At 33.2% G+C, this 137422-nt stretch overlaps 18 protein-coding genes and 1 non-coding gene across 42 annotated transcripts in view; 9 read left to right on the top strand and 10 right to left on the bottom strand.

Moving 5' to 3' along the window:
* AFH14 (Formin Homology 14) overlaps positions 1 to 6821 on the bottom strand; it is an 11558-nt gene extending 4737 nt beyond the window's left edge. Inside the window, exons 1-14 of one of the 2 annotated variants that reach the window (XM_088125828.1) lie at positions 6664 to 6821; positions 6210 to 6349; positions 5380 to 6083; positions 5058 to 5279; positions 3232 to 4907; positions 2725 to 2851; positions 2471 to 2542; positions 2229 to 2327; positions 1596 to 1637; positions 1432 to 1512; positions 1303 to 1353; positions 1136 to 1217; positions 423 to 517; positions 1 to 62 (exon numbers count right to left, since the gene is read on the bottom strand). The exon at positions 1 to 62 is cut by the window's left edge and continues 10 nt beyond it. In XM_088125828.1, coding sequence (XP_087981954.1) covers positions 1 to 62; positions 423 to 517; positions 1136 to 1217; positions 1303 to 1353; positions 1432 to 1512; positions 1596 to 1637; positions 2229 to 2327; positions 2471 to 2542; positions 2725 to 2851; positions 3232 to 4907; positions 5058 to 5279; positions 5380 to 6083; positions 6210 to 6282 — 3386 coding nt within the window. In that variant the 5' untranslated portion in view covers positions 6283 to 6349; positions 6664 to 6821. Of the gene's footprint in view, positions 63 to 422; positions 518 to 1135; positions 1231 to 1302; positions 1354 to 1431; positions 1513 to 1595; positions 1638 to 2228; positions 2328 to 2470; positions 2543 to 2724; positions 2852 to 3231; positions 4908 to 5057; positions 5280 to 5379; positions 6084 to 6209; positions 6350 to 6663 lie in introns of those variants that run through there. The other variant, XM_088125829.1, reaches the window with a different exon arrangement.
* A 1922-nt stretch (positions 6822 to 8743) lies between these two features.
* Positions 8744 to 8815, bottom strand: TRNAC-GCA (transfer RNA cysteine (anticodon GCA)). The gene has a single exon. It is a non-coding gene; the product is annotated as a tRNA-Cys (tRNA).
* Positions 8816 to 22264: 13449 nt separating this feature from the next.
* ERD3 (S-adenosyl-L-methionine-dependent methyltransferases superfamily protein) lies at positions 22265 to 26645 on the top strand. 3 transcript variants are annotated; one of them, XM_022303218.2, is made up of 8 exons: positions 22265 to 22501; positions 23637 to 23921; positions 24010 to 24158; positions 24277 to 24472; positions 24737 to 24947; positions 25151 to 25823; positions 25935 to 26012; positions 26116 to 26645. In XM_022303218.2, the coding sequence occupies exons 2-8, from the start codon at positions 23643 to 23645 to the stop codon at positions 26336 to 26338; spliced, it is 1809 nt and encodes a 602-aa protein (XP_022158910.1). In that variant the 5' UTR covers positions 22265 to 22501; positions 23637 to 23642; the 3' UTR covers positions 26339 to 26645. The 3 variants fall into 3 exon arrangements, with proteins under 3 accessions (XP_022158910.1, XP_022158914.1, XP_022158923.1); XM_022303222.2 differs by lacking the exon at positions 22265 to 22501 and adding an exon at positions 22609 to 23007; XM_022303231.2 differs by lacking the exon at positions 22265 to 22501 and adding an exon at positions 23079 to 23465.
* Positions 26445 to 30889, bottom strand: LOC111026007 (uncharacterized). Of its 2 annotated transcripts, none has more exons than XM_022303970.2 (5): positions 30421 to 30889; positions 29595 to 29690; positions 29457 to 29505; positions 28845 to 28956; positions 26445 to 27974 (listed from the first exon to the last, which is right to left on the bottom strand). In XM_022303970.2, exons 1-4 carry the CDS (start codon positions 30787 to 30789, stop codon positions 28868 to 28870), a joined length of 603 nt encoding a protein of 200 aa, XP_022159662.1. In that variant the 5' UTR covers positions 30790 to 30889; the 3' UTR covers positions 26445 to 27974; positions 28845 to 28867. The 2 variants fall into 2 exon arrangements, with proteins under 2 accessions (XP_022159662.1, XP_087981604.1); XM_088125478.1 differs by lacking the exon at positions 26445 to 27974 and adding an exon at positions 28528 to 28738.
* A 2062-nt stretch (positions 30890 to 32951) lies between these two features.
* On the top strand, positions 32952 to 36836 carry LOC111022767 (Putative membrane lipoprotein). Of its 3 annotated transcripts, none has more exons than XM_088124742.1 (4): positions 32952 to 33149; positions 34930 to 35176; positions 35357 to 35602; positions 36573 to 36836. In XM_088124742.1, the coding sequence occupies exons 1-4, from the start codon at positions 33108 to 33110 to the stop codon at positions 36584 to 36586; spliced, it is 549 nt and encodes a 182-aa protein (XP_087980868.1). In that variant the 5' UTR covers positions 32952 to 33107; the 3' UTR covers positions 36587 to 36836. The 3 variants fall into 3 exon arrangements, with proteins under 3 accessions (XP_087980868.1, XP_022155707.1, XP_087980867.1); XM_022300015.2 differs by having other exon boundaries at positions 32954 to 33112; positions 35357 to 35629; XM_088124741.1 differs by having other exon boundaries at positions 32954 to 33149; positions 35357 to 35629.
* Positions 36837 to 39099: 2263 nt separating this feature from the next.
* MOB1-LIKE (Mob1/phocein family protein) lies at positions 39100 to 45091 on the top strand. Of its 4 annotated transcripts, none has more exons than XM_022303519.2 (7): positions 39100 to 39288; positions 40699 to 40750; positions 42073 to 42181; positions 42495 to 42588; positions 43162 to 43295; positions 43371 to 43534; positions 44500 to 45091. In XM_022303519.2, the coding sequence occupies exons 1-7, from the start codon at positions 39266 to 39268 to the stop codon at positions 44572 to 44574; spliced, it is 651 nt and encodes a 216-aa protein (XP_022159211.1). In that variant the 5' UTR covers positions 39100 to 39265; the 3' UTR covers positions 44575 to 45091. The 4 variants fall into 4 exon arrangements, 3 of the variants coding, with proteins under 3 accessions (XP_022159211.1, XP_022159217.1, XP_087981833.1); XR_015791704.1 differs by having other exon boundaries at positions 39125 to 39288; positions 43162 to 43534; positions 44500 to 44859; positions 44946 to 45091; XM_022303525.2 differs by having other exon boundaries at positions 39125 to 39288; positions 40702 to 40750.
* A 559-nt stretch (positions 45092 to 45650) lies between these two features.
* Positions 45651 to 49209, bottom strand: LOC111022994 (bifunctional pinoresinol-lariciresinol reductase 2). The gene is made up of 4 exons (XM_022300334.2): positions 48851 to 49209; positions 46969 to 47209; positions 46151 to 46354; positions 45651 to 45969 (listed from the first exon to the last, which is right to left on the bottom strand). The coding sequence occupies exons 1-4, from the start codon at positions 49178 to 49180 to the stop codon at positions 45803 to 45805; spliced, it is 942 nt and encodes a 313-aa protein (XP_022156026.1). The 5' UTR covers positions 49181 to 49209; the 3' UTR covers positions 45651 to 45802.
* Positions 49210 to 56513: 7304 nt separating this feature from the next.
* Positions 56514 to 60117, top strand: LOC111025718 (isoflavone reductase homolog). The gene is made up of 4 exons (XM_022303617.2): positions 56514 to 56978; positions 57133 to 57373; positions 58036 to 58239; positions 59600 to 60117. The coding sequence occupies exons 1-4, from the start codon at positions 56646 to 56648 to the stop codon at positions 59761 to 59763; spliced, it is 942 nt and encodes a 313-aa protein (XP_022159309.1). The 5' UTR covers positions 56514 to 56645; the 3' UTR covers positions 59764 to 60117.
* On the bottom strand, positions 59383 to 63486 carry LOC111025726 (Homeodomain-like superfamily protein). Of its 4 annotated transcripts, XM_088125558.1 has the most exons (8): positions 62778 to 63486; positions 61964 to 62040; positions 61804 to 61867; positions 61390 to 61432; positions 60981 to 61050; positions 60493 to 60893; positions 59850 to 60011; positions 59383 to 59745 (listed from the first exon to the last, which is right to left on the bottom strand). In XM_088125558.1, the coding sequence occupies exons 1-8, from the start codon at positions 62902 to 62904 to the stop codon at positions 59742 to 59744; spliced, it is 948 nt and encodes a 315-aa protein (XP_087981684.1). In that variant the 5' UTR covers positions 62905 to 63486; the 3' UTR covers positions 59383 to 59741. The 4 variants fall into 4 exon arrangements, with proteins under 4 accessions (XP_087981684.1, XP_022159317.1, XP_087981685.1 ...); XM_022303625.2 differs by lacking the exon at positions 59850 to 60011 and having other exon boundaries at positions 62778 to 63476; XM_088125559.1 differs by having other exon boundaries at positions 59383 to 60011; positions 61804 to 61881; positions 62778 to 62816.
* Positions 63487 to 65867: 2381 nt separating this feature from the next.
* Positions 65868 to 69130, top strand: LOC111023059 (Ribosomal protein L35). The gene is made up of 4 exons (XM_022300398.2): positions 65868 to 66173; positions 66403 to 66506; positions 66613 to 66697; positions 68733 to 69130. The coding sequence occupies exons 1-4, from the start codon at positions 65946 to 65948 to the stop codon at positions 68820 to 68822; spliced, it is 507 nt and encodes a 168-aa protein (XP_022156090.1). The 5' UTR covers positions 65868 to 65945; the 3' UTR covers positions 68823 to 69130.
* A 5380-nt stretch (positions 69131 to 74510) lies between these two features.
* Positions 74511 to 81626, top strand: LOC111024459 (AMP-dependent synthetase and ligase family protein). 6 transcript variants are annotated; one of them, XM_088124864.1, is made up of 8 exons: positions 74511 to 74848; positions 77569 to 77688; positions 77855 to 78900; positions 79104 to 79293; positions 79825 to 79970; positions 80454 to 80521; positions 80870 to 80972; positions 81288 to 81626. In XM_088124864.1, the coding sequence occupies exons 3-8, from the start codon at positions 77872 to 77874 to the stop codon at positions 81423 to 81425; spliced, it is 1674 nt and encodes a 557-aa protein (XP_087980990.1). In that variant the 5' UTR covers positions 74511 to 74848; positions 77569 to 77688; positions 77855 to 77871; the 3' UTR covers positions 81426 to 81626. The 6 variants fall into 6 exon arrangements, 5 of the variants coding, with proteins under 5 accessions (XP_087980990.1, XP_087980987.1, XP_087980986.1 ...); XM_088124861.1 differs by having other exon boundaries at positions 77800 to 78900; XM_088124863.1 differs by having other exon boundaries at positions 74512 to 74848; positions 77800 to 78900; positions 81312 to 81626.
* A 919-nt stretch (positions 81627 to 82545) lies between these two features.
* LOC111024450 (plastidal glycolate/glycerate translocator 1, chloroplastic) lies at positions 82546 to 86274 on the top strand. 2 transcript variants are annotated; one of them, XR_002603335.2, is made up of 9 exons: positions 82546 to 82961; positions 83071 to 83386; positions 83608 to 83869; positions 84002 to 84117; positions 84309 to 84418; positions 84799 to 84976; positions 85198 to 85327; positions 85717 to 85919; positions 86042 to 86274. XR_002603335.2 is itself a non-coding variant. In XM_022302147.2 (8 exons), exons 1-8 carry the CDS (start codon positions 82593 to 82595, stop codon positions 85865 to 85867), a joined length of 1632 nt encoding a protein of 543 aa, XP_022157839.2. In that variant the 5' UTR covers positions 82546 to 82592; the 3' UTR covers positions 85868 to 86114. The 2 variants fall into 2 exon arrangements, 1 of the variants encoding a protein (XP_022157839.2); XM_022302147.2 differs by having other exon boundaries at positions 85717 to 86114.
* Positions 86275 to 87047: 773 nt separating this feature from the next.
* On the bottom strand, positions 87048 to 90330 carry LOC111024444 (phosphoribulokinase, chloroplastic). Its single transcript, XM_088124865.1, has 5 exons — positions 89640 to 90330; positions 88955 to 89039; positions 88565 to 88649; positions 88242 to 88486; positions 87048 to 87669 (listed from the first exon to the last, which is right to left on the bottom strand). Exons 1-5 carry the CDS (start codon positions 90233 to 90235, stop codon positions 87418 to 87420), a joined length of 1263 nt encoding a protein of 420 aa, XP_087980991.1. The 5' UTR covers positions 90236 to 90330; the 3' UTR covers positions 87048 to 87417.
* A 4035-nt stretch (positions 90331 to 94365) lies between these two features.
* STRS1 (DEA(D/H)-box RNA helicase family protein) lies at positions 94366 to 100904 on the top strand. The gene is made up of 13 exons (XM_022302130.2): positions 94366 to 94957; positions 95028 to 95152; positions 95880 to 95987; positions 97137 to 97217; positions 98065 to 98143; positions 98300 to 98385; positions 98473 to 98529; positions 98615 to 98682; positions 98843 to 98911; positions 99045 to 99138; positions 99561 to 99725; positions 99923 to 100015; positions 100633 to 100904. The coding sequence occupies exons 1-13, from the start codon at positions 94477 to 94479 to the stop codon at positions 100726 to 100728; spliced, it is 1602 nt and encodes a 533-aa protein (XP_022157822.1). The 5' UTR covers positions 94366 to 94476; the 3' UTR covers positions 100729 to 100904.
* Positions 100905 to 101330: 426 nt separating this feature from the next.
* SUV2 (protein dimerization) lies at positions 101331 to 109561 on the bottom strand. Its single transcript, XM_022300211.2, has 12 exons — positions 109111 to 109561; positions 108394 to 108432; positions 107772 to 107890; positions 107190 to 107269; positions 106742 to 107097; positions 106338 to 106406; positions 105298 to 105380; positions 104324 to 104665; positions 104141 to 104247; positions 103418 to 103575; positions 102530 to 102723; positions 101331 to 101941 (listed from the first exon to the last, which is right to left on the bottom strand). Exons 1-12 carry the CDS (start codon positions 109459 to 109461, stop codon positions 101677 to 101679), a joined length of 2163 nt encoding a protein of 720 aa, XP_022155903.1. The 5' UTR covers positions 109462 to 109561; the 3' UTR covers positions 101331 to 101676.
* Positions 109562 to 113903: 4342 nt separating this feature from the next.
* Positions 113904 to 116102, top strand: LOC111024131 (Tetratricopeptide repeat (TPR)-like superfamily protein). Its single transcript, XM_022301744.2, has one exon. It carries the CDS (start codon positions 114228 to 114230, stop codon positions 116043 to 116045), a length of 1818 nt encoding a protein of 605 aa, XP_022157436.1. The 5' UTR covers positions 113904 to 114227; the 3' UTR covers positions 116046 to 116102.
* Positions 116103 to 116396: 294 nt separating this feature from the next.
* Positions 116397 to 122497, bottom strand: LOC111024139 (GHMP kinase family protein). Of its 3 annotated transcripts, none has more exons than XM_022301762.2 (11): positions 122156 to 122497; positions 122032 to 122076; positions 121630 to 121780; positions 121042 to 121139; positions 120613 to 120725; positions 120469 to 120521; positions 119861 to 120241; positions 118876 to 118980; positions 118051 to 118278; positions 117030 to 117152; positions 116397 to 116879 (listed from the first exon to the last, which is right to left on the bottom strand). In XM_022301762.2, the coding sequence occupies exons 2-11, from the start codon at positions 122037 to 122039 to the stop codon at positions 116616 to 116618; spliced, it is 1524 nt and encodes a 507-aa protein (XP_022157454.1). In that variant the 5' UTR covers positions 122040 to 122076; positions 122156 to 122497; the 3' UTR covers positions 116397 to 116615. The 3 variants fall into 3 exon arrangements, with proteins under 3 accessions (XP_022157454.1, XP_022157450.1, XP_022157445.1); XM_022301758.2 differs by having other exon boundaries at positions 122032 to 122098; positions 122203 to 122497; XM_022301753.2 differs by having other exon boundaries at positions 122203 to 122496.
* Positions 122498 to 124057: 1560 nt separating this feature from the next.
* AE7 (MIP18 family protein (DUF59)) lies at positions 124058 to 127217 on the bottom strand. Of its 2 annotated transcripts, none has more exons than XM_088124989.1 (6): positions 126970 to 127217; positions 126286 to 126417; positions 125687 to 125792; positions 125466 to 125565; positions 124815 to 124860; positions 124058 to 124548 (listed from the first exon to the last, which is right to left on the bottom strand). In XM_088124989.1, exons 2-6 carry the CDS (start codon positions 126407 to 126409, stop codon positions 124448 to 124450), a joined length of 477 nt encoding a protein of 158 aa, XP_087981115.1. In that variant the 5' UTR covers positions 126410 to 126417; positions 126970 to 127217; the 3' UTR covers positions 124058 to 124447. The 2 variants fall into 2 exon arrangements, with proteins under 2 accessions (XP_087981115.1, XP_022155684.1); XM_022299992.2 differs by lacking the exon at positions 126970 to 127217 and adding an exon at positions 126782 to 126928.
* Positions 127218 to 128747: 1530 nt separating this feature from the next.
* On the bottom strand, positions 128748 to 134908 carry IWS1 (Transcription elongation factor (TFIIS) family protein). Of its 3 annotated transcripts, none has more exons than XM_022303374.2 (12): positions 134729 to 134908; positions 134393 to 134519; positions 133817 to 134309; positions 132285 to 132404; positions 131679 to 131899; positions 131477 to 131606; positions 131322 to 131384; positions 131153 to 131230; positions 130520 to 130611; positions 129883 to 129948; positions 129639 to 129792; positions 128748 to 129218 (listed from the first exon to the last, which is right to left on the bottom strand). In XM_022303374.2, the coding sequence occupies exons 2-12, from the start codon at positions 134410 to 134412 to the stop codon at positions 129120 to 129122; spliced, it is 1536 nt and encodes a 511-aa protein (XP_022159066.1). In that variant the 5' UTR covers positions 134413 to 134519; positions 134729 to 134908; the 3' UTR covers positions 128748 to 129119. The 3 variants fall into 3 exon arrangements, with proteins under 3 accessions (XP_022159066.1, XP_022159056.1, XP_022159062.1); XM_022303364.2 differs by having other exon boundaries at positions 134738 to 134908; XM_022303370.2 differs by having other exon boundaries at positions 134743 to 134908.
* Positions 134909 to 137422: the final 2514 nt, after the last annotated feature.

Below are 137422 nucleotides of genomic sequence, written 5' to 3'. Positions count from 1 at the left end.
GCTTCTAAATGAAGAAGGTCCTTGTCAAAATCTAGTAACTCTGGCATTTTCTCTGAAAGGAGCTTTTTTTTTTTGGGAGGTGGGGGTGGGGGGGAATTTAGGCAAACTGACAAAGATCGAAATAAAATAATAACAGGGGAGTTCAGCCAAAAAGATTACAACACTAATGAAACCAGTAGAAGGAACAAGACAGATTTAAATGCTAATCTTTGGAAAAATATAAATGAACTCCCAATAAATAGAAGAACTGTGACAATGATTTTAAAGAGACGTGGACAAACTATTTATAGTTGCATACTTGACACAAATGTCGACCAAATAAATAGAAACATATTCATCTGAAATCATCTGTTATAGATCAGAATTTTGGTAAAAGAAACAACCTAATTGTACAAGCACGGACAAAAAGTATCTAGATTTACCTTACATAAATAATGCATCAAAGTCATTTTGTTGTTTCTTGCACGAGTATCAGACAATTTAAGGAGGCTGTCCAACTTAAAACCAATAGCAGAGCCTGCAATGCAAACGCAAAGATAAATTTGTCAAAGTACACATTAGACTGGCAAGCAAAGCCTTGCCTGCTTCCTCTTCTCTTCACAAACTGGACACATGCTCTCAAGCGTGGACTGAACAGTTTGCATGATTGATTAATTGGCGAAATATATAAGTGATTACCCTTAGACCGGAGAGAATGTATGCTTGAGAGACACACACAGAGAAAGGATCAAGTGAACAACCAAGAAGCATGGAAGAGTTCAGAATTGGAAGATTGTTGTTCATGGGAAAAAGATTGGAGGGAGAGGTCCTTATGAAGCTAATGATATCAAGATTGATATGAAAGCCATTATTGCAGACTAAATATAATGCCGTGGTCTTAGTCATCAGAAAAGAAGCAATTTTCACATCATTTCATTGAGAGTTTCATAGCTCTTTGGTGTTGAAAGAAAAAGCAAAAATCCTTTAAAAGTGTGCCACTGAAGCTTTCTTCCGGGTGGTCTTTGGTTGGAAAGAAATCAAAGAGTCATTGAAGACAGAATTCTTTTGTTAGTATTTCCAATTGGTCTATCACAACTTAAGAATGTCTTTAACAAGACTATATAGAATAAAATGGAAATAAGGATGAGATATCTACCTCGAGTGGTACCCTGGTTCAATGCATTTCCCAGAGTAAGAATTGTTTGCATAATCTGACGCAATTTTGCAGATTCTTTTACCTGTTACTTCAAACTAAAAAATAAATATGGTCTAAAACATATTTGATATGATTCGCTTTAAAAACATTAATAAGTGGAAGGGTACCTCTCTTGTAGCATCATTTATTGTGTTCAAATTATACCTCAAATCATTCACCTGTCCAAAATTAGAGCTAAAATGGTTTACTGCAGGTAAATAGCATAAAAGCTTTTGTGAAACAATTTGACAACGGACCTGACTGGAGAAGGTGATTTTGAAAGCAAATACTCTTAACTTGGACTCTATTCGTGGAACCTTCATTAGCTCGAGAAAAAACTGGAAAGGCACGAAGTAGCATGTGTTACAGAAATTACATCGGGGCTTATGCATGGTAAACAAATTGGATGCAATTTAAGTACCTGCTCACACTTTCCAAGCATTTCTCTGTCACCAGTATAACTCTGGAAATATGCACATGTTGAATCATTGTCAGGAAAAGGAAACAATTAAAAATTTCATATGGCTTTTAAGGATCTTTAGACAAAAAGAGACATCTAACTCAGACATAATGCTTGCACAATGATCAATGAGCAATTGGTACACCCGATGTTTGAATGTCGTGAGTTTTAAGTTATGGTGGTCATCTACATTCTAGATAAGATGTCAAAAATCCAACAAGCTTGTTGATGCCAAGTGTTGTAAGGTCAAACGCTTCTCTTGTAAGATGAGTGAAATTTCATGTAACAAAAATAATGCTAAAATTTAATATATATGAATAAATCCATAACTAGTTGGAATTGCAAAACCTAACAGGAGGAAAATGTGGAACTAATTTGAAAAAAGTAACCCTCATATGTTGTTCAATGGACTACTGCTAGATAACTAACCAGACTTTTAATTTTTACATACAAATTTCACAACTGCTAAGATTCGCCAGATTCATGGCGACTTCAACCCAACCGCAGTATAACATTTGATAGAGTCACCAAAATTTTTGGAATGACAAAATGTAGTAATATGTACAGTGAGAGAGTAAGGTGGGAGGGAAGTACCCTTAATGTTTCCATCTCTTCCCTCGTAGGACAAAACTTAATGAGATTCTCGACCTGGTCAATATCAAGAGCAGAAGAATCCAATGCAAGAACTGAATTCTGCAAAAAATAAAACTAAATTTGTTACCAAACTTAACTTGATGATGCAGAGAAATCATAATCTTGGAGAAAGCTAATTTATGTTCAAACCCATCAACCCAAATAGCAAACTATGAAACATAATGGAAAGAAAATTCACTTACTATCATATCCGGAAGAGGAATCTTTATTTTTGAGAGCATTATTTCACAGTTGTATGCTCTCCGCAAGTCAACCTGACAAAATGATACAGAACCACGTCACAAATTTGACCAGAAAAACCAAGTAAATAGGGGGAAATGACCAAATGCTCCAGCCAACTTCCCTCATTGAGCTTCATGAATCAAAATCATAAGAAGGAAATGAAATTAAAAAAATTATGCCGAGGAAGAATAAGAAAGAATGAAAAACAACTAACCAGTTGCACTTTTTCAGGTTTGTGGATGTTGGAACCACGTCGTCCTCCACCTTTACTGCCACTTCCATCTGAAGCAGAGGCAGCTGAGAATAGACTTTCAAGTTCAGAGATGTCTATTTCTGGGGCCCTATAAGATCATCATTTGGATTCTTGGAATGAGAATGATAGGAACCCCTATGCAACTCAATAATAATAACACAGCCAAAGAAGCTACGAAAATTGAAGAGAGAAAATAAGGGACAAAAACTAATACAAAAGACAACCAGCAAATATAAAACAAAGAAACCTAGAATAGGTTCCAAAAAATAAAGTGCATATGAAGACTTTCTTAATTTAGGAAATGGATAGATCGAAGCAAATAAAAAAACCTTTTTTAATTTTCCAAAGATAAGATTACGATAGTTTCATCAATAATTTGAATTCGCCATTGAATAAAGTATATGCTCTACAATCTTAAACACCAATGTGGATCATCCAATCAGTAGAAAACTCAAAAAGTTCATGCACCTTGATTGATTTTCTTGCTTTTGGGAGTCGGCCCATAAACTCCCCTGCATTGCTCGAGTAACTTTTACCCAGTGCAATGGTTTTAAAGTGGTTCTCTTTGGAGCACTTACAGCTCCTGTAGCAACTCGACCTCTACCTTGAGTTGTTGATCCAAGAGAACTTTTCCCCCTTCCAACAGAAGGAGGGGGCGGTGGTGGCACATTTGGACCTCTTGATCCAGGGGGAGGGGGTGGCATTGGTGTAGCACCATGACTTGTCAATGGAGGATGAGCATTGAAGGGCTTTGCTGGTGGAGGAGGTGGGGGAGGTTTGGTTGGTTTAGTACCATGACTTGGTAGCTCAACACCGGGAGGTTTTGGTGGTGGAGGAGGTGGAATTGGTGTCACACTACGATTTGATTGCGTAGGCGGAGGTGGAGGCGGAGGTGGAGGAGCACTAGATGATTTTGAAATGGGAGGTGGAGGTGGAGGTGGAGGAGCACTTGAAGATTTCGGAATAGGAGGCGGAGGTGGAGGTGGAGGAGCACTTGAAGATTTCGGAATAGGAGGCGGAGGTGGAGGTGGAGGAGCACTTGAAGATTTTGGAATAGGAGGCGGAGGTGGAGGTGGAGGGGCACTTGAAGAATTCGGAATAGGAGGCGGAGGTGGAGGTGGAGGACCAAAAGATCTCTGAATAGAAGGTGGAGGAGAAGGAGGAGGAGCACTAGAAGGTTTTGGAATTGGAGGCAGAGGAGGAGATGGGGTAGCACCAGAAGGTTTTGGCACTAGAGGTGGAGGAGCACCAGAAGATTTTGGAACAAGAGGAGGTGGTGGAGGTGGAGGAGCACCAGAAGATTTTGGAACAAGAGGAGGTGGCGGAGGTGGAGGTGGAGGAGCATCAGAAGATTTAGGAACAGGTGAAAGTGATGGTGTCAAAGAGGTGGTAATAGAATCATTACTAGGAGAATACTGAGGTGGAGGTGGAGGTGGAGGTGGAGGGGGTCTCCCATACATTGCTTGGAAGGTAGAATTAGAGCTCGTGGAAGTTTCCACATGAGATTCATTGTGAGATAGAGAAGGAGGCGGTGGTGGAGGTGGAGGAATCACTTTAATAGTGGGTGTCGGTTTATCTGAGACAAGTTCCTCACTAGCATTAGTAAATGGTAGATTTGGTAGAGGCATTAGAGAAGAACTCATAGGAGGGGGCGGGGCCAAGGAACCAAAAGAAACGGGTGGAGGTGATGAAGAGGGTAGAGATTCTTTAACCAAGAAAACCTTATCTGAATCTTCATCAAGAGTTTGAGGAGATTCTGATGAAATATTCACTTCATTAGCACTAATTTTACCAGACAATAATTCAGAAGAATCTACAATAGCAGGCTTTGTAATAATATCAAATATTTCATCCGAACTATCGGCAGTGCTAGACGTATAATTTTCCTCTTCAGAATCCACAGGGGAGGAATATGAACTTGTTCTATTTTGCAATCTTGACAGTTCTTTCACATCACTCAAGACAGAAAGATTCTTGAGTAGCCACAAGGCAGCATCATCATTGCTATCAATCCAGTCGGCACCACTAAAAAGTTCTTGGACTCTAGAAAAAGCTTCAATTGGCAATCCACCTTTCTCTTCACCATTCAAAATTGTGATCGGAGCCCTTGCAGGAGAGATGCTTTCTATCTCCCCAAACAAAACCTAATTTAGAAGGCAGTTAATTAGATGGGCAGCTTAAGAGAAAAAATAACTCATCAAATTGGAGTTCTTGGGATGTTAATCTCTTAAAGGAACAAATAGTAAAAGCAAGAAATTCATTAGTGAGATTCCCATGACTGTTAAAATACGAACCTCAGCTCGAAAGCCTTTTGGATACCGCTCCTTTGAATCCCAAAGAATGTCCAAATTTTCAGAGTTCAGCATCAGTATGTTTGATCTGATAAATGCTGTATTGAACATAATACGAAACATCATGACTTCCCTTTCTTGTTCCAATTCCAAATGTGAACACTCCAACACTACATCTCCTTGAACCAAACACTGCACATCTATTTTAATCACATCGCAATCTGCCTGCAGTCAAAACATCCATCTTTCATGGTTGACACATCTAAAGGATATGAGGTTTACAAGATCAAAGTAGAAATTCGGTTTCAGTATGTAAAACTTTAACCTGATGGTAGTGACGGAGGGTCTTGTTCTTCTTGGGCATGGAGAAAATCATCTGTGTGGAAAGCCCACCCTTGCTGAAAAGATTCCTCCCAAAAATACGAATTACAGGTCTGCATCCATTCTGAGAATCAAAACCCGGAATGCCACGAAGAATTACACAATCTAAAGAAAGTGCTCGCTCGGGCGGTGGCCACTCTGAGACTATATTTCTCCTTGCAACATATTGCAAGTAGCGAAGCTGAGATGGGAACGGATTTAATGGTGACAAGAGCTGCAAAAACCCTTTGGGGGCTTCTCGATGTACAATTTCAAGAGTTTTCCTCTCACCACTGTGCAATTTTCTATAAATCAAAAAGCTAGACAAAAGGAAAGCTAAGAGTGGCCAACCTCCCCTCTCGCAGTGGAGAAGAATGATATTTTGTTGATTACCAAGCAGAAGCCAGCTCTCACAAACACGGAGGAAGTGCTGTATCAAGGACAGTGGAAGAAGAGGGCAACCTTCATATTGTCGAGGATAATCCATCACAGTGACATCATATTCACACAACATTTCTGAAAACTGGCTCCTTTTCTCCCCTTCACGAAAATTAAATGCAAGGAAGGAAGAGTCTGGGAATTCTTCATGTAATTCGTTGACAATCCCATGCAGATATATTTGGTACATACCATCGGGTAACACTTCAGTGGAGAAGCACGAATCAAAAACTGCACAAATTCACGAAATTGACAAGCGAATAAGGAACTATTTAGCCAAGCTCACGATTACCCATATTGCAAAATCAAAACACAAGAAGCGGTAATTCAATAATTGCAATAAAGATTTTCACTTACTATACACTCGTTCAACAAATTCCAGCAACCCATCTGGGGGTCTTCTGTAAAAAAACCTACTGAGGAGGGACATTTCGATGAATATGAATATAATTACATGCGAGCATACACCACGGAGCTAAGGGCTGCAACAGGAGAATCTGAAAGCGGAATTAAATTTTCCCAATTCCACAAGAAAGCGTCAATCATTAGTCCATTTAAAGAAGTTTTAGCAACCAAAACCATTCCTAACTCGAATTAGTGGGTTAGTAGAGCTACAAAACATGGTATTGTAATTTGTAGTCTCAATTCTCAAACATTGGAGAAATCAAACGGCATTACAATGAGACCTATGAATGGGAAGGGAAATTCCGGATAAAGGCAGCAGAGAATATTCCTAATGACGAATGAAACGCGGAATCATAGAAGAAAAGTAGACAAAAATAAAGAAAATTAGAGAAGACAAGAGTGAAACCTGGGCGCATCGAGGGAGCGGTGGAGGAGAAGGAAGCAGAGGGAGAGGGAGAATTGGGAAATTTTTTAGAATTTGAAAAATTGAAAGAAAGAGGACCCCACGCCGCCACAACCTCCAACTCCGGCTGATTATTATCAACATCCGCTTCTTTTACTCCACTTCAATTTCTCTATTGTTTTTCTCTCTCTTTTTTTTAATATTAATTATTTATACCTCTTTTTTATCCAATCGATTTGGATGCTGTTTGAAAATTGTTTCAATATAACAACACGAGTATAATAGAGTATAATATAAAGGTTAAAACTCGGTCGGTAAAGTAACAATTTAGTACCTGAAATGTAATGATTTACTTTAAATACTTCCAAATTATTAACCATTTATTTATTGAACCTTAATATATAACAATTTAGTTATTATAATTTAAAGTTGGTAACAATTTAGTCCTTATCGTTAATTTTTTTTTTGTTAAGTTTTTTATATATGTAGATTGATAAACTAAATAGGACCAAATATATTTATAAATTAGAAAGATTAAATTGTTATATGATAAATTTTAACACTTAAATTTTAATAAACTTTTTTACGGCAGGGATTAAATTGTTACAAATTTTAAATTATATGGACTAAATTATTACAAGCTAAAGCTTATGGACTAAATTTTACTTCAGTAAAAGTACAATGACTAAATCATTATAAACTAAAGTTCATGGATTAAATTGTTACTTTAGTAAAAGTGTATGGACTAAATATGTTTTTTAAACTATCTTAAATTAATAATGATGTCTAATATTTTTGTGTCAACTTGAATATAGTTCAACTATCTCTGACCAAAAGATCATCATTTCGAAATTCTATTCACTTGTATTAAAAAAAAACTATTTTGTATCATGAGATTTTTTTAATCCTCTATTTTCAAAGCAAACCATTTTAGTATATAAACTTTGCAATTATCTATCATGGGGATTATATTTTAAAAAGTGACTATTTTGATTATTTCATTTTATTTGTTTGTTTCATTTTTTCGATTACAGTTTTAGCACGACATTACACTCAATAAATTATATTTTGTATTAAAGAGTTTGCATTGTGAATACAATTTGCATAAAATTTCCAAACATAAACACAATAAAATGATATTTTTAAAAAATACAAGGCTCGTAATCTATATTGTCAGAATATAAACATTAAAATAGATAAAAGTTAGAAGTGCATAAACCAAATTGACATTTGAAATTACATGAATCAAAACGAACCAAAGTTGAAAATACCTGACTATTATTATATAAACCCATTATTGATATTTAAAAATGTCTATTTCTTTTTCTAATTGATAGCAGCGAAAGCTTTACCCAGTATATTTTTTAACGTGGGATTTTCTTCCTGTTTAGGATTATTTTTGAAGTCCCTTCCTATTTTGTTTGAGATATTCAATTTTATTGCCTATGTTTTATGTTTACTTTTCGACAAATATTTTATCGTTCTTTTTCTTTTTTTGAAAAAAAAAATCAATAAGGCCAAATTAAACACCCATTGCGACAAAAACCAATTCATTCATCGGGAAGCTAACATTACATAACAATCACATACATGGTAAGAATTGCGTGTTAAGAATGAATAAATCACTGCTCAACCCAAAAACTTAAGCTGATAGATTGGATAAATTTAAATCAATTACAGACATCTAACATTGTGCTCGAAAGAGAATTTTATGAAATTTGGTTAGAAGATTGGCATAACAAATATCGAGTACTTTCTCACATGAGTCCGTAGTTTTCTTGTTTTATATGTTATTTTTTTATTTATACGAGGAGAAAAACAAAGAAAGTATATATATTATCTGCAATTAGAATAATTGAACAAAGTAAATAAAATATCTTAGCCTAACTCAAGAATAAGGGGTGAGTTTACTTTTTAATATTGGATTTTAAAAAGTGTTTTAACTCTTTTCTAAACACTATTTGGATTGCTTTGCTACAAACATGGGCCCAATACAATAAATATGGCCCAATATTAGACGTGGCCCGCGCCTTTTTTTCCTTTCTTTTTCCGGAGTATACAATATATAATAAAATTGCAAAAAAGGGCCCAACCGGGTTCGAACCGGTGACCTCTTGATCTGCAGTCAAATGCTCTACCACTGAGCTATAGACCCACATGTTAACACGAGTCAGATTTTATATTGTTTATTAAAATTTGATATTATGTTTTCATCCTGCAAGCTATTTAGTACCATACATAGTTTTTTTTTTTAATTTAATAATTAACGACTAATTTTAATAACTAAAATGAAATATATTTTGAGACATGATTGTCGTTTCTATTTGCAATGAATTATTCAATATTTTATCAAAAATATATTTTTTTTTCTTTTTATGAAAATAGATAGGGACATAATAAATTTTGAAAAAATAGTTAGAGGAAGTATATAAACCTACAAAATTGAAATAGAAACAAAAAAAGAAAACAAAATTTTATATAGAATCAGTAGAAAGTCGGAGACCAATTATTTAATATTTTATGTACAAAATTGAAATAGAAACAAAAAAAAAAAGAAAACAAAACTTTATATAGAATCAGTAGAAAGTCGGAGACCAATTATTTAATATTGGAAATTTATAAACTTGTTAAATTTATTTTCTTTTCTTTTCTGGACGTAGCAGAAACTTTTTTAAATCCCACAAATCGGAAGAATATACAAAGCTTAAAAGAAAGGAACTCAATCACCCAACTATAACTAAAAAAGCAGAAGAAAGAAGAAGAAGAAAACTAGACGTGTTGCCCATGCCCAGAAGGCGTTCGACGAAATGTCAACAAGAAGTTCAACGAGATTTATGGATTGGGCTTGGACTGAAATCGAGCCTACTTGACTGCACGACCAACGCCAACTGCGGAAATAAAGAAAGAAAGTGGGAGGCAATAGAATTGAAATGGTCAAAATCCAACTCCAAATTCCATAGTTATTATTATTCATGAATCATCGATTAATTTGGAATCGGAAGAACGAGAGAGATTGGCGTGGCGTGGCGTGGCGTTTGTCGCTGTGTGTTTGTTAGGCACATGGGGGATTGGATTGGCGTTGGGTGGCGCTGTGGCATTTTCACAAGCACATGGCATGCGCCATTCTCTGCCCCATGTCTCTCTAATAATACAATTTGACCTCTACTCAGATTAGAGGGAGAGGTTTACAAACTCTATGCTTATTTATTTTCGAGGAAATATATTTTGGTTAAATTTAAGTATTAGTTTCGATTTCATCCTTTATGACTAAAATTCGGGCTAAGTGTCACAAATTATCTCCTGATTCTTTAAATGACACTATTTTTTTTTATCTAAAAAGATAAATTAAACAGAAAATACATGTTTATACGGATCAAATTGACTTATAATAAATTAAAAATCAACATAAGTTATAAGTACCAATTTTGTAATTTAACATTCATTTTTTTTTGTCCTTGTACTTGGATGGTGAGTTGACTTTGACCATTTTGTTCTACAATCTTTGGTGAATAACTTGCTAGCTCATAGCGTGCCCACGAATCAAAGAATTAGTAGATCTGTTCCGGTAGTTATGAAAAGCATAGTTGAGTATTAGCTGCAAAGATAAAGATATGTATAATACTAACGCGTGGTGTGTGCCAAATACACTTTCATGTTCAAATTAGTTAGAGTCTAAAAGTCAGGTAATTTAACGTATGATAATTTTAAATATATAGCATACAAACTGGATTTGAATAATATAAAATTGAGAAATTAAATACTGATCTATGTTTGATGTAGAAATTTATTCGTTCAAAATTGCAAATTCACTCATCTTCATGAATTATATGAACTCGTATTTCTAAAACCCGACTTTCAAAATAGACATTATTTTTTATCATCCATGCTATAAACTCAAAGTTTTCAAATCCATCATTCATGGCTCCAAAGTGTCTCGTCTTCACAGTCTTTTTCAGTCTATCACTTACCATTATTATTTCTTGTTTTAAAGTTCAAAATTATTATTCCACTTCATTAAAAATAATTTATTAATCCACGTGATAGTACTTAAAAGTAGCAACACCAAGATGTGGATGTGACTGAGGTCATAATCTTAATTAGTCCATCTTCAAATTTAAATATTTTTGGGTTGCAAATTTGGAATTTCAAATACTTAAGAAAAAAAAACTAAGGAATTTACACCCATTTTCACAAATTTTTTAGAGTTATTTTTTCTTTTGGGAAGAATTTATCATATATTATTTATTTGTATGGGCGTTTCGAATGTTTTTTTAGTTCAACAACATGTGGAAGTAGGAGTTCGAATTTCGACCTTTTAGTTAATAATATATGCATTCACTAGTTGAGTCATGCTTTGTTCGATCTATAAAAAAAATTATTGATATTTAATTGTTGAGTTATATCGAATTATATATATAGTTTTAGAGTGTTATAGTAATAAATAAGAAGAGTAAATTTGAATTTATACTTGAAAATGGAAACACTGCTATCTAACCTAAAATTAAAAATAGGAAAAATTTGCGGTGAGCTTAATTAACTCAGCAGTAATTGATACATATTTTTCACCAAGAAGTCATGAGTTTGAATCACGGACCCGCATTTGTTGGTTTTTTTAAGTGAAAACTCTGCTAAGTTAACTGTTTTTATATTTTTACAATTTTAATTCTCCATTTTATTAGGATACAATTTTCTCCCATATAAATAATAATTGTCTTTTTTTTTGGTCTACTTTCAAAAAATGATGTTTGCTGGTGATTTTTTTTTTTAAATTTTTCTAAAACATTTTTTTTAATCGTAGATATAAAAAAATCACAATAAACTTAGAAAGCAGTATAAATATATTTCCTTTTTATTTTCAAAACGTCGCCAAGATTTAAAATAATCTGTTAGTAATCAAGCATAGTTTTTATAAACAACAAATTTTTATCAAACAATACTATGGGATTGGGAAAAAAAAAAATCCCATCCAATTGAATTGTTAAAATAAAAATATAGATATATTCAATTTCAGGATATGCAAAGCAAATGGGATAGATACCTGCCAACCAAAAAATCAAATTAATATTTTATTTTTCCAATTTTAACTTTTACTATATAATATAATCAAATTTTAAAGATAAAATAATTATGATGTAATTTTAGGGGGAGAGGGAGAGACAATTTTGGAAAATCTACATAAAATAAGCTGAAGAAAATGGATAGACAAAACTAGAAAAAAAATAGTGATAAATATTACTTTTAGTACAAGGCTAAAATTTCTTCAATAACAATCATGAAATTTATGACTCCGATAAACTCCACAACTAACCAAATAAATAGGTCTAAATAATGATTTTCAAAAAATAATAATAAATTAAATAATATTTTGGTCCAAATACTTTTTATTTCACTCCATGTACTCCCAAAATATTCGTTTTGATATCTATAATTGTAAAAAGTGACATATATGATCCATGTTTAGAAAATTGTAACACAAATTTTATACCTAATGGAAACCTTTACTACAAATTAATGGCTAAGTTTTAAGTGAATGAAGTAAAATTGTGATAGAAATAAATGTGATTAAAATAAAAATTAAAGGACTAAAGTAGTAACTTTTTAAAAATACAAAAATTAAAGTAGATGTTTTGAGAGTAAGATTACTAGACTGAACAAAAATTTAATTTATATAGATCCAAAATAAATATTTTAAAAGTACCTAGAGTAAAACGACCAAAAGTCAAAATTATAAGGACCAAAATAATATCATTATGAGTTGTTAAAATCAATCAAGACAAAATTGTTCTTCAACTAAAAAAAAATTGATCAGTCCAAACAATTTTTAATTAAATCTCATGTGTGAATACTTTTGATCCAATAATAAAATCTCCAAGAGGAAAAAATATATTTAATGAATAATTGATGAACCTTTCTTGTTAAGCAAGTGTATTGCAATCTGTGGTGTCAATAAAGCTTTTATTTTGCTTTAAAAAATTGATTGTTGTGTTTGCTCATCTTTCCCAAAAGAAATCACTAAATTGCATTATTGTCAAAGCCAAGTTTTGTGGTCCTCTCTCAATATTTGAACTTTTTGAAAAGCTTCGCTTGCAAAATAATTCAAAACAAAGGTTTGGTAGATTTAATTTGAGATTGGTATATTGTATTAAATGATAACAATCTAGTAGCTGATATATTATCAATCGGGTAATCGTTTTAGGGTTTGAAATTCGCGTCATTTTAATATACTAGGTCATTATCGAATTAATACTAACTTGCTTCTACTTGTAAGAATCCGACAAATTATGGATGGTGGTCGTTCTCAATAAGTTCAGGAAAATTAAAAAAAAAAAAATTTCTTTCCAGTTGATGTGGTAAAAGATAAAAGACAATATTTCTATTTTATTGTTTCTTGTTTCCTCTATTTCAATATATGTTTTTTTTATTTTTTATTGATAAAATAAACAGAAACATGTTTGAAAATCATATATCGTCGTTCTCTAAATTTTTTTATGTTATATTTTTAATATTTATTATGCATTTTGTAAGTTGATAATGATAAATAGTGCTTTGAAAAAATTTGAAAATATGAATAAGAAGCAATAAATTTGATTTTGTTGTTCTCAAAATTTATATAGTTTCTCTTAAAAACGAGAAATAAGAAACAAAAATAGTTATAAAATGCTCATGTTCTTAAAAATCGAAAACGACAAACTAGAAAAAAAAAGATTTCAAATATCTGGTCAACAAAATAATTCAAAATACAACGAAGCATACTTAGGGCGTGTTTGGTTGGAAACTCGAATTGTGTTTTTTGTTTTCAGATTCACTTAATCAAATGGATCTAGCGAATACGCGTTTGGCAGGATATTTGTTTTTTAAAACTGTTTTCAAATTCTGATTCAACCAGTAGAAATTCTGAAAACGATTTTTTGTATGTTTTCAGTGTTTTCAAATTCAGAATTTGAAATTTTTAAGATGCAGAATTACATTAAAAATGATAAAAACTTTGATAAATATATTACTTCATATTATAAACTCATTTTATGTTTGTTAAAATTAAAACATGTAAAATATAATGTATTCTAAATTATATAACTTTGTAAAATAACAATTATACAAAATTCATAAAAAATTCAAATATTAATAAATTAATTAATATAAGTTTAGATTAAACTAAAATTTAGTTTCCAACTACTTCCAGTTTACAAATATATTACTAAACACACATTGAACAATTTTTTAAATTGATATTCAATTATCAAATCTGCTACCAAACACATATCTGAAAATACTGAAAACACTGAAAACAAAAAATACAACTCTAGTTTTCATTGAATCCCTTGTTTTCAAATTACCAACCAAGCGCACCCTTAATCTAACACCATGTAAAGTGGAGTCAAAACTTCGAAATTTTTGTTTGATGATATATGTATTAATCAGTTGAAGTATATATTTAATGTTGCAATAAAATTTGTAGTTCAACCAGAACCGAAGAAAATTGTAGCATGTTGAGGAAATATCTCACCATATATCAAAGTGTGATTTATTACGCGTGGGTGCGACTAAATACTTGATTAATTTTTATTTGTTAAACATGTTTCTTATAATGTTGCGTTTATTGAATGTTAAAAAATTTTATTTTGGTATCTGTAATTTTAGTTGTTATTATTTTACTCCTCTTTTTTTTTTCTTTTTTTTATTATGTTGGTTCATGATTTAACATGATATTTGTACTCTAAAAAAAGTTATTTTGATAAATTCGAACACAAATTTTACATTTAAATTCATTTAGCATAAAGCTACCGTAATTTAATAATTAGAGTTTGTGCTGAAAACTTTAATTAACAAATAAGGTAAAAAAAAGTAAACAAAATATACTAAAATACAATCAATTTTTGTAAAATAACAAAAGTACAATAACCGAAATAAAAAAATTTGAAAGAAAAATATATAAACCAAAATGGAAAAGTATACGTTTTAAAATTATAATATTATATAAACACAACTAATTATTTTTAGACTTTAAATTCACAACAAGATATTTTTTAAGGGATCATACCATTAGATCTTCTGCCCTTTTATTGAATTAAACAAAAAATATATATATTATTCAATTGGTCGAGATATTTTTTTTATCTCTTATTTCTTTAGAGATTAACTACTCTTGAATTAGAAGAAAAAAGATTAAAATAAAAATAATCAAACGCATCTATTGTTGAGAGATTAGCTACTCTCCTATTGAATTAGAAGAAAAAAGATTAGGTATAGGAGAGTAGCTAATCTCTACAAAATAAGAGATAAAAAATATCTTGACCAGTTGAATAATATATATATATATTTAATTCAATAAAGAAGTAGAATATCTCATGATCTCTTAAAAAATATCTTGATCAGTTGAAGTTGAATAATATCTATGGAACTCACTGGAACTATACCATACACTGCATATTTATTTCTTATGTTAATTTATTTTGGGTATAATTATGTATTTTTTTCAAGACATATTGCTGAGCTGAATTATTATTATTATTATTATTATTATTATTTTTGACAATATTGCTGAGCTGATTGCTCAACGAGATTCGTACGTTCGAGGCGGTACGGCATCGTTTAGTGAACATGTGCGTGAGAGACACGCGCCTTACAGAAGAGAATAAAAGAATTAAAAAAAAAAGGGCAAAAAAGCAGCAGAGGTGTGTCGGTGATGTACGTTTCCAGATTCCGAAATATTAAAGTTTGCTGAAGTGAAGGGATAGGAATATTGGTATCCTTCATTATCAGTCTACCCCACGCGCCCTCTTGGAGAGTGACAATCATATTTTTAATACGTCAATTTTATTTATTAAGGTAAAAGTTAATTATTCTTTTATCCTTTTAGTCTATATATTATGGAGTTTTTTTTTCTTTTTCACTTTAGTGTATGTTTTCAAAATATTTATTGTGATATTTGTAATCATTCTACCTTGTCTATTTTTATTTTTATATTTAAAAAAAAGTAATCATTCATGTAATTTCATTTTCAATTGTGTATTATTTCTTTTTGGTCACAATATTAATGCAATATTTTGCCTATTTTATCCACATGAACATAACTTAGCCGTTAAAGCATATCTTATAACTTCTTCATGAGATTCAATCTTCCATCTATACATTTATTGTACTAAAAACATTTTTTCACTAACTAAATCTTTTATAACGTAGATGTGTTAAAATTTTATAAATATGGATTAAATTGGTCATTTTTTTCAAAATTCATAGACGACCTTTGAAAAATATAAAAATAATAAAAATTAAAGGGATGAAAATAGTAAAATTTTGCCAATTTAGTCCCTGATTTTCTTGCTATTTTTCTGAGGAGACAAACAGAAAATAAGGGCTGTTTGTGGATTTGTCTTTTTAGTGAATTATAAGACGGCGGTTTCATCGTGTGAACAAAGACGTGTGAGGGTCGCAGTCCCCAGCATTTATCCACGCCGGTGTTGACTGTTGAAATTTTCGATTTTTTTATTTTATTTTTTTAGAGTAAAGAGAATATTACAGATAAAATAGGTGAAAAAAAAATAGAAGTTGACCAAGAACTCTTTAGATCTTGAATATATTGAATTACTATTATTTTATTTCTTGTAATTTTATATTATTTATAAGAATTATAGGATGAAATTTGTACTATGTGCAGAGTTATGTACAATATTATATGATGATAAGGTATATAAATTTAATTTATACAATTTAGTTTAAATATTATAAGTTCATCATGTATCTTTAAAACATAGGTTAGTCTTTATAATTTCAACTTTCGTTTATTTTAATTCATGTAGTATTAAAATATTTATTTTGGTATATATACTTAAAAAATGATAATTCTTATCTTATTTATCTTAATTATAGTTTTAGCACGATACTTCACTTTTACTTATTAAATTTCTTAAATTTTAATTTTAGATTTGTATTAAAAGATTCTAATTGGGTATAAAATTTTACAAATAAAGACGAGAATGGTCATTTTTTTAAAATATATGGATTAAATTCAATATAAAAAGATCAAAATAGTATTTATTAAAAAGCGCCCAACCAAAAAAGGATTACAGGTCAATATTTTGCAATTGTGTAAATAACCACAAAATATTCAAATTATTTATTTGCATTTTTCCCAGTGTCGGCGAGAGAAAAAAGAAATAAAAAGAGTAAAATAATGGCACACTGGTATCATATCATAACTCATAAGGAAGGGAAAAGAAAAATAATTAAAAAGATAATTATTAATGGGAAGGAAAAAAAGAAAAAGAAAAAGAAAAAGAAAATGATGGTTAAGTAAACATTAATTAAAAAAATAGAAGTTGTAGTCAATGTCACCGACAAAGCTTTGATTAAATCCACAAAATTGGCACTCCCTCCACATGGAACCCATCTCTCCCATTTTCCTTTTTTGTGTGACCTTTTTTTTTTCTCTCTTTTTTCTCCAATTATTTTTACTTTGGGATTTTGCATGTGTCCTTGCCACGTTAAGAACACCCACCCTAAAGTTTTAGGGTACCTTTGCAAAAAAAAAAAAAAAAAAAAGTTAAGGTTGTAACAACCCTAAAATATTAGGGCAAGAAGGAAGTGAAAATTCAATTATGTAAAAGCCGTTGAGACATTGAGACATTGCTTTTAAATTTATTGGTGGTTTAATCATGTTTAAAATTGTATTAGAGCAAGAATTTTTGTGTTTGAACTTCTGTGTAGTGAGAAGAAGTGTTGAAATATCTATAAATAAATTAAATTTACCCTGATTCATTAGCTTAAACGATTGGATTGATTGGTAGGTTTAATCATGTTTAAGAAAAAGAAAAAAAATTCAAGTCTTTTAAGAATAATAAAATAAACTTCAACAAATCCAACCATAGAAAGGATGGGAGAGAAAGTAGAACGTAGAAAGTGAGAAAGTAAAAGTGAGGAGTAATGTTGGATTTTATTTATTTTCTTTCTTAGTACAACATGTGGGGTGGTCGCGATTTTCTGGTCGGATATAAGTGTCTTAATCCGTTGAGTTATGCTTAAGTTAACGAGGAGTAACATTGGAGAGAATAAAAATAAATTGAAATTTTTACTCACGAAAGTTTTGAAGATTTAATTTTTACCGTTGAAAGTTTACCAGTAGAATTTTTCTACCGGTAAAAGTTTAATTTTTACATTATATTTACAATTAAAATTTTAGAGATGGAATTGTAACCATCATCCTATTGAAATCATTGTTTCATTAAGAATGCTAAATAAATTACATGGTAAAAACTCTAAAACGTCCATAAAAAATGTGTATATTATAATTCCTTTAGAAACAATTTATATCAAATCAATAATTACACCTTGTACACCATAATACAAAATTATGGCCGATTATTTTATTCCGTATTGAAATCATTATATGAAAACTAGGTTATAAGTATTCTATGAATGCCGCTTTAGATTTCATTTGATATTTTGATTCAAAATATTATTTTATTTTATATATTTCTTACTTTGATTCATTTTGGTCTACGTACTAATTTTCTTTCGACTTTTGTAATTCTAAAATGTTCGTCTTAGTCTCTATAATTTTAAAAGACAATCAATTTGATCTCTATTTATAAAATTTTAACACAAAATTTATACAAAATGAAAATCACTTATACATATTTATTATTATATTTCAAGAAATTTAGTGAAGTTAAGTGTCATGTTAAAATTATAATTAAAAAAATAGAAATGAAGGACCAAAATAGTCAAATTTTTGAAATATAGAAATTAAAATGAACATTTCAGCTCACAACTTCTTGGTTGGAGGTATATGCCAATTATCGTTGAACTATGTTTGCTTTGACCATTTCTTAAACCTAATTTTTTTATATTTAATATGCTGTTTGGATATATTTTCCTATAAACCTTTTGAAAAATTATCTATAATTTCTGGTAACAATATAAATAATTAATTAAAACATAAAATAGGTATTGTACGAGGCTAGTTAGCGCAAAAACTTGAAAGTTTGATACCTATGGCTACAACAATACCATTGGAAGCATGTACTTTACACATTATAATTTAATAAATTAGATGAAAATTTTTAATGTTGGAGAAAATAGATAGAAAATTTTGTTCCTACAAAAGATAAAAGGATAAAAGAGACTACAAAATTTGAGACACTATTGAACCAGATATTTTTGGGGAATTATTTTATGAAATTACTTTAGAAAATGAATGATTTTTAGAAAAGTATTATATGGTTTCCATTTATGTACTTGAGTGAAAGAACCGCTCTAGTTGTTTTTACTAAGGATAAGGGATGCTCCAAATTTCTACGATAATGTTTACTTTTGACATAATTCTCACAATTTTGTTTTTTATTTTACGTGGGACTTTGGTCACAATCCCAACAATTTTAATAAAATGTCATAGCGAACATAGTTCAGCGGTAATTGACACGGATCTCAAACCAAGAGGTTGCAAGTTTGATCCCCACCCCACATGTTGTATTAAAAACAACATTTTAATAAAACATTTAGTCAAAATTTTTACTGTTTTTTTATTTTTAATTCTAAAAAATAAAGAACAAAATTGAAACTCAATGGGTGGCCAATCTCTGTCACAAAAGGCATTCCATTTTTTTTGGTATAATTTTAAAAGTTGTACATTTTCTCATTAAATTATGTGTTTGTAAATAAAATATGAAATATACTCCTACAATTTTATTCATTTTAAAATTAGTTTTTCAATGCTATTATTTAAAAGCATTTAGCTTAATGTAAACATTTATGGGCATTTTAGTCATTTAATTAAGTTGAGCACTATTTTTTAAATTTTAAAGCACGCGGGGACTCATGTGCTCTGTCCATGTGAGCACATGAGGGTGTTAATTATCGAGCTAGATCAGTATGGAAGTTCCATAACTAACCCTACTCCAAAAAGATTTACCATTTCTATTTTAATTTTCTATTTTTCCAAAGAATTAAGATTGGGAAATAGATTTCTTGAGTGGGGAGATAAAAGGTTTGGACAAGCTTCATTACCTGCTAGTAATGTTGTCTCCAATTTTATAGATAAAAATAAAATCTATCCTAAAAATTCAAATAAACACGTCACAATTAAGGAAAAAAATGTTTATAACAAGGTGAAGTATTATGTTCTTTAATTATTTAAAATGGTGCACTTTCTTAATAATACGATCCTATTTCAAAACTAATACGTTTTACTTTCATATTATTTACACTTTTTTCTTATTTAAAATGAAAATTTGTCGGCAAAAAATCATTAAAATTTCTACATTATAAATATCTCTCTATGGAGTGAAGTATCTCATTTTCTCCGATCTGTAAAAAAAAGTATATACTTGTATTTAAGTCAAAGCACAAGATGATGAAAAATCTTAAAGAGATTGGTACAAATTTTTTCAAGAACATTCCACAAATGGTCAAGTGAATAAGAACGTTATATATATATATATATATATATATATATATATATATATATATATATATATAATAGAAAGTTGAATAACCTTGAAGAGAAAAGTGATAAGAAAAAAACTAAAAATTGATAATTAAAAAACTAAGAGGAATATTAATGAATATTATGTCGAAAATAATTTCCAAAAGTTATATTTAAACAATCAGATATAATTCGAAAAATTTTAGAGATTACGAGAAAGAATATTAAATTGATGCAATAGATACTAAGTTTGTCTTGAATAAGAAAATCTAATGAGAACTCACACTTCGCAAAATTCATGAAATATTTCTTTGAATTTTGAAATATCCATTTCGGTATTTTGTACTTTTAAAAGATAACAATTTTAGTATTTTATTTTTATCATTTCTTTCGATCATTATTTTAGCAGAACACTTCACTTATTAAATTTATTAAAGAGTTTTTCTATTGTGTATAAAATTTATGTTAAAATTTTGAAAAGAAAATAACTAAAATAATAACTTTCTTAAAAATACAGAGAACAAAATGGAAGTTTCAATCAAATTACATGGATTAAAATAAATGACAAAATAAAAAATATAAAGACTAAATTACACATTTTAAAAATAGAAAGATTAATTTAAACGAAATAATAATAATAATAGGCTAACTAACCACTGAATTTAGTAGTATATTTAAAAACAGTAAAAGGGAAGAAATAACTTTTAGTAGACCGATAAGCATATTTGGACAACAGTGTCGTGTCATATTCTGATTGGCCTCAAGTTGATAAAAGTCATGGCGAGTTGTGAATTGCAAAAAGTCCCATTGTCTTTTTTTCCTTTTTCTTTCTTTTATAAAAAAAATAAACCGATAATTGTCGCATCTTCCTTATTATTATTATTAATTTTTTTCATACCGCGTATGAATCAATCTTCCCTACCACTTCCAGCCAATCATGGAAATCAGAGATATGAACGTAAAGAAGGAAAAAGGAAAAAATCAAAATTCAATCAATAAAAGGGCTTAAATTTTGATTCCTCATCTTGTCATTCTGATTTAATTTTAAAATTTTTAAAAAGTCATACTTCAGTTATTAAATGTTTAATGTTATATTTTATTTTTTTGAGTTTTGCATGAAACTGTTAAATGTGATTTCAAATATTAATCTACCTAAACAAATATAGGTAGAGCTCAATTCGTTAGAAAACAAAAAACGACATTTTACGTAGAAGAAGAACAGAGGTTATTTAAAACTACAGTATAACTCCTCATCTCTGAAGAACCGACGCAAGTAACACTTCAGAATCGATGAAAGTAGCACTTCAGAACATTGACATCAACACTTTAATATAGACCAAATTGAGGTATACTAAAACTGCTCGTAATTACCCAATATCCACCACCCACACCAACAATCCTACAGTCGTGGGAGAGCAGTCGAGGAGTGGAACCCACTTATATACGTCTACAAATAAAACTCTAAACATAGGTATGCAATTTTAATTGGTCTCCACACTAAATACTTCAAATTATTAGCAACTTGAGCGTCGAGCGCTCTCTTTCTATATACAAGTTCATCTTTACATTTCTCTTACTTAGTTTTTATCTTCAATAATCAAAATTTGGTAACACAACTCCTCAAGATAACTTCCTTTAAGAGGCTCAAATCCTCATATGGAACTAAAAATAATAATAATAATAGAGTCATAAATTCAAATCCTTCCTCCTATACGCTAATTTAGTTTTTTTCTTTGATTTTAACAAATCACTAATATATTGAATGATATTAGAAACCACACTCATAAATCAATTAGAAACCACACTCATCAGTAACTAGTTAAAAACTAAATTCAAATTTTAGGCACCAAACATGTCACTTTTGGAACTTAAAGACCAAGTAGAAACTAAATTTAAATCTCAAGGACTACAAGGTATAGTCTTTTAAATTTATGGGCTAAATAGAAACGAAATCCAAAATTTAGGGACCAAAAATATATCCTACCCTTCATACAAATTGACCAGATAAAAAGAGACTCCAATATAGAGATTTGATAACTTAAACCAAATAAAAAATGAATTGAAAAGAAAAAAAAGTAGTGAGATAAAATAAAAGATTAAAAACCACACACCCATAGGGGGGGGTGGGTGGTGGCAGTTGAGAGGGAAGGAAGGGAAGGGACGGGGAAGTGGGGACACCGAGGGTGAGGGCCGGCAAGAAGCTGACTTATTTAAAGCTTCTCAGCTGCTGCATGAAGCTGAGGGAAGAAATACACATTACTCTCTTTCTCTTTCTCTTTCTCTTTCTCTGGGGACACTGAAACCAGAGAGAGATTTGGGACACACCCATCTCTGCCTCTACCATTCTTCATTCCCTTCCCTTCCCTTCCCAGTTTACAAAATCAGTGGTGGGGACTGCACATACACAAACAATTCAACAAGGTAACTCTCTCTATCTCTCTCTCTCTCTCTCTCTCTCAGATCTCTCTCATGTCATTTCTTTCAACATTCAGTCTCTTCTTTCTAAAGCCCCTCATTTATTCTCTCTCTAAGTTTGTCACATTTCTTTCTTGAAGCTCACAATTGTTCTATAAAAATGGCGGTCTATCGTTTGTTTCCCATCTATTTTCTTTTGGTCTAATTGTTTTCCACCACAGATCTGCCTCTGGACGCTTCACCATTCTTTTCTCTTCTTACTATTATTAGATTCCCAAGTGCCTTAATCTTCACGCTTTTCTTTTTCTTTTTAACCCTCAAATTACTTCTGGGTATTTTCCCCCTTTCCAATATTCTTCATGTTGGGGCAAAAACAGATGCTTTCCCTCGTCCATTTCATCAAAACTTGGCCGATTTGCTTCATGGTCTAAGAACCTCTGTTTTTTTTTTTTTTTAAACCATCATCTTGACATTGGCAAATCAAAGGAGGGAAGCATTTGATTATCCAAACGGTGATGATTTAATTTTATTTGGTCTTCGATTTCTCTCATTCATACTTAGAATTCAAGGGGTGGGTTTTGGCTTTTTGACTCTGTGTGTGATTGGGGGGCCCAACATCATGTGTGCAAATTCTAATGAAGGAGGCAAAGGAAAGTGGAAATTGTCGGATGTCAATTTTACAGCTGCACTTTGATATTGTTTCATGGCCTTCATTTCACAATTTCATCTCTCCATATCTTTTTGTTTCACGCTCCTTTATCTGAATCATCTTTTTTCCTTTCCTTTCCTTTTCCAGCCACCCACTGTCCCCCCAATTATAGGGATTTGATTTCAAGATCCAATTAACTGGATCTGTTGTTTTCTCCATCCTTTCGGATTGTAAATTGTAGGGGTAGCTGCTTATGCTCACTGTTGAGTGTTCTCTCTGTTTGTAGATTCAATGGATTTGTTTCAGGCTTCAGTTTTTTAGGTGCATGAAAGTAGAAGATGTGTTTAATTTCAGCACTTTAGAAAACTGTTAAGCATTTCAAACCTAATCAATGGATGCAAACATTGATATAACTCAGATAAGAAATAAGCAATGGATGATATTGACTATGTGACTGATGCTTTTTCCTCTTGTATTTGGGATTGTTGATAGGGAATCATGAAGTACAAAGATGGGAAACCCGGATATAATGCAGATAAGAATGCACGTGTTCTTCCCATGACAATCCTATTGTTTGTTCTATGCGGGTTCTCGTTCTATCTAGGTGGAATATTTTGTTCTGAGAAAGAGGGAGTTGATGTCAAAACCTCCATGGACATCGGAAACTCGGTTGCATCACCGAGGGATACGGCGGTTTCCCCTCTCCAACTTAAATCTGTTAAATTCCAGGAATGCAGCAGTGAATACCAAGATTACACTCCTTGCACAGATCCAAGGGTATTTCCCAGGCGCTTCCATGATTTTCATATCTAACGATATCACATCGTGTAAATCTACATAATCTAATTTGTACTTGTAAGTGCAGAAATGGAAGAAGTATGGTTTGCATCGGCTTACTTTCATGGAACGACATTGCCCGCCTGTGTTCGAAAGGAAGGAATGCCTAATTCCACCACCAGATGGGTATAAACCACCAATCAGATGGCCAAAAAGCAAGGATGAATGTTGGTACAGGTAATATGGTTTTTCCATGATGTTCTTTTCTTTTCTAAAGAACCTCCTCTTCCAACATTATAGGTTTCAAATTCCATCTCTTCGAAGTTTCACTGATTTCATGTTGACTGGACTTTAGGAACGTACCATATGATTGGATCAATAAACAGAAATCTAATCAGAATTGGCTGAGGAAAGAAGGTGAAAAGTTCCTCTTTCCTGGTGGGGGAACTATGTTTCCTCATGGTGTTAGCGCGTACGTTGATCTGATGCAAGATCTGATTCCAGAAATGAAAGATGGAACTGTTCGAACTGCCATTGATACTGGTTGTGGGGTGAGTCCTACTTTCAATTCCATCTCGTGTTCTCTGCAACAAACTATGTTATCCATTCATTTGAGCCCCATAATGCCATCTTTGCATTTAGAGGAAATTTTAATTGTTTATATCCAACAAATTTTCTAGCTTCAACTGCTTATTTTGAATAGTCAAGTCACCTGAGGCAAATCAGCTGTCCCAAAATGTTTTTCATATCATATTCTAAATGATTTCAATGAGAGGAACAAAAAGTTCTGATCAGTATGATGAATAAAATTCTAGGTTGCAAGCTGGGGAGGAGATCTTTTAGACCGTGGAATTTTAACAGTTTCTCTTGCACCAAGAGATAACCATGAAGCTCAAGTCCAATTTGCATTGGAACGTGGAATTCCAGCAATTCTTGGCATCATTTCCACACAACGGCTTCCTTTCCCATCGAGCTCCTTTGATATGGCTCATTGCTCAAGATGCCTTATCCCATGGACTGAATTTGGTATTATTTTTTTTTCCAAATTTTGAATCATGTTTAATTTCTTTTAAGATTGCCTAAGTGGGTTTTACCCATCAGTAGAAACTCAATGAATATAGATTATATGTATATTCTACCTCCATACTCAATTTTTTAAGTTTAGTTTGTTATTGGTTTCTATCCTTTTGTTTTGCTTAAATTTTTGTTCCATCATTCTCTATTTTCAGGTGGAATATACTTGCTAGAAATCAACCGAATTCTCCGTCCTGGAGGCTTCTGGGTCCTATCTGGCCCCCCTGTCAACTACGAAAACCGTTGGAGAGGATGGAATACTACTGTGGAAGAGCAAAGATCAGACTACGAAAAGTTGCAGGAACTCCTAACATCAATGTGCTTCACCCTTTACAACAAAAAAGATGATATTGCTGTCTGGCAGAAATCTTCTGATCCTAATTGCTTCAGCAAGATTGCTGCTGACGCTTTCCCTCCTAAATGTGACGATAGCCTTGAACCAGATGCAGCATGGTACAGTCCATTGCGCACTTGTGTTGTTACTCCCAACCCAAAATGGAAGAAAACAAGTTTGATGGCTGTCCCCAAATGGCCAGATCGTTTGCACACTGCACCTGAACGCGTTTCAGATGTTTATGGTGGTAGTTCTGGCACTTTCAAGCACGATGATAGTAAATGGAAGGTCCGAGCAAAACACTACAAGAAGTTGCTTCCTGCAATTGGAACTGATAAGATCAGAAATGTCATGGACATGAACACAGTTTATGGAGGTTTTGCAGCAGCTATTATTGATGATCCCTTGTGGGTTATGAATGTGGTTTCTTCCTATGCTGCTAATACTCTCCCAGTGGTCTATGATCGTGGCCTGATTGGATCTTACCATGACTGGTAAAACAAAAGCATTGCTTCTTGTTTTCCTGCAATACTTTTTGGTCGGCATTTATACACTTGCACAAATGACACAACTTTTTGGTAACTTCCAATGGCTAATTTTGGCAGGTGTGAAGCATTTTCAACATATCCCCGAACTTATGATCTGCTCCATCTTGACGGCCTTTTCACTGCAGAAGGCCATAGGTAATGGAAGATATTGTGCTTTGAAAGTTCTTTCCGTGAATGGGATGATTGGAAAAAAAAAGTACCATTCAAGGTGTTTCTGACCATTTTGAATTCCTTGCAGATGTGAGATGAAGTTTGTGCTTTTGGAGATGGATCGAATCCTGCGACCCAACGGGTATGCAATAATTCGAGAGTCAAGCTACTATGTAGATGCAGTAGCCTCAATGGCTAAAGGAATGAGATGGGGATGCCGTAAGGAAGACACCGAATACAGCACCGAAAAAGAGAAGATGTTGATTTGCCAGAAAAAACTTTGGTATTCTTCTAACCAGAAATCAAGATGACAGACAGGAGATACAGAAGCTGGCCGAGTCGAGGTAATTATACTTTCAGAATCAAAGAGAAGCAAGTTCGATAGAAGCACAAAGAGATTAGTTTATTTTTACAAAATACTGGGGAAACTACGATATTTCTCCACTTGGTCGATTGAAGAATCAGGTACCAAATAATGTGGTTATATTTATTTTACAGGGCCTCTTTCATATAGATATATTCTTTTGTAAGGGAGCAAATTGTATTTGTCATTTTCAACTTTTCTTGTGTATCTTATTTCTGCTTCAATACTACTTTTTGTCGTCTACATTGAAGTAATTAATGGGTTGTTGAATATCAAAATATGGGCAACAGGGTTTCAAGCCACAAGCCCAATTCTCTTCCCCTTCAAAGAGCAGAAGATAAGCAAAAGGATTTGCTACAAACCATCTAATTTCTAAAAAGCAGGACATTTCAATTAGGGTGTAGGCTAAAAAAGATCAAATTGACCGAACTAACTTGTTTTAAGGAACAAATGTTGTTGGTTTAGTTTTTGATCGTCTTGATTGGTCTTTGTTAGTTAGGTTTAGGTGTTAGGTGGCTAAGTACATGTTAGCCGAGCTGAGCCAATTTTCTTATACCCGTTTAAGTGTTAGGAAGGTCATGAAAAGGGAAAGAGGAAGCTAGAAGAAAAGAAATGTAATTGAAATCACATGGATGAATGCTCCATTAAAACTAGGGTCAGTAAAACTCTGCCCCTGCAAGTGGGTCATTGCGGCTAAAGATTCAGGGTCAAATGTCAAGGCCGTAAATCTAGGAAGAGCAGTTTGCAATTGATGAACTGGCAACTACTTGGCAAGATAACCAAAATCACGTGACCAATGTCCCACAACAATTCAATCATCTTCAACTTCTTCGAAACTAGACTAAAAAAATAAAAATCCCTACAGCTTGAGCTAGCTACTGAAGATGAAAAGGACTTCTTGGATGAAATAAAACTCAGAAAGAGTAAATAATCTGCCCAATTATTATTAATGAATAAGGACAGTATATATACTATGTACAGAAAGAGAAAGCTAACTAACTCAAAGTAACAGACTGAACCAAATTTGTTAACTAACTCTAATAAAGATAATAAGGCAAGCAAATCAGATGAATATAACAAAGAAAGCATTGAACTACCCAATTTCAACCGATAAGAGGGATAACAGCGAACGGATTTATATTCAAGTATCTGAAATCAAGGATATATCTTCAAAATGTTCTAATATTTTAAAGTTTGAGGTTAATATGCTTTCATTAGTTGTATCAATACTTTATTCGCTCAAGCCTTCAAGATTCTAAATAAGCCATTTAAGAATTTTGTTTTGATCGCGAGGCATAGTGGAATTGGTACATGATGACGTTGACCGAAATTTATATCTGCCATTTCAAAGAAAATTGTATAACATGACCAGTAGAGCATTCATATGCATGATAGTTTTTATAGCGTAAATGTTTAAGTTGTGAGGAAAACAAACATATTGACACACTACTTGTGAGTCTAACGTGTAAAAATGAATATTGCAAGAAATTTGGATTGAACACCACATCTGGCTAGATAGTAGTGAACTTACTTAAGTAGAGGGTGTGGTCGAGAAACAGATGATGCCAAGCACAGTAATTGTTCTGAAAATTTAAAACGTAAGAATAAAATAAGATGCCAGTAGCATTAACACGAGAAGACATTAGTCAATTTAGTAGTTTTTATTTGACAGAAATCTGTATCAATTAAAGAGACATTGCTGAATCACTTGGCTAATTCATCGAGGATCCTAGTTACAACAGACGAGCAAGTCACCTAAATAGATTGGAAACCGGTTTTGCTTTAGTTTCTTGTGAGGGCCCTCTCATCCCCTGCCCTAGGTGATTTTATTTTTATTTTTTTGCTTTATACATAATTAATTGTTAAAAAAAATATTTCAATAACTTCTGAACTTCTAACCATCGTAGGAGGGCCTAGTGGTCAATAAGGACCAATGTAAATAGCAGGTGTCAAAGTGAACAAGTTCAAATCATGGTGGTCACCTACCTAGCATAATGAGTTTCTTAGTCAGCCAAATGTAGTAGGATTAGACGGTTGGCCTATGATTAGTGGAGGTGCACGCAAGCTATCCGAACACACGGATGTCGAAAAAAGAAAAGAGAACTTCTAGATTTCTACACTAAACTAAGAATTGCGTCGACAAGAAAATGTTAACATTTTTACAAGGAGATAATCCAGTTTAGCCCATACGAACCTGGGACACATGTACCAAAAAGAAAGACTACAGAAATTTCATCAATATATGTAGTGTAATTACTTCCGGAAACAAACACTTCTAAGTTATTAGGACCATAGAATTCTATCAGTTGACTTTTATAAGAACCGCGAGTTCTGATCGGTGAAGCAGCTAGGAAACGAGAAAAAAAACCATCATTTGTCATCTAGAGCATGTTCTTATTTTGTGATGTTGCAGTTATAATCATGTTGTACTCAAACTAAGTTAATAGACTCACCATCAAGTCACTTGATAGTGAGGTTAGGTGGACGGGATCCCGAAACGGCTGCGAAGAGCATCCATTGATCTCTCAAAGGATTGCGAAAGTTCAGTCACGGATGTTTTACAAGCTGCCAATGTGAAAGTGAAAAGACAAAGTTACAACCAAAGTTTCATATTTCAAATAACAGTTTCAAAAGTGAAAAATGAAAATACTAATTACAGAAACTTCATGTTGCATCATGATGTCTTAAAGCATTCCAATAATAAACTGGTCAGACTCAGCGCTAATAAGAATTTTAGAAAAAGGAATTCAGTACCTTGTTATTATCCGACTAACTTTATGTAAGGATTTGAAATTTGTTTATTAAGAAATTGAATACTCACTCGTATTCTAACTTCTAAGTAGTACTTCACAAGTGCTTTAACTTTTTAAGTATAAAAAGATATATATCGTTCCATTTAAATATTCTACTATAGACTCTGAAATTGTACTAATGAAAGGATTTCTGGGGGAGAGTGCAACGCAGCATCACGCTAATCATGATAAACCACCCAGAAAGTATATACTGATTGACATTGTTCTGGAGCAATCAGAAGTTAATAAGCGTCATTGCAAGATTTGACATACCGCGAGATGCACTCTCCTGTTCATGTGCCAAAAACTCTTCGTATGAAGCCTAAAAAGTAGACAATGAAGCAGAGTGAAATTTTTGGGACAGAAAATAATTATAATGAAAACGTTAGTGCAGGTTGGATTTTGAGGCACCTTCATTGCTTCCTGACTTTCACAAATTCTTCGGGACATCTTCTTATACTCCTTCTCTGCTTCATCCATCATTTGCTGGCATGTTTGACTTTGAATCTGTTAAGTTAATCAACATGACAACCCAAAATCATTGTCCTATTCATCCTTTCAGCTACATAAGCAGATCCATAGAGAAATTAATGAAATGATTCTACCTAAGATAAACTTTTCAATATTAGTGAAAAGTATTTAAGGATTGTCGGTACGTAGCCAATCAGTACATACAGAAACCTACTATATGTTTATTAAAGATTAATTGAACTATCCATGTCAAGCTACTTTATCTCGAGAAATTAAGCCTCCCAGATATATATGCTTTGGAATTATCAGTTTATTGATCTTCGAATCCGAAATTCACTAATGAGACGAATTCAGTTATTTGAGTTCCACTCAACTCCGACTGAAGTCGTGTAAATATAGCTTACAAGTCTGGCTATAAAGGTAAGGTACCAAAGTCATTGTAGTTTAAACGGCTGTAGCATTACGCATTTAAGCAAGACAGGGAAACAGAAGGATATAGTGCTCCATCCTGCCAAAATTTTTCACAACTGGCCGATGAAATCTTCGCTATCAGAACGACGAAAGCAGAATCACAATGATTAAACTAATTTAAAAAATATCGAACTAAAAGAACCTCCTCTGACCTAACTCGTATTCTCTGAACACATCGAAAGCTCGAGTTAAGGATTCTATCCGGCGGAAATTGCAGAGAAATATAAACAATAGCAAAACATAGCTGCTGCAGCTTTTAGTCATCTTCTAAATCATAAATCGGAGAGATAGATACCTTAAATCGCTTTTGGAGGCGTGAGTTCGAGGAGTCGAGATCTTTGACAATCTGTGAGTGAGAGTGATCAATGTGGCGCTTGAGATCGACGAGAAGCGAAGACGCAAAGTCCTTGAGATCAGATATAGTGCTCAAAGTATTTCGAGCAGGCGACTTGAAGAGACCGGCAGTGGAAGAACCTAGACCAGCAGCGACTCTGTTCTTCGCAACGTTGGTGTTCTCCGGTGAAGATAACTTCCTTTCATTGCTGTTTTTTGTGTTGAAGATCGTTGACTTTGGAGTGTCGGCGGACGGAGGAGGCGTTAAAGGCGGCGTTTCCAGAAGCTCCGCGGCTGAGGACCGGCGAGTTCGACCCCTCTTCTTCACCATCTTCGCTTTCGCTCAATCTCGCTCGCTCGGCGTGCGCTTGAAAATTGTAATAGCGATGGAATCGGGAGTGTCTTGTTAGCTAATTTGGCGGGACCAAGTCGTTGCATTATTCTTCCGTCGCTTTTAAACATATCTAATATATTTCATTTCTTAGAATTAATATTTCTCCAAAAACAAATATATATGGGTTAAATTACAATTTTTCTCTTCTAATTTCAATTTTTTTCATTTTACTTAAATCAAGATGATTTTAGTATAAACGTTTTTTCTATTTCAGTATTATTTTTCATCTCTTCGTTTTTTTTAGTTTTTCTCATTTCTTTAGATTACAATTTCAATGTTACACTATGTTCAGTATATTTTGTAGCCATAATTTTATATTAAATGCTTTCAATATGTAAAGAATTTGAGTTAAACTTTTATTGATATAGACACAAATAAATTTTGTTTTTTAAATATATGGATAAAAATAAACGTTTTGAAAGTATATTGAATAGAATGAACCAAAAATTGACATTTTAAAATAATGGAGACCACAATAATTTAAAGTCGAACGTACATTGACTATATTAAATTTTTTTAGTATTACTAAAATAGTATTTTAACCGTATATATGTGTGTGTATATATTGCATTTTAATTTTTTTTAGTATTACTAAAATAGTATTTTAACCATGTATATATGTGTGTATATATTGGATATACTTCTATTTGATTGAGTAAAAATCAATTTGAGAATATTAATTGTAACTACATAAATTATAGACTTGGATAAGTGATCAAATTGATACATTCGATCATTGAGTTTTTACTCTATAATTTTCATGGTCATGTACAAATTTCGAACAAATATAGATAAAAAACCAATTTTGTGCAAGTGAAAATGAAATATGAGTAAAATTAAGATAGGAAAATGTATCACTAGCACGAGCCCAACTCAATTAGTTAATTCAAGTATATGTCGTCAACTAAAAGGTTGTGTATTTGAATCCCATTTTCATATGTTGTTGCAAAAAAAAAATATAATCGATTGAATATTTATTGACTCGTTTATATCTAAAAGTGGGATGACGATTCGAACCTTTATTATCGAAATTTTTAATATTAATAAGTTTGATTTATGTCGAGGTTTGTAGTTTATTTATAAATGATACATTCTTAATTTTATTCTATGTTGTGTGATATATATTTTGAAACAAATATATAAATTATAAAGACTAAATTAAAGATTTTAAAACTACACTGACTAAATTGAATCCAATCAAACTATAAAACTATATTTAATTTATTTTAAGACTATAGAGACTAAATTCCTAATATAATTTTTTCCCAAATAAATTAATATAAATTTTTATCATATGTTGACACGTTGTCATGTTAGAATATCTCAGTCACTTCACTTTTAGTTCTGTGACTAAATTGAAGATTTTAAAGGAAAATTAACTATAAATATATTTGTAAAAAAATTGTAAAACCAAAATAGATATTTATTGAAATTTCATATGCAGAAGATTCTCAAAGCCAAGGATACAAACTCCCTTTTAAAAGAAAGAAATTAATATACCTACTACTACGCTTAGATTTATTAAATTTGTTGCTAAACTAAAATTTTAGAGGAGTTAAGATAGTTATTCATCATAAATTAAAAAAAAAAGTTCGACCTGAATACTCATGTATTAAAAAAAAACCTCGAACTTTATAAAGGTATTTTATAACCAAATTTACACGTTTTTTGTTTGAAGTAAAAAAAACATGATTTATTATGAACATTATCCAAATTAGATACCCAATTTTAGGTGTTAAAATACGAAAATTTGAGTGGATTTTGGTGAGAATTTATGTTAAACTTTAAAATTGTGTTATTCAAAATTTCAAATTTCAAATTTACATTTTGTTCAAATATCGTATTTTCTCATTGTTTGTGAGTCGTGGGGCATGAAGATTGATTATCTTTGTTACTTTTTATTTTTTCTTCTTTTTCGATTACACTGTTATTTTTCTGGTTTGATTTTTATTATTATTATTTTTTATAAGATGTTTGTTTGTTATTTAATATTTATGTTATTTATTATATGAATTACTAAAATTTATGGGGGAAAAAAGGAAACCAGAAAACAGAATTTAACGCCTCAAACAAGTAAAAAGATAATCCTATTTAGTTAGAACAGAAGAAGAATAGCCGCGAGCTGGTCGCTTTCAGACGCTCGTTTTATCTATTCCCGAATAACCAGCTCCCGCCATTCATGAGGCGAATTTTGCAGCGGTAAAGAAACACTGCAATTGAGTGAAGAACGATTGCACTACTTGAAGCAGATTTTTATGGTGTGCGAATACTTAATCTCATGCCTTCGCTTGTTTTTGGTATAATCTGCTGGAATTTTGTTTGTAGGTTTCAGTTGTTAGTTAGAGAAGCTTTTATTGCTCGAATTTTCTGTCTCGTATATTGCTTATTTTTTGTTTTTACATGCTTGATTGAAGATTTGGTGCTTGTTTGATTAGAAATGGAGGAAGGGAGCGAGAAATAGAGTTTTAGAAGGAGTTGGAAAGTTTTATTTCAGGAGGATAGATACCTTATACTTGTATCTAGTTTTACAAGGTAATCTGATCGGTTCGAACATTTTGCTGTCGCCGAAGTTTTAATGTTTGAACGAGATGCACGGCTGTTTACCTGTTATTGAAAATTTCAACTCGGAGCTAATTGTTTACTGTGAACACCGAACTGAAATCATAATATTGAGAGGGTGTGTAACAATCTTCTGGTGTTCTTTGAATTCCTGATAGCAAACCTCATAGGCATGGTCTATAAAGTAACCAGGAAGCATTACAGACATTAGTGCATTCTAGTTCAGAAACGAGATATGCATCGTCTTTCACCCCAATGTTGGTGGATTTATCCCTTTTGGCGTCATTGAGTTGAGCCTAGATTGTGCAAAAGCTTATTGGAAGTTTAATCAGGCTGAATAGATTGCTCCAGCCAGCTCCAATTATGGGCTGTTGCAACTTTTGTGTTTGGAGCAATCATCCGTTAATTTACACATGCATCTTCGTAGTTCTTCACAGTTGGGAACCATACTATTTTATCCAAGCTCGAGCTTTATCCATTCACAAATTGCATTTTCCCTTTTGGCTCTCCTATTCAACACATAGTCTCTTGAACGCAATGCATAGTAGTAAATTTAGGCTATTCAGCAAAGAAGCTGTAAGGTAAAAAGGGCGTAAGCATACAAAAGCTGCCCAACCTTTTTGAGTGGGTTGGCGTCTCTCCCCTAGTTCAAATTCCTGACACAGAAACAGACATATCCCCAGCCATACGCTTCCACACCTTACGCATATATACACCCCCGAACCCTCTAGCCAGCTGCTGGGGTGAATTCCCCTCTTTACCCTTCCTAGTGTAAGTATTTATTTACTATATAGGTTCTCACTGAAGCAAGTCTAGACTCCTACGTTCTTCATGTGAATATGTTGAATACCAGTGATATTTTGTCAAAATGTCAAAGTTGAAGCTGATTTTGATCGTATAACGGTTTGGTCGTGTTTGGTAATTTTAGTTTTTGATAGTTTATATTGCAGTCAGAGTTCTTTTTACGAGCGTGTGTGTATCCCTTTCCTAATCTAGTTTTGTTTAAAAAAAACTTTTGAAATCTATAATAAATTTACTGGTTAAGTGGTATATCTTATGTAGTTATATTAGACATCTTTGTAGGGATATTCAGGCACTGATCTCTTAAAAGGTAGCTGATATGACATGAAAGCATGAACAACCTCCTTTTTTCTTTCTGCTCCTACCATTTAAATCCAGCATGCTTGGAAGTATAGTAAATCAACTAATATTAAACTATTGCTTCTAAGATAGTCTTCCGTTCTTGTACTAATTTTAGGGGTTCAAATTGTAGGTATCTTTTGTCTAAAGGTTTTCCATATTTTCATCTTTACGTTAGGTAGTGTTGAATATGGTATGGGTGAAGTTTGCGAAACCTGTAGATGAATTCTCTTTATTTTCTGTAGTCTATACTTTCGAGGAAGCATAGAGGTTTCGATTAGAACTATTTATGTTTAATTGATGCCATATCAAATATTCTGATTGGAGCTTTTGAAAAACATTTGATGAGACCATGATTTCTTTAATATCTTCAACTAGGTTGTCATGATTATAAAAGGCTTATTCAGGAGGTATGAAAGATGGAATCCTGTACATCCGACTCTTGGGGCCTTTTGGGGGATGGGAATAGGCATTGGTTGTGGTGTTGGATGGGGTCCTGGTTTTGGTCCTGAAGTAGTTGGTTATGTTGGTGCTGGCTGTGGCATTGGATTTTGTGTGGGAGTAACAGTTGCTGGTCTTGGCATTGGTCTTCCAGCAAATGCGCTCTATCATGTTCCTTACAGTGGTACACCATCCTTGGCATCTTTGTTCTCATGCCCCATTATTCTCTAAACATCACCAATACTAAAAAGCGTATTTTACAAAATACTCATGTTGGTACTGCTTAAGAGAATGTTTTGACTATTTAGGTAATCTTTCGATTGTAGTCTCTAATTAAACAATTGATGGGCATACTAATTTCCAGCAATCCTGGCCACAAGAAGTGGAGCAGTGGAATTAATCCAATCTAGCAGTCTTCGATCTGCAAAATTTTCTGTTAGATATGGATGGAGCGACATTACACAGCATATACTTGGGCTACAAAGAGAAGCAAGTCGACGATTAACAAGCATCAAGCAGGAGTGCTTGGACAAAAAGATTAATTTACCTGATATGAAGAGCTTACCAGCCATACCAACTAGGTCTATTTGTGAAACTTTAGGATCATTAGGTAATCGCCTCTCTCACATTCACAAAGGTAATCTATTATATGCTCTTTTTGCATCTTCAACAAGTACCAGAAAATTACTAGCCTGTTAGGAATTTGAATTTCTTGTGATCAATTGGATTGGAATGATGTGTTTCCTGAATTCTTCATTGTTTTTCTTTTGTCTCGGTTATTTTTTCTCTCTTGCTGGGGGAAGGGTCTCATGGTGGAATTTGATATTTTAGTTCTCTTCATAATCCAAAAATTTTCATTTAAGACGTGATATGGTTTGGTCAAATGTCTCACCAAGCTTTATCAAGCTGAGCACCATGCATTATTCTAGCTATGGTTTCTCAATTGTGCTTGAAGCTTGAAGTCTCCAGTAGAACTGATTGCAACAGTTACCGTGATAGGACTTCAATAGGAAAGTTGCACTGAGCTGTAAGGTATTCACAGAAAAATATTAGGAATTTGGAAGATGCTCCCAACCCTACCTTGAGGCTCAGCTTTCCCTGCCCACTTCATGCTTCTCTCCGTATTTAATATCCCTTTACACATATCTCCAAATCTGCATATCTCCAAATCTGGTGAAGATAACTCACCTCATGATCGTTCAACCGAGATTGGTTACTGTCAGTAACGCATAGCGATTAGGGAGTCGCTTCAGCAACGGAGAAGTCTTTTAAGTGTTTTGCCTCTTATTTTGAAGTTATTCATTAAAAAAAACTCAACAAGTTACCAGCCTTAGACTTGAGTCTCGACCGACCTTCTCGGATAATTACTTTCATGGTTGTGTTGGTGCATTTGGCTTTGGCTTTCAATATTTCATGCCATATACTAAATGGACACCAAGTATTTTTCTGTCTTTATTCTTTGTATAATTGTGAAATATTAGATGATCACTTACCGTCAACAATATTTCTTTAGGATATATAAATTGCAGTTTCTTCATGTAATAAATAGTTGTAACTTGTGAAAGCTGTCTCTCTTGCAGGTTCAAAAGATTAAAATATTGAATGCTGAGCTATACTGATTAGTTGTTCATATCTCCAGCTACAGTAGAGTGAGTAAAAACCCAGTTGTTCCTCTTCCTTGGCTTTGGCTGCTACTCGCTTAGCAATATTTATTTGTAGAATATTCAATATTGTATGATCTGGTTTTGGTCACACTTTGGAGTGTAATCAGATCATTTCGAGTTATCATCTTTTCTTTTTGGAGCCGAAATTTATGTCGAATTACGTCTAGCAGTTTTGGAGTAGGGGAACCGATGTCGATTTACTCTGACCAAACTAACTTTCCAACTAAAACTAACCACCAAATTTATCATATTGAATCCATCTAAACTAACCAAATTTATCCAAATCGATTTGACCAACAAATTTTTCTTTATGAAATTGAATCGTGTTCAATTTCATAAACTAACTCAATTTGATCAGTTTTATGGTCTTTTTCTTCTCAGTTTCGGCTTGCAAAAAAATTTGGATTTACCTATATCATGGTCTAGGAAACTATGGTGTAATTTAAGAATTGTTTTGATTTGTTTTAGAATTTTTAGAAACTCTTATTTCCATGAGCTCATTGTGCGAGTCACTCTGTCAACCAGTTTATTCGAGAGATTCTCTAAAAAAAAAATAATAATAATAACAATAAAAATTTAAATTCAAATACTATTGGGGTCCTGTATGACTATTTTATTCTGTTCTCCTTTTAAAATATCTATTTGGTCTTTTTACTTTTAAAATAATCATTTTAACATCTGTATTTTTAACTTTTGTTAATTTTAATAACTATACTTTTAAAATGGGTTATTTTGGTCTTTATATTTTTTAAAAAATATCACTTTAACTCTTTCATTTTTATTTTTTATCTCATTATCATTTTAACGTGGCATTTTAATCATTAAATTTCTTGAAATTTAGTCATAAATTTATATTAAATAATTTGTATTAAAATTTTGTAAAGAATGATAAATTATTCCCTATTTAAAAGGATGAGGAATAAAATATAAAATTTGAACCTACATGATCAAACTGAACAAAAATTAGCACTAATCAATTTGAATATTTTGAGAGTAAATAGTATAAAATAAACTATATATATATATATATATATATATATATCTTGAGACAAAATTAGTATTTTACCCAAAATTTAAAATAAACGTAATCTTGATGTTCTTGAATTTCGTCATTTTATTCTGCTTCAAACGAACGCTGCCTAAGAATAAAACTGACCTTCGGAATTAGCTCAGGGCCATTATAATAATTAAACAAACCTTTTGACCTGTCCGTTATATATACCTAAAATGTGGGGCCTTTCGTAAATTGAGCAATTACATGTCTGTTTAACTTTCATATAAGTTTGATTAATTTTTTATAGACCATTATAAAAATTAAAATTAAAAAATATCAAAAAATAAAAACCGAAAAAAATCATGTAAATAAGGCTGAGGGTATATATTTTTCCCTTAATTTAAGAGTTTTTTTTCCATGTCCCCTCATTTATTAAAACTCTAGGTTTCTTCAGTCATCTCGCTCTTCGAGATCTTTCATTCCAAGTCTTACAGTACATTCATGTAGCAAGATTCATATCGGCTCCAATGAAAAGGAAAAAAAGGCGTTAAGAAACCCTCATGGCCCACCCTACTTGTAAGTTTGGATAGAAAAGGTGGGAGATCCCTATTAGATTTGACTAATATCCCATCCTACCAGTTTGATGAGCCTGCATAGTGTTAGGTAGTTGGTCAGGTAAAAGTTGACCTAATAGAAGTCAAGTCCTTTGTCTAAAAAAAAGGTGTGGAACCTCATCGACTTTGCAAGTAGACGAGAACGGCGCCAGGCGAGGGCGTCGCTATGCCCCACAATGTTCAACCATAATCCTCGCAACGCCTACGCCACTACATGTTGAACTCAAATCATTTCGCAATGCTTGTATTCATACCATCATTCGTGCATCACAAAAAGTTAAACTTAAAGAGTAAATGATGATTTAATGCAAGAATAATTAAGTTTGAAGTATTAGATGTGATAAATTAACATACCACTTATCGACAAAATACAAATTTTATTCACTTCACATCACCAAACCAGTAATAACTTACTTAACGAAAAATGATTAGTTATAGTAGGAAAAACATTGGTATACTAATATTGAAAACATTGTAAAGATTATCATTTATAAATTCATATTATCATTTTTTTTGACGTTTAGATAATTGGAAAGACTTAACAAAAAAAAAAAAGACCATGAGAGAAAATAAAAACTTCAAAAATATTATGCATGAAATTGGATAAAGAAATGGAAATAAATATATATTTAGCCCGCAATTTAATATTTTTTCTTTTTTGTTTTTTTGCAAATATCTAAAATTTGGACCATTTCTCGTATAATTCTTGTGAGGGACCAGGCTAATCTCCTCGTTATCGTCCCAATTTTATCAATCATTCAAAGAGTAGTAAAATAAAACACAAAAAAAAGAAAAGAAAGGGAAAAAAAAAACTCTACAATAGCTGGAAACAATTACAGGGGCATGTTTTAGATTCTCCGAAATTAGAGGGGAAATCATGCAAAAAGATAGAAGTTAGCGCCTTTTTTTTTTCCTTCTCCAACCCAACGAAACGAAACAACGCGAAGACCAAAAACAAATCCAGCTTTCGCTTGCTCGCGCGCTCCCCGTTCCCTGAAGCGATGAGTCTCTTCGGTCTAGGCAGGTAAAGTAGAACATTAAGGATCTTTTTTATGGAAATTCCCTCGTGGAAGCAATCAATTTCTTTATCGTTTTCTTGTTCCTCTTTCTGGTGATTCCGAATTTAGCTGCTTCCTTGATTTTGATGGTTTGACTGGAATCGTGGATTTGCTCTGTCCAGCTTCATCAGATCTGCTGCCTTGTTTGCCCCATTTTGAGTGTGAAATTGATTCTTCTGATGTGATTTGGGCATCTTGATTTCTAGTTAACGTATTGATTTCCCATGCATGCGCAGATGCGTTATGCGTGTGGGTTGATTTCAATTTTAATATGTTTGAATTGTATCAAATTGCCGTATCGTACATGCTTGTCTTTCTCCTGTGAAATTAGATTCTCGTATCTTTCTGCGAGAAGCAACTTTTTGCATTTCTTTTTCTTTCGATGGATTCTTCTATCAATTCCGCGATGGGCGATTCAGTTGGTAATTTATTGTTTTTTCTTATGCAAATGAGTTATCGTGTGTTCATTTGTGAGTGTGTGGAAAGCAGGTAGTGATTGACAATTTGCCCTTGAATGTTGAGTTATCGTTGTTTGTTATTTTTCCCCGGGCCGACTGTGATTAAGCCAGACAAGTATAAATGCGGCAGGGACTTGAATTTCAGATATTATGTCAGACAAGTAAGATTATGATGGGTGGAGGACTTCCAATTTAGGAAGGTAATCTATGTGGGTCGGAAATTGGAATGAGTTGAATTTCTTTTACATAATTTATAGGCTTTAGATGTTTTAGATTACTTGTGGATAGATTTCGAGTACAAAGGCAGGGATCGGGAAGAAATTGAGACTGATTTCGGCCTTCCTTGGTACAATCTCTCTAATCTGTTTTGTAATTACAACTTTGTTTGGTTGGTGCGAATTGCAGTAGCTTTTCTTATAAAGAACTTTTCCGGCCTTGGGTGAGTTGATTTCTTATCTGCACCTGTTTCCTTATCTAAAAAAAAAGATATCTTATCTGCACATCCCAAATTTAGTTTTTTTCATCGTTAATTATAAGTTTCTTTCTTGGGTTATAAAATAACTTATATATAAAAGTATTTATCTGAAGGTTAGAAGGTTAGAAAAAACCTGGTCAGGACTATTTTGATTGATTTGATTTCTTAAGGAGGATCCCAGATAACAAGAATAGTATGGAGTATAATGCTGGCCGAGCATTACTTGCAACGTAGAAAGTACCTGGATGGCAACGTGGCACCATCAAACTTATGCTATAATTGTCTCTTATCTCTTATCTTGCTCTCATCATTCTACTGATGTCATCGCACCCTTATTACTCTGACCCGGCGAAATGTTCTTGTTGATATTGGTGTTTGATTGTGTTATTTATGCCTTACTCATATATTCTGTCTGTAATACATCCTACAAAATCGTTTTGCAGCAGAAATCAAAGGACTTTCCGCCCAAAGAAGACTGGACCGACAGGGAGTAAGGTTTGCCCTCCCCATTACTTCTAAAAACATTGAGTTTATTGTACTCCATCGTTGGTTGTTCGAATGTAAGTCATCTTAAAGTTACACTCTTTATCTGTTAACTACTTCTTCTATGTTGAGTTGAGGCTTATTAAATGTGGCACATGCCGAGTTTTCTTAACTTTTGGGCGCTTCTTGTAATAAGTGCATCTGCTTTGTTTCAAACAGCCTTCCAACTATATGACATGTTTTTCACGGACCTATTTGCTTTGATTATATTCCTTGAGCAAAACCACCTATGGGGTTTTTCTCATTAGAAATTATATGTCAATAGTAGACAAAATAGAGCAACAGAGTTGGAGAGAATGTCCTAGATATAATAGCCAATTGTAAGATGGATGATCCCGACCTTTTCAATACTTTTTGGCATCAGGGACATTGCCTGAGCCTTTTCTTTCAGTGAGGATAATCGATATTTATCTTTTCTTTGAGCTACTGATGGAAGTTGACGATTTAGTAAACTTTTACTTCAGACGTTGCATTGATGGGGGTAAGAGAATCGGGGCATAGAAACAAACTTTATGCTGAAACAATTGGAAATTAATGGTCTCCCCAAATCACCTGCTGATTCTTTCAATTATTTGGGGATTTGTCAATGTTCCTTTAGCCTTGCTGGAAGGATCTTATCTTAAGTCAAGATATTGGTTCTCAGGAAGAATAAAGGAAGAAAGTTAAGAAAAGAAAAGGAATGATGTTCCCCACGATATTTTCTTCTGGACTTCTATAGAGCCGTCTGAAAATTATGGACTAGGACTCAGTTTTTATGTCTCTATGGGTTTTCATAACTTTTGAAATATGGTTTTTTATCTGCGAACTTGGAAGGCCTTTTTGCACTCGATTTGTTCTTTTGTTTAGGATTTTTTTTTTATCAAGGTTTGGAGTTTGGAGTTTGGGCTCACGTCCAACTAAACTACCTTACTCATTCTTTGGAAACTAAACTGAGTTAGAAAATCCATGATTACCATGGTCATTTGCTTTCTAGTTGTCCAGTTTAAAGACCATACCATTTATCTCATTGTTCAAATCCGTTCTTAAGACTTCCTTGGTGGAAAAAAATCAACCATAGATTGCATTTCTTTATGATATAGATTTAGTTTCACCTAATTTTATTTATGTGGCCATCTGTTAAAGTTCTAAGTCGAGCTGTGATATATCTTCTTGTTCTAAGTGATGCAAATCTTCAAATGTGAGTCACTGGAAATTTGTTTTTCTCTCTGTGAAAGTCATATCTTACCATCGCTTCTCTTGATGAGTTGTCTCTTAAAAATTTTATCTTATTGCAGGGGGCTCAACTCAGAAAGCATATTGATGCCACACTTGGTAGTGGAAACTTGAGGGAAGCAGTTAGACTTCCAACTGGGGAGGATTTGAATGAATGGCTGGCTGTTAACAGTAAGCTGTAGATTCTGCCTTCTTTGCGCTCTCCTTCCTTCTGCCATCTTTTCCGTTTTGTGATAAATTATTTTCTATGGATTGTTTAATGGTTTCATTTCTGTAATGTTTTCTACAGTCCTCATGTAGTATCATAGCTTCTGGTTTCTATATCACTCCTAAACGCTTTCAGCATTTTTCTACGTGCTTAATGAATACACATTCTTTCTCAAGTTGTCACATTATCTGTGAAAAGTTTTATTCACAATTTCTATTTAGTGAGGATTTCTTATGTAAAATAAATATCTGAAATGTGGTTGAATTTTTATTTCAGCTGTGGATTTCTTCAACCAGGTGAATTTGCTATATGGTACCCTCACAGAGTTCTGTACTCCTGAGAATTGTCCTACAATGACTGCAGGACCCAAGTACGGGATATTGGATAAATTGGCAACCTTTTTTTTTTGCTGATGTTTTAGACAAATTAGTTTGCAGGATGTTTATTTGAATTTCAAATTATTCGAGCTTCTAATTTCGAATTTCCCCCGTGCATGATTACATTTGTTATGTTTTCTAATTATAGGAATTTCTCAATTTGGTAGTGTATCCTTTGCTGTATTATATGAATCATACAGAAAAAAATTAATATTTTAGTTGATTTATTTCATCGCGTTCTGATTCTATTGCTATTATAGATATTTGCAACAAGTGTTGACGTAAAACTTTTGATACATCTCTCTTTGTTTTGAAATGTTTCTTTTAAATTCTAAATACGGCTTCACTTTTTAACCCATATCATTTAAAACCTTGTCCGTATCAAGAAAGTCTGCCTATCTCGATGTGCAAAAACGGGACTTACTTATCTAATATCCTTATAATCATTTATTTTTTTATGTTTATCTGTAGTTTGTATGCGAAGTTTTTCTTAACTCTTCATCCTATTCTATTTCTGAGAAGATTTAAATTAGAGCTGTCTAGGTAACGCATATAAATTTTTACAGGTACGAGTACAGGTGGGCTGATGGTGTACAAATCAAAAAGCCTATTGAAGTGTCTGCTCCAAGATATGTTGAATATTTAATGGATTGGATTGAATCTCAGCTTGACGACGAATCAATATTTCCTCAAAAGCTTGGTAATCATTCATATTTGCTAAAAATTTCCCAGTTCCCAGTCTCGTTATTATTCATTGTTCAATGTCCTTTGTTAGGTACACCATTTCCTCCCAACTTTAAGGAGGTCGTAAAAACGATATTCAAAAGGTTGTTCCGTGTATATGCCCACATTTATCACTCTCACTTCCAGAAAATTGTGAGCCTTAAGGAGGAAGCACATTTAAATACATGCTTCAAGCATTTCATACTCTTTACCTGCGTAAGTCACTTATTCAAATTAACTTATTTTTATATTTATTGTCACTGCTATTAGTATCTTTTTTTTCAAAAAATAAAATATTCTCTTAACCTATTCAACATTACATATCAATTTAAAATTAAGAAAAATAATGTATTGGCTCTCTGCCTTACATTCTATGTTCGGTCCTGGCAACTAGTTTGCTTGATGTTTACAAGGTTTCTGTTTTATATGTTGGTTGCTTTGGTCCAGACTCCATATAGCTTATGGAATTCTTCATACATAATCATTTCGTTTTTAGTTTTCTACTTTTTTTTTTTTAATATGCTTGTTTTTATACAATTTCATTAGTTATTCACTTCTCTAAATGACATTTGAATTTTTAACCAAATTAAAAAGAAACAACAAAATTTTTTTAAAAATTATTATTAATTTTTTTGTTTTCAAAATTTAGCCTAGATTTTTGAAAATATTTATAAAAGCGAATAACAAAACATAGGACCACATCTATGTTTGTAAGCTTAATTTTTAAAAACTGAAAATAAAAAACAAAATGGTTGAAAATAAAAAAAACAAAATGGTTATCAAATGGAGCCTATAATATCTGTTTTTTTTAATACTAACATGTGGGAGTGGGGATGTCAATTCACGATCTTTTGGTCGGAGATAGGTGATTTGAATTCATAAACTTTTGGTCGGAGATAGATGTCTTAACTCTATGTTCACAAATAAACCCTATAATTTGTTGTGGTTGGTTTTCTAATGTACTGAATGAATTTGTAACTTGTTGGTAGAATTCATATAGAAATTAATGTTGGGAAGAAATGATTTATTGTTCACTCTTGATGGTGTTTCCAAATTGTCAATACTGCAATTATGATTTTTGGTTAGAACACCTGTATCTAGTATGAACATTACTTATTCATCATAAACTTTGCGACGAAAAAGAATCTAATTTGATCCGGTTTCACGTGCGATTTCTCCAGGAATTTGGTTTAATTGACAAAAAGGAGCTGGCTCCACTTCAGGAGCTGATTGAATCGATTATTGTTCCTTACTGAACAGGGTTTGCTTTGCATAACTGGGGGAAGATCCTATTCTAGGGACAGCTAATTAATAAAATAATCAATTGCTTTCTGCATTTTACTGTAATGTCTGTGTATGTGGCGTTGTTGTTGTGTGTAAATGTTTCTGTATTTGGATATTTTAAGGTTGTGGATGCTTTGATGCTTCTGCTGTTCCCATGGGCCAAGCTGATTAAAGAAAACCAGCTTCTTGATTCAAAGGGAAATGAAGTTGAAGGCTTGCTAGTTTAATGTCTCACATGAGATTGCTTTTCAGTAGAGGTAAACTGTTTGGGGTGGTAAAAATGTTGCCTTTCCATCTTTGAACTACATTTTAAAATTTTTACTATATGTATTTATATGTTCAGAGCATGGAGTAAAATTTCTCTCATGTTAGCATATTCCCATCTAACGTCTTCATACATTGATATGATGCCGTGGAAATGTCGAAAATGTCAAAAACTGCAAAAGGATGTCGTTGAGATATCGATTGCCGATTGGAGGCTTACTTTTAGTTGATTTGTATGACTCTTGTGATTTTAGAGGTCTGTTTGGTGACATTCTTACTTTTTGCTTCTCGTTTCCTCTTTTTGAATCTAATGGAATTGTATTTGGTAATGGAATTTGTCTCTAGTTCTTTTTTATCCTTATTGGAAAAAGGAACAGATGGTGATATTTCTTGAATCTTGTTTTCTAAAATTCTAAATTTAAAAAGTAAAGATTTTATTTCAAAATTAAAATTTCAAATTAAAGATTTATAAGTAAAAAATGATAAAATAATGTTTTTATCCGTGTTTTGAAAAAAAAAAATAAAAATGGGGAACAAGAGTTTAAAATTTGTACATATAAATGTTTCTAAAAAATAAGAAACAAGAATAGTTTTGAATGCTCGTGAAATACAATTTAGAAACGTTTCTTAAAAATGAGAAACAGGAAACAAAAATAGTTACTAAATACTTTGAAAACACAATTTTAGAAACGTTTCTTTAAGACGAGAAATGAGAAACAAAAATAGTTATTAAACATTTCTTTTAGACGAGAAACAAGAAACAAGAATGGTTATAAAACGCTCATGAAACACAATCTTACATCTTTATTCAAATCCGACATTGGATAGGTACATCGATATCATAATTGGGTAGGGCAGTCGGGGAAGGAAACATAACTGAAATAAAATGAATGTGGTTTTATTTTGAGGGTTTATAATTTGGCAGGTGTTAAAAGCCTAAAGGTAGCGTTTCATGTAATCCTCAGCAGTTGTGTAGTTGATTTCTGGATACAGATTGCAGGCTTCTTCACCATCCTTCCCTATTTCAAAGTTTGCCAGACAACCCTCATAGCATACATCATAATAGTGACTTAGCCCAACTTGCTCTGCGTAGCTAATTTCACCTATTTTTTATTTCCCAAAAAAATAAAAGAAAAAAGAAAATTTTCACTTTACGGTGGTGTTGATTTAATTCTTACCACTTTAATTTATCAATCTTTATCATTAATGAGTGATGCTAAATAATAACAGAAAACTAATTGATATGATAGAAAGAGAGGGAAAATGAATGATGATAGAGCTGACCTTTGATTTTTGCAAGAAATTGGTGAGCAGAAATGGAGGTCTTTGTGAGCTGCTTCCCAATTAATTTCTCCCAAATCTCAACAACTTCTCTTTGTGATAATATGTTCTTTGGTGGCCTAATGTACACTGTTTTGTTCAGAGTTCGAGGGTCATCAATGGTTTTCATGGTATACATTGCAATGTCATCTTCATCCACATAAATTGCTGTCACAATTTATCACAATTATATTAGTACAATGTGTTTACCCAACGACTTAAAAAAAGTGCTTTTTAAATAAATATATATTTTCTCTACCACAACAAAACATTCGATAATAAATAAATAAAAATTAAATTAATTTAAGATCTATTTTTTAAGAGACAGTTGGGATGACTATCTAAAAAGTTATTTCAAGTGATTGATATTCTAATGTTTAAATTAAAGATATACCAAACTCATCCTAAGTGTGAAATGACAGTTTCTATGAAGAGAGACTTTCACAGTGAAAGTCAGATAAATATGATATGCAAAACCAACCTAAGCATAATTAAATTGAATAAAGCTTTAATAATCTCTCTAAAAGTCTGTCTCAAATTAAAAAGAAATTAAGATTTTAAAGTTGCTCTCTTTAATTTGACCTCTCTAAATTACTTTCGAAATTGAAAATTTATATATATGAAAAGTTAGAAGGTACAAAAAATTTCTAGCTCCGCCCTAGATTTGTTCTTAGGCTGGATTTGAATCCTCACTCCACACATTTAGTAGCTAGTAAAAGAAACATATGATGTGTACATGTGTATATATGTATGTATTTGTGTATATGTATAGGTTTAGTTACCTTTTTGGTTGGCATCTCCAAGGAGGAGAACATGATCTTTGGAGGGAAGGATGGAACCAGGCTGACACAAACCACCAAGAAAGTAACCAGCAAAGCAATTTGCAGAGATGTAAGTGAAGGGAATTTTAGCCTCTTCTATGGCTTTCCTCACCACCATTTTATCATCAAATGTTGCTCTTCCCGGCTCCGTTGCATTCTCCATTCTTGCTGGATCCGTCCCGAACTCGGATGGCAAAAATCTCTGTACAAAATACAACAATAACTACTTTATAATCGTATTAGGCATTATGATCTTGTGTTTCCTTTTGGTATTTTAATCCGAGTAGAAAATTTTTGAAAAAAATTCTAGTACGTACTATCGTGTATCTACCACTTCTACCTACAATTTGACGTATCTTTAAGTAATTTATTATTTTATTTCATGGATTCTATACATCATTCTTAAATGTTGTTGATGCGGCAAACAATACCGTCGGTGAAAATAAGTTTTCATACCACTAGCTAGCTAGAAAGTTTCCTAAATTTACTCATGAGAGTGTGGTTGTGCATTGAAAGGGGGAGAGATCTTACATGTGAGAGATGGTATTGTGTAATTTTGCATGTGAGAGAAGGAAAAAAAAATTAAATTAGAAATAGGGAAGGGGAGAGAGAAGATCAAGGGGAGTGATAATAGGGATTTGGAGAGACAATGAGAAAAATGGAAGAGAGTGGCACTCCTTTGTTTACACTATACCTTTTTCTCTATAAATAATTATTCCATGCGGATTTGAATTCAAGGTTATTTTTAAATGATGTTGATACGGTCAAGAGAACAATATCTATGGTTATCGTAATAGCCTATTTCAGAAAGCTGGGTGTACAATAATGCACACGAAGTTTTGGTAAGAATTTGGTTGGGGGACCTAGGTTATTAATATTCAAGAGTTTCATCTTAAAACTAATTGACAATAAGATGAGGTAGTAACTCATGTCTATTATAAACTTTTGTTAGGTCTATTTTCTTTGTTAAGAGTGAGCAAAAAGCTCTAAAAAACCTATCCGACCGATCAAAACTGACCGAATCAACGTCGATCGATCAATTTGATGAAAAATCTGGTAGGAATCGATTTCTTAATTATAAAACCTATCTATTAGTCGGTCAGAAAAATGATTTTCAACTGAACCGACCGACATGTGTTGATTTAAAAGAAAAACAGACTGCGTCATGCATGCTGCAGCGAAACTGCACTGCAGCAGCGCATTGAAAACCAACCACACGAATAGTTTTCAAGGTACGTTTTAGAAAAAAAAAATTTAATTTTTTAATTTTTTAACTTTATATAAATTTGTTTCCTTTCCCCTCTTTCTCCTCTTTCACTTTTGTCTTTTTTCCTTCTCCTTTCCTCCCTCGCCTCGCCACACTTCATCTTCCTCATTCTTCTTCTTCCCAGGCTCTCCATTTTTCTTCTTAATATTCTTCTTCATTTTTCCTTCATTTTTCCTCTTCCAGTATCTTGAATCGCACTGAAGCTCGCCTACCGTCTAGATCTTTCTCTACTTCTTTTTCTTTTTTGTTTTGGGCAGAAATCAGTCATGGCTCCAATATTGTCACCAACGGCGCCACGACAAAAAAAATGTTCACAGAAACCGAGGAAATCGATCGACCGAAACGACGGTCGGTCGGTGGAAGCCGTCGTAATAGAAAAGTAGCGTTGGGGTCAGCAAAAAACCGACTCCAACCGATCGATGCTCACCCCTACTCTTTGCCTGCTCTGATCATGATTCACTTGACTCATCGATATTGTTCAGATTCCATACTCGTTTGAACGTTTGCAGTTCTGACACCATATGAGTATTAATATATATATACATTACATACAGAAGGGGGAGAGAGAGAAGGAACCTTGATATTTCCAGCCTGTTTAATGGCATCAACAAGTTTGAGTTGAAGAAGGATTTGATGGGATCTGATATGAACACCAGAAATTGCAGAGATGACAACATCCACAAGCTTGACAGCCTCCACAAGGGTATTATGGTCATTAAAAGAAGCACAAACCAAATGGGCTCCTTGTTTCTTGAATGAAAGAAGAAGCTCCACTTTTTCAATCTCAACTCCCATTTCTGCCCTCTGTAAAACATATGTTTCATGCCCTAATCCCAAACTTGCCCTCACCAATCTCTTCCCCAAATACCCTGTTCCTCCCACTATTAAAACTTTGCTCTTCCCCATCTCTCTCTCCTCTCTCTCTCTCTCTCTCTCTCTCTCCCCTCTCTCTCTCCTCTCTCTCTCCTCTCTCTCTCTCTCTCTCTCTCTCTCTCCTCCTCTCTCTCTCTCTCTCTCTCTCTCTCTCTCTCTATCTCCTCTCTCTCTCTCTCTCTCTCTCTCTCTCTCTCTCTCTCTCTCTCTCTCTCTCTCTCTCTCTCTCTCTCTCTCTCTCTCTCTGGTATATGTGGTTATTTATTGAAGAATTGTCATGAATGTGTGTTTGGTGGAATTCCTAAATTCTCTCTATATATGGCATTTGAATGAAAAGAGTGCGGTAGCAGTATTCTCTCTATATGGTATTTTGTTGTTTTTCTCCCTACTAAACCTACTAAACCTAATTCAATTGGTTAAATTATCTATTTTCGATCAAAAGATTGTGTGTTCTAATTCTCAAGTAAGAGTTTCGTCCTGTCTTTTCTTTTTTACTTCGTTTGATATCTTTAGGGGTTGAGTATTAAATTTTTATAGATAAGACGAAAGTTTAGGACTTATTTGGTAACATTCTCGTTTATAAGCAAAAATATGTTTGATAACTGTTTTTTGTTTCTTCGTTTTTTAGTTTGTTTTAGTAGAACAGTTGGGGTTGGCTTATTTTTATTTTTCATTGAAATAATTAAAATTGAGTATATATATATATAATATAAAAAGATATAATATATGCTCAAAGAATATAATTCATTAAAGAAAAATACAATTTACCCTATAAAGTTATTTGATATAAAAGCATAAATTATTAACTTTAAACAAGGAATAAATTTTTAGAATCTTTTTAATTTTATGTTTAAGAAAATATAATAACTTAAATAAATAATAAATTTTCAAAATATGTTTATTTGATAAATAGAAAATATATATATATTTTTAAGAAAATATATTAAAAAAATTAGTGAATAAGCTATAAGCACTGAAGAGAGAAATAGAACAAGATCATCAACCGGTTGAATGTGCATTATAGTATAGAAAGCACAATAGATACTATTTATAGAAAGATGACTCTAAACACAAAAAAAAAAAATAGATAAATAAAACTGGAAATGGAAAATTCTCAAAATTTTAGAAAAAATGAGTTATCAAACAAGTCTGTTTCTCGAAAAAGAGAAATGAGAATACGAAACAGTAAATAAAAACATTACTAGACTGCCTTTATTTACAATAAAGGGTTAATGTACATAAATTTTCGATTTAAATTAATTAGGAGCAAACTAGAAAAGAAAATGTTAAAACCTTAATTTTTTTATATAATATATATTTTTTTAATGTTAAACAGCTATGTGAAAGGATATAAAGTTAAAGGGTTCACGTGTGTTATAATTTTTGTTTTGAATAGTTTCTTTGACGAATTAAATAAACCTTTTTTCCTACCAACACTTTGCTTTGTCTTCGAAGTGAAGACATTTATTTCAAATTTTTTAATCTTTGAATTATTATACTGTTTAATTAATTTTATTTTGGTACCTAAATTTTTTAGCATATTTTATTTTGGTATCCCTAATTTCAAATGTAATGTTAAGTCTTATACTAAAAAAATTTGTGTGTATTTTAAGTTACAGATATGTACCTAAACTATATATTTGTGTCCACTGAATCTAGATCTAAGATTTCATATGAATGTAATACAAAAATTTCACTTCAAGGATGAAAATAAGTATTTATGGTCAAAGTGAGCATAGCTCATAGGTGAAGCGTCTAGCTTAGGGGGGCGCGTCGAATCGCTGAAAAGCCTTAGTGATTCTCCAATTTGGTAATTTGAAGATAGAAAACCAAACGATAATTTGACATATATCTCAAATCAAGAGGTTGTGAGTTATTCGATCCCTCACCCCTACATGTTGTACTAAGTATTTATGAAAATTTAAACTTTTAAAAATACAAGAACAAAAATAAAATAAAAATCCAAAGTTTAGGGCTAAAATATAATTTAAATTTTGTATATGCAAAAATAAAAATACCAACATGTTTTCATTGAACTCGCTTATAAAAACATAGAAAGTTGTTTTTAAGTAGCTATGAGAAAACTCTTCCTCAACTATTTATACATAATAATTATTTTTTTGAAAAGAAGTACAAGGTTGATTGTATTTTTAAAGAAAAAATAAATAAAAGAAATAAAAGCCCTAGAAGCTTTTCAACACAACTTTTTTATAGTAAAACTCAACATGAAGTAACTTTAAAAACAACAGTTTAGCAAAAACAGACTTTCTAGAAAAAACATAATATATGCACAATCACTCATAAAAAACAATTTTAAGCTATCGCAATAATATTTATTCGATAAAACCAAATTTTATCAGCATAGATCACTTATATTGATGAAATATTTTTTCTGACCACCTTTTAAAATATAGTAACATATTGTTGTATTAGAAAAAATATAATTTTGGGTCGTGGTGATTAGATAAAAGAAAAATAGATTAAAAAGGGAGAACATAAGAATTTTTTTTTTTTTGAGACTTTTGTCCCTTATTAAATTTATTAATTTACAAACTATGTCATTAATACATTATTATAAATATTAAATTAATTATTAATTATTAATGCTAATAAATTTATAGAATCTAAAAGTTGGAATGCAAGAAATTTTCTTGCCATATAAAATTAGGAAATAATTTTCCTTTAATTATCAATACTAATAAGTGTATAGGATTTAAAAGGTTAGAATGTAAAAAGTTTTCCTACGACATAAAATTAATTTTTCCTTTAATTGTAATTCATATTAGAATTTGAAGAGTTTAAAAATTTCATAAGATTTTGTAACTTTTTACTGGGGTGTTTTTTATTAATAATGTTAATTATAAAAGTTATTTTAAAAATATTGTATTTTAATTAAAATTGTTTAAAATATGGTATGTTTTGAAACTTTTTTTAAAAATATAGTGGTTTTAAAAGAGTGACGCCACCCAGGACGCCGCGTAATTTGTTTTCAAGTTAGGAGATGGTCGTCTCTCACGACCATCTCATTTATTTATTTTTTATTAATCGTGGGAGACGACGACCACATTATTTTTTGTTTAGTATTTTAAATATTATTAAATAAAATACATGGGTATATTTATTTATTTATTAACTAAAAATTCACTTTAATCTCTAGTTATTATTAACTATATTAATTAAAAAATCCCCTCAAATATATTATTAACTATATTTTTAAAATAAGTTTTATTGTTAACCATATTATGGTGTGTAAACAAAAATTATGATTTTATGATTTTTTTATATAATCATGAAATTATCCATGTTAGTTCAAAATTAGAAATTAATATTATAAATAAGAGAACAATGTTTGTAGTCCGTCAATTTACAGTCTATCGATCTAATCTGTTCCACAATGGGGACGTCGCCGGTTACGATGTGGCTGACGACGAACTAGTGGTGCCGCTGGTGTCTCTTGACTCTATGTAGAGTCTCGATCTTCCGTAGGGTTGAAGTATTGTCCATGCTCTCCACGTCCACGTCCGTGGCCCCCTCCATAGCATACTGCGGCGGCAAAGATGGTGTGTGATACTGACTAGAACCAGGAGTCGGTATCATGACCATAGGCGTGGACGGACCAGCATCATCCTGTGTCTGTGTAAATGGTGGAATGTCTTCAACCCTATGATAGATAACTTCAGGTACGGGATCGTCAAGTCCTACTGGAGCATCTTGATCTACTTGACGTCGTCCTCTACGCCTAGGGCCACGAGCAGGAGTAGGTACTTTGTACATTTGATGAAGACTCTGAAGATGCCTCCCGCCAACGTTGCAAATAAATATATGATTTTATAATTGCCTAAATTCACCAACAATTAAAAATAAATATATGATTTTATAATTGCCTAAATTCATCCAATAAAGAAATGAGTTAAAAATATATGTACGTATTAAACAAATAAGTTAGATACATTCACCAATTAAATATATCACAAAATACAAATAAATAAATAAAATTGAATAATAATAATAAAAGAAAACAAAGAAAAAGTACCATTATCCTTTATAATTCCAAAAAAAAGAATAGAGTGATCCTAAATCTAAAAAAAAAAAGACAAATAAAATTAGATTACAGCAAAGAAACAAAACAACAAATAAAACAACAAAGAAACAAAACAACAAAGAAACAAAACAACAAATAAAACAACAAAGAAACAAAACAAAACGGAAAAAAAAATAATGGAGGAGGCAGCCGCTCACCGGAGGAGGCGGAGGCAACGGAAGAGCGGAGGAGGCGGCACGCCGACGGCGACGGCGGGGAATAAAATAATGGTGGTGGGGTTTGGTGGTGGGGTAGAGTTTTTATAAAAAGGGTTTGGTAAGACGACCATCTACCACGTGGCCCGTTTCTAGACGTGGTCGTCTCTTGAAGAGACGACCATCTAAGGTGGTCGTCTCTTTCAAAAATTGGTCAAACTAGACCAACATGCAACGTGACGCTCGGCGTGGCGCCACGTTGCATGGTCGTCTTTTCAAGAGACGACCACGTGGAATGATCGACCATCCTTTGGTTTTTTAAAACAACCATATTTTTAAAAAAAAAAATTCATAAACTACCCTATTTCAAATATTTTTAATTAAATAACAATATTTTTAAAATAAATTTAATATATAATAATATTAAAAAAATCCCTTTCTACTGTCTACTACTATAAAAATAGGTTTTTCTCACAACATTTTTCACTACTTCTTTATTTTTAGTTTTCTCAAAACATCTCTCAAAGATTATTAAATCTCGAAAACATCTCAAGATGTTGGTGGTATATTAATCAAGTTGCAAAGGATGCACATGCCAAATTTATTTACCTTGAATACCAGGCTTGCGACATTACCGTTTTACAATTTTATGAAGTTTGATGTACGTAAAAGATAAGTGTAGAGTTGGGATTTGATTTTATTTTGTTACTATTTAATTCTCTTATTATGAAAAATAGTTCTTCCCCATTGTTCTATCCATAATAGGAGTCCTGTTTTATTTTGTCTATTTTTATTCTCTCATTTCCTTCATTTTTCCAATATCCATAAACTCAAAATAATTTACGATGGTGTATGCAAAGGAATGTGATACATGAGTCAATCTATATTATGAATTATAGATTTCGGATGTTATAGTTTGATTCTCAAGTTAGGTATGTTTATCTTGCAATAATAAGATACTAATCTTAAAAGAGTGGACATGGTGAAATCAACAGACATTATGAATTTAGTTGAATTGAACCTTAACGATAAGTTTAAAATTTATAGAAAACTTGAAATTAAAAACAGACAAAATACTAAGCCAAATCCTTAATAGAAAATAATGTATATATGTTTATGAAGTTTATGAAGTTTGTATGAGATACATATATATATATATATAATTTTTTTTCCTTTGTTTATTATTATTTTTATAAAATTAATTAAGTTAAAAAGCACACTAGTATTACATAAAAGATTAAGAAATTTACTGCTTTATTTCAATACATTTTAGACTTTTGCAATCAGAAGAAATGACAACATGAAAGAAAATGGTTCCTTTTCCTTTGTGAAGACCCATCAATTTTTATAAGACAAAAAAAAGGTCCAATCATGTAAGAGCAAGTGTGAGATAATGTGTAATAAGGGGGAAAATAAATAAAAATCTAATAATGTCCAAGTTTGCATATTAATGAGGCCATCAATCTATGAACTTCTAGAAGATTAAGCTATTGACCAATTAATATTGGCCATGTATTGTTTTATGGGAAAAATTAAATTACTGTTTTCACCTCTAAACTATAACTATTTTGTAAATTTTATCCTCAATTTTTTTAAATCTTTGTTTTAAAACTCATATTTGTTAATTGATTTGATCTAGCTTAATAACTTCGGGAGTTGAGAATTTGAACTTTAGACTTTTGGTTAAGAATATATACTTGAACTATTTAAATCATGTTCGATCAAGTTGATAAAAAAATTATAAGGATATTTGAAGCCTTTTAACTTTTTAGTATAGATTAGTGATTAACTTAAATAATAATTGAATTTTTTTTAACATAATCAAAATAATGACTGATATATTGACTTATGTTCTACTTTTTATTCTATAGTATTATGCACCTAAATTTTATATAGGTTGAAGCTTGCTCTTATATACTTTGCTTACAATTTAAAGGAATAAATTTTTTGAAAAAAATATTTGGATCATACATGTGGTTGTTGGGATATGACTCAAAAAGGTAAACCTCAAGTGTAAGAAATGTCAAGGGCTCCATTGTCTTCTAAGCCTTTCTTCCTTTTAGAAAGGTGACTTTGGTTGTTATTTCTAGAGATTGTTAGGTGACCAAATAAATTAAAACAATTTTATTAAACAAAGAAAGATGCATAAACATTAAACTTTGGATATTGAATTTGTTGTGTCATGTGTGTTGTGTTGGTCAAAGAAACTTTGGTAGTAGGTAGGGACTTTTCTAAAAATAATTTTAGAGTTTGTATGTTTTTTCAAAAGTATTGGTAAAAACAAGGATAAGATTTCAGGATAAATCTAGATGCAGTTATTAAATATAAGTCCCACTTCTTAGCAAAAATAATTGCTTCATAAATTTAAAGTTCTTATATGTTGGATTAACTGATCTATAATATGAGAAAAGCGAGTATAGCTAAACATTAATTGACATATATCTCTGACCAAGAGGTTGTGAGTTCAATTCCCACCACACATATATATATTTTTTTTTTACCAAAATCACTTAAAGAATCACCCTCCACTCTCTAGCAATTCTTGAATTTTTTTAAAAAAATTATTAATGATTCATTACCAAATATGTTTATTTTAAAATAGAAGCAATTTTGAGTTTAACTAAAACTGATTAAGACACTTATTTTCAATTAAAAGGTGATCCATACCTTCCCTGACATTAATAATTGTGTCAAGACTTGATTCACCTCAATCTCTGTACCAAAAATATATACTGCACATTTTTTTTCCTTCTTTATTGCATTGGGTACAACTCCTCCATTTCTATCCGTCTCTAATAATGATTCCCAAAGTGTTCTAAAATAGCCACGTAGGTCTCAAGTTTACCTTGCAAAAATTTAAATTTTGATATTTTTTTAGTTTAAATTTGTAATTCAAAGAACAAGTTTGAGATTATTCTAATAGTTATATTTTTTATTTTTGGCTCATTTTAAATCCTTTACTTACAGAAAGTAAATTTGAATTCTATACTTACAACTTTTATGCATAGAATTATGGATTGTTATAAAATTGAATTGGGGCCCGGTGTAGAAGTCATGCTTATAACCATAAGACGTGTGCTCAAAGGGAGACAAGAAAGAAGGGGGGCCACATTTTGACCTAAAAGCGGAAGCCATTTTGATTTCTGAACTGGGAAGCAAGACTTGAGAGCGAAGAACTGTTGAATTGAAGGCTATAAAAGGAGAAATCGACGGTGGAGAATGAGGAAACAGAGTCCAGAGAGGTCGAATTGGAGAGGATCCGATGAGCGGAAAGAGCAGAGTTCTTGTGGTGGGAGGAACTGGTTATTTGGGGAAGAGGATCGTCGCGGCGAGCCTGGCGCAGGGCCACCAGACGTATGTGATTCAGAGGCCGGAGATCGGACTCGACATCGAGAAATTGCAGCTCCTGCTTTCGTTCAAGAGGCAGGGGGCGGTGCTGCTGCCGGCTTCTTTCTCCGATTTCCAAAGCCTCGTCGACGCTGTGAAGCGAGTCGATGTTGTGATTTCGGCCATTTCAGGCGTCCATTTCAGGAGCCATAGCCTTCTGGTTCAGCTTAAGCTCATCGAGGCCATCAAAGTCGCCGGAAACATCAAGGTTTTTAGTTCCTCTCTTTTCGTCTCTCTGCTCGGAAGTTGTTCTTCGAATCACTGAATCACCAAATCGACTAACTAAACTCGTAAATCGGTTAAAATTATTTCTGAAACTTCAGAATTCATTACTTAACAAATCGAATCGCTGTTGTTTGTAGAGATTCTTTCCATCGGAGTATGGGATAGATCCTGCAAGAATGGGAAATGCGTTAGAACCTGGAAGAGAGACATTTGACCAGAAAATGGCGGTGAGAAAGGCGATAGAAGAAGCCAAAATTCCCTTCACCTACGTCTCTGCAAATTGCTTTGCCGGTTACTTTGCCGGTAACCTGTCTCAGATGCAGACTCTTATCCCTCCCACCCATCAAGTTACCCTTTATGGAGATGGCAACGTTAAAGGTGACCCACCACACATCAAATTAACATATAAATTAATATGCATCATTTTATTATTTTTCAATTTTCAAAGTATATTATATATAATATAAAATGTTTAAATAATATTTCCGACCGAAGCATATATAGAGATGTTTATGAGGCGGGATTCAATTATTCTCTTTATTTATTTTTTAAAATTATTTTCTCAATTAAATAATTCTTGTAAATAAATTTCTAATTAATTGTTCAATCCTCGATGAAAAAAAAAAATTTCCTATTCACATGGTTTAATTGTCTTTTTATATATATAGAGAGGGTGGGTAAAGAATTATAAGGTTAGAAGAATAGGTTTTCTTTAAGTCTCTATATACATTTTTTTTAAAAAAAAGGAAAAAGTTGGTGGGAAACGGGATGGGTCCGTGTTGGTAGATATCATGGATTCCAAAGTGAGGATGGAAACATTCTACCTGTCTTAATCACTATGCTTAAATTAGATATTCGGTTAATACTTTTTCTTTCAAAATATAGAAACGGAATAAATACAACTTAAAAATAAACATCAGTTGAAAATTAGCATGTATTCTTTTCTTTAATGTCGAAAATTTGATCTCTCATATTTTTAAATTGTTGTACTAAGAAAAAGTTCAACAGAAATAATCGATACTTAATTAATGATGTTATAGTGATCTACGTGGATGAAGATGACGTAGCATCATACATCGTCAAAGCAGTAGACGATCCACGAACTCTGAACAAAACGCTCTACATTAGGCCTCCACACAACATTCTCACCCAAACAGAGTTGATTGGGAAGTGGGAAAAACTTTTCGGGAAACAACTGCAAAAGAACACTATTTCTGCTGAGGATTTTCTCGCCACCATGAAAGGTAACTAAATAATTGTAAATCTATTGCATGGTAAAATATTTGTAAAAATATCTGGCGACTTAGACCACTCGGCCAAACTGTCTAATATTTTATTTGGATTAAAATAGTTTAAATCTAAATATTATTTCGATCCTGGATCATTTTTTATACATATATTTTTAAAATGTTTATTTTGATTTGACTTTCAATTTTCAATTTTATTCATTTTGAGTCATTGTATTTTTAAAGCATTCGTTTTAATGAAATAAGTTTAAAAAGTTGGTCTCATTTACAAAATTTTTGTACGAAATAAGTTTAAAAAGTTGGTCTCATTTACAAAATTTTAGTACGAACTTTATATACCTTAGAAATTATTTAATACAAATTTATGATTACATCTCAAAAAATTTAGTGACTGAACTATCATGCTAAAATTTTATTGAAATAAATGAGAAAATAAATGAACCAAAATAATCACATTTTAAAAGTAAAAGATCAAAACGAACGTTTCAAGAGTACAACTAAAATGAATAAAAGCTGAAAGTATAGAAACTAAAATAGACATTTTAAAACTATACGAATTAAACATATATAAATGATATGCCAGTAATATATTTAGATTAGATATATAATTGTTATATATATATATATGTATAATTTTTTTTTTCCTTTTTCCCCTCTAGTGACATATCTTATTAAAGATAGAAAAATGGTAGAATTTTTTTTTCTGTGCGACAAAAGTTTTGTCTATCTATCATAATTTTCCGTAAAGATAACGTTTCTTTTAACCTGTTTTCAGGCTTTTTTTTTTTTTTTTTGCTTTAAGGTTGTTTCCTAGTATTCAGTGATATACTTCTTATATATTACATTCCAAGAGGGAAAAGAGTGCCCATTCTTATTTTCTTATTCTTTAAATCTTTTCTTTTCGATATAAAATATATATATGTATATATACGTATATATATTTTTTCAGTTTCACTAGAAAAAAACTCCTAAATAGAAAAAATTATTAAGAAAATAAATTATAACTTTTTTTTATTATGTATTTTTCGGATTATGATACTTTTCTAAAATTTAAAACTTTCAACTATATTTAAAAATACATATTTATTTCAATCCATTATTAACTTTTATACCGTATATGTAAAAAATGAGCCAAAAAAAAAAAGAAGAAAAGTAATTTCATTAGCGTTTTGGAGAATAAGGAACAAAAGAACATATAAAAACCAAATTTGTATACAGTAACAAAGACTTCTATAAATTATAAAAAATGAGAAATAAGGAACCGTTACAATTCTACAAAAAATAAAAACATAAAACGTAAATAATATCATCAGAGTTGTTATGATATTCCAACCTTGTCAAATTCTTCAATCATCAGATCTGGACTCAGCACAGCAGGCTGGATTAGGACATTTTTACCACATTTTCTTCGAAGGTTGCTTGACAAACTTTGAAATTGGGGAAGGAGGAGAAGAAGCTTCACAGCTTTATCCAGAAGTGAACTACACTCGCATGGATGATTACCTGAAGATATTTTTATGAGCACACCAAACAAAAAGAGGTGATTAAAACACTTAATTACCAAGTTTAATACGTAAAGTTTGCATTCAAAGGCAAACCAAGCTCACCGGTTTCTTCCCTGGTTTTCCCAAGTTTGATACCAGTACTTACTCTTTAGAACTAAGGACACAGTTGTGTACGACCTATAGAACTGATCTTGTTCAAGTAAAGTCGTAGTATTTGTATTGTACTCTTTCAACTTCCATTGCACTCTTTGTTTCTTTGATTTCCTTTCCAACAGATATATTGATGTACTTTTTTGGATCAGATATCTTTCAAATGAAAAAGAATAAAGCACATCTAAAATATATGGATTTGGTCCATTTTTCTCGTGAAGTAATTTGCAGTGTTTCTTAAAAAAGTGAACTCACCAAAATACTGATCTCAGATCAATTTAGAGGTTGGCTAACAAACAAGCTTCAACGTATCAACAAAGATTATTTGTTCATAGCACTAAGTCTCCCATGATGCTAATAGTTCTAGAGAAATTTAAAATTTTGATTGTATCTTCAATGAAAGGGAAAAAGAGCTAGTACGTGGAAGGTAAATTTCTGATTTGACAATTTGGTGAGCAATTTTAGTTTATTTATTTTTAGCTTTTATTTTAACGAGATTTCTAGTTTTTATTTTTATGATTTTATCTTGAATGAGCTACATGAAAATTATTGCTCCCTCCCAAAATCTACATGTACTTCATATAACGAATATTACCTTGAACAAGGAAGCACTTTGGCCTCGAGTATTTCAGCTCCATTTCCACCATAGTCATAGCCACCTTTGGAATTCAAGTCAAAGATTATCAAATTCCTTTCAACATTAAACTCATTTCTATCTTCTTCTTCAGCCTCCACTTTGCAAATCTGAATGGATGAATCATTGGTCTTCTTACAAGTATCGCTTATGTTTGCTGTGCTTTCTCTCATTTCCTGTTTCTTAAAACTTTCCATTTGATCTGACAGAGCCGTGTCAAAGTTTATTACCTGCATTCCTGTGCTTTCAAGATTATCAAGGTTACTGTTAATGGCAACTGCGAGACTTTTTTGTGCTTTTTCTAAGATATCTTGCAAGTATTTTCCTTGAGCCTCTATTCTCATTTGTAATTTGTTCTGTACCTGTCTTTACAATAGCCAACAGAAAGACAATTGATCACAAACTTGAGATTGAATTTGTTGTCATTAGAAGAAGTAAGCAAGATGTACCTCGAGTTGTTCTAGTATTGTTTTCTGCACTTCAACCTGAGATTTTAGTGCCTCAGCAATTTGCATCCCTCTGTTTGATTTAACTAATTAGCAAAAATCAAGGTGCATTGAAAAATTATATAAAAAATGGGATACCATAAAGCAAATATATAATAGCATTTTCAATAATGTTTCCCTCCGTTTGTTCTACTAAGTAGTAGAACTTCTGAGCAAAATGTACTTGACCAAGAAGCTTAGTTCTTCCTACCAATTAGATTTCCATATCCATGGTGAGAGAATCAGGAAATCAGTATCATACTAACTTAGATGTTTATGTAAATACGTTTGGAGCCATGGAATGACTGTAAAATAGAGAAAATTGGAACATATAGAATAACATTCTATTTTTATGAGATGCAACTAGACAAACCTGTCATCTTCCCTAACTCCTGTAAAATTCCTTAGATCAGTCCCTGAAAAAAGATATTATTAAAATGTATAACTGAGCCTTTGAAAGTTGAACACTTAGATGCAAACAAGAGGAAATATACAGATTAAATATAGATGGAGTCAGAAAAATATTGACGTTCAGAAGAATAACAAATTGTTTGATTAGTAATTTCAGCTCATGAAAGAGAATCAAAACACAACGAAAAGATACTAGATAACCTATTTGGCCTTTCGAAAAAAAGGTCAAACATTTTGGAAAGACATATTAAATACGTTCACCAATGCTTGTAAAATATACTTGGGAAATTTATAACCCTAACCTCCTTAGGGTACAATTGGCAAATACAGTCGATAAGAGGTCCTTGAGAGTTGTCCTACATCCAAACGGACTTACCACTATTTTCATTCCTTTGCTCAGCCACATTTTGCTTCCTTGTTTGTAGTCCAAGTCTATACTTCTGAAGATCAATTCCTTTTTTGTCAGTATAACATCTTTTTGTCCAAGCCGTAACAAGATAAATGAGATATCATGGAGCAATGATTTCAATGCTTACCTGCAAATGGCTCTTCAAGTGGTACAGAGTCAAGCCCTTTAAACCCATCAATCTTAACACAGACTTGGGAGTTGCTTCTGAAAAAGACAATCCAATCTAATATTCATTGCAAGGAAAGAAGAAGAAGAAGAAGAAGAAAAAAAAAAGCACAGATATATAGGCTAGTTATCCTATATTATAAGTTTGAAGTAGGACTATGTTCATAAAATTTGCTTTCTTAATTTGACTATTAAAATTATTCATTCTGCTTCTCACGTCTGTGAATAGCAGGGACATCGAGAGAAGCATTTAAGAAATCAGTCAAATTCTATCTGCTCGAACTTATTTTTCTTCATATTGGTGACTGGGGAAGGGACAAAAGGAAAAGGAACTACCGAATAGACAGTTGACAACACCATTGAGTCTGCTCTAACTGATTATATAGCACATGGTAGGAACTCGTTTCAAATTGCGATTGTAAAGAAAATGACAAGGTGAATCCAAATTATGTCCTATTACCCATAAGCATAATTTAACCACCACTCCGTTTCCATAACAATAACCACATACTCATCATCGATTTAACAGTAAAGCTGCCATTTACAAATATCTGATATAGGTGGAATGACCTGCCTAGAAAATAATTAGTATCTCTCAGCAATATTAGATCACAGACCAAGTTAAACAAATATTTGATACAAAATACAATACTATTAATGGAGCTATTGTTCAAGTTAATCATTCAAAAGGGCACAATAAATATTGCAAACACGTCAACGTAAGTTTAAAGAAGAAGATTACAACGAAACTGTAAGAATGATGAACATGAACTTACTTTCAGGGCCACCGAGCTTGGTAACCGCGTCCACAAAACGATCGTGAAGATCAGCAGTCCATCTCAGCCTTGGCTTCGGGTCTCTCGTCATCATCACTCCATTCTCAAACGGGTAATTCCGCTCCATTTTCCAGCGAATCGCAACTTATACTCATCGAAACTTCTCCATTTTCCCCCTACTCTCCTGCCCTTGTCCACGCCGAATTTCAGATACTTGCAATCCAATCAAACGCAAAATTCAAGGATGCTAACTAAATAGATAAGGCAGAGCAGACGAATTTAGTCCAGAAAAACAACTCGACTTCAATCGGAAACAAAGCCAGCGAACGAAATCAATCGCCGGAAGCGGAGGGCTCTAGTTGCACTGATTACTTCTTGATCTTCTACTCAACATAGACATTTGCAGTCGAATGGTCAGGACTCAGGAGGCTTTGATTACTGATTTTACTCCTTGATCCTCTTCCCAACACAAATACTCGCAATCCAATCAATCACACTTCAAATTCAAAGATGTTAATCAAATGAAATAGCCGAATAAGATAATTTCAACACAAAAACAGCTCGATTTCAATGGGAAACAAAGGCAGTTGAAGGAATCATCAATGGCGGGGGAGAGGGGAAGCAAAAGGAGCAAAGGACGGCGACGAATATGAAGGCGGCACTAAATCCAAATGGAAAGAAGAAATATAGAAATCGCCGATCACTTTTCTTACCAAAATCTCCAGGATTGGCAACCGTTAGATTCCTCGACGTCTATTATCCGACGGAGGATAATGCGGATGATGCAGGCTCACTGTGGAGGCGACGTAGATGATACTCGCCGGGCGCCACGTGGATGCCAACATGGATTATTCGACCGGCGTACGCGGGTAAAGGAATATTCGTAGAGTCACGTGGCTGGGTACGGTGCATCGCCGAAAAGGCCATTTTGTGAATGAATGCGACGTCGTTTAGGATTTAAGACATGTCCTTCCCTTTTTTTCGGGCTCTCCGAAGTCCGAAGTGGTCGTGGACGTATTCCACGCGGGGGACGTGGGCGGCGAGTGGCGTTTATAATATAGTTTTTTGTTCAGTTATGAATTTTGTTTATTAAACCTCATTTCAAAATTTTTTTTTAAGGTACGGAAATTTACATTTTGATCGGAAAGACATGTATTGAGTAGTTGAAGTATGACTATTAAACATAATTTCAATTTGATTCATATAATTTTAAATTTTTCGTTTTGTTTGAAGTGAGTCAACTCCTCTCAATGTCTTCTGTTGGAGATGCGCTCAACACTTCTTGAGATCTTCCCTCGAAGATGTATTAGATAGTGCTCTGCACAAGCCTATCACCTCGATGGCATAGGTTCGTCGTCCTTTCTCACGTAAGGGAGTGCAGCTCCTGTGGCCATGCAACTCTTCTCCACTCTAAGGGAGTGCGACCTCTGCCCACGCGGCCGCACTCTAAGGAAGCGCTACCTCTATGACCGCACAGCCCTTCTCCAGCGAGGGTGACTCACGTAGTCGCACTGCTGTTTCTCAACATAAGAGAGCGTAGCCCACATGACCGGGTCGTCTTTTCTCCACGCCAAAGGAGCGCGGCCGACATTACTTTGAGGGAAAGAAATCCTCTCCCACGAGTCATAAATATAAGGAACCATAACCACTCAAGATACACAATTTCAACTCCAAACAACTTTAATTATTTATCTTCTTCTCTTAAGCTCATATACTGATTTAAGCACTGTATGTCAGCACGTTGCCGACATTAGCTCATACTTTATTTGTCGATCAAACCGTACGAGTCAAGATTGCGTCTTTCCCCTATTCACAACCCATCAGATCAATTTCAAGCCACCCAGTTTGATTGACTTCGCCATTTTAGGCATGGTCAACACACTTTACTCTTTAGAGTTTGAATCCAATCTTAATTTAGCTTAACCATTTTTTGTCGAATGCTGCTTGTTCTTTTCTCATATTTTTTCTTCAAAATTCAAAATTTTAATTCAACCATCCAAATAAGAAAAATCAACTTATTGTCACAAAAATGAAGATATGTCATATATTTAATATTGATGATTCACAGTAGGGACAAATTTTAAATTATGTTTAAACCATAGAAATCACATTCATTATTTAAATATGGAGTATTTAGATAACAATAGGAAAAATCACGCATGAATTACATGACTCCTGTTGATGCGTGGATTTCGGTCCTCAGGTTCTTCTCCTCGCACCCACCAAACTTGTTGATCCTAGTACCTGCAAAACCAATTCGAGCTAAACCAGTGTGACTCTAGTCACATGGGCTCCAATGCTTAAGTTAGCAAGAGAACAAGGTAAATGTAGTCCACTTCTTAGCCTCTCTTACCTCTAAGGCTGTATCGCTACTTATACGTGGAGTTGTTCCAGAACATTCCATAGCTAATCCTAATTCACCGTTGTAGGGCCTGGGCGGAATCGTCGATCGAAGATGGGGGATCGTTGGCTGGGCCGTGGGCCGAGCCCCGGGTCTGGACCGAGCCCCGGGTCGAGACCGAGCCCTCTCGGCCCGGTTAGTTCTCCGCCAGTCGCTTTCCTCATTCTTTTTCCCCGGCATTAGGTCGTTCTTTGGGCCGGCCCGTTACGTCACGGGCCGGTCTCCCCCAATCAATGATCTTAAACTTCAACTCCTTGTCCCGTTTCGGGTCGTTTTTGTTCTCCATAACAACTCCTACTTGAAAAAATTATCCAACACAACCGCTGCAATGTTAGACCACAGTCGATTTGTAAAAAGGATTATTAATATTTAACTTTTAGATTGATTCTTCAGTAGTAGTGATTGTGAATGATTTCGATTGGTTAGATGTATGGTTAAGAAATATATAAATATTTTAAATTTATCTCTCATATATGTCATCTTCTGCCATATTTTTTAGAAGTTCCGACCGTTTTGCTCATAAATATTTTAGAAAACAAGATATTTCAGTTAAATAGAATAATGAGTCAGCCTTTTCTGGGCCTTTCGTGATCCAATATAATGGGCTTAGATGTGTAGTCGGCCCAATTCATTTGGGTCTGGGCCAAGACTTTGGGCTACCAATTCGTGGAAAAAATGGAAGGCGCCATCCCCAACCTTCGCGAGCGTAGGTCTCTCTCTCTCTTTCAACCATTTCCCACCGCCGTTGGAGTACGACGACGACGACGATGCTCCGGTGGTGCGCGAAGCTCCGATCTGCGGCGGCGAAACCATCTCAACTCGTACATTCCGTTTCCTCCACCCGCAGGATCTTTCACTCTTCTCCATCACTGTACCAGCCTCTCCATTTCGCTCCGAATAATTTGAGTTCCAGGTCCATTTTCAATGCATCTCTACAGACGCACTCTTCGCTCGCGGCTTACCAGTGTATTCGGTCTTCACCCCTACCTCTCTCCGTAAGTCTAGTTTCGTATTCTCTCGTTGATTTTGTTTGGTATATTGAGAAATTTCTAGTTATATCTTGGATTAGCGAGGAATGCTTGGAAGGTAGGGGTACCGCTTGATTTTTAGCTGATGAAAGGAATTATTTAGGAAAATTTGGCTCAGTGAAGCCTATATTATTATTTCTTTTGATTCCGTTTGCTCCATTTGCTATAAAACGATGTTCCATTACAATGAATTAAGGTTGTTCAAGTGCGGCATGTTTCGTCAAGAGAGCGACGGAAGAGGAGAAAGCCGATGACGCCAGTCACTTCCAAATTGAAGAAAACTAAGATGAAATTTTACTCGTATGTTCATGTAATTGGTTTTGCTATTTCTTTTTTCTTTTTTGGCTGTTCATAATTTCTGTCCTGCAAGTTTGTGAGTAAATAACACTTTTAAGTTTTCGATCAGTTCTTACAAGTCTAGGTTCTGGATGATGAAGGATGGGAGCATTAAACGTCGAAAGGAGGGGAAAAGGCACAATGCACATTTGAAGGTTTGTCTTTCTGTTTATCAAATGTGCTCCTTGGTTTAGAATCATACTAGCGTATAAATGTAAATATTTGGAGGGCAGAGATGAGCGATGCCAGGTGAATTGAGTATGCGTGGAATAATTGCTTTCCTGGTATATTATACATTCTTTTATTGTTTAGAGTTGCACCACAGAAGTAGAATGATTGAGTCTTTGGATCCTGGTGTTACTTTTAAATTTTTTCAAATGTTTTTAGAAAACAAATTAGCTGAACTTTGGCTATTTTTGTTACGTACTTTAAATTATTGTAATATATGCCCCTGTTGATTACATAAAGCTAAGTTTAGTTCTCAGCCTGGATGTTTAAATTATAGCACTTCTTTAATTGATAATGCAGTGCATCTTCTTTTGTGAATATTGTTTCCTTCATCTTAATCTAGTGTATCTTCTACTAGCTTTCCAAGACGATTTTGAGAAATTACTCTCCATTTTCATTCCACAACTCCCATTCTTAGGCTACGACCATTGGATGCACATTTCTGGCTACTTTTAGAAATTTTGGCTTCTTTCTGCTAGTAATCTTCAAGTATTAGCCTCTGTATTTCACATATGAATACGATGCACAAAAGTCTCCAAGTTCTTTTCTTGTTTAGACTTGTGCCATAGGCATTAGAAGATTGAACCTTTTATCCTGGGACTTCTTTCAAGTTTCCGGAAAGGTTTCTCAAAAGAAATATATTTGCCCTTTTGGCTATGCCTATTCTTCATTATGTACATAGCTTTTCAGAATATTTGCTCATATCAATGCAGCTTAACTAACTTTTTAGTTTCCAGCTTTGGATGTTTAAATTGTTGCGCACATTCAATTGGTGGTTTATTTCGAAATTTTTGTTTCTTTATTTGTGAGGTGATTTGAAGAGAATTTTTTGAATGAATATCAGTAATCTCCAAACTTCCTCCCAAGAATCCTTCCCTATTTCGAAACGCCCTTCCATTCCTTTCCAATAGAATGTTGTGCAGAACGCCAAAAATTGCAACCTGCTGTAAACCTTCTCCAAAGGGAGATGAAAGAGGACCTCATAGAAGAGAGCAACAATCACAATTAAGAGCTGGTAGTGGAAGGATGAACACCATGGATGTCATATAGGGGACTTTCACTTTCCCTTTCCTTGAAGTGGTGTTCTTTGTAGAAAGGCATTAGAATCATATCCTGCTTGTAACGTCCAAATATTAGCTATATAGCTGTATGTCATATACAGCGTGAAAATTTCTCCCATCTGGCTCCCATGAACCCAGTCGTGATGCTACTGCATTTTTCTATTTATTGGAAGTCCATGACACAAGTTAATTTAGGCTAAACTCTTAACTTCCTGTGATGCCAATAAACCTATTCTGTTTAGTTAAGACTTTGGATGTCAATACATGCTATGATCCTTCCTTTAAGCTTGCAAACTGAGTGTTTTCATTTTATTCCTAAAGTTATCATCCAGCACAATATGTCCATCACTGACTCCATCCCTAGAAGTGATTATTAGCTAGCTCACTGCGTATCAGTAATGGAAGAAGCAGAGTGATACCCCTGCTTGTCAGTTTCTCTCTGTATGGGGCTGCCTATGGTTTTTCTTTATGATATCTCACGTGAAAAGTCTTGTGTATCTAGATATAACTTTTAAAAAGATAAAAGACATTGTGCATTTTGTGGAGGCAGGAATCATGTGTATGAAAAACTTTTAGAACGCTTGTGAATGTAGATTCAAGTTTTAGTAGTCACCTACCTAAGATATTAATATTAAGACATTGTGCATTCCATGCTCCTTGCTCTTCGACCCTTGATTCTGTTAAAGACATTGTACGTTCGATGCTCCTTGCAATTTGCCCCTTGATTCTGTTCCATTTCGATTTTTTATGCATGCTTCATGCTCAGGTACCTCAGTTCATGCTTCAACTTTATGTTGGCATTGTTATGTTCTTATTTAGCCAATACAAAATGCACATCTGTAAAAATTGTTATATCAAACTCTTTGAAATTAACTTTTTTTTTTTTTTAAATTCAATGCAGTCCAAGAAATCAAAACGTAGACTGAGACAACCTGCCACTGTCCCATTAGCTTATGCCAAGGTAATGAAGAAGCTCAACTTTTGCGGATAGATTACTGGTAATCCCTCTCTTGTGCTAGTATCTGGATTGGACGAACTCCCAAATCACATCATTGGGTTATTAGTCCTTGCTTCTCTTTTGGATTTATAAATTCAGAGCCCTAGAACAAAGTAAGATAGAGAACAACTATTCGTTTTATATGCAGTTAATGATAGAAACGACTGTGATTGAAAACCACGTGATCTATGAATGGTCACGTTGTACCAAGAGTTAGTCCAACCGTGTCGAATAATATTTATCTGCCACATGAGATATGACTGAGTTCAATTGTTAATGAAAAGTGAAACATTTAGAGCGTACTGATGGAAGATGTTTGCTCCATCTATTCTGGTGCTGGTTTCATCTTTTACTCTTTTTTGTAGGAGAGAGAAATAAGATGATCTCTATAAATAGGTGATTTTTTTTTTGTTGTTGTTTTATAGGAAATGGAACTTGTATTGAGGATGAAAGGCAAAGAGATTACAAAAGAAAAAGGTTTACAATAAATAAAAATTAAAATCTGATAGAACATCCTTCTATTATTTATGATTTAGAGGAAGATTACTAATCTACAAAGGGCTCTAGAACCTCTCCAATTTAAGTGTAGATAAAATGTCAAAAGATGCCCCTTTACCTCAATACCCATGATGTAAATAGGTGTAAAAAACACATTGTCCTCAACCTTCATACAGTGGTCCCCCATTTTCCAATAGCCCTCCCCAACTATGTCATACCCATAGTGCCCCTTTTTTAGAACATACCTTCTTAATCTTGGGCCTATCAAAATCCTATTGAAATCTCGAAAGGACGAGCCTCTCCATTGGAGAGAATAATATTTAGGTATTTATCGATATCTTTTGCCGAAGTAGGAGAGAGACACAAAGAAATAGTCTTTTTTTTTCTGCTTATCAAAAAATTAAAAAGTTGTCAAATTTTTATAGGTGGTCATCAGATGGATATTGATTAGTTAACCCCAAACTATCTTTCGATTGAAAATTATCTTCGTCCATTAGATGTGTTATTTTATGTTCTTATTTGAAACACTAGGTTCTTGCGGGGTTGTCGAAATGGTAGGAGGTCAGCTTTCTTGATTCCTATATCAATTCAAGAGGAGAAAAAAAAAAGTGATTCAAACACGTTATAAAAATTGCATGTCTTTTTTTTTCCTGGTATATAACTCTTACAAGTTATTTAAGAAGGCACTTTTCGACGAGATTGCACGATTGACCGAGTATGCAAAGAATTAATAGATATGAATGTTTTGAGAAATGTGTGCAAAGTTCTAATACAATCATCTGTCAGTTTCGTATTTTAAAATTATATTACATTGTTTGAACCTACCATCTTTTATTTAAATATATATATATATGTTTTAACCACTTTAAAATTTGTTTACGTGGTTTAATTAATTTGTAAAAATTAAATGAAAATAAAAAGAAATCAATGTATTTTTTCTATAAATTATGACATAGAACAAATTTTGAGTTTACGTACCTTTGTTGGGAGATTCTAATTTCAAAGATCCAATAAAAATAAAATTGAATAGGGCTAATTTAAAGACTTATTATATACCACTTAAAGCTTTGAGAACTAAAATTGTAATTTAACCTCTAAAATATATATCAAAACTAATATTCTAAAATTTTTCATTATATTCTTGATATAATATTCTTCTTAAAATTATATTGACGTGGAATTCAATTTCCTTTTTTTCCATCTTTTTTTAGTAAAAATGTTGAGTGAGAGGAGATCTTCATTATTCGGTGCGAGATAATAAAACGTTGTCTTTCTTTTTTCTGAAATAGTAAAAAACTGTCAGAACTATGTGAAAGCTCTCAACTAACCTGACATGAAAATAATTAAAGCTACTCAGTCAAACTCAATTTTGTTTTTTCCAAAAATAAAAACAAAATATTAATTAAAAGAAAACCTATTATGCAATGCATGTGCTCCTACGTTATCCTCGCATACGACGAACCACATTCATTGTTGTTTCAATCAACGGCGTCACCGTTATCTTCAAATTTCTATGATTTCAAAATTCTGATTAATCCCTCCCTCTAAACTTTGTTTTAATTTGATCTCATTATAAAGTTTTGGATTTAGTCTCTAAATTATATTTTATTTTTCACTCGATTGATTTACGATTGTACGAGTTATTGAAGGTTGGTCACGTGAGAACGAAAACGAGTTACGACCCTTCAAAACGGAACAAACACTCTGCACTCTAAGTTAGAAGAGACGCGAGCTATGGTAAGTTGTTCTAGGAACAAAATTGCAGTCCTAAGAAAAAAGACAGAATGTTTCTTTTATAGACAATGGGACAAAGCCGTTGCAACCACTCCAACCAACGGGCTCCCAAATTGATTGTCAGGCCTAGAGGAGAAGTCCTCGTGTCGGTATGAAAGATCAAATGTTGAGTTCTGATCTCAGTTCAGTCTCTTTTTGTTAGTTTAAGTTGACCATTTTATATGATTTATATCGAATTGAGTTGTTGGGTCTACATGTCCTGTTGCATGATCTCCAACTTACTCCGTCTTAAACTTTAATACAGTTAGCCAAATACAAATTAAATTGAAATTAAACTATGGAGATTAATTTATAATATTTAAAATTATACCTAAAATAAATCTGTTTAATTCTCCGTCCACGTTTGCATGGCTTCTGTTTTCTATAATCTTTATGGTGTGTTTTTGCTCGGGTATCGACGGCAGTGATAAAATACACGTGTGGTCTGAAAATATCTTTACTTGCATGCGTGGATGCTTCTAAACGAGCCAGCTGTAAAGTTTGCCTTTCCTACACCAAATTTACATATCTACCCCCACTCATCCCTTATTTGTCTTTATCTTTTATGGTAACTGACTTTGGTCCGCACGTGTGTTCTGTACGCTTCCTCTTTATGCGAACTTCCATTTCTATCCATGTATTTAGTTTAATACATTAATTAGTTAAATAAGTTTAAATGTTGTACTTAACAAAATAAATTAGTTTTTTTTTTGAGAAATACAAAATAAATTAGTTTAAATCTTATTATATTGATAAAACTTAAATATCTTTTATACTAGGAGGTAATCAACTTGAATTAGTTCAATGTGGTAATTGATACATGTCTGTGATTAATAGGTTATGACACCTTCTTGTAAACAAAAATTAAAGTTCAAATTTCTCAAAAGAAAAAATAAATAAATAAGTAAAAGTTAGTGTTCAAAATTTCATACTACACCGTATTTTTTTCTATTTTTATGAGATTTTTAATATTTTGTCAATAACAAATCTTTAAATTATTATGAACATTATCCAAATTAGATGTCCAACGTGTCAAGATATGAGATGTCTAAATAACCCTAACTCATATGTCAATTTCTTCTATTTGCTTAGTGTCTTCCAGTGTCAAGTTGACTCATTATCCATATGTTTAATTCTCAATATCCCATGTGTCTATTTTCTACCTATAATTTGGCGTGGAAGTTTTAGTGGATTTTGGTGAAAATTTATGTTGAATTCTAAAATTGTGTTTTTCAATTTTCAAAATTTTGATTTTAATTTTATATTTTGTTCAAATCTCGTATTTTCTCATTGTTCGTGACTCGTGGTGCCTCATGTTGCTCCATAATTTTACAAGATAGATAATTGTTTTTCAAAGTCAATTTTTTTAAAGATTAAAATACTATTTTGATATCTGTATTTTTAGCTTTAGTTTATTTTAATTATTGTATTTTGAAAATGTTCATTTTGGTCCATGTACTTTTAAAAAGTGATCTAGTCCCTCTTTACCACATTTTAACGCAAATTTTATGTATAACGGAAACTATTTAGTATAAAGTAATGTTTACCTTTTAAGAAATATATTGATTGTAATGTGGTGTTGAAATTGTGATAGATAAAATCAGACTTAAAATAAAATGAATGAACCAAAATGGTCCCTTTTTAAAAGTTCAGAGATCAAAATTTTAAAGTACATAAATTAAAATGAACGAAGTTAAAAGTACATAAACCAAAAAAAACATTTTAAAAGTATAAAAAATGAAACAAAGTTTGAAAATACATAGATCACACTAGTATTTTAATTTTTTTTTTTTTTTATATCCGCCTATGTGAGTTTTATCATGAATGTTTTATTTTAAAAACAAATTAAGTTATTATTAGTTTTTAAAATCATCAATTTATTGATACAATAATTTATGTGTTAACTATATAGGTATATATATCCGCCTAGTAAAAAAAATTTTCATTAACACCATCTACATCTAATAAATAATAATTTTAATCAAATAGTATATATGGTAATGAATAAAGACCAAATTAAATTATATAACTGTTCATAGCATACTTTAAAATAAACACAAAAAGAAGAATTTGAAATGTAATTTTAACATTAAGAATAGAGGGCAAAATCACACAATCAATTCGCAAATTAGTACCAGACGAATTTTTCTTTCTTCAAATTAAACCAATCCTCTTCTCCGACCGTCTGCCTTCCTCTCCGGCTGGCTCCGCTTTTCTTTGTCGCAAGAGCATTTCATCTCCGACCGCCTTCGAAAAGAGATTTCCGTCGGTTCTTATTCTCCAGACGTTTCTGCTTGTCTTCGTCTCCGACCGACGTTTGCTTGCCTTCATCTCCGACTGCCTCCACTTTTCTCAGTCTCCCAGAACAGTTCATCTCCATATTGAAAGGTTTGCATTCAGATGTTTTCAATTTCTGATTTGGTGTGAAATATTGTATATGTGAGGATATATAGTATAATTATTTGATTAAGATATATCTTATAACTAAACTTGTATATATGCGGATATATACTATAGTGATTTTGAATGAATATATACGGATATATAAGTAGATATATACTGTGATTTTGAATATATTTTTCTGAATATGCTAATATATGTTTATTGAGACTTCAAAAGATGTTTCTGTCATTTTGAATTGTCTTTGAAGATTGAGCACAATGTGGAAGTGAATTAAGAGAAAATGAGTTAAGGTTTTGAATTGTCTTAAAAATTAGTATGACACCCACAAGATTATGATAATAATTTATGGAATTAAATCTTTTATATTTAAAAAAAACAAATAACTATAATAGATGTAAATGCAATAAATAAGGGTAAAATCGGAATCAAAATAAAATCCTGAATTAGAAAAATTTAGACATTTGTGTAAATAAATTTTTAAAATAGTTCTACTAAGACATTATCTCTATATTTAATATAAAAGGGAGCACGTTAAAATACATACTTAAAGTTTTTTTTTTTTTTTTTTAAAAGTACATACTCAAAGTTAATAGTATTCCACCTCTCTTTTTCTTTTTCCACACCGCATGCCCCTCCAAATTTGTCTTACTTTAAGAAAATTATATGTTTAAAAAAATCCCTCTCTCACCGAATAAATGTTTAGAATCGAAAGATTAGGCATAAAAAAGTTAAAATATAACTTTTAAGTTTAAACATTAAAAAATTAAAATGAAAATTTATTTTTAAGTTTAAACATTAAAAAATTAAAATGAAAATTTAGAGAGAGAGAAAAAAAACTTCAATAGGATTTAAATTTTAAACATTATTTATTACCTACTAAATCCGGAGGGCAAATTGGGTAATTGAATAAAATTGATTCCAGAGACGGAAAAAATTTGAAGCGGAGCGGAGCCCATTTTGTTGAACCCGAATTTTCCGCCTATAAAAACAATCTTACAACAGAGAAAGAGCTAATTCCGTTATTCGAATCCCTGATTCCCGCTACTCGCATGCCGCCAATAAACCTAGCCAATAAACCGGCGGCGACCTCAACCGGAATCAATTTCTCCGACTCCATTGTTTTTATTCCGCCGATGATCGCGAGTTTTCCAACTTCCGGAGGTCGATTGTGAGATTTTTCGACTGTTACACTAATTTCTTGCTTCGTCCTTCCGCTTCCTGCAATTTTGCCTTCTATTATTGCGTCAGTTAAATCGCTTCTGGAAAATGAGGGATGAAATGGTGGAGGATAAGAGCTCCAGTCCTGATCGCGAACCAGCGGTGCAACAAGACCGGTGCTAAATCCGGTATTTCTTTCTATTTAGCCTTGAATTTTAATTCTTCTTTATGAACTTTCGCGTTTTTTTTTTTTTTTTGCCTTTCCATCTTTTATGCTTCTAAATGTTCGGTGTTTTATTTCTGGATTTTGCTGGAAATTCTGTTTTGGTTCCTGACTGAATTTAATCTTAAGCCGCCGCTCACTTTCGCCTGTTTGATATACATAGTTTCAATTTAGAAATCAAACATCCATGAAAACGAAATTGAAATAATTAGTTCTAGAAATTTAGAAATTAGACACAATTTGGGAAGATGAAACTTAAAATTTTCAGATCTATTACACATGTAAATTCAACTCTGAATTTACAATCTAATTATTCTGTATCCAGGATAATCGAACTCACAGCTTCTAGGACGTAAATAGTAAATATATGCTCATTAGTTTTCAATCCGAACTCAAATAATATGAAAGTTGGGTGGGGTTACTCGGGTTTTTTGGATTGTCTGTCTTTTTTTTTTTAACACCTAGGTCCACTTATTTATCACTTCTTGTTTTTATTGGGTGAAGTGTTTATTTTTATCCATTTATTTATTTATAACTAGCTTAAAACGTGACTCACCTTTTTTACTTTCTTTTTCAGGGTAATATTCACCCGTTTATTTTCCTATAAAGAAAGAAGAACAGCCTTTGTTTTATACAAACAAAAAACAAAAAGGGAAAAATATCAAGCACATGCTATCTCTAAAGTAATTTTATGACCTTTCTTTTTCAGGGTAAAATAACAATTATACAAAATTAAAAAAATGTTAATAAATTAATTAATATAAGTTTAGATTAAACTAAAATTTAGTTTGCAACTACAATTTTTTAAATTTAAATTGAGATTCAATTACCAAATCTGCTACCAAACAAAAACACTAAAAACAAAGAATTCAACCCTAGTTTTTATTGAATCCCTTATTTTCAAATTTGTGTTTTCTGATTACCAACCAAACGCACCCTAAAATTCTCTCCTCTTTAACTCGATACAACTAGTTTAAATTATTATTTTATTAAATTTTGCATGATAAAATTAGAGTACTTCTTTAAGTAATGACAAAAATAAATCATATATTCTTTATTTCTTAATTTATTATTTTGAATAAGAGAAACTATAATATGAATTGATAGCGGCATAAATAACCTTATAAAAGTTAAAGATAAATTAAAATAATAAAGTAAGGTTTAAAATTTTATTTGAAATTTGTAATAAATTATCATATAATTGATATCAGCTTTTACACATTTTAAAATTTTTTGTTATTTAATAATTTTTTAGTAGTTAATTGAATAAATGTTTCTACTAACACCTAAAAGAACAACACAGTGCTTTTTAAAATATTATATTGTTCTTTTTTTCCCTTTTGGGATAAAGTATCGTTCATGTTATACGTGAATTTGTCTAAAAATCTATTATAACCTTATTTATAACGTATTTCAAAGTTGAAATTTTCATTTTTTAAAAAACTTAAATTTCTTTTTTTTTTTGAGAAATTTAACTTTTTATTGTTATTTATTAAAAAAATGTAATTTATAATATTTTTGTATTATGATAAAAAAAAATCTTCATTTAAATAGATGGGCAGTATAATATTTAGAAATATTGTTAGTATTAAAAGTAATTTTTCCCCCTTAAACTGTCTCATAACACTATCATGATATGAATTTTACAATTTATTAATTATTAAATTTATAAAATATAAAGAAGAACTTGTGAAATATTTAATGAAATCAATTAATGTATAATTAAAATAAACTTTATAAAAAAAACATTAAAATTAACTATTTATAATAATTTAATTAGAGTATCAAACCACGTTGTGTAATAAAAAAAAAAAGTTAAGAGAACTAATTTTATTGTGATTGAATTAAAAGTTGACGTCCCTTTCTTTTGTAAATAATAAATAATATTTCAGAAGTCTTAAAATAGCCAAATAAATTTTCATATAACCAAGATCGTTAGAAGTTTCTCTAAATCAAAATGTAGGAATCGAATAATATAGTCTATGCAATGTCGATTTTAGAGAGATGTATGAAACTCTTCATATATTGGTAATAGAGATATTTATTTTTTGAACTCCTCCTTCCAAAACTTTTTGAAAAAAGAAACAAAATTTCTGAAAAAAGTAATTTTTGTTAATAAAATGTATATTTGTTATCATCAAAATATTAGAATTTTTGTATTTTCTATATACAAATAGTTTTTCTTTCAGCATTGTGCATATTTTGTTCCTAGGTAAGGCATGCAAATACTCCTTTTTTTTTTAAGGAAAATTTACAACGTATTTGAGAAAAGTGAAAAATGTCAAGTTGTTGGGCATTGAACTTTTCTCAAAATAATTTTAATATAGGTGATTGCTTTATTCAATTTATCTTATTATTGCTTCATTCTTGAATTTAAGATGAGACTACCCCACATTTTATTTGTCAATCTAAACGTTGTTCAACTGGTTATGAAATCTATCTCCAATTAAAAGATCGTGAGTTTAAATCTCTACTCCACGTGCTGGGTTAAAAAAATGAAACATTTTTAATAAGAGATTTTTTTTTTATGGGTTGAATATTGCATTGGAATAATTGTTTAAACTTAAAAAGATGACTTTTTTTTTATTCTATATTTTTCGGCAAACAATTAGTTATATGAAATAACATTTTGGCAACAATTTTTATATGGGTATTTTGGTACTAACACCTTTCTTTACATGGTAGATCTTTAGGACAAGTCACACCTTACATAGTGGCGGCTCGAAAACATTTTCCAAATTACCATCCTTCTAAGTTGTAGAATTTAGAGGACGTCATTGCATTGCAACTTCATTGCGGCACCAAGTATGCTACTGAGCTCTGAACTGATACATAACAGAATAGTTTTCTTCTAGTTCAAATTTTATGTCGTGCCTGGATCTTGTTTGATTTGGTCTTGTATATTTTTTTATTCAGTTTATGACAATAGCATCAGCTTCCCTAAACAATCACTTAAATTGTGATACTTCAGAAAATCAGACTGCGGGGATGCAAAAAATTCCTCACTCTGAGTATCCTGACTGGTATTCACCAGACTCAGGAATCTGCCGTAGCCATTATCCCTCCATAGATTTGCCCTCCGACCCATTTCTTGATGTCGTCTCTTTCATCTTCTCATTCCAACATAATGGGGTTTCAGCTTTAATTGATTCCTCAACTGGACATTCAATATCTTACAGAGAATTGTATCCTCTTGTCAAGTCCATGGCTTGTGGGCTCGACAAGTTGGGTATTTCACAAGGAGACGTGGTTCTGATTCTGCTACCAAATTCCATTTTGTATCCCATTATCCTTCTGGGTGTTCTGTATTTGGGAGCAGTTGTTACGACCATGTTTCCTCAGAGCAGTTTCTCAGAAATCAAGAAACGAAGCAGTGATTGCAATGTGCGTCTGGCTTTTGCAATACCTCAGAAGGTTGAGGATTTTGAAGCGTTGGGAATTCATGCCATTGGGGTACCAGAAAATGTGAATTTAAATTCCAGGTCTATAGGATTTTCTTCCTTTTATGAGCTTATTTCAGGTGGTTTTGATTTCAATAAAAAGCCAGAGATTAAACAGCAAGATACAGCTGCTATACTATATTCATCAGGGACTACCGGAGTGAGCAAAGGGGTGATACTGACACACAGAAATCTTATAGCTACGATCGAGCTTTTTGTGCGGTTTGAAGCTTCACAGTATGAATATTTGAGTACAGAGAATGTGTATTTAGCTGTTGTACCAATGTTTCATATATATGGTCTCGCACTTTATGTGATGGGATTACTGTCACTGGGGTCTTCTATTGTTGTAATGAGCAAATTTGATATCAAAGAGGCAGTCAAGGCCATTGATAAATATAATGTTACCCATTTTCCAGTTGTTCCACCAATATTGACAGCTCTAACTAGGACTGCAAAGGAAATTTGTGGACGAAGATTTCAGAGTTTGAAACAAGTTTCTTGTGGGGCTGCTTCTTCGAGCAAGAAGGCCATAGAGGAATTTGTGCAGGCTCTCCCTCATGTCGACTTCATTCAGGTATTGACTCCAACATCAGACTACTATTTGACATTTCCAATTAATAAAACTAAAGCATAAAAAGCAATATCTGAGATGGACTTTTGGTTGAATTCTTGAGTCTTTCAATGTTGTCCTTCTTATGGGTGTGGTAAGGTTGTAGGGTAGGAATGCCATGTTGTTGGTTCAAACAGGCTCAATTTCGGTGTCCTTTCTTTTGTTAGGGATATGGCATGACTGAGTCCGCAGCTGTAGCAACTCGTGGCTTTAATACCAAAAAGGCTCAAAATTATTCCTCAGTGGGACTTTTGGCACCAAACATGGAAGCTAAAGTAGTTGATTGCATTAATGGATCTTTCTTGCCTCCTGGTAGACACGGCCAACTTTTGCTGCGGGGACCTAGTTTGATGAAAGGTTTGAAAGATCTTATCTGAGATTTTTAGGTCTCATTTGATAACTATTTTGTTTTTAATTTTCTGTTTTTGAAAATTATCTTGCTTTTTCGTAATTTCTTTGGCATGTTACTATATTTTTTCAAAGTATGTTTGAATTCTCAGTCAATTTTCAAAAATAAAAATAAAATTTTGAAAGCTCTTGTGTTAGTTTTCAAAATTTGCTTGTCTTTACGGATTGTAAAATAAAGTGGTTATGAAACAGGTCATAATGTCTTTGCTGTACTTGAAGCATTGCGCTCATGCTAGTGAATTTCATCACTCTTCTGCCTTTTTCTATGCCATTTTCATAATTCTAGAGTCCACACCTCTCTGCCTCAACTACTGAGAATGGACGAGAATATTTGTTTTCATAGTTATCTGCGACCATAACTTTCTTTGCAATAGCTTCTTGTTATCTACCCCCACCATTACTTCAAAGATATATATTGCTTACTACAATTAGATTTACGAATTTTTTCTGATATACGGAGGTCTAGTTTTGCCTTTTCAGGGTACTTGAATAATACAGAGGCAACGATGTCCACAATAGACCATGAAGCTTGGCTACATACTGGAGACGTCGTTTACTTTGACCAAGATGGATACTTGTATGTTATTGATCGCTTAAAGGAGATTATAAAATATAAAGGCTTTCAGGTACTCAACCATGATTCACACTTTCATGTTTTTTCCTATGAGTCGAGTGAATACATTAGGTCCTGTTCATAACTATTCTATTCTTTCCATTCTAGAAAAATATAAGTTCTTAAACATTTTTTTTTTTAAATTTGACTAAGAATTCAAATGTCTTTTTAAAAAATATGAAAAACATACCAAAACAATCGCGAAGAAATAAGCATGAACCATAAAAATTAAAAAATAAAAACACGTGTTATTAAATGGGATCTTAGTTTTTAGCTTTTGCAATCTTTAGTACCGCACTCCCGCTAGCTAGCATTGACTCCCCAGCCAATGCCAGCTAATAGAAACCGTTATATTTCTAAAATAAGTTTATAAAAGAATATAGTATTACAATAAGTTTTTATTCTTTAAAATAAAAAACCCCCCTTGTGGCTTTTCTGTGTTAACGTTTGAATCAACTTCCGTAGTGGTGCAATTTGCTTATCTGTTGTTCTGTAGATTCCTCCCGCTGATTTAGAAGCTGTGTTGATTGCACATCCAGAAGTTCTTGAAGTTGCAGTGACAGCGTAAGTACGAGCTCCGAATCCATTCCTGAATCAAGTTTTGGTGTCAATATTCTATTCTTCTAAGCATACTTTTTAGCTAGAGAGTACACATATTTGAGCTGCTTAATCAATTCTGTCATTTTAATCAAGGAATCTTCTTAGTTGTTTAATATATACATTTATCGATGAAGGAATAAGCCTCATATTTACTTTTTACAGCAAATGAGAAATCAGTTATCTCCACAAGGTTGATAATCAACCAAGTTATCAGTTTTTCAGATCATATTCTTAGACCCATTGCGGGGCTTCACATGCTGCTATGGCATCGTCTGAGGTCATGATGTGTTTCACTTTCTTTGGTCTCTTCAGGGAAGTTGATGAAGAATGTGGGGAGATTCCAGTGGCATTTATCGTCAAGAGGCCCGGAAGCAGGCTCTCACAGAAAGATGTTATAGATTTTGTTGCTCAACAGGTTTGCCATTTTTAGCAGTTACAATGTAAAAAATAGCTGAACTTTATATTGCATCGGCAGAGATGATCTTTGTGTCGACAGTAAACTGTTTTGCCTATGCTGACGATTTTTTCTACTAGAATTTTGTATCGAATCATCGGTAAAAATATGTTAGTTCTAGCTGTAGTGTAAGTATGCCACAAATAATCTCAAAGGAAGGATCATTATTTCACTTAAAATATTTTAAGATCTAATATATCTTCTCGTAATTGATACGTATAAAAAATTAGAATGTAAAGTTTTACCGTGTCTTGTGAGAACTTACAAGAACTTCAGGCTGGTGTCATTTTTGGCTCACAGGTTGCACCATATAAGAAGATCAGAAAAGTGGTTTTTACAGAAGCGCTACCGAAGTCTGCTGCTGGGAAAGTACTTCGGAGGGAACTGAGGAAGCAACTACCCTCCAAACTTTGAGATCTCATTTGTTCTTTTTTTTTTTTTTTTTTTTACTCTCTTTGTTCCTTCTGTAGAGATGATAAGTTGTAGTTGTAGTGATTAGTTCTGGTGGTTATAATAAATTTTGTAATGATGGTATTTGCTATGATTCCAGATTACCAATTTTATTGTTCAGTTGAACTCAAAAAAAAAAAAAAAAAAAGCTCAAGAATTCACCTAGCCTTTTCTTTTATTTATTTGTATTTTTTATCTCCAAAACTACGGTAACAGGTAGCTTATGATTTTTATTGATTTAGAAAGTATTTGAATATTTAAAGTGTCTATCTTCTTTATCATATAACTTTGGATTAATTTTATTTTGGACTTTAAATTTTTAAAATGTCTATTTAGTACTTGACTTCAAATAAGTTAATTAATTGGGTCTTTTATTAGTTTTGGTTTCAACTAATGGACGGGCTTTCAGAATAAATGCAATCATGTATTGGAGATATACATTATTCAAAATAAATATTAGGTGGATGAGTATCATGTGATAAATAGCGATAGACTACAAATATTTATTTTTTAAACTATAGAGACTTGAATAGTTCTTTTGAAATTTTATACTCTGATATGATAATTATTTTGGTTTATGTTTTATAAATTGTAGCTTATAAATTAATTTAAAAATTATTATGTATTTGTAACCATGTTGGAAACATATAAAAAATCATAAAGTTTACGACAATTATTATCCAACAAATTCAAAATGATGGTTCCTTTTTAAAGTTGAGATTAAAAAGAAAAAAAAAGCAACACAGAACTTTTTAGTTTAGCCAAAATTTAAAAGAAAAGATGTTTTTCAACTGTCTAATTTAGCTTTTAAGATTAAGATATATTTAGGCTTTTAAGAAGTTAATATAATATAAAAAAATTTAATTTCCATCCAAAACTTCTAATTTTTATTCCTTTAATTTAAACTGTTAGAAAAAATAAATAAACCATCACCAATACCATTTCTTTTTTTTTTAGTTAAAAAAAACCATTTATATTTTGAATTAAAAAGAAAGAAAATTAAAACGAAAAAGAAAAAGAAAAAGAAAAAGCAAGAAATAGAACGTTATCAACAGAGATGTGATTTGGTAATTTAAGCTGTCCCTCTCGCCTCTCCACTGATACGTGTCAGAGCAAAATTCCTCAGAAAAAATGTTCAGCAGCTGCTCAGCCTCTGTGCCACGCACTCCCATGGCGACGCCCACCGCCACTCCCCATTCTTCTTCATTTTACCCTCTCTCTCTCTCCAATTTCAATCATCCTACATTCCCTCCACAATCCCGTTCAAATCCATGGTCGCAGTTTCGTCCCTTCCATTCCAGAAAATCCTCCATTGCTTTCAACGGTTCTCGACCCACTCACAAATCCCACTCTCCCAAACGACCTCTCCTCCCACTCCCTGTCCCTAGTTGGAGATTCTTGCGAATGGATTCTTCGGCAACGGAATCTTCTCCCAGAGAAGTTCTACTCAAATCTGCCGCCTCGGATGGTGCCCGCACTTCTTCCTCAATCTCTCAAAGTGTGAGCAATGGAAGATGGATTGCTTTTTTTTTTTTTTGTTGTTCTTTGTTGCGGATTACGATTCCTGTTGTGTAATCTGGTTGTGACTTGTTTCTTCTTTTGTTTGCAGGTGTTTGCGGTACTTCATCTGGTTGTTTCTCTAGGGATTATTCTTGCGACTGACAAACTCTTGAAAACGGCTTTTGTGGCTGCTGCGATTAAGTTCCCCAGTGCGTTGTTTGGAATGTTCTGTATCTTTTCTATTTTGTTGCTTCTTGATTCCACTGTTCCTTCGGCTGTAACTGGCGTAATGAACTTCTTCGAGCCGGCACTCTTGTTTATTCAGAGGTGGCTGCCTCTGTTCTATGTTCCATCCTTGGTCATTCTACCTCTGTCTGTGAAGGACATCCCTGCAGCATCCGGGATCAAAATTTGCTTCATAATAGGTACATAATTTTGCCATCTATTGCTATTGCATCTTAGATCAATTCTAAAGGAGCCTTATATATGCTTTTGGGGTGGTTTGGTTACTTCTATTTACTTAATGTTTCGTGATTTCTATCACAAAAGATAATCAAATGGATGCATTTGTAAAAATTGAATTGAGATGACTGATGCTGAGTTCAGTTTAATGGCTTACCCTCTTCTATTGGTTGGTTCTTTGCAGTTGTAGGTTGGCTGGCTACTCTGTGTGTTGCAGGATACACGGCTATAACCGTTAGAAATATTGTAAAAACTGAAATGACTGATGCTGAGCCTATGAAAAAACCATCTCCATTTTCTTCAATTGAAATGTGGAGTTGGACTGGAATTTTCCTAGTGTCATTTGTTGCTGCTTTATTTTATCCAACAGCACTTGGCACGAGTGCTCGAACATTCCTTCCATTCCTACTTGCGTCGACCGTGTTAGGCTACATTGTTGGATCTAAGTAAAGTTATACTATCCTCGATTTTAGAAAGCTGAAATGGATAAATACCTTTTTGTTTCTTCTGGGGAATTCAGTTAATTAAAGTTATTCTTATAATGTGCATCTTATAGTTTTCTGATATATGATTTCCAGTTTACCAGGGAGCGTGAAGACGGTTTTCCACCCAATCATCTGCTGTGCAGTCTCTGCAGATCTCGCTGCACTTGCTTTTGGATATCTTTCCCACTCTGGGCTTGATCCAATTCTAGGTATAGTCTACGCCGAGATCACCTCATGCTTTCATCTCTTCTTCGTTACAAGAAAAAAAACCAGAAAGATAGTAGAATATGTAATCAATATCTGGCTGCACAATTAGTAGCACATTACGACTTAACTATTTGGTTTACGTTCCATTCATATGCCTGGTTGTATTGCATATTAATCCTCTATAAAATTCCAGCTTCATATTTGACAAAAGTATCATCTAACCCTGGAGCTGGTGATATTTTAATGGGATTTTTGGGATCTGTCATCCTCTCCTTTGCTTTCTCAATGTTCAAACAGAGAAAGGTAATTTCTTTTTCTTATTTATCACTTTTAATGAGCTGAGTTTCCTTTTGGTGCTTAATATGTTTTGATTCTTAGAAAGCCTAAAACTTTTAAATGAAGTTGAGTATTAAACTTTGTATCTGGCTGCTAGTGGCAATATTATCATGGCTGTTACATATAGAGGAACATCCACATTAAGTTCCAAAAGTATTATTACTATAGACTCAAGTTTCCTTTTCTCATTTGGAAATAGTAAAACTAAGGATGAAGAAGCTTCAGATGTAGGAACAAACACTCCAAAATTATATTTTCTTCCTTTATACATGCGACCTAACAAACCAACCTGTGACCTTGTTATTATAATAATGTCTCTCTTTGAAATCTCGTCTTGCATTTTGCAGCTCGTTAAGAGGCATGCAGCTGAGATTTTTACATCCGTCATTATCTCAACTATATTCTCATTGTACTCGACTGCTCTTCTTGGACGTTTGACCGGATTAGAACCAAACTTGACTGTCTCAATTCTTCCCAGATGTATAACTGTGGCTTTGGCACTTAGCATTGTGACCTTTTTTGAAGGTACTACGACCATACAATTACAATAGTCTTGTAGTTTTAGGTCCATTTACAATTGTGTATATATAGACATTTTGATTTATGAACGATAGTTAGCAAAATGGTTGGCTGCAATATGTTTCTATGCTCTTGTTATCTGAAGCAGTTCCTTTCGTATGATATTAAACTAGCTCGTTCATAGTATAATATAACTTCCTGACATTCTAGTTCTTTCCTGGTTGTAGGTACCAATCCATCTGTCACAGCTGCCGTGGTCGTTGTAACTGGTCTTGTTGGGGCAAATTTTGTCCAAGCAACACTTGATAATCTGAAGTTTCGGGATCCTATTGCTCGGGGTATTGCAACTGCTTCAAGGTATGTAATATATAGATAGCCATTTAATCAATAGTAGCTCGTTGGTTTTCATGCATAGGGAGTAAAATCCATGTCATGTAATATATAGCATGCAATTATATGGTACCATTATACAAACCAAAAATTGGTTGGTGGCTCGTTCATTATAGCTCACTACGATGTAATCTTTTGTACATCGGTGTTCTTCGACTTGTCCCTATATTGGATGGTCAACGTGTTATTGCTTGTGAACTAATATTGGGTTATTTACGCAAAGAGATGTGTTTGATTATACAACAATTAATACGATAACCTTGGAGGTTTTTTTTCAGTTTCATGTTAGAGGAAAATCATTTACTAATCCAGACGAAAATGAGAAATAAGAAATGCCTCCCATTGTCATGTTTCAGTGCACACGGGCTCGGAACAGCAGCATTATCGGCCAAGGAACCCGAGGCTCTCCCGTTCTGTGCCATTGCCTACGCTTTGAACGGAATTTTTGGCTCGTTGATTTGCTCACTTCCAGCAATAAGGAAAAGCTTGATTGCCATTGCTGGCTGATACAAAACCAGTCCCTCTTGCTCTCACTGTAACTACTCACTTGTGCAGTCTGGTAAATAGAAAATCAGGAGAGCATGAAGTTTGTACAGGGAAGCACATGCTGGTCTTCTAGTAATTTATTTTTTCATGTTTCTTGTTTGAATAAAATTATTTTAATTTTTCTTTTTTCTGCAGTTCTTCCTCACTTGGAAATTCCGAAGGCCTTCTCTACCATATCAAAAAAAAAAAAGGGTAAAATTTGAAAGCATGTTTGTATTTAGTTTTGGGATGGAAATTATGGGCATAGTGAAATTTTAGTCGGACTGTAATGTGATGATAGTACTGTAACTGTCATCATTTTACAGAAAATGGTCCAAAAAATTAAATAGAAAAAAGGAAAAATGCAAATCTAGTGGAGTTCAAGGTGAGTTTTATATTTAATATTGAAAGTATCTTTTTAAGTATAGGCAGGTTTTTAGACTAAATAAACTAATTTTTAAGAAAAATTGTACATTTTAATTTTGACTTGTTTTGTTTCCTTTTTTATGAAAGGATATCTTAACGTATTCTTTAAATGAACAGCCTAAAACTTTATTGGTAAAAATCGGTTAAATTTTTTTAAATATAAAAATTAAAAATAAAGTTGGTTGGATTACTATCTTGTTTACCTTTTTTTTTTTTTGAGTATGGTTGGATTACTATCTTAACCTTTATGATTTAATTTAATTTGAATTTATTCATATAATTTAATTTGAATTTATTCATATGATTTAATTTTTTTTTAGTCAAATTTTATGTATGGTCCTCAACTTCTTTTACCTATTTATAATCTTAAACTCTGATACAGATGGTTTAATACAAATTAGGTTTTCATAAGTAATGTGTGAAGCAGGCATTTGAATCCACAAAGTTTTTTTTTTTTTTTTATAAGAAGGTGTTTTGACATGTTCAAGAATACAAATGAGTTTAAATAAATAAAATGTTACTTTTTTTTTACTTCAAATAAAATGTTATTTTGTTATTGGTTAATACAGGAGATAAATAAAAAAATGATAATTTGTTATCTAAATAAAATATATTAAAAAAACATGTTATGTTTGATCAAATTGTCAGAACTGAATTAAAATTCTTGAAATTATTGGAAATAAGTGGAAATTGAGTCTAAAATATAAGGACGAAATCGAAATTTTCAAATCACTAATTGAATTTCTAATTTAACCAGAAAATATATTTAATGGTTTTATTTGAAATAATTAAATGAACACAGTAACATTAACATACACATGAAAAATATCCGCCGAAGTAGTCCATAATGAGTCGAGGCGGGGAGGAGAACGAAAAAACAATGAATCAAAATAATGTTCGAATCTCTGCAAAAACTTTGAATTTGCATTTCATTTATGCTTTCGATTTTTTTAGATCACAAATTTCCACTGATCAGAGAATCAGGACAACACATCGCAGAGAGCGATTCACTGTAAAAACACAAAGCTAAATCCATTCTAGACATCGGCGACTGAGAAAATCTCTCAACGCCTCGCCGTCCCGGCGTCGGAAAGCGATGCGCGGCTTCAGGCTTTCGCTGCCTGAACCGGCGCTTTGGCCTTGCTGGCGGAAATCTGCTCGTACAGTTCTCTGATCTTCAATCCGACTATGGTTTGGAAGAAGCCTGTGCCATTGTTGCTGCCAGGGAAGTCCGAGTGCTTCAGCATCTGTTGAGTCACTTCGCCATAGAATTTGGTCGACAGGTTGCTGAGATGGCTTTCGACGTAGATGAGTTCGTCGAGTCTGTCGAATTGGCCGTCCATCTCCAGCACGGATACCTGAAATCGCCATTGAGACAAAAGATCAAACACTTGGTGTACGACGCGGCGAAGGATTCAACTGTAAGTTCTCTTCCTTTTTTTTTTTTTTTTTGGGGGATCGTTGGTAATATTTGTGTTTTCTTTTGAGAAAATGGAAGTTGATTTAAGAGCCAAAAATAATGAATATTGGCTTCATTGGATAGTTATTTTATTTTAAATATTTTTATCTTCAAATCTTAACATAATTTCGAAAAGGAAAGTAGACATGTGACATTAGTTAAGCTTGGTTCCTGGAATTAAATTCCAAAAGCTATACCTAAGCAAAGTATGATTTAAAAAAAAAATAAGTAAAAAGGTCATTACGTGGTCCATGGTAATTTTATTTAACATTTTGAAAGTATAGTTTTGATAAACCTATTGTTTTCAAATTTTGTATCCCATTTTTAAGAAAACAAGAAACATAAAACATCGTGGACCACATCCTAATTCTCAAGAATCCAAACACTAAAAACGTCACCAGACCATTTAACAAATTATGAATTAGTTTGATAAAATTTGATTGATAGAGTGGTAGTAAGTAAAGTAATTACCTCATGGCCATAGTAAGTTTCAGGGCCATAGGAGAATTTGATGCCAGGGTAAGAGCAAGTGAGCTTCCTTCCACAGGGAATCCATGAAATGGTAGAGCCTTCATCAAACAAATAAACTGGGTTGAAAAACTCCACCCCTTCCTTCATTATCAGCCTTACTCGCAAAACTTTTCCTTCATTATCATTTGGAATCAGCTGTGTTGGCAACACTTCTATCACTGCATCTGCATATTGCTTCTGTGGGTCTGCAAATTCATATATCACACATTAGTTTTCTGAAAACCCCTGCTTTCTTGGACATCAAAAGAACTTTCTTTCTTTACCGATGTAGGCGTCGAAGTCGGGTTTTCGGGCTTCGATACTCGCTTTGATGCTTTCGAGACTGTGTCCTCTCTCAGCCATGTCCCTCTGTAATGGTGTTTGAAGCAGTTAGATCGTAGGAAAAAATGGGGGGAAATGTATTTTAGGGTCCAGTTTAAAAACTTTTTTTTTTTTTTATGCCTTCTGAAATAAAAGTTTTGACTCGTTTGAGAAATTGTTTACAAAAGGAATTGTAAAAAAAATATATGATTAGATGATTTGTAAAAAATAATGATATTTCTGCACGGTGAAACCAATGTTTACCAACTTCACCTGTTCTTAAAACTAGTTCATGCAAACATGTTCTAAAATTTTGTTTTAGAAAATAGAACATTGATTAGACAATTTGGAACCTGAATTTTCCATGCAAATTTAACTTCGTTGCTGATGTCCAAGTAGATACTGAAGTCCAAAAGGTCTCTTACTCTCGAATCATACCTATTTAGGGAAAAGGGAAGTGCTCAGTCAGGCATTAGTCAAACAGAAAAATTAAGTTTAGCTTCCCAATTATACCCTGCTCCTTAAGCCTGCACATACTGGTTAATGAGTAATTTAACAGGGCACATGTCTTTTTTTTAATTTATTTAATCAAGTGACTTTTATGACTACATATTTGTTTCATAAAGCATCATTATAAAATTTAAAATTGTTAGTTAATCTTTCTTTGCTGTAACATTTTCTTTGATTCTTAGAATACACCAAATACACAAGCACAGAAAACCATTAATATTTCATGCTATAGACCCAAAAAAGAAAAGATATAGATAACCATTAAACTTCTAATACCTCAATGTGTAGTTAAAATCCTAACCTGGTAAACTATAATAAAATTCAAATTACTAATGGAGAGCATATAAATCTTTTGCTTCTATTGAATATTGCCATCCACCTCAAAACATGATTAAGTTTGCACTGTTTTTGTGCTCTTTTCCTTTTTCAGAATTAAATTTGTACACTGTACCCAATTATTTGGATTAAAATCTTCTCACTCTTAATTACTTGATAGAAAATTCTTAGAGATAGGAATGAAAAACTCACATGGGGTGCAAGCCTTCAATGACAAGGATTTTAGGGGGTTTAATGAGCTCAGGAGGGTCAAGAAGGCCAGTAACATGATTGTAAATTGGCTTATCAACAGCCACACCAGTTTTAAGAGCCTTGACTTGTTCATACATAAGGTCAAAATCGTTGGCTTTTGGGTCCAGTGCTGTGACCCCCTTCTCCTTCCTCCCTGTTCTGTCCAATGAGTGGTAGTCATCTAAGCATATGACAGTGGTTGTGTCACTGATGAGTGTGTTCGAGTCTGGGTTACCGCCCTTTGGTGGCTCTGCTGCCCCTCCAAACACACTTGTCAGCCTCCTCATGAACGTGCTCTTCCCACACCCTGAGTCTGCGGCCAGACCAATCACCACTGTCTGTTGGTCACCCGCAGAGCAGGTTATCAGATAGCGGTTGGCGACACTGCTTTGACCGTCTCTTTTACTGCTGCTGCTCCCTTGCTTCTTGCCATTGCTGTAGAAAACCAGTTGGTGCTGCTTCTGGTGGAAGCCAAACTGGGTTTTGATTGGTGTGTGGCTTGTTGAGGAGAAGGTGGAGTTTAGAGATTGGGTTGTGTAGACTGTACAAACTGCCATTCTTTTTTCTCTCTCTTCTCTCACTCCTCTCTCTTACAGTAGTTGAGGGAGTAAAGAAGAAGATAGTCTAGATTGGGGGGGGAGGGGGGGGGGGGTGTCTTTTTTTCCTTTTTTTTTTTTCCTTTCTTTCTTTCTTATCTTCTTGTGTATGGAGGAGAAATGAAATGGGGGATTTTGGCTTGTTTTTGCTCCTTTTATATGTTTTCAAGGCTAAATCTGGAACACAACTGAAACAGGAGGCTGAGGATGTAGGAGAGAGAAGGGACAATTAAAACTTAAAGAGCCACACAAAAAAATCTGTTTGGAAGTGATGAAAGTTGGGCTGTGTGCTTGTAATGGAAGACTAGGAAGAGAGGGGTCACAGATGACATTGTTTGAATTGTGGTGCACCAGGAACGTCTGAAATAATAATTTTTACTTGGTAAGAATCTTCCGAATTCAACACTACTAAAAATTTGACAGTTATATATTTGTTCGACTTCCTTTTGGTATTCCTCTCGGTTAGTAGATGATTCATGCCAACCAATCCGAAAGCTGAGTATTATTCTTCTTGAAATGTTTTATTTGTTAAATTAAGGATAAAGGGATATTTGAGTTTGCATATCAGAAGAAGAGAAGGGGTGTGGAATTGTTGATGAGGAGGCTGTGATGAAAAGAGGCATGGAATAACAAGGTGGGGATTTGTTGGGAATTTGGATATTTGAGTGACACGTGGCAGCAAAAGGATGGCTGGTTCAGGATTGGGAGTGGGAGGTGAGGAATGGAGGGGAGATGGAGACTGGAGAGAATGCAATTGCTTTCCCCATCCAATCCAATTCAATTAAATTCAATCTTTGGACTCTTCAGGTAAATTTAGTTCTTGTTACAGAATATAATAGCACATCTACAGTAAAGAAGATGAAAAAACACCAAACATATAAATTTTGGTAGGAAGAAAAAAGTTCTGAGATAATAGTTTGGTTTTCAAATTTCTATATTTTTAATAAACGGTTAAATTATAAGTTTAGTATATACACGGTTTAATATGTTATTAAAACTCTAAAAAATATATCGAATAAACTTTCAATTTTGTGTCTACTCTATCCCTAAACTTTAAAAAATGGCTCAGACATTTCTAAACTTTCAATTTGGTATTTATTTCATGAATTTGTCTACCATATCTATGATTTATGAGATATTTTTTTCTAAGTTTGGTGTCTTATAAGATACTTTCTAAAGTTGGGGATATCTTATCAAGTTTATTTGGCAGTTTGTAAAGTTTAGGGATTATTAGACCAATTATATACAATTTAAAAATGGATACATAATTTCTCTGAGTTTTTAATTGATAGAGGGGGGAAATTTTTGTTAACAAGGAGGCTTAATTTATATTGAGGTATCAGTATATTAAAAACAAGGTCATATTTTTTAGTTTATTCAATACTATGTAGGGTGATTACTCTAACTGTCGACTTTTTTGTCGGTGATATATGTAAGCTATGTTCGGGTAGACTTTTTTTTCTTTTTTCTCTCCTTTTTATACCTACCGCACACATACTTTTAGAGAGGGAGAGGAAAGTGTTGTAACATATTGAAACAAGCCATTTTAAACTGGTTAAATTATGTGTTTTGTTATTGTATTCCATTATTTGTATTAATTTGATTCTGATCTTTTTGATAAGTTTTATTTTACTTCATATATTTTAGTTTAATATTTTGGTTGAATCTCGTCAATAGTTGATGTGATTAGAGAACATCATTAATATTGATGTGGGATTAACTTAAATCTATCTAACTTATTTTGCATGTATTAATACTTGTTAATTTTTATCTCAAAAAAAAAAAATATATATATATATACTTGTTAATTTCCTTTTCTAATGGAGGTTGGAGACGTGGGTTTTAAAGTTGGAAGGTATTTTCAAACATCTTAAGCTCTAGCCATTGCTGTCTATATTTCTCATGGGAAAATTCTTGCCGAACACATTATCAGTTAAACAAACTTATAAATTTAAGGATATAATCAAAACTATGTTAAGGGATTGAACAAACACCATGCTAAAAGTTCATAGAAATTTATTTTTTATTTTTTTTCTAGTACAACAAATGAGGTGCTAAAATTCGAACTCATTACCAACGGTAAGAACAGGTGCCAATTATAGGCTATAGTTGAGTTAAATTATGGGTAGAAATCTAATTTGTAGTTGAACAGAACTTCAAAAATATAAAGATAAAATTGTCACAAGTGACAGGGTACAACAATAAAAAGCATAGTAAATCATAAAATAAAAAAGTGAAGGGAAAAAAAAACAATCAAACAAGGAATGATGTCACTGCATCCCTCATAATGAGATGTGTTTCAAGTTAGCCGCTCTTAAATTTATTTCAAATTCGAGCATTTTCAGCATAACTTAAGGAATAAAGTAAATAAAATATCTATTACGAACCCCTCTCTTAAATTTATTTCAAGTTCGAGAATAACTTAGGGAATAAAATAAATAAAATATATATTACGAATCGCTCTTAAATTTATTTCAAGTTGGGAATAAAATAAATAAAATATCTATTACTATTTTAAAATGGATAGTTCTGCTTCTCTGTGTAATTGTTGAACAAAAACATATTTCAAAATAATTAATTATTAGTTTAACAATTAATAATAAATTAATACTTGTTTCAAACAAAATTAAATTGACATTAATTATTAAAATATATTTATATCTATAATATATAGTACATATTAAAAAGTTACCATATTTGAAAATATTTTTAAACTACTTTGTCCTTTGTCAAATTTTATATTTACAAATATGTCATTTATATTTAACTACCAATAATTAATAAATATATTGAATTAAAATCATAAATTGCCATTTAAATAGTTAGAATATGAAAAAAAAAATCATTTGTTTTTTATTTATTAATTTAATAATTATATTTTGTTATAGAAAATCAGAACTATTTGAATATAAAAAAATCTGCAATTATTTCATTTCTTATCACTATAAAATTAACTCTATTTTAACTTTTTACAACAATGACTTTTAGTGTTGAAATAAAATTAAAAAATTAAAGTTAAATATTAGTTTAATATAATAATAACATTATTATTTTTTGGAACTTATTATTTTATAATCCAATAATATTCTATCCTGTGTAATTTTAGTAATGTGTTATTTTTATTTAAATCTGATATTTAAATACACAAATAATAATTTGGTTCTAAATAAGTATTGACTTTAATATGAAGCGTCAAGTTTTTTTTTTTGATAAATTTATCATAATAAAAATTAGCTTAAATATTTCATTAAAAAATTTAATATTAAAAATACAACCGATGTAAATTTAATTTAATTTTGATGGAATGAAAATTTATTTATAAATCTAAAAAACTTGAATATGAGAAGTTGTATCCTTTCCTTTTCGAAAAGTTAAACATCAGGCCTTTTATTGTAATTAATTTTACAAATTTCAAACGACTTTAAAATTTCCAAAGTCTCAAAATTTTTCAATTAGCTACCACAAGTGAAACAAAAATTGCATTATTTCACAAGTTTTTGCATTATTTTAGTTTATATAATTTTTTTTTCCAAAATGAAGTCATGTAGCGATATTTATCTAGTAGTTCTCAAGTGAGAGATAAATTAATTTTGAAAACGTTGTGTATAGACATGATTCTCTTTCTTTCTATTATTATTTTTTATTTCCTTCCTAACTAGATTTTTGTTATTCAAAATATTTATGCATGCTTTGGATTTGTCAATAAGTTCATTTTTAGTAAAAATATTAGCATGTGTATTAAATAATTATATTTTATTTGATAAATTTAGATTTTACTTTCGACAATTTATTTTATAAGAAATGTAATTAAACTCAGTTTAATATTTATTTAATTATACAATAAAATAAACTGAAGAAAAATAATGCACGTCGAATCAAACTAGTAAATTTAAAAAGACAAATGAGCTTTGTGTATATCTAATTAGGTTGTCAAGATTTATTAATAATTTTTTAAAATCAATGGATTTATTAAATTAAAATGTCACTTAAACAATAATTGTATTAGTAACCCAAAAAAAAAAAAAGAAGAAGAAGAAGAAAAAAAAAGAAAAGCAAATTGTAATGTATTATATATTTCAGAATAATTCAAAAGTCAAAAAGTCAAAACCCTAAAAATCCTCCGGGTTCCCCCTGAGACAATTGGCCTTCCGTTCGCTGCTTCTCTTCGACTCCACCTGAGCCGAACTCTAGCAGACGGCGCCATGGTTGGAAAACTCAGAGAGAACTCCGCCGTCAGCGAACCAGTGGCCCAAGTAGGTTGCGAAAAACTCCATAAGAGATCCGAGAAGAAGATGAAGAAGAAGAGAGACAGAGACTCGGGTCGTCAAGAGGAAAACGAAGTTAGTCCCCAGAGTAAGGTAGTGGAAGGCACTGATTCGGAGATTCCCAAGAAGAAGAAGAAGCACAAGAAGTCGAAGGATGACAATCCTGACGTCAAAACCTCCGACGAGAAAGAAGAGCCGAAGGGCGATGAAAATTCTACCGATGGATCTGTGGTGGTCAATGGTAAAGGCGTGAAGGACGGAAAGTTCGCGCCGCTGAAGTCATTTGTCGAAGCGGGACTTCCAGATGAAGTATTGGAGTGCTGCCGAACTTTCAAAAGTCCATCGCCTATTCAATCCCACGCTTGGCCATTTTTGTTGCATGCTCGGGATTTTATTGGAATTGCCGCAACTGGATCAGGTAATTTGTGGATTTTGCTTTTAGTGTTTATGATGAGATCGGCGGATCTTATTATTATCTGTGATGACAGGCAAGACTCTGGCGTTTGGTGTGCCTGCTATTATGCACGTCTTGAAAAAGAGAAAGGGCAAGATGTCGAAGGGGCGGAATCCTCTCTGTTTAGTCTTATCACCTACGAGGGAATTAGCTCAACAAGTATGTGCTTACGGATTTGCAATCACTTGAATAGCAAACTGTACTGGCAGTTTACATCCAACCTTCTATGTCAAATATATTTTTTAATTAGTCGTAAATGTCGGATTGCTGGACATTTTTTGTTCTATCAAACAATAAATTAACTCGTCAAGGGAAGTACGGAAAAAGAGTTTATGTAAAGATATGGGGCACAAACTAGATATTGCTAATTTTTACCACACCATGTATTCTAAAGATATGGAGGACACAAAAGACTTTCCAGTGTGAGATTAGTCTCCTATCAGGTTAGAGAAGGGAAATGGCTTAAAGTGTCCTCTGAATAGTGGGAAATTAGGCAAGATTTTGTGATATGAATGGCTGACATTAACCCTGGTGGGGTTAGACATGCTTAGGAACCCCTTGGAAAGCTATTTTGCTTTGTTGCATGTCTTCTGGCCTATGTTAGATTTATTTTGGGGACGTGGATCAGAACCGTACTAAATTTATGCATCTTAAGATTAATTCCACTTGCGAAGTTAAATTAAATATTTCTAACCTTGTAACTAACAAAAGATGTCATCGACTTTTGAGTTTTACTAGTCTTGGACTGGAGCATCCAGTGGCCATGAGATCACAATAATTGTGTTTTCATTGCTGCATTGCTATTGTACATGACACATGTTGTGTTGATCTTGTTGTTTTACCACTCAGATCTACTATTGATTATAGGCTTCATGTGCTATGGCAGATTTCAAGTGTACTGCAAAATGCCGGAGAACCTTGTGGCGTGACGTCAACTTGTTTGTATGGAGGAGTCTCCAAAGGCAGTCAGATATCTTGTCTTAAATCTGGTGTTGTATGATGTTTCTGCTTCCTCTTTGTGATTTTGTGACCTTTATCTTGATGTTGTAGATATCAACCAATTTGGGAATTTCACTTCATTTTTCTTCTGATTCTTTTTCTTGTTCCACGTTCTGAATATTTATATGCTGATTTGTGATTTCTGCCGTTTACAATATATCACACACACACATCCCTTTTTTTTTCCCTCTCCTGTCTCTCTCGCTTCTGATAATTACATGTTCATGCTGTTTTGGTATGATTTTTTATAAAGTATCACCGGTTAGTTGAGTGACAATTTATAAGATTTATGGTTAAGTTTGGGCATTTTGTTGTTGGGGTAGGACTATTTTATGAATTTTAGTTTTTGTTGCTGCATTGAGCATTTTCGCTGCTTGATTTTTATGTCTTGTTTGGTTTTTATTATTTTTAATACTAGAGCTTGGGTGTGTTTGTGACTAGACTTTTGGGCATATGGCTATATTTTGGGTGATTTATTGATTTTTGGAAAATTTTCTATCTTTGTCTAAAAAGAGAGTATTAATTTTATTATTTATTCAAGTTTAAATTTACTTAGTCAACTAAGGATATGGTAAAAATTCAACTATTGGGAAGCTTTATTTGGGAGAATAAACACCTGTGACGGGGGCCAAACTATAATTTCAACTATGGCTCTCTCTCCACATGGATGCATTCTTTGTGAGATGGCTGCAGAAGCTTAAGACCGTTCAACAAGCTACCTTCTTTTGGAATTTGTATTTTTTCTCTTTTCGGTGATCTTCTCCTTTTGATCGAAAGCTGAAAGCCAATTGCACTCTTTCTTCACTTCACCTTTTCAAGAAGGCTATCAACCATGTTTGAAGCTTCCTTTATTGCACTTGGATTGAGAGAATGCACTGTATTTTTGTATGCAAAGACAGAAATCTGCTTTAATTTCTTGATAATGTCAATTTTGGTTCTGCTTCTTCGTGTAGGCTTGGTAATTATTTTTGTAATTGTTCAATTACTTACATATGGGCTAATTGCATGGCTTTTTTTCTTATTCTTGGGCTGGGACCTTTCTCCCCATTTTTGTCAATTCCATTATGGTAATGAAATGTTACAATTCCTACTGAACAAAAGTACCTAAAATTGATAAATATTTTTTGCTTTTCTTTGCACTCAGGACATTGTGATTGGAACTCCTGGCCGTTTAAAGGATTTGATGGAAATGGAGGTCTGCAGACTTTCAGAGGTGTCTTTTGTGGTATGTGACCACTTTGGTACCATTACATATGAGAACTTGTATCTCCTCAGCTGATAAATGGTCTTTTTGTTGCTCTAATTTCACTTTGGTGCATTTATGTGCAAGGTGTTCGTGAATGATAGTATGCATAGTGCATTACAATGTATGAAATTTAACATCTTTATTATATAGTTGTCTGTTCATTGAATATTACATATTGTAGCACAATGTAGGATGTCTAATCAGATATTATAGTGGGAAAAAGTTTTTGCGCCTGTGTGGGGATCTGTGAACTATAATACCTAATACCATAGAAGAGGAGAATCTCATTTGATCTGATTTTTCTTCTCTTAATAGATACATAACGTTTCTTGAGACAGTGAATTGAAATTATGAGCTACAGAAATTCCAATTCCATGAGCTGGCAAAAAACCACTCAAGTTAGAGTTCAATTATAGATGAGGTTTAATTAACCTAGCTACATCAACAGTGTCCATGCAATCCGTAATTAAAATTCTGTTGATTCTTTTCCAACTATAATTCCCATAAAATAGCTTCTATCACATTGGACCATATAGATTCCACTGGACTATTAAGTTCATGCTCACAAAACAGTTGTTTCACATTAGACTGTTATTTCTATTTCTAAGTTTATCTCATTCCCCATAAAAATCTCTCCATTTTTAATTAATTCAATTCGTGGCAGCAATTACAAAATGATTTTCGAAGAGAATGCCTATTACTGGTGATAGGTTTTTCTATGTTCGAAACTATTATTACTCTATGAACTTCACATTGATTGTTTGTTGTTTGTTTTTATTAATTTTGACGTGCAAACCTATTAAGAAGGCAACTTAAATTTTTGTAGGTCCTTGATGAGGCAGATCGAATGTTAGACATGGGATTTGAACCTGAAGTGCGCTCTATATTAAGCCAGACATGTTCAGGTTGACATTTTTGGTCTTCCTTTGCACTTATCTTTATTACTTTTAGCTCAATCATTCTCTCACGCTTTTAAATGACTATTTAATCTGAGTTTGTTTATGCAAAAAACAAGATGTTGTGATGCTGTGCATTCATATTAAGCTCTAACCCTTCTGCAGAACGCCAGATGGTTATGTTCAGTGCTACATGGCCTCTACAAGTTAATCAATTGGCTCAAGAGTTCATGGATCCTGACCCAGTTAAGGTGTGCGGACTTTGCAATATTGATTTAGTAGCCTGACTTTTTTATTAATTTACTTTTTATTTTTAAGAAGGAAGTATTCTACGACAGGTTGTTGTAGGTTCTGAGGATTTGGCTGCTAACCATGATGTCATGCAAATAGTCGAGGTACATTTTCCCATGTCCAGCTGAGCTTTGTGCATCCGAATAAAGAATAATAGAGTTAACCATCATTACCTCTTGACATGGATAGGTCTTGGATGATCGTGCACGTGATGGACGTTTAGTGGCTCTGCTTGACAAATACCATAAATCTCAAAGGTATTTACAGCTTCTATATATATGAGATTATTCTAATTAATGATTTGTTTTAGCTTCTTAGGGTCAATATTTAATTCCTTCTTAACGTCCTGTGCTGGGTTATTAATATATGTGCATTGGGGAATAATGGTTCGGCGGCAACTGGCTATTTTGTTTTCAGAAACAGAGTATTAGTTTTTGTCTTGTACAAGAATGAAGCTGCACGAGTTGAAAATATGCTGCAGAGAAGGTAATCTTACATCGTAGTACGTTGTTTGGTAATCCTTCATCTCCTCTGTAGATTTGGGAAGAATTGATTTTTAATTCCTAATGATCTCTCTTCTCTATCTTTCTCTCTCACTCTGCCTGTAATTACTCTCTAGGGGTTGGAAGGCTGTTTCCATACACGGTGACAAAGCACAAACTGAACGTACAAAAGCATTGTCATTATTTAAAAGCGGAAGCAATCCGTTAATGGTATGCATTAAGAAATAACTGTTTCTTCAACTGCTATTTAATGGCTATTTTTCATATTGTCACAAGGCTCTAAAATTTTGTTTCACTATAGTCTTTCATATTTTTTTTTTCTAGAACTTTTTTTCTTCAGAGTCGTATTGGGCTGTTTTTTGTGTTTTTCACATTATTCCATTGTTGTGATTGGCCTAATATCTTGCAATACCACTATGTTTAGCTGCTAAAAATTTTAATCGTGGATGTCAAATTGTAAAGTACCTGTTGGCTTGTAATTTTTAGAGTGTAATAGTAGAGGTGTATATTATTCATGCCAAACTGCTTTCTTTTGTGGTTGGAATATTCAGTGCTCCCATGTGTAAATTTTAATTTTATTTCTTATAGTTAATTGTGGCTTGCTAAAGTGTATAATCTTCTTGCAATTATAGATAGCTACTGATGTGGCCGCTCGAGGTTTGGACATTCCAGATGTAGAAGTAGTAATTAACTATAGCTTTCCTCTCACTACTGAAGATTATGTCCATAGAATTGGAAGGACTGGACGGGCTGGTAAAAAGGGTGTTGCTCACACATTCTTCATGCAACAAAACAAGGTTATTTTGGCTTTTTTCTTTTTAAGTACATACGATGTGGGGTGAGGATTCTCGAGCCCATGATCTTTTGGTCGGATATATTTCTTGCTCAAGTTGACTTATTTTCTATTTATTTGGGCTAATATTTATTACGCCTCTTAAAAAAAGGTAAATTTTGGTGTATTCAATTCTCTTAATCTGTGTTGCCATTGTTTTAGGGACTTGCTGGAGAGCTGGTAAATGTTCTCCGTGAAGCTAAGCAAGTTGTACCTGATGCACTTTTGAAATTTGGCACTCATGTCAAGAAAAAGGTAACAGATTTTTGTTAGTTATATATTTCTTCACAAAAATGCTCGTGAAAACACTGGTAGTCTTCATATGATAGTTTTCTATCTCATGTCGAAAACAAAAATAAAATAAAATCAAGTTTTTGTGAATGATTTTCATGTCCCGATTAGGTGGACAGAATGCCAAAATAAATAGACAATCATTTTGTTTCTAGCTTTCTATTTTTAAAAATGATGATTGGTTGGTCTCAACCTCCTTAATATGTTTTCACTTTTTTTAACAACACGTTTAAACTCCAAGATTTCAAAATAAAAAATAAGTTATTTAAAACAATTTCAAAAAGCAAAGGCATGACAAAGAAATAAATGGTGAATGAAAGTAGTATTTACAAGTTCAATTTTCAAAAATAGAAAACCAAAAACAAATTGGTTATCATAATTTGAATCCTAGTTAAGCCGAGTATTTATCAAAATCGTATGACGTCTATATTTTTGCAAAAAGTGCTTTTTTCAACCAGTGGTGTGACCTGTTTTCTGAGTTTATTGTTTTTTTTTTCAAAGAGAATAATAAATGCTTGTCGTAGTAATCATATGGATGGAGAGAACATCAATGGCCAGAATATTATATTGATTCACTGCAGGAATCCAAGCTGTACGGAGCTCACTTTAAAGAAATTTCAGCAGATGCCCCCAAGTCCAAGAAAATTACATTCAATGATTCTGACGATGAAGATTGATTATTAACAAAATCCTCAATTTTTATGCAGGGCCAAGTTTTCTTTTTAATATTTTGAATTTATAATAGGCGAACTTTGATTTTCCTGTTTAATTATAAATTTTGATCTTGGTGGGTGTCATCAATTTATTGATGAATGATTAATGCAATTTAGTAATTTGTGTTAATCAACTAAAATGGCATCTAGTATAAAAGTTTGAACTAACTCAAATCAAGTTGATTGAATTCAATTCTTCCTACATTTAGAATAGAACCAAACCTACAAATACCAACTTCTTTTTCTTTTTTTTTTTTTTTTATATCCGTATCAAGATCAGTTTAATTCAAATACAAGTTATATTTTTTTCTCTTGTCGTGACAATTTTCTTGAAGCAAAAATTCAATCACCAAAATTTTAAATCAAATCGATTTTGTTTCAACAAAATGGATATGACCAAAATAATTAGTTCAGCTGGTTGAACAAAAAATCAAACCGGACTAATTTACACCAAAAGATGAACTTTGCATTACCAAAACATTCTAATTAATGCAGAAATAAAAAAAAGGCATATAATATAACATAATATGTGCTTGTATAAAAAAAATGCTAATGAAACATGGGAGTAATGGATGAAAGTTGGTACTGCTATAGGTTCATTTGTTCAACACGAGTGTAAATGACATCTGCTTCTTTCATTTCGAGTGAAGTAGATGACCAAAAAATAAGCAACAAAACTCTATTTTTTCCTCTGATGTAAGAACCTCTGGAGTTTTTTTTTCTTTTTTTTTTTTCTAATATACATGCTCACACTACAAAATTTCCCAAATGAGGATACCCATTGGGACGACAAAATTTCCAAACCAAATAGTTTCTCAAATGGCTGAGTCAAAAAATGTCTCAATTTGTGCTAAAAGCATAGTATAGTATATGGTGATGCATATGAATTAACAAGCAATCCTTAAAAGTGCTTTATACTATGCTATTTCCCAAATATGTAAGAACTCTTTTCTTGAATACCTGGGATAAGTCGGCAACTTCAGATTCCCTCATCTGTCTTGTCTTCCTGTCAAATTGGTAAGTTCTATTGTTTCTTCTGGACAACTTGGTAATTACATCAATGGTGAGGCTGGCCATATCTCTGCTGTTCGTTAACACTCGCAAGACTGTGGCTGAGTATAACGAATGAGATGCAAGTCTATTAAGAAGTATAAGTACCTCCCGCAACAGCAAAGTCCTAAATAATGAAAATTAATAGAACACGGTTACATCATTTGAAGATAGCTGATGAGAAGAGAAATGTTGAAACGTATATGGAAAAGTAGTATCTAAGAAGCACAAATCCAAACATGAGAAGCGAATACAACATATGACACGATAAGGACACATTTATTAAGATATACTATTTATTTTAAGTATATATTACTTTTATACACGAAGGAAAATCAAAATCAATAAATGCTTTTAATGCTTAAAAGAAATAAGTCATGTATTTTACTCTAAAAAATTGTTATTTTCTCCCATCCTTATGCTCAAGGAATCTTTGATATGCACTAATTTGATGGAATGCATATATGAGGAACCATGACATTTCTGGAATGTCACGGAAAACTCGAATTCGTATCTAACAAGTGTCAGAATCTATATCAACTTTGTACTGCTCAACTGTTGAGCTAACAAGTGTAATACGTGTTCGATAAGTGTCGGAGTGTTTGATATGGATGCGTTATTGAAACTGAAGTTTCCGAGTTTCTAGAGTAGCATGTTCTCGAGGAATTGTGGGATTTCATATCTACAATAATATGGAGAAGCTCATCAAAGTTACCTTTCCCCGTGAATTTCTACGGGCTGTGGAACTTTTTGTTCGTGCTCGACCTCTGAAACCACAACTTGAAGAATCAACACGAGGAAGTTTGACTCTGTAGGTAGCTTGTTGCTTATGAGAATTTCAAAGCCAGCTTTGCCAGACGATGCTAGAAAAGCGAGCAAAAGAACAGTGTTTCTTCGAAGTTTCAACTCCTGCAATAACAAGGTATATACCTAACATCAAACACGTGGGTTGCTCAGCACAATAATATAATGTTCATTACCTCCTAATCTACATGACACGATGAACTTTTGAAACAATAATCAATTATAAAAAATAAAAATTACACCTATATGAATTTCTTACAATTTGTTAAGCCCGAGAACATAAGGTCGTCAACGGTGATGACTTTCCTGCTTCTAACAGTAACCTACTTGGCTAGAGAGCAGTTATACTAAAAATTGAATGGCAATAGGTTAGAAACTTTGCAAGGACTGCTTCGGCAAGAGTAGGTTTCCTGCCTCTAACAGAAAATGTTTGTTCCATTTACCAAGTCTACACAAGATCTTTCCCACTATAGGCTTTTGAAAATCCCTATGGTTGCCTCATTCCACACTCTCCACAATAATTTTTTCATCAACTTCAATTTCATGGCAACGGCAACCGAACTCTAAAACAAAGACAAACCTCAAGTTTAATTACCACTTCTCACAAGTTCCCTATTTTCTCTGCAAGAATTGAGCAACAGTAGCAGTGCCCTTTTTAAGTAACCCAAGTGGTTTGGTTCCAAACCTCAAGTTTCTTGACTACCAATATAATAGGATTCAGTATAGCCCTCAGTTTTGCACCAGGGGGGAATTAAAAGGAAAACAAAGGAGCAGCGGAAGGATCGTTTAAGATGCTTACCTCAATACCGTTTCCGCAACATGCAAGACAATCTGCCAAGCCATGAAGGATGGTTCTGAATTTCTCAAAACCTGCAGCAGATCTCACATTTTCGTCTGCAGCACATGTAGCTTCTGTCTCCATGCAACCAGAACAAAATGCGACAAAAAACGTAGGACCTAAATTAAAACAGACATTATGAGAAAATAAACGATATAAATGGAAAAATTAGTTCACGTTTATGTTGTGCGATAAGATCGATTGATTAGAAGTTCAAACAAATAAGGCCACAAGCAGGCCTATAATGCTGCGGTGCTAAGGCTTTGGCTCTAGCTGCGACCAGATAGCAAGCATTTACAATGTCTTGCGGAAGGTTAAGATAAGTAAATAATTCAAAATGAAAACAAATGCCACATCCAGTTCCAAAGTTCAGGGTCATAAAATTAAACCTAGGAAGATGTCAAAAGAAGATTAAAGGAACCAATGACCTCGATTCACTAAATGAAAAATTAATCCAAGATGATTTGAAGTCTGAATACAATGTACTCAGAAATTTAAGTCAAGGAGAATGAGAAAAGAGACCGACGTTCCCTACTAGTTTTTTTTTTTAATAAGAAACAGAGAGAACTTGTAACGTTCCCTACCAGTTTAAAACTTAAATAATTATCAAGCAGAATTATCATGAGCTTGAAAGTTCCAAAAGGATCGTTTAGGGCAATAAGAACTGTAATTATTAAAGCTTACAGTTTAGTATCAGGAATAGAAGACGCACAGCATGCTTTTGTATAGCTGAACCGGATTCCTTTCTGATAAACTCCACTACACTATCAAATAAAAGTCCCGGACCAAACCTGTAACAGTATATGGAATGTGAGAAGTTTCTTATTTGACACGTAGAAATATAGACTAAAAAAAGCACAAACTTACTTCTCCCTCTCCATATACGTACTACTTCTCATCAGAATCAAATTCATGATTGAAACTGCTTCCATCCTCACACATTCTACACAATGCGTCTTAGCAACCTGATGCATCATCTCAAAGAAAGACACCCAGTTTACTTGAGGAACTAAATTTGTGTACGTATTCAAGTTTCTGTTCTTGCACGGCATATCAGCACCAGGGATTCTACTGCAAGCTGGAGCGCAACTGTCATGAGATGTTCCATCCATGTTCACAACAGCAAATTCTTCACCTTCTACACTCTGTGATCCATGAGAATCCAAATCATTGTTCCTAGAGCCAAGTCCCTCAACCATGACTGTTTTCCTGAGCAGATTGCACTGGAAAGATCAAATCAGAGTTCATAAGAACCAAACGAAGACATGGAAGTTCTTGAACACTGAACACTACAGCATCACTCAAAAAGGATTTGATCCTAAATGATAGTAAGGAAACTCAGAAGAGTACCTATCGTAAACAATAATACCACATGAAGTCATGCAATATGTTGATATCACCAAATATATATCCAAGTCATAATTAACTTCAATTCTTTCTACGACCAACTAAATACTCCATAGAATTAACATGGTGTTAAAATAAGCAAGAAAGAAAAATTAATTTAGATTTGGTACCATCATTAATAGTAGGGTGAAACTTCCCAGCTCAGCCAAAAAAAAAAAGGTTGTAGTACATAGATGATACATGATAGAACTATTTGACTAACATCCATGTCCATGGACAACACTTTCATAAATTGCCCCTGAATTTTTTTAAATATTCAAACAGCAAGTAACCTCATTGGTCGTAGAATAAAGTCAAACTATTAGCTTTTTGATTGGCCATAGATTTGAGATAGCCCTAGAGAATTTGCCAATATAAAATTTCTGCTGCCTCATAATCAACATACTTCTAGAGAGATAAAATATACATATATTGCAAAATAAAATACACTGTACCTTCTTTCGGATTTCCTCTCCAACCAAAACAGGTGTTTCACAAACATATGCAATATATGCAGAGTTCTGTGAACTATGACGACCTGTATCCAAAAATAAAGGAACTAATTTCTCAAAGAGAGGAAGAGTGCCACAATTGTCTTTTTTTTATTATTATTATTATTTTTAAAATGTAAAACCAAGCTTTCATCAAGAAATATCAATGCCAACTTAGAAGAAACGACATAACCATATTTTTTTATGAAAAGATTTGATGAACTAATAGTGACATAAACACAACCATATTGCAAAGCATAACAACATTCAGAATCCAGATTCAATTGTATTAACCATATAGTGAACTGTGACCATAAAACAACCAACTCATCAATCCGAAGACATGCAAACCACAAGATCTTCCCAGGTTTGTACAGGCTACAATATAATTGATCATAATCATCAATTATCTTCTCTAGATGAATAAGAAATAACCACAATTGTTTGATGAATACAGAAGTCAATAATGGTGAAAAAACTTGCTCGGTTAAAATTAAAATTTATGACATTATTTCAGCTGAATATGATACAAAGGAATAGATGTGCTTTCAAGGGAAAACGTAAGTTTGTTGCTTGTTCTTGCCGTATATCTTATCCATATAGCCTCTATTCTATTTATGCCAATTGAATGCATTTTTTGTAACTTCCTAGTTATCTTTGGTTGAGGCTCCTTCCCTCTCTTGTAATTTCATTCATTATTTATGTTTGTTTATTATTAAGGGGAGAGAGAGAAGAAAGAAAAGGGCATTTCTGTGACCTCCCTAACTTGGGCTTGGGTTTAACAGCTAGTCATTCCTCCCCTCTTTCAATGATTTTTTTGTGCATATGAAGATAAATGGAAGAGGGAAAAAAAAATGAAACTAGGCAATCGTGGCATGAATTTGATAAAAATGAAACATGCAAATTGAGAAAGTTAATAGCAACTTGTACTGTCAAAACTACTCAAATCTTTACTCGTACATTAATTTGTTTGTATAACCAGGAAATCCTCAAGTCTTACTCACATTGTCAAGATTACAGAGATCAAGTAACGGTGTAAACAATGCCTCCATCTTTACTATTCCATTACTTACCTACAAAAAAAAAAAAAAATAATAGATAACAAACAGAAGAAAATAATTATAGAAATTTTTAAATAACAGTGGACATGACTACTTAAAAACATTAACATATATAACATCATTTTTTTTAGGTTAACCATCATTTTTTTTTAGTTCAACCACATGTGAGAGTGAGAATTGAAACTTCCGATAGGTTGAAGATATATTCCTCGACAAGTTGAGTTATGCTTAGGTTGGTAACACATAATGTTAGAAAATGAATTCTCAAAACAATGAAAAAAGTTCGGATCTCATGTTTATCACTATTTTATGGACCAACCATATAGTGATAAAATATGTCAAGATACCTTAGTCAAAGTGGTGTAGAGATTAGATACTTTTACGGCTTCCAGACCATGAAGAAACTGCAAAGGGTTCTTTAAAGCTACATCAGAAACGTTATCCCCAGCTAGGGAATCGACAGAAAATTTGGGGGATAACTTCGTGCTGATGCACCCAAAAAGCACATGAAAATCTGTTTCACATGATAAAAGTAATTCTGAAACCAAAGATTGTCCCATCTTAGAGCCACTTTCGGGGACCCAGAATACTTGCAGCTTCTTGGATAGGTTGTGAAAAGCAGGTAATTTATCATTGACTCTCTCCCCAGCAGAATTATGAGCTTGGCCTCCCTGTTCGCCGATGGCTTTACTACTAGAAGAAACTTGTAGATGCAAAAACAGTAAAATAAAGATAGTTAATTGGTATGCACCATAAAATAACTTGAAATGATTATTAGCTCGTCCTTAGAACTACCAATGTGAGGGGCACCAAGGTCACCAGCAAGATCTTCAATCTTCCTAGAATTATGCTCACCATCATTCCCCGCTGTTCTCCTGGTTATATTGATGATGCAGAATAAGAAATAGCAATAAACATCAGAAGATAATTGCACATAAGAAACTATAGTTCATTCCAGGTCTCAACTTCTTAATTAACAGCAAGGTAGTAATGTTAAGAACATGAGTTAGCCAAGCCAGATTTTGCACCAAAAAAAAAGTGAATGCATCTAGGCACAAATATTATGTAACAATATAATTAGAGAAGGTACACACATGTATTAATATAATAGTCACCTCACGTAGAGTTCATACAGTAGTCAAGATACATTTGTTCTCGCAGCAATGCATCATTCATATGAGTAGATTTAATAAACCACATTTTATGATGTTTTACAGAAAGGGGAAGGAGCATAATGACAATCGCCCTATACTAGTAGTGTTGGAAGTTCAGTATTTGTACCGCTGAGTTGCCAATCAAAATAATAACTAGAGCCTAGAGGCCAACTGCAGTCCATAATTTGTAATATTATTCCAAAAAAATGACAATTTCACTCACAAATCTGTACTCTCTGAACCATGATGGCCAATAAATTGTTCATCTTTATTGGAAAAGACAACTTTAAGCTGCTCCTCTTTCCTGTCTCTTTTCTTCCTGAGTTCAACACACTCTTGTTCCTGAAAGCATTCACTGAATTCTTTTAATTAGATGAAACCTAAATTTATAAATACAATTGATTTTTACAAAAGGAATAAGTACCAATTTTAACTGCAAACTGAACAAATTTTCATTAAGAATATATCATATTAGTTTCCAAATCGGGGAAATAAACAATTAATTCACAGGAAAATCGTGTAAATGACCATCAGAAAATCAGTGAACAAATGCCATTCTATTTGTTTGAATAAGATAAAATCACAAACGGAGCGCTAGCCTTTTAGGATAAATTTTATGCTTCCTTATAGAATCAGTTTTCGAGGTGCCAAGGAGACCTAGAGCTGGCTACACAAATATCATTTATCAAATCTTTGCTCATCATAAAAGAAAAAGCAAAATTCACGCATGGTTTTTCTTGTCTAAGATAAGTAAAAAGAAAACAAGAAATGGTCATTCTAATAATTTCATATGCATAATAGAAAATGAAAAAATAATAACAGTAATAATTAATTAATTAACATACCAAGTCCTTGAGTTGCTTTGAGACGCGCCCTAGCTCCCTCTGTCACCAATCACCACAAACCATAAAAACTTATTATACATTTCATAAACTCCCCCTTCTCATTATGCATACAACTATAAACGTTAAGTAATTGTGGTTAAAGAATGGTTAAAGAATGAAAATCTCTGGCCACCACTAGAATAAAAGAGAAAAACAAAATACATAATACTGCTGATTGTTGGCAGAAGCAAGGCCACGTGATACTAAAATGTCTAATGTTCACATCAATCATAAGAACTTAGACGACGATGATCCACAGAAAGAAATCCTTATTTCAAGCATAACAAAACTTCAAATTGTTCCCGGCGATAATTATCGCGTTTGATCGGGAAAGAATGCGAAAATGCAAAAGATAAACTGATCGAAATGCAATAATCCGATGCAGTCAAAAAATTCGCTAGGCATAAGCACGAAGTCAGAAGACTCGGAGCACCCGGAGATCGGTCAGACTAATCCAAGTACATCTCCTTCCTTCTGGGTAGAAGAAGACAGCACACTTTGCAGACATTTCGAGCGGCAACGATGAACGAAAAAATAAATGGCAGTTCAGACGATTCAAAACCTAGTTCTTCTAAGCTCTAACTTGTAAGCGTTCTATTCAGAGACTACACTACAACAAATCAACGTAAAAAAAATACAGGAATCTGGTAGCCTCGAACATTTAACCATGAATCTAACCTTCAAATTACAAATCTCGAGTTCTTTTGCAGCGTCCGGGCGAGGCAAGCACGGAGCCAGCATCGAAGAAGAAGGACCACATTCGCCCAAGCCATTGGGAGAGCGGACACCGGTGATCCTCTGTGAGAGTTCTCGAGGAGGCGAATAACTAATGGGACGGTCATGAAACGCTTGCACAAAATGTAGCGGTTCCGGTTGCGATGGCGGCGGGGGGCAGAAGGTAGAAGAAGAGATCGGAATCGTAATGAGATGATTATCGGCGGTGGAGGCGATGGCAAGCTCTTCGACTTGGATGAGTTGGTCCAAGAAATCAGCGTCCCAATCTTCGAACCCTTCGTCTTCGCTCCGCATTCTCAGATTGCTGCCTCCAAAATCCAAATGCGAGGGAAACTGAACTTCTTAATATATCGTCTCCCGCCTTTGTGTGAACTCTTGAAGGCCGACCGGAAGTTCTCTCTATTTTGTTTTACAATTTTTTGTATTCCATTTCTCGTTAAATAACTTTTTTACTACGTCTGGATTTGTTGGAATCTACTTAGATTTGAACTCTTAAACTGTTAAAATATATATCATGGATCAAGGCTGTGGGTTCAAAATTTCATCTCCACCTATAGTTAGTTAGTTGTACTTAAAAAGATAAAATTGTGAGTATTGAATATATTGTCTACTAAATTAGTCTCGAATTTACCATTTTTCATAATCCGACCAAAAGATTTTGCCACCTTCAAATGGTGCTGTGCTTAAAAAAAAGTATAAATCTTATTATTTGTTCCATTTTATTTTAATTTATGTTTTTGTTTATTTATTTATTTCGGGTCATTCCCTTCATTTTAAGGCCCAGCTGAAATTTCAAGCCCAAACAAATTACCCATTACATGCTTTTCTTCCCAACAAAGCAAACGTTTCGAATGTGAAATGTGCCATCACAAAATAACAATATCCCCAAATAAATTACTAGCGAGCATGGTTTATCCACTTTTAATTTCGTACCTTTGGCTACTACCATTGTAACGAAAAAGTAGATGAACAATAGATAAAAAAGCAAGATAAAATGTCTTTGAAGGAATCACTTGATTCATGAAATAAAAATGGTTACAAATATGCATAGAAACAACCTCTCTTCCACTTACATCATTATGTCGTAAGGCATTGAGTTAAAAATAACTCCTAAAAACTCTCAAAATTTTAACCTCCATTCTTTTTAAATCTTGAAATTTGTAAAATAATTATAAATTTGAGTTGACTCTCGGTCGTAGACCTCACAAAATGATAAAGTGGTAATTAAATGACGGCGCAAAATTTGCCAATTTATACTCTGGTAAAAGATGCGATAAAATTATTCAACTCTACTTAAATAATTCTTTTTTTCTATTTTATTTTTTTTTATCCTTTTTATCTTCTCCTTTTCTCCTATCTATCCTTCCTCCTCCTCGATCTCTTCTTTATCTACTTCATCACTACTCCTTCCCTATTCATCTCTCGTTAGGGACAAGCCGATCTTCTCCCTCCCCATTTATATCGATCTTTTTCAGTCGGTGAATTGCTTATAAATTCTTTAAAAAAGAGAAAATAAAAAACACATATAAAAAGACTAACTATATCTTAATCAGTTTGAATCTCTTGTCCCACGTACTACTAAAAGAACATAATTGAAAATACATTGAATGTATGGTTTACTATTGGTAGAGATTAATTAGCATATGTAGGATAAAATAAAACGTGACTAAATCCATACCAAATAAAGTCTCGACTTCTTCAACTTCATAACCAAATCCTCGCAAATAATGTTTGATTCTCAAAATGGAAATATTGAAAATAACATAATGATATACTTTTATTCAACAAGAGCCCACTAACAAAGTTCTTATACATGGCCAAAACTCAACCTAACAAAAAAAAAAAAAAAAAAACCAAAGTACACCAAATCACACACAGATATATATACACATATACAAAATTTATATCATTTTGAACTTTCCTACAAAGCAAAAAAGAAAAGTATTAGAAAAATCATAAGAAAAGTTTTTAGAGAACAATGTTTTGAGAGTGAAATGGTTGATCATATTGATGAGGAGGAAGAAGGTGTCCCTTAGGACCTCTAAAGCTTCTATGGTTGACTCTCTCCTTCCTTCCCCACATGAATTTATTATAAGGATTTCGAAACTTCTTCACTGCAAAATCTCTTTCTTTGCCCTCTTCAATGGCTGCAACTGATGAGAGGAGGAAGGCCAAGAAACAGAGCAGAATTATGAAGATGGAAATGAAGGAGAATTTGGGTGAGGCTGATGATTTTAACTCAGCCATTTTTTTTTTATTTTCTTTCCTTTTGGGTTTGTTGTTTCTATGGAGTCTCTAAATAAAGGGGTTTCAAAGGGATTTCTTTGCTTTGGTTTCAAGTCATGCTGGAAATTATTTTGGGTTTGGTCACACTCATGGGTTTCTGATAATAATGGCATATATCCCTTTATTGCAATGCTAATTATTGACTTTTACAGCTTTACCACTTAACTCTAATATACTAAAACTTTGTTTTTTCTTTTTATATATCGTTGATATATTATGGGATAATTAAGCCATACTTTGTTTCATTTTATGAACAGTATCAGTATCAACCTCAAACACCCTGGTACATAAAATTCTCCCTCAAATTTGAGGGAGACTATACTGTATATTCGATAAAATGAAAGAAAATACATTTGTTTTTTAGTTCAATAAACAAAGATAGGTACTCAAATCTTAAACTTTTAAGAAGGTAAATAGTATCTTGACCAATTGGATGATGGTTGTAGGTAAAATAATTAACTTTCTCCCTCGACTTTAATGGAACAGGCTTAAAGCCACATGCATACATACCAATTTAGCTAGAATTTAATGGAAGAGCCCCTCTCTGTGGTATTCAATTAATGTTTTCATCGATTATAATATCCGAAGAATTTTTTTTCCATTAAAGTATTTATTTGTTTGGTTTGCATGGTAATCATAATTGACAGTAAGAATAAATCGGCAGTGAAATGATTGGGTAATTTTGTAGAGTCTTGAGTTTTTTTTAGTACACCATGTTGGGGAATGGATTTGAACTTACAACTTTTCGGTTAGAGGTATATGTCAATTACCGCTGAGTTATGCTCGCTTTGAGTTCTAAAGACTATCATTACTTCAACGTTGATGAGATGGAGAAACTGCCCCATGATAGCCATTAATGTTCACCAATAATAAATGTTTTTTCAAAAATAGTTATTTCCCCCTTTCCTTTATGAATAATATATTTTCAAATAACTGAAATTACTATCTCTTTTTTCTCAAAATTATAGACTCACGACTAGCACAAAGTAATGTTGGTAAAAGTAGTTTTTGGAAACTTTTTCTTTTAACAAAGTAGATTAGTTTTGAAAATAAACGTAGGAAGAACTATTTTGTAAATAATATTATATTAAAAATAAATACAAAAAAGAAAAAAATATCTGACCACTCGAGTATCAACGTTAAACTATTTAGATTTTTTTTAAATAATGTATATTAGAAAAGAAAAAAAAAACAAAATCACAATATTTATAAAAAGAATAGACTAAAATAAAATTAGTAAATCGATCTAAAGATCACAATTTACCTAAATCGTATCCAAGGGTTGCAATTTAGTACTAGTGCAAAACGCTTGCAATATATTTCTTTATTTTTACTCCAGCTTTCCCGCAACCCTCTCTTCCATTATTCTTCTCTTCAAGCATTTTTTTTTCTTATAACCCATAATCGATACCTTTTTAGCTTTTTACCAAATAATCGAACACCGCACCCACCCCACCCCAAGATCGAAATTTGAAAAATATCAAGGTTTTAGTATTTAGCTCACTAAAAAGTTTGAACACAAAAACTAAATATTAGGAGGAGGCCGTGTACCCTTACCAATAGAACAGCCTTTTGAAATAACCTTAAGAAATGTGAAACATTTCATGATGGTCAAAATAAAATCGATCGTTAACAAGTCAAGTATCAAAATAAGACTTTAATAAAAGAAAATTATTCTAAAACTTACAGATATATTAAAATTAAAAAGAAAACAAGTCACGGTATCAAATATTTCTGCATTTTAAATGAGCAAGTATTATATAGGTTTTCTAAACCGGGTTTTTTTTTTTTTAATATTGTTGTAAATGAAATTTATTTTAAAAATATAGTTGTTTAATTAAAAATATTGTAGGTTTTGAAACTTTTTTTAAAAATATTGTAGTTTTAAAAAACAGAAGGTTGGTCGACGACCATTTAGACGTGGCGCCACGTAAATTTTTTCAAAAATTTGAACATGGTCGTAGAGACAATCATCTCAGGTTCGAATCTTGGGTTACACACTTTTTTTTTAATTATATATTATTTAGTAGTTTATATTATATATTATATATAATTGTTTATTATATAATTTTTTTTACATTAAAATCTCACGTTCAAATTTTTAATAAAATTTTCGTGGCGCCCACGGACACCACGTCTAAATGGTCGTCGACAACTTTCTGTTTTTTAAAAGTACAATATTTTTTAAAAAAGTTTTAAAACCTACAATATTTTTAATATTTTTAATTAAACAACTATATTTTTAAAATAAGTTTCATTTACCCCAATATTAAAAAAAAAACCCTTTCTAAACCACACATTCGCATAAGGCCCACGCTATAACGAAGAACAAATAAAGCGACCCAGCTGCTGACTTGGCAAAATATAAGTGGTTCAAACGGAAAAGAAATATCCCATAAAACCAGCCCCTGCCAACATATTATCCTATCCACAATCCACATCTCCCATAATCTAACACTTCTATTTTTCTCTGGCCACAATTCTGTTTTGAAATCTCATGGATGAGATTCAGAGCCCCCAACTTTCTCATTTCACCGTTTCCTACCCAACAACCAAAACTTTGCAAAATATTCAAACATCTGGGATTTACCTGCCGATTTCAGTTCAGAAAATACCAAGTTCCCCATTCAAAGAAAGCTTGTTTCCATCAGTTTCGACGTCTCTCGAACCTCCCGGCCGATCGATCGATCGATAATCCATTTTTGTTTGTTTTGCTTTTCTGTAGATTTGGATCCCAAGATCAGAGGAAGAAGTAATATGGTGAGGACAAGAGGATGATGGGGACATCAGTCCTTAACCATAACCCTCATTTATTGCCCTCAAAAGATCTACCACAGAGTTCAGAGTGCAGTTTGAAGCAGAAGGAGCAGGAATATTTGTGCCTTCTGAAGAAATGCAGGAGCTTAGAAGAATTCAAACAAGTTCATGTTCAAATTCTGAAGTTGAGTATTTTCTGGGATTCTTTCTGCTCAAGCAGTCTTTTAGCCACTTGTGCTCTCTCAGATTGGAGCAGTATGGACTATGCCTGCTCCATTTTCCAGCAATTGGATGAACCTACCACATTTCATTTCAACACAATGATCAGGGGACATGTTAATAACATGAACTTTGAGAATGCTCTATATATGTATGATGATATGCTTCAGAGAGAAGTCGAACCAGACAATTTCACGTACCCGGCGCTTCTCAAGGCTTGCGCCCGGTTAGCAGCAATGGAGGAAGGAATGCAGGTTCATGGTCATATATTAAAGCTTGGTCTCGAAGAAGATCTCTTCATACAGAATAGCTTAATCAACATGTATGGGAAGTGTCGGGATGTCGAACGGTCTTGTGCTATTTTTCGGCGTGTAGAGCAAAGAAGTGTGGCTTCTTGGAGTGCCATAATTGCAGCTCATGCTAGTCTTGGATTGTGGTGGGAATGTTTGATGTTATTTGAGGATATGAGTAGTGAAGGATGTTGGAGGGCTGAGGAAAGCATATTAGTCAGTGTACTCTCTGCTTGCACCCATCTGGGTGCCCTTCATTTAGGAAGATGTGCACATGGCTCCCTGTTGAGGAACATCACTGAACTAAATGTTACAGTTATGACCTCCTTAATTGATATGTATGTGAAATGTGGGTCTCTACAGAAAGGATTGTGTCTCTTCCAAAACATGACCAAAAAGAATCAACTATCCTATAGTGTCATAATCTCAGGGCTTGGCTTACATGGACATGGTAGAGAAGCTCTAAAAATTTTCACAGAAATGATTGAAGAAGGCTTAGATCCTGATGATGTTACCTATGTTGGTGCGCTCAGTGCTTGTAATCATTCTGGCCTTGTCAATGAGGGTCTCCATCTTTTCGATAGGATGAAATCCGAGCACGGGATTGAACCAACAATGCAGCATTATGGCTGCATGGTAGACCTCATGGGACGAGCTGGTATGCTTGAGGAGGCGTTTGAGCTTATCCAAAGTATGCCTATAAAACCGAACGATATTGTTTGGCGGAGCCTTCTAAGTGCCTGTAAGATTCACGACAACTTAAAATTTGGTGAGATTGCTGCAAAGAACTTATTCCTATTGTCTTCACACAATCCTGGCGATTACCTAGTTCTGTCTAATATGTATGCAAGAGCTCAAGAATGGGAGAATGCAGCTAAGACCAGGACAAAAATGGTCAACAATGGCTTGATCCAAACACCGGGATTTAGCTTGGTGGAGGTGGAAAGGAAGGTATACAAATTTGTTTCACAGGATAAATCGAACTGTAAATCGGGAAAAATCTACGAGATGGTTCACCAGATGGAATGGCAATTGAGATTTGAAGGCTATATGCCAAATACATCAGAGGTGATGCTTGATGTAGATGAAGAAGAAAAGAGAGAGAGATTGAAAGGTCATAGCCAGAAGTTGGCTATAGCATTTGCTCTCATTCATACATCACAAGGATCTGCAATAAGGATAATTAGAAACCTGAGAATGTGTAATGACTGTCATATATACACTAAATTGATCTCAATGATCTACGAAAGAGAAATTATTGTAAGAGACCGGAATCGGTTCCACCATTTTAAAGATGGAAATTGCTCTTGTAGGGATTACTGGTGAATCACTGAACTGTTCAGCTATGATTTATGGGAGAAAAATTTTCCCTTATATTTTCAATTGAATCTCTAGCATTTCTCAGCAGCTGGGAAAGGTGGAGTGTTGAAAGTTCTATATGAAAAAATGGTAGGAAGCAAAGAATAGGCAAACGGATAACATTCAAGTGGAACCTTAATTTTTCTTCAGAATGGCACCAAAACACAAGTCTGCTACCACCTTGCATAATTAATGAATATTAATCAGAATACAAGCAGACCAATTGCAATATCAACAGTTCAGAATAACCACATTAGGCAAAATGATATGGAAAACTAGGAGAAGACATCAAAGAGGCCAATAATTCCGATCCAAGGGTGGGGGAAGAAAGTAATGCTAGTTCTCTTATTGATCAAGAAAGAGTTATACATAACGTAATTAAATGATATTACAACAAGGTATATCCAATTGGTTAATGAGTGAAGCCATTATTAATAATCTAAAAAGCTGGAAATAAATTTTCAAAGAAAATTCACATTTTCAATTGAGACAATAAATTATTCAATCTAATAAAACAAGATCGAAAACTTCCCTTTCCTAAATACGAACTGATGAAACAGCTGATGTAATTGCATTGGTTCGTGGATCGCCACTTTCCAAAGCAATACCGTGAGGATCTTCTCTAACAAGAAGACCCAAAATATCAAGTGAACTCCATGATTTTATCACATTGCTGGTTGAATCTCCCAAGGTAACAGCAAAAACAGCATCAAAGCCACCTGCGCCTGGAACTCCAGCCAACAGGACTCCTTCCATATTCATGGTAGCATCTAAAAGGTTGGTTTGTGAATCCGGCTCAATCTACAAATCCCAGAAAGTGGAGTTCAATATGCAATCATCTACACGTATTTGTCACCATCACCATGTACTGATAATTATCTACAGGTATATTTATTCGGACAAAATACTAGATATAATATGAGAATAAAAATTAAAGAAGAAAAAACTAACCGGAACACCAGCAGCTTCACCCATCAGGCGCATATGATGCCTGATCCCAAGCATAGCATTTCTTGCTCCCACTAATGCTTTGATGATGGCTTGCTGGCTTGGTTCAGTGGCTTGATGAATCCACTACCACATATTTTAATAATTTGCTTCAACATTAATGAAGATATAATAATCTTGAACGCTAAATAAACTCCAGGAAATGTGTGAACTATCAACCGGAACAGAAAATATTGTTCTTATTGCAATAGCTGCAGATAAAAATGTCTGCTTACATATCTTACTTCGAAAAAAGAATACACAAAGACAAATTTACTAGCAAGTACTTTTAAGCATGGGTTTTTTCTTTCTTTATTTCTTCTTTTTTTTTCAATGAATAAGAAACCAACTTTCATTAGCAAAATAAATGGGTCTCAGACAAGAACCAATTCTTTTATCTTTTGCTACAGCTACCATAAAATTTAGAGATGTTCCTATTTTCCTCAATGTTTGCTCAGAAGAATGGATACCGCATATAACATGGAAATTTGGATTTGCAAATATATTTACAGCTTTAATGAAAATTCATGTAAGGAAGACTCAAAATAGAAGCTAAACATTTCAAACATAAGAGAGAAAATGACATATTTCTAGATGATGTAACATGCTGTTACAAAGCAAATGTGTAGATACACTCATGAGAAAGAAGACAACCAGAATAATTTTTTTAATTCTACTTTTAGTCACCCCATTCGCCCCACATAACACAAATATCAAATAAAAGGAAGTCTTCATGAATTTCATGTGCGCCAGATACGGATACATTATTCAAAAAGGAGAAGTTGGGCTTTTCTGTTTCTATTGTTCTTTAGTGAGTTCTACTATGGGAAGGTGAGAGTATTTTCCAGAAGTCCACCTCTCACATTATGTACCTCTTCCATGATTAATGATCAATAATAATAGTTTTTCTTTTTTTTTTCATTTTCCACAAAAATTACTATTACTTAAACAATGATTCAGATTGTAACAAGAGTGAGAGAAATACCTTCTCCGAGGTCAACTTGCAACAACTGCTTATAATATATTTATAAGCATCCCAGTATTCTGCTGCAAGTTTACTCAACATATTGAGTTGAGTTTCAAGTTCCGAGTTTGCTTCTGATAACTTCCTCCACATGTCCAGGGACTTTTGAGGATCGGATTTTTGCCATTTTCTGACAGCACCTACCATTGAAGGTGTGGATGACCCTCCCACTCCTGGCTCTCCAAGTAACTGTTTAAAGAGCCATAAGGATAGACAAAAATAAATAGTATATAAGGAAGTAAAAAATGCACATAATTTAAGTACAAAGCCCAAGGAAAAGAAGAAACAAAAGTTTGGATTTCAAATTTCTACTCCCCCACACAGGTTGTCTTTATTTAAAGAAAAACAATTCTCCTGTAGATGTACTCCAAATCAGTCATACTTGTTAAGGAAGACAACTCACTACAGAAGTTATGGATGTTATTGTGAAATGCAGCTTTAGTTAATTGCTGAGCTTAATGACTCCCATAAATTATTAGAATTCAAGGTGACGGTAGAGGAAACATTAAAATTAATACACCAAATTGTCTACCATAGTGACCCGAATGAAGTAGACCAGAAAAAAAGACTTGTATTAAACATCACAAATAAAAATTAATGGGATTAAAAACACCAGTTTCCATTATGAAAAGATCAAGTCACTTTAAGGTGAAATTCAGATTCCTGTGTGGAACAAGTAAATGTAAACTTCAAAATGTATGTGGGGCATGCAAAGTTGAAGTAAAATTAAATTATAAGAAAGTATGAGTCTCGTAAAATTAGATTAAGTGGGAAAGTTTTGCGTACAAGAGTCATTAATGGAGGCAAAGAGAACTTAGTCTGCTCATGGTTCCACTTCTGATTTAAGATGTCGATAATGACCTCTTGTATTGGTATTCCATTCTTGGCAGCCTGCACGGTTGCAGACAGACAATAAGGCAACAAAATGAAAGAAATGAAAGTTTTAAGGGGAGAATAACGTCTAAATGTTATTTTAAAAATTGATGAGTGACAACAGTACAACACACTTAAGTGTTCTATTTTCTTCTCTCAACTTCAAGTTATTAAACCCACTAAAAGAATACAAGAGCGCCAGATTCCTAAAAGTTGAAATCATTTAGCCCAAGAGAGATCGAAACTTCTTCTTCTTCTTTTTTGGTGTTGGAGAGCAAGGTTCGTGATTGAGAAATGAAAATAGGAATTCTTAACATGGGTGCAGTACGAAACCTACTTTACACAGTTTATTTTTTTCAGACCATCCAATCAAAGTCGAATAAGTAATTGAGTTTGGTATCACCTCTTGAACATGCCTAATCCAGGTCCTATAGATGTTACAAAATTGGCACACCTTGCATTTTAATCTGACGATGGTAGGGTATATGAATTGGGTTACGGACAGTCTGCATGTTCAAGACCCAAGTTGCTTTTTTTAGTTCCCAGAACAAATGGATGTCCCCTAGGAGTTCTCTAGAAGGGCTATTAGGTATGTGAATCTAGATTACGATTTTCCTATCGAATGAAAGAAACACAATGCAACCATGCTTTATGCATCTAACAACCAACATTTATCAAGTTGCTATTCTTTGGACTTCCATCAGCTTCCTAAGCAAACAGAACCGAAGTAAAACAAGCCTATGGTGGAGAAAAACGGCAAAGCTCTCCATTCAGTAAAATTCAAAACAACCTCCCCATATCACAAGGACGTATGCACCAAAACTGATGAATTAGTTTTATTTAAGTTCAGAATGCAGTATAACCAAACAACACATGAAGAAGCCTATCAAGAAAAGACCTGAGCAGAAGAAAGCACTTCTGGTGAAAACCGAACATAGCGTTGACTGCCATAAACTGCAGAACTGACATCAAAGCCACTGCCAATTTTTCCTTGTGCAATGCAATGGGCACTTTGAGCTATCATATGCACCAAATCAAGATCCGCAGTGCCTTTCTGTTCTTGGTCATCTGTCAATAAGGAAAGATGTACAACCCCAAGGTAGTTAAGTAAAGCAGCAACTACAGCAGCTGTCATTGCAGCAGATGAGCCCAATCCTGTTTTTGCAACTTCAGGCTTGCAAACTTTCCCATATGATTCCTCGTCATTGAAGGTAATTGATGAAAAAGGAGGCAGGGAAGCCAATGATTCAGATGTTAATGGAAGTCCACGAGCCTCAATCTATGAAACAGAAGCAACACAAACTGTATCAGCAAGGTTCTAGAATGCAGCCAAATAATTTAGCAAGCAAATCAATTAAAAAGAGATAAACGCCCATTTAGGTTACCCCCGAATCCCAATGGTAGTGAAAGTGAAAGCAAGAGAGAGAGCACCAACAACAGCATTGATTCAACCACATATCATGTGTACAGCATTTTGACTTATAACTATAAGCAATGGGATAGTACCTGATTTCGATATGAGTAGAACTCATTGCTACCTAAAATAGTGATATCAAGACCTGCAAGATCAGTCCAAATAAAGCATAGATTTAGTAGTATATAGAAGAATTTTTTTACTGCAAGGGGAATGAGCAAAAAACTAAACACTACCTTGCACGAGCAGTTTGTGTAATGCATCCTTATTGTCCTTGTTGACAAATTTTGCACATGCAGCTGCTACACAATATTCCACTGCTTTTTCAACAAAAGGGTTTCTTGATTGACTGAAAACAGTTAGCAGTACATATAAATGAACACTAACGACAAACTGAAAAGCATTTTACCTCTATCGTATTAATACCCCTGATCTCAATCTCAACTAATAGAAATTCACTGAAAAGAGATAGAAAAAATAAAAGCCCACCCATAATATGATAAAACCACATAACTTAAATCACTGGAAATACAAGCGTGATGAAGTTCCAGAATGTAAGAAGAGACAAATGATCGAATGTAGCTAATTTTATTAGATAATAGCATAGAAGGGTGCTAATGAACAGAAGTTCCAACGCAAACAACTAGAATAACAAATTTACTTGCCTTGGAGAGACACTCTGAAGAGATTGGTTTTTCAACGACAATTTGTAGGTGCTCTCTCTCAGGAGCTGAGGAGATGTCAACTTAACATCTGTCCATGACTGAAAAAAGATCGACCATTAAGCAAAAACGTATTTGACAACTGTCGATTGAAATTTTTTTCTCAAGAGTTGGTCTGAATGTTAGCATTACATTTACATTGAACTCTAAAAGTAATATTAATAATGGTACTAAAATAAATGCATCTCAATTCCTATGCTAACGACTTCCTCTATGCAGTAGAATTCACCTCAGACAACTAATAGGTAGAAATTTGTTGAAGGTGAAATTCCCCAAGTTAAAAACTGCATAGAGCCAGAAGAAAATGACTACAAATATTTTGGTTGTGATCCTCAAATTGGCAGGAAATTATTTTGATCCCAATTCACAATGTACTATTTCCACTGAGCAGAAAATTTATTTATGAACAAAATAAAGAACATATCATCAACAACATGCAAATACCAAACAAAAATGCAGTGAACATATGTGAAGTTTGAAGGATTTAAAGCAACGAGTTTCACAGGGGATAATCATCAAAGCACCACGCACCCATGCCCAGCTGTCAGGCTTGATTTCCTCGTAAAGTGGTTTTACAATTGCATAAAACCGAGCATTAGTACTAAGGACGAGCCCTGCATTCGGTCTCTCCAAAACAAGGTAACCTCCGGTCATTAGAACTTTCCCTGGAGCAGAAGCAACCCTGCCAGAATGAAATTGCCGCAAAAACAATAATACAAAATCATGTCAACATACTGCCAAAAATAAATACCATACTGAAAGTTGTGCAGTATCCTTGACTACAGTCCTAGAGCAGAAGTAGGACCATATTAATTTCTTTTCTCGAGATCAAAATCAAAACAAGAACAATGAATCTCAAACAAAGTCTTGAATCGATGAATTGCAAATGAACATCAAGCTTAGAGGCTTAAATCACAGGACGAACACACTTACACGGCCATTTCTGCTCTTCCTCGATCAACTTCGACTTCGAATCAGCTGCAAAACCAACTCAAGCTAACTTTAATAGCGAACACGCAGGAAATCAGTGATTGATATTAAAATGGAAATGGTATACCGCAAATATGCAGAAAAAAGAAGAAGTCCGGAGAGAGAGAGAGCTACCGGAGGTCCGGAAGCAAGAGTTTAATCAAATTGGTAGAATCTCTAACTTCGACCGTAGAAGAATGAAGAGCGACCGTCGACTCTCAGCTCTGCGTCTGGCTTTCTGCTTGATTTCCACTTTGAAATTCACAGATTTTCAACACTTTGCGACTGCGTAAATGGACATTCACCCTGATCTCATGCTTTCGGGCGAAAGAAGGAATAATTTACTATCAGTTTGACTCTCCCTCTCTCTCTCTCTCTCGCTCAATAATCATGATTTTAGTATGTCGATAGAAATATTGATATTGGCATTTGTCAAGATATTGATGTCATTGGATATTTAAAAAAGAAAACAAACAACAAAATTATAGATATTAATATAATTTTTTTGAATTGATAGATAAAATTTTGATTATATTATATCTCACGAAAATGTCGATGAAAATATTGATGTCTAACTAATATTTCAGAAAAAAAATAATAAAAATATAGATATTGATGTAGTTTTTTTTTAATTAATAAATAAAACTTTGATTGTATCTTAAAATATAATCAAAGTACCATTAAGATATATTCAAAGAATTGATAAATAAAACTTTGATTATATCTTAATGATTTTAATTGATCACTTTTTAACCATTATATATAAAAATATGAAGAACTTGAAATGTTGACTTCGATGTAAATATCGGAACAAAAAATAAAGAAATTTTAAAAGTTTCAAATATGTTTCTAGACAATTTTAATTTAATTCCTATAATTAATTAATTATACCCATGTATATATGTGTACCATTCCTACAAATATTCTACATTGTTTGTTAATGACTTCAAAACCTACCCTTTCCTCCTCTTCGTTAAGCTAAGTTGTTGGATACACTTCCCCTCTTATTTTTTTTATTTAACTCGGAATCTTGATATAGTAAGCTAATAATTTTTTGTTTTAATTTATATATTTTTTTAGTACAAACTAAAAGTTATGATTTCTTAGATTTAACCCGAAGAAAATATTAAATTGAAATTTGTAAAACTATAAAGATAAAAAGAAATTAAGCCATGCAAATCATATTCCACTTTTCAAAAAATGGGAGTTCTTATTTTATAAGGAAGAGAAAGATACTCAGAGATTGAAATTCCCACATAAGGAAAGAACATCCAATTGAACCGTCCAGCTCCTGTATAAAACGCTAGCATATCATTCATTCAAAAATCACAGAGCCATGTGAGTTCAAAGAGAATTAATTTTTTGCCCTTCACCAGAATTTAGTTAAAAAAAAAAAAAGTTCCTAATTTTTGGCGGCATGTTAACAACGTCCTCAACATGTACGACGTGGGAGAAAACGATTTTCTCCGATGACATTGTTTGACATTCATATGAGTCGACGACGATATGAGAAGACAATTTTCCCTCTTTCGACATATCTGACTCTTTTAAAGAATAAATTGTTACCAATGTGAAAGTATAAAAATCAAACCATTATAATGGAAAAAGTGGCTTTTTAACTTAAATCCTAACTAGGTGTCTAGTACCACAATAGTTTGTTAAACCCATTCCCACAAAACAAATGTCTCTCATTGGTTTCAATTGATCAGGAGGGTAACCTATGGTGGCTATTGTTAAAAACAGTTTGAATAATCATACTGCGATTATTTGTAAAAATAATCCTATCAGCACTTTCAATATTAACCATACACTAAAAATTCAAAACTACTATCTACATTTTAATGTCAAATAGACTAATCCTGCCTATAATTTTCTAATAACATATATTAATAAAAAAAGATTCACATGACTAAAGATGTATAGTTTGCTCAATTCATTAAATCAGTTACCTCTAGAGAAGACCATTTCACAGCATCAAGGGCAGCAATCATAACTGAACATCAGAAAAGTTCTTCAATAATAAAGCAATAGAAGATGACCTTACTTGAAACAAGATCTGTTCTATAGGTTGTACAACTGTGCCCTTGAGTTCTAAGAAGACAAGAACTAAAGTCTGGTGGATGAACCACAAAAATAATAAATGCAATAGAAGAAAATACAACCTATAACAACGAATTCAAATTCAACTAAACCTTATCTGTATGATTGTATACTACTGATTTAGTGAAATAATGTTTTTGGAGAAAATAAAAAACCTTAGAACATTGTGTTTCTAATAAACTCATATAATACATACACTCATAAAAGGGATCAAAAATATTCTATGTGATTGGATTTTAGCTGATTATTGATCTAACTGCATTTACCGCTCCCAAACCAATCAACCATAAGATGGAGCCAGGCATTCGTCAACCATGTCTAATAGATTCGGATTTTCCAGTGCTGCTGCAACTCGTTCTTTGTCATTAAGTTGTTTATTTACTGCAGATGAAAAAAATGGTCATGATTGAAGAACCAACATGCCATATTAATATAAACACAGTAGCTGTGAATAGAACATTCTTTTTTCTTTTTCTTTTTTTTTTCCCAGAAGGATGACTCGTGAAGTACACACAACGTTAATGGAAATGCATGGGAAACTGGGTCTCTAGATATGTTGTTCGGACTTCGGACTACTAATGTATCAGAGCATTGTAGAAGTTAAAACACACGTGTGTATGATAAACGAGAAATTGTTAATGCATTACCTGCTGCTTCAGTAGCATGGGATCCAGGTGCTACCCTAATGTCCACCTAAAAAGATAAGAGTGTATTTTAAGCAATGGAGAACAAAATTGTGCAAGCAACGTGAAAGTATTTTGGAGTTCAGAATGAGGGGGAATTTCATAATTTGGAATTCTAGAATTACCCCCACACAATAACCAATTTCATCATGACATAACCAATATAAGATTATCTTAACCAACAGCTAGGGTTCTTTCTTGAAATTATTCTGGTTTGTTTGTTCCCTTCCTTTGGTTTGGCGTCATTAGTTTTCTAGTGGCATTCTTTTGAAAAACTTCCATTCATCTCAATGGAAGCTGGTTTTTTCGTACAGAGATATTATTTGGTTTTTTCGGTTCTTTTAGCAGAGTACTATTCACTAAAGATCTCTCAGTAACTTTAAAATCTAGATTTCCTATAAGATATCCATTTGTTTTCCAAACTCTAAGATACTGTTGAGTCCCCTGGAGAAGTGGAGTCACTATTATCGCTTTTTACTGATTCACAAGTGTCAAAATAACCTGATATAACATACTTGATTCGACAATTAAGTACTGAAATATGAGTACTAATTTTCCCAACCATGCATAAATAATGTTGAATGCCAGCCCAATATAAATGAATGAGATTAATACCTTATACCGAGAAGGAAGGCTCCTCATAAGTTTCACTCTCAGGCACAAACCAATAATTGTTGCCATGCTACAATGTTCGACTGTTGGTGTAAATGTAACTCTGCGAGCAACACAAACATTTACACAATGGATCACCAGGATAAAGATAAATCATTCATAAATGTTACAGCTGTGATTGATGAACGAGGTTAGACAACAGGAATGCCGAACAATTAGGGTACCTCACGTAACTACGCCCATCATCTACTTCAATGGCATCTTCCGTTATTACTTTAAGCTCTTCCAAAGAGTAAGGGTGCTCAGGATCTTTTATATCTCTAACATGATTTAAGAATGTTAAGGAAAAAAATTATAAAATGTAAATACCTACATAATTTGTTTCATAAACCTTTTGAATTCTATAAAACAGATAAAAATTCCTCTTCAAAAGACAGCTCACAGAAAGTGAATTAGAAACTGAATTTTAATTTACATAAGTGACACAAAAAGATAGGGCCAATGAAGAAAACAAACATGCAATGATGCAAACATTTTTCAAATAAGTGACAATTAATTAAATATCCTTACGGCATCAATGATAGAAAAAAGCTTCCTTGGGCCACAACTGTCCCGTGTACCACAGAAACCTTCGTTATAGATTATAATGAAAAAGAGTTTCATAGGTAAATTAATTGCTGCAAATAATTATAATAGTCTTCATGTTTTGTATTTACAACATTTAGTTAATAGTGCCAACTGCCAAATAGTGAATGCTTGATCAAAATTCATAACACGAAAGTGAAACAAAGAAAGACAAATTATAAAAATGAAAAAAGGATATCAAAAATTTCCAACTGATCAATGGCTTCCACTGCATATTCATCACTATCAAAAGGAGTGTTACGAGTCCGCCGCTCTTTCTTTTGGTATACAACTGGATTTGCATTTATCAACCCAGAAACCATCTTCTTGACTGGCCAGTACACCAACCGTACATTAAAAACAAATTTCATTGAACTAATCCACGACAGGAAGAAGGAAAAGTAAGACCAATACAGAGAATCGTCACATTTTCCACATTTGAATGTGATACTAATGACTGAATATAATCGGAAACCAAAAATCCGCATACACAGCAAAAGGATAAAGATATCAATCAATAAATTGAGTAGAGACATTCACAAAAACAAAACGCTTATCGAGTATGCTTCAACATGGCTGCAGCTAGAGCTGAGAAAAAAACTAGCCATTAATCACCTCACCGAATTTTGGAGGAAAAAAACATCACACAATCAATTCCATCTAATGAAAGAATTACGATAAAGAGTAAATTGTACACGAATACACCAAATAAAAGCCGTCTCGCTTATCCGCCCGCTTATACTGTATCAACGGTAGAACGAAGAAGCGCGATAAACCTCACAGTTCAACATCCAAAATTTCCATAGATGACTTAGAGAAGAACAAAATTACCAAAGAACATGAAATAAAACCAAGCAGATAAAGAAAGAAAGCGAAATAATACCTCAATGAAAAACGTTCAACTTTGGTAGGCGGGTACCAGATTCTGGGTCTACTCTGTCGGCGGAACTCCGATTCGGTCGAAGCCCTAAACAACGAGGCGGCGATGGCGGTAGAAGATGAACTCAATAGTGGCTTCGATAGAGCAATACGATGCTGCGATATGGTTTCGATTCCCGGGGAGCTGGAGGAGGAGGAATTCCGAGAACAGAACAATTTGAGGAATTTTGATTTTTGACCCACCTGTAAATTTGATCGAAATTATCTATTTTTGGCGGTTGAAATCTAATTTCGTTTTTAACTATTGCATTTTTTGTTCATGTAATTTTAAATATTGGATTTATCTAGTTTCATCAGTGAATTAACGGTTTGAAGGCGCGATTTCTAAATTGAGGGTGCCAAATAAGCGGGTCGAGTAGAAATCAAGTAAGTGTTGATTTTTTTCAGTAAAACAATTTTTTTCAGTAAAACAATTGGGATAGATAACTTCGAACTCATGATCTGAGACAGGTATCAATTGTCACTAAGTTCAGATTGGAACGTTGATTTTTTTAGGATTGGGACTAAATATATGAGGGTTTAAATCCAATTTTGTAGGTTAGGTTATTCATATCGTTTTTTTAGTAGGCGCCTATTGGATCAACATATTATGGATCTGCTTCGCCAATGGTTTTTCCTGCACCTCCCGTACATCAGGGGGAGTCAAAATCCCAAGGAAATTAGGGTCGCAGCCCTCTATTGAGCAACTAGCACTTGCACCTCGGTCTTCTAATAATAAAGAGCAGTCGACACTTTATCATCTTCTAGTAATGACCAGTTGCCTACAAATTCTCTTTCATCCTCTATCACAACATAGTCATCTCCATCTCGACGCTTGAATGGTTTTCCCCGATTCCTCCAGCAAAGGAAAAGCTCTTTTCCTAAATCAGGCACGGACATTCGACGAAAAAGGAGGACCTGATATTAAGCCCTTATCCCCCCTTCCCTCCCAACTTCCCTCCCAAAATAAAGGCCTGAATCTCCTATTTCTTTTTTTATAAAAAAATCTGTCTGCCCTGAAGAAAAATATGTGTCGCTAAGATTTTGATGAGTTGGTCAGATAAATATAAAGAGATAATTAGAAAAGTACCCTAGCTCTTAACCTTATATTTATGATGCATCCTTAGAAAAATGTTGATTCTTTTTCTGTTTTTTTTTTTACCAAACTCACATGACTTCATCGATTTATTTGAGAAATTCCACTTAATATTTATTTTTAAAATATCACAATTTTTACTTTTTTCTTTTTAATATTAGTTTGATCTCTATACTTTGATTTATGTACCATTAATTTTAGTTTATTTTAGTTGTTATACTTAGAAAACAAACCTCCATTCTAAAAAAATGAACCAAATTTAAAAATATAATAACCAATATATATATATATGTGTTTTGACGTAGCACAACAATGTGAAAATGAAAGAACAAAAGAGGCATCAACCATTTACACTTTACTTTTTTTAAAAAATAGCATAAATATGATTTTTTTTAGTACGTTTAAGATTAATCGTGCTATTTTTGTAAAATTTCATACTTTCTTCTCCATTTGAAAAAAAAAAAAAAAACATTTATTTTGTGCTATTTAGTTAAATTTTCTCAGTTTCGATTTGCAGCCAAAACTACGATCAAAACTAAGTCTAGTTCTAGAAGCAACCGGTTTCTCACAAGGCAAAAAAACTTACTGCAGGAAGAGGACTAGAATGATGACTTCAGTACCCTCTACCAACATTGAAATCACCAAAATGAAACAAACGTTTTGCCTATACGAAATCAAAGCATTACAAAACTGAATAAAACTTATTAAAGTTTCTGCATCTTGATCATACATTCAATAACCAGTGCGTTCCATTCTGATTCCAATCCGAAAGCAAACGATAGTCATTTTGTACAAGTTAAACCTGTAGCACTTTGAACCGCAAAAAGAGAATAGTAATTCAGATCTCTTGGAGAATTTGTGGTCGTTGGAGGGAGGAGTTTGGCAGACGAACCACAAACTGCTACTTTCCCCGTGCCTGAATCCTTCATTATTAAGCCATTTGTGGGAGTTCCAGGCTACAATTGATGGCAGACTCCGACTTTTCATTCTCTCGACAACAAGTTTATTAATAAAACACATCACAAGTACTTGAGCATGCCACGGCCCTCGACGCTGAGTTTTGTTGCTTGAAGTTGCTTCTTCTTTGGAGCCTTCAGTTGCTGCAACTTTTTGTTCATCTGACATGGATAATAGAAAACTTTGATTTCAGAATGGTGCATACAATAAGCAAGACCATGGAGATAACAAATGAATGGTCCCTAAAACTGTTGAGCAGTTGGTCACATCTTATTCTGCTTCTGGAGCAGCAACCGCAAAGATGTCTGAGGTGATTCTAGCAAAATCTACTTTGCTTATAAACACTTCAGTAAAATGTGGTTCTTAACAAACACTTTGGCAAAAGCACTTTACAGATCCTACTCTAACTATTTTGAGTGGCCAAAAGAATCCCAAACGCAGCCTTATTTTCGATACCATAAATCTCCTAACCTATAAAGTAAGGTCCCTAGCTCCAGAAATAACGTGTGATCCTAAACTTTTAAGATCCAATCTAAGGGGTACCCATCATCTAGCTTCAAATGATGACGCAGAAAACTAACCTTCATGCGACGTTGATCTTGCACAGCTTGCTTAGCACGAGCTCTGATTTCATCAGGATCTATCTTAGATTGTGGACGAACAACAAAATCCAATGGTGTCGCTTCAGGCCGTGAAGCATGTTGCCTGGAGGATGACTGACCAGACTTGCGTCCCCTGCATTGGTACCACAAATTAAGATCAATAGAATATGCAGAAGAAAGGCATGAAGCGAGAACAAATGGGAATTATGACATTAAATCTTACTGTGAGAATTCATCCAAGTCAAGATCTCCATCTCTAGATTCAATTCCTGCAGCTTTATTTCCCAACCTTCAAAAATTTTTACGAGAGGTTCCATTAATTTAATCTAAGAAGGCAACAGAAGAAACTAGAAAGTGTAGATATAGATAGAGAAAGAAGAAAAGAAAATGAAAGATAAAGACTTGAGGCCCAATTGGAATCCACTGAGTTTGAAATGAAGAAATGATAACGGCAATGACTATACAACTTCATGTTTAAACTTGATATTGAGTAAACACAAATTCAAAAGCATAGATAGCTAAATTACATTATTCTATTTGTATTTACTCATAAACCAATTAGATATAAGAGAGTAGAATAACAGGAACAACATTTGTTAATGTTAATATTAATCCAAAACAAGGAGGGGTGATAGCCAAAATTTGTAAACCTGCGTTGGTGAAATCAAATCCACACTCATAAATTGATTTTCTACATGAAATCGCCAATACTTCAAATTGGTTCATTTAGTTAATTTTATTGTCTCAACTTTCATTATTCATATGAAATTGAAGTTCAATAATTTTATTGTCTTAACTACCATGTTTCCTATCAAAAAAGAAAAAATAAATAAGTAAAAAAATAGATAAAAGAAGAGTACTTTTTCGCCAATGGTCTTCTAAAGGGAACCCTTTCATCTTCCACACTTCTCATATCCTCAAACCTAGTACTTTTGTTAAATATCGGTCGACTCTGCAATCATTCATAACATGTCACGAAATGTCAATTTTTCCCCATAAATTAGAAAGTTGAGCATTAAACAAATCAGCAACAAAATCCAACTAAAATGGTCTTTATTCCCTTGAGAGCACAACTTTTAGCCAGAAAACTCACTACGACGCATGGTAGTATGACTAAATTGGAAGTTACATGTATAGTTCTCATAGAAAGTTGAGCCCTACATGCAGGAAATAAGTAACAGAATCCTACTAAAATCATATTTTTACCCCAGAGAGCACATCCCAAAGCTGGAACATAGAGAACTCTTTGAAACAAAAACGATGCAGTGACACGTATTGTTTGAAGCGACATCAATTATGCCGGCATGGTGTATGAGGAAAAAAATTCAAAGAGCAATTCCCAAATTATACATAAAATGACCACCACAACACCATACTAATATTCTCCTTCCTGCTTCCTCTTCCTACTTTCATGAGAAAATGGGGGAAGCATTATCTTCTAGGAAGCATCATGAAATATGAACTACAGAGGAAAGGGAAAGGGGCAGCATTACCCATTTATCTACTAAATCTTTCGCAAGTTTTCGGTTGGATGTGGTTTCCTCATCAGATTTTGATAGGAACATAATGACCTACAAAAAATTGCCTCTTGAATCAGGAGGTAAAAAGACAAATAAAAGATCAGGAGTCAGGAAAGCCACTAAAAGGTGACCTCTCACTAACCTTCCCAAGGCCACTCTTCTTCAGCTGCTCTCTTCTATCATATTGTTCAAGATCTATTGGAAACTAAGAAAAAGAAATCCAGTGTTCAGCATCATGAAAGTACTTTCAATAACCATTATATTATGGGTTGTTAAAAGAATGAAAATTCCATTTACATCAGTCAAGATCTTCAAGATTGCTTCTCTGATATTTATATTCGGCAAACTCCCATCCGGTAGAGGTTCAAGCCAATTCTTTAGAAGAGTTAGCACTCCGTGATCCAAAAATTCTTGTTGGAGCTGCTTTCTGTGAAGGGTGGTTAGAATTTAAACAATAAAAACATATAAAAAATAGATATAAGCCTGCATAACTACATACTTCGAAAGGACATCAGTAAGAAGTGGCAGCTTTTTCAGTTTATTGACAGCAGGTTTCCCCTGCCTGTTAAGGTCAGCATCCTCTTCAGCAGTGACCTCAAGCTCGGCCATGACATTCTCCACTAGCAATGCTATTTCTGCAGGACTCTTCTCATTCTTCTTCTTCTTTTTACCCATCTTGAAGAGATCATTAATTTCTTCATCCTCCTCACCTTCCTCGGCCTATTAAATCCAAATAGAAAATTGGGTTATTGAAAGAACATCTGGGACATAGACTAATTGCTAGATATATTCTCAATGAAAAGTTTGTGTTTCTTGTAAAAGAATAAATTAAAAAAAAAAAATATATATATATATATATATATATATATATATTAGATATACTTAGATACAGGCAATGGTTGATTGCTTTAATAGAAAATAAAGTAAGTGAACATATTCAGATGGAAAGAGAGCTCATGTTTTAACAAGTTCATATCGTTCATTCAATTATGCAATTCTACATATTAAAAACACAGTTCTTCAATTAACTAACATACACCCATGAAACAATAAGACATACTATTCACAACATGTTGTTGTCCAAAGAAAAAAAAATAATACTGACCTCGGGAGCATAGCGGGGAGAGCGTGGCTCATCATCACTTCCATACCGATCAGCAGGATCCACACCACTATCATCTATAAAATTATCATCATCTAGTGTTCTGGTACCCTCTTGATCTTCCTATTATATTAATTAGAAAACAAAGTTTAGAAACATATAACCAAAAACCATGAATTTTTTTTAATACAAAAAATCAAGTTCAAAAGGCATTTAACATCTTGAGATCAATGATATTTGAAGCCAAGATGGACATGATGCAAGTATCTAGCCAAAGGGTTTAGTTTTATCTATTATACAGTATAATTCAACGACATAAACCAAGTACCATTTTGACAAGTCTCAAGACAAAACCCACAATTTCTATCCAATTATTTTAATGGGTAAAAAACAGAGGAAACAAATTAAGTTTCTTCATATAATCTAAAACTTCAGAATAAAGGCTGATTTAGAAAAGATGACATAGAGGTGACGTCATTCCACAAACTCAAGACATAAAGCCCAAAATCCTTGTATCTACCAAACAGTCATCAAGCTTTCCTCATCAAAAACAAAGAGCAATTCATCGCTGAAAATATGATATAAGGATTCGGAAGGATGAGAAGTCATTTAGTTTGCACTTATATGGTTACAAGCTACAAAAATTATATATTAAAGCAGACTGACAGGGGGCCAGAAGACTAAAATCACAGGCCAAAACTGCCATGCATCCAAGTGTAAGGAAATATATGCAAATACAATAGACATTAGATACTTCCAGTGTCCTAAAAACACAACAAAATTTCAAGCCATTAATTTACAGGAATCAGAGGCCAAGAAACAAAATAAATTAATAAAGGCAAATTCATTCGATTTTATGTATTTTCTTTGTGAAGAAATTTGTATTAGCTAGGCCTATAAGAAATCCAATTGATACCAAATGGTTAGAGGCCAAGTTTAGAAGCTAAAAAGAAACAACTTTTCCATAGAGATACAGAGAGCACATAATATTAACAAGAGCGCAAAAAACACATCACGAACTCCACTTACTACACTTAATCCTGAGAAGAACAAAATTGAATAAATCAATCATAATAGTACTTGTACAACACGTGGAAAAAAACAAACACAATTTATATCGAAAAAAAGGGGCCTACGTCAGGGGAAATGGCGCTCAGATTTCTAAACACTTTTTTTTAACAAGAAACAAAATTTTCGTTGATAGATGAAAAAGAACATAAAATATTCAAAGATACAAACTCCCAAACTCTCAAGTGAGTGACAAGTAAATAACAAGAAAAAAGATACAAACAATAGCCAACAAGACAAAAAAGATTAGAATTACAGTCTGTACCAAATTAAACAGGGAAAGGGAAAGCCTGCCAATTAACATATATCATATTAGGAGAATAATGAGAAAAGAAATTGGATAGAGCACACATTGAGATGCTTTAAATTTGACTAAACTGAATACTGAAAGAAACAATTCATTCTAGCAGGCAGCATTTTAGGGGAAAAAACCCCAAGAAAAATAAAGAAGAATGCAGAATTCTTACATCAGAATCACCACCAGCAATAGTCTCCCACATCTCCTTGACATCCCCATCATGATCCTTCATCCCCTTGCCCGAGAAGGCTTTCTTCGATAACCTGCCCTTTCCTCCACTACCACTTCCAAATTTTTTTTCTCCTTTGAATCTCTTCTCCTTCTTCCCACTACTAATCCCCTTCTTCCTCTTCCTCTCCTCTGACCCCTCCCTCACAAACTGGTCCGGCGTAAAGTCCCTCACATCATCATAATCGTCCAATAAATTAGAGGGCACGGCTTCCTTACCAGCCAAGCTCTTTTTTATCAACCTCTTCCTGGGCCTGGCCTGGGGCTCCGATGCCTCCCCATCATAGACCGGTGTCTGAGATCGCTGTCGCCCGCCCCAATCACCAATATCCTCATCTAATAGTTCCTCGGGATTATACGGCTCGGGGGATTGCTCGCCGTCGGACTGTATATGGTCAAAGTCCATCAATGGTTCACCATCCTCGTCACGGTACCTGATACAAACAAAAACCTTAACAAAAGGTAACTTCAATCTCACACTTACAAAACCCTAATTCAATCAAATTTAAGCTCTCACGGATCGTCTTCGTAACCCATTGACGATGATGAAAATCGCTGGCAGAAATAGGCCAAGAAGTAAACCCGGTCGTCGGGAGAGAGAACTCGATTCGATCCTGATCACAGCTAATCTGACCCAAATACAACTTCGCAGCGGATCGGAGACGTAGACATTGAGTGTTGCGTTTTGCGATTGGAGAGCCAAACAAAAACATCAATAATTCAGCTTTCGATTCGATAAATTGCGGAACAAAATAGGCTTGCGGGGTGACGAAAATGGCAAATATATGCATATAATAACAATAACAGAATCAATAAATCAATAAAGCATGCTCAGAAAAGAAAAGGAAATAACTTCAAAAACCTAACAATGGCGAGCTTGTTGATGCAATGGAGACTGAGATTGACGGACAAAACACAACTTCTGGAAGAACGAATGGAAGAACGAATGGGGCCCTCGAAATCGTATGAAGGCAAGAAGATGAGGGAAGCAGAAGAAGAAGGCTTCTCCGATTTTTCAAGGTTCTCTCTTTAGTCGTTAGAATTAAGTATTAAATTCATAAATTTAACCAAAATTCGATAAATGATTTTAGATTAGGTCATTTGAAATTCGGAAAATGATTTAAATTTGTATATTTGATTTGAAACGATGACAATTTGAAATTAATATAATTAGATTCCTTGTTAGATGTTTTGAAAATCAAAATAAAATAAAAATTTTAATGATTCAGACTTTAATTTAAATTTATTAATTTAAAATAATATAGTTAAATTAAGTAATTTATTATTATTTTTTTCATCGAGTAATTTATTTTGAATTTCTACTAAATCTTACAAAAGCCAATTATTTTTTAGTTGAGAATATTAAATTTCAAACCATTTAAAATGATGAAGTACCAAATATTTGAAATCTGTTAAGATTTTAACTTGCTCAAAATTTTGAAATACAAATATACCCTAAACTACGAGAGAATGGATAAGGCGAGATAACAATCATTATTTTATTTTTTATTTTCTATCAGTTTATAATAATTGCACATTTATCTTATTATCAGTATTTTAAAAACATTTTTAAATTTTAAATCATATTTTGGACACCAAAAGAATAATAATAATTTTAAAAATCTTATCGTTGTTTTTAAAATTTAGCCGATCATCTAAATATATCTTCGGTTGAAAAATATATTAAAATAGTGTGAGAAAATAAATATAAAATTTAGACAACAATTTACTAAAAACAAAATCACCTTAAATTATGTTTTGGTATTTTTTTTGTTAGGAATGTCAAAATAGAAACCACTCACAGGCCGGCGCGACCCTTGAAAATAGTTTTGATATTTGTTTTGGAAGTCAACAGATGTAGCATTTATTTGTCTTTGATTTTGGAACTCAGCAGCCCAGTTCATGCCCTCGGCCCAAGTGTTTTAAAGAGAAAACTGGTCCAACTATTTTAAAGAGAAAAACTGAATACTGCCCATGAAAAGCAGCAAGCCCATGATATAGGAAGTCGTAGCTCAGTCTATTTTTCTGCCCAACTTTAATCTAAGCTATTACTTCAGAGTAAGGCACGAGACGAAAGGGTACAGATATGATTGAAGAACTAGGTTCTTCATATATGGGCAATGGCACTTCGACTGTAATCAGAGGCGAACATGGTTCCACGCAGCGCAAGGCATCTCTTCCTGCGCTAAGGCATCTTTTTTTTATGGTTTTTCAATCGCGTGGCCCAATTCAATTTATGTTTAAAGAAAAAATTTGAAAATCAACATTGAAAGGGCTCATTGTTTGAAACGTTTTCAACATTATTGCAGCATCTGTTTTAGCAGTTTTGCACGTTTTTATTTATTAAGATTTATTATAAAAAAACGTTTTTCATTAATTTTGGATAGAAAATGTTTTTCTCTAAGTCCTATATAAACCATCCTCCTCTCATTTGCAAAACACTTAATTTTTGCTCTACTTCTTCCCCTACTACTTTCTCTCTCGGTTTACAATATTATTTTTGTTTTCAACCGCTGTTATGAGCTGATTCCAACCAGTTTTCTGGCGAGTACACGCTTGAATCTGGGTGTTGTGTTAACCTTTGGAAGCAACCGACAATTAACGATATAGCACCGTGGTCATGTCAAATTTTGGTTTCAAGGCAGTGGGTTTCACGGCACAACAACGAGATCCTCCTCTTTTACAATTTGAAAGCAAAATTCTGATGGCTTCAATAAGATCCGGCAAGGTGCTTCCATATATATAAACTCGAATATTTGGATGGATCAAATTACCGAGGTTGGTCTCATAAGCTACTCATCTTCTTTGAACAATTGGAGGTAGACTACGTCCTGACCACCACCGCTGCCGACGTAGCTGTCGCTGGAGTTCCTGCCAGAGTTGCCGCCGTAGCCGCCACCACCGCTGTCGTCGTCACGCTGACAAGTTCGAGAAGGACAACAAGATTGTTCGCGGGTATCTCCTCAACCATATGAATGACTATCTTTTTGTTACCCAAAAATGTGCAAATATTATTTGGGACACTCTAGAGTCAAGATATGGTAAATATGATAGTTCCGTAGGAGCAAGTCAGAAAGATTGAGAAATAGAACCATCTGATTTGATTCGTTCTCAATAGCCATGTGATGATCATCTTAGGGTGATCCTTTTGTCGACGGATGCTCCTATTACACTCGTAGTCTCTGAAGGATGAGAACCAACTATGTAGCATCTACATCGAGAATTCAAGTATTGTATACGTCACTGGGAGAAAGAAGTATGTGGTTGGCAAATGACTATAGTTTCAAATGGCAGATAACAAACCAATCATGGTTCACGAGTACGAGAACTTTGTGGCTAACATTTTGCTAGTTTGAGGAGAGATTTTAGGGATTTCATTTGAAGATTTGGTATGTCGAATGTGGGAGATTGAAAAAGTGGATGAGTAAAATGCACTATGAGCATGAAATGTGTAATTATACAACTCTCCTAAATTTTAGGAAATCAAATTTGGCCATGACATGCTATTTAGAAAAACTTTGATAATTTTTCTTAACAATAACATGTG

Source organism: Momordica charantia (genome assembly GCF_013281855.1).
Source record: "Momordica charantia cultivar OHB3-1 chromosome 6 unlocalized genomic scaffold, Mcharantia_2.0 BLBB01000006.1, whole genome shotgun sequence".
NCBI classification, from domain to species: Eukaryota; Viridiplantae; Streptophyta; class Magnoliopsida; order Cucurbitales; family Cucurbitaceae; genus Momordica; species Momordica charantia.
This window is presented reverse-complemented; position numbering and strand designations above follow the sequence as displayed.

Excerpts from the sequence above, each read along its gene's own strand:
- IWS1 (XM_022303374.2), bottom strand. The coding sequence starts at position 134,412 with ATGGGTTACGAAGACGATCC. Across the intron at positions 131,385-131,476 it reads TCTTGAAGATCTTGACTGAT|TTTCCAATAGATCTTGAACA; the intron begins GTAAATGGAATT and ends TCTTTTTCTTAG. Across the intron at positions 130,612-131,152 it reads AAGATTTAGTAGATAAATGG|AGTCGACCGATATTTAACAA; the intron begins GTAATGCTGCCC and ends GAATGATTGCAG.
- MOB1-LIKE (XM_088125707.1), top strand. The coding sequence starts at position 39,266 with ATGAGTCTCTTCGGTCTAGGCAG. Across the intron at positions 39,289-40,698 it reads AGTCTCTTCGGTCTAGGCAG|CAGAAATCAAAGGACTTTCC; the intron begins GTAAAGTAGAAC and ends ATCGTTTTGCAG. Across the intron at positions 40,751-42,072 it reads CTGGACCGACAGGGAGTAAG|GGGGCTCAACTCAGAAAGCA; the intron begins GTTTGCCCTCCC and ends ATCTTATTGCAG.
- LOC111026007 (XM_022303970.2), bottom strand. The coding sequence starts at position 30,789 with ATGGTGAAGAAGAGGGGTCGAACTCGCCGGTCCTCAGCCGCGGAGCTT. Across the intron at positions 29,691-30,420 it reads GCCTCCAAAAGCGATTTAAG|ATTCAAAGTCAAACATGCCA; the intron begins GTATCTATCTCT and ends TTAACTTAACAG. Across the intron at positions 29,506-29,594 it reads AAAGTCAGGAAGCAATGAAG|GCTTCATACGAAGAGTTTTT; the intron begins GTGCCTCAAAAT and ends TCTACTTTTTAG.
- AE7 (XM_088124989.1), bottom strand. The coding sequence starts at position 126,409 with ATGGTTTCTGGGTTGATAAATGCAAATCCAGTTGTATACCAAAAGAAA. Across the intron at positions 124,861-125,465 it reads GCCTTCCTTCTCGGTATAAG|GTGGACATTAGGGTAGCACC; the intron begins GTATTAATCTCA and ends TTATCTTTTTAG. Across the intron at positions 124,549-124,814 it reads CCATGCTACTGAAGCAGCAG|TAAATAAACAACTTAATGAC; the intron begins GTAATGCATTAA and ends TTTCATCTGCAG.
- STRS1 (XM_022302130.2), top strand. The coding sequence starts at position 94,477 with ATGGTTGGAAAACTCAGAGAGAACTCCGCCGTCAGCGAACCAGTGGCC. Across the intron at positions 98,386-98,472 it reads TGGATCCTGACCCAGTTAAG|GTTGTTGTAGGTTCTGAGGA; the intron begins GTGTGCGGACTT and ends ATTCTACGACAG. Across the intron at positions 98,683-98,842 it reads AAATACCATAAATCTCAAAG|AAACAGAGTATTAGTTTTTG; the intron begins GTATTTACAGCT and ends TTTTGTTTTCAG.
- SUV2 (XM_022300211.2), bottom strand. The coding sequence starts at position 109,461 with ATGCGGAGCGAAGACGAAGGGTTCGAAGATTGGGACGCTGATTTCTTG. Across the intron at positions 106,407-106,741 it reads TCTACACCACTTTGACTAAG|GTAAGTAATGGAATAGTAAA; the intron begins GTATCTTGACAT and ends TTTTTTTTGTAG. Across the intron at positions 104,248-104,323 it reads ACGTATATGGAGAGGGAGAA|GTTTGGTCCGGGACTTTTAT; the intron begins GTAAGTTTGTGC and ends ATACTGTTACAG.
- LOC111025718 (XM_022303617.2), top strand. The coding sequence starts at position 56,646 with ATGAGCGGAAAGAGCAGAGTTCTTGTGGTGGGAGGAACTGGTTATTTG. Across the intron at positions 56,979-57,132 it reads AAGTCGCCGGAAACATCAAG|AGATTCTTTCCATCGGAGTA; the intron begins GTTTTTAGTTCC and ends TGTTGTTTGTAG. Across the intron at positions 58,240-59,599 it reads TTTTCTCGCCACCATGAAAG|ATCTGGACTCAGCACAGCAG; the intron begins GTAACTAAATAA and ends TTCAATCATCAG.
- LOC111022767 (XM_088124741.1), top strand. The coding sequence starts at position 33,108 with ATGGTGTGCGAATACTTAATCTCATGCCTTCGCTTGTTTTTG. Across the intron at positions 33,150-34,929 it reads CATGCCTTCGCTTGTTTTTG|GTTGTCATGATTATAAAAGG; the intron begins GTATAATCTGCT and ends ATCTTCAACTAG. Across the intron at positions 35,177-35,356 it reads CTATCATGTTCCTTACAGTG|CAATCCTGGCCACAAGAAGT; the intron begins GTACACCATCCT and ends ACTAATTTCCAG.
- LOC111023059 (XM_022300398.2), top strand. The coding sequence starts at position 65,946 with ATGCTCCGGTGGTGCGCGAAGCTCCGATCTGCGGCGGCGAAACCATCT. Across the intron at positions 66,174-66,402 it reads CTTCACCCCTACCTCTCTCC|GTTGTTCAAGTGCGGCATGT; the intron begins GTAAGTCTAGTT and ends CAATGAATTAAG. Across the intron at positions 66,698-68,732 it reads GGCACAATGCACATTTGAAG|TCCAAGAAATCAAAACGTAG; the intron begins GTTTGTCTTTCT and ends AATTCAATGCAG.
- ERD3 (XM_022303218.2), top strand. The coding sequence starts at position 23,643 with ATGAAGTACAAAGATGGGAAACCCGGATATAATGCAGATAAGAATGCA. Across the intron at positions 23,922-24,009 it reads CTCCTTGCACAGATCCAAGG|AAATGGAAGAAGTATGGTTT; the intron begins GTATTTCCCAGG and ends TTGTAAGTGCAG. Across the intron at positions 26,013-26,115 it reads TTCACTGCAGAAGGCCATAG|ATGTGAGATGAAGTTTGTGC; the intron begins GTAATGGAAGAT and ends AATTCCTTGCAG.
- LOC111024459 (XM_088124860.1), top strand. The coding sequence starts at position 74,776 with ATGAAATGGTGGAGGATAAGAGCTCCAGTCCTGATCGCGAACCAGCGG. Across the intron at positions 74,849-77,854 it reads CAAGACCGGTGCTAAATCCG|AAAATCAGACTGCGGGGATG; the intron begins GTATTTCTTTCT and ends GTGATACTTCAG. Across the intron at positions 80,522-80,869 it reads CTTGAAGTTGCAGTGACAGC|GGAAGTTGATGAAGAATGTG; the intron begins GTAAGTACGAGC and ends TGGTCTCTTCAG.
- LOC111024131 (XM_022301744.2), top strand. The coding sequence starts at position 114,228 with ATGATGGGGACATCAGTCCTTAACCATAACCCTCATTTATTGCCCTCA.
- LOC111024450 (XM_022302147.2), top strand. The coding sequence starts at position 82,593 with ATGTTCAGCAGCTGCTCAGCCTCTGTGCCACGCACTCCCATGGCGACG. Across the intron at positions 82,962-83,070 it reads CTTCCTCAATCTCTCAAAGT|GTGTTTGCGGTACTTCATCT; the intron begins GTGAGCAATGGA and ends TTTTGTTTGCAG. Across the intron at positions 83,387-83,607 it reads CAAAATTTGCTTCATAATAG|TTGTAGGTTGGCTGGCTACT; the intron begins GTACATAATTTT and ends GGTTCTTTGCAG.
- LOC111024444 (XM_088124865.1), bottom strand. The coding sequence starts at position 90,235 with ATGGCAGTTTGTACAGTCTACACAACCCAATCTCTAAACTCCACCTTC. Across the intron at positions 88,650-88,954 it reads AATTTGCATGGAAAATTCAG|AGGGACATGGCTGAGAGAGG; the intron begins GTTCCAAATTGT and ends ACACCATTACAG. Across the intron at positions 88,487-88,564 it reads CGACTTCGACGCCTACATCG|ACCCACAGAAGCAATATGCA; the intron begins GTAAAGAAAGAA and ends ATGAATTTGCAG.
- LOC111022994 (XM_022300334.2), bottom strand. The coding sequence starts at position 49,180 with ATGGGGAAGAGCAAAGTTTTAATAGTGGGAGGAACAGGGTATTTGGGG. Across the intron at positions 46,355-46,968 it reads TGGAGATGCCAACCAAAAAG|CAATTTATGTGGATGAAGAT; the intron begins GTAACTAAACCT and ends AAATTGTGACAG. Across the intron at positions 45,970-46,150 it reads ATTTCTTGCAAAAATCAAAG|GTGAAATTAGCTACGCAGAG; the intron begins GTCAGCTCTATC and ends AATAAAAAATAG.
- LOC111025726 (XM_088125558.1), bottom strand. The coding sequence starts at position 62,904 with ATGGAGCGGAATTACCCGTTTGAGAATGGAGTGATGATGACGAGAGAC. Across the intron at positions 62,041-62,777 it reads CAAGCTCGGTGGCCCTGAAA|AAGCAACTCCCAAGTCTGTG; the intron begins GTAAGTTCATGT and ends TGTCTTTTTCAG. Across the intron at positions 60,012-60,492 it reads AAAGTGCTTCCTTGTTCAAG|GAAATCAAAGAAACAAAGAG; the intron begins GTAATATTCGTT and ends TCTGTTGGAAAG.
- LOC111024139 (XM_022301762.2), bottom strand. Across the intron at positions 121,140-121,629 it reads AGCCTGACAGCTGGGCATGG|TCATGGACAGATGTTAAGTT; the intron begins GTGCGTGGTGCT and ends ATCTTTTTTCAG. Across the intron at positions 120,242-120,468 it reads TCTACTCATATCGAAATCAG|ATTGAGGCTCGTGGACTTCC; the intron begins GTACTATCCCAT and ends TCTGTTTCATAG.